Raw genomic sequence first — 144179 nt, forward strand, 5'->3', positions numbered from 1 at the left:
AGCGCTGCTGCCTGTAACTTTTCTTCTAAACTGTCAGCTTTATTACTGTCCCTGTTCTTTCTGCTAAGCCCTTGCGGTGCGGTGCTGCAGGGTGGTCTCTCGCCTATTTAATATATAATTGGTGAGAGGGGTCACATACTTGGTGCCATCATGTCTGAAAGCGATTTTCCTCTCCGGCTACAGTGTACTACGTGTAAAGTACCGTTAGCGGAGGGGGAGGGTAGCGCGGAGGGCCTTTGCCGGCAGTGTTTGTCCATGGCGCGGCCTCTTACGGTTACAGCACCGGTACAGGAGCCGCCCTGGGCTTGTTTCGCTCAGGCGCTTACAGCCTTAGTGGCCCAGTTAGCTCCGCAGCCCGCGTTTACACCGATGGGTTTGTCCCAGCAGTCAGTGGTGTCGTCACCCATGCAGGGTTTCCCACGACAATTGGTGGTACCCCACAGTCTCCCTATTTCCCCGCTCCCGGTTTCTCAGGAGCCAGCGTGGGTTAACTCCCTGACGAGTTCTGTACAGCACTTGTCAGATGTGTTGCAAGGGGAGTCTGTGATGCGGCCGCATAAACGGCCGGTGGCGTCTCTGTCAGCTCCTTATGAGGATGACGAGGGGACGTCTGATGATGGGGAGATTCTGGATCCTTACGATCAGGAACCTCTCCATGCTAAGGACGCTGATGCTAAGTCCAAAGTGTATATTCCTGGACTTATTCGGGCGGTCTGCACAGCCTTGGTGATTGAGGACGAAGTTCCCCCAGTGGCTAAATCTAAGTATGCCTTTTTCAAAGATGTGAAGGGCGATGCCACAGTCTTTCCTCTTTCGGGTCAGTTAGTGGACCATTTAGAGGAGGCGTGGAAACAGCCTGGCAAACGATACCAGCCGCAGAGACGTCTGGCGGTGGCTTATCCGTTCGCGGATAATTATTTTGCTAAGTGGGAATCCCCTCCACAGGTGGATTCTCACGTAACCCGTCTTGTCCGTAGTGCCACATTGCCGATGCCATCCATGTCCTCCCTTAAGGATGCTACGGACCGCAAGGTGGAAATCTGCCTGAAGTCCGCTTATTCCCTTGCGGGGGGGGGGGGGGGGCAGCACGGACGGCTATGGCCATTTGCTGGGTTGCCAGAGCAATGGAGCGCTGGGCGGAATCATTAGAGGCTTCTTTTGATACCGACTGTCCGGCCGAACAGGCGGAGTTGATTGGTAATCTCCGTGATTCGGCCACTTATATCAACGAGGCGGCCCTAGACATTAGTACTCTGGTGTCTAGAATTTCTTCAGCAGCGGTGGCTGCTCGTCGCACCTTGTGGCTGCGATCCTGGAAGGCGGACGCAGATTCCAAAAAGGGTCTGGAGGCGTTGCCGTTTACCGGAGAAGTTCGGATCTGGATAAGATTGTGGCCACGCTGGCGGCAGCCAAATCGGCTTGTCTCCCGTCGGCCGCTGCTCCTTCTGGTTCTGGACCATTGTCCTTTCGGTCATCTAGGGCCCAGGGCAGGCCCAAACCACAGTCGTTTTCTCGACAGGCTGGCCCTAAGAAATCGGCCAAGCCCCGGAAGCAGGCATGGAGTACCAGACGTCCGGCCCCCAAGTCAGATGACAAGCCTGCGGCCTGACGGGGACCGGGCCTCCCTTTGGGGGATCCCAGGGTGGGAGGCCGCCTGCTGCAGTTCGCCCAGTGTTGATCGGCCACTACGACAGACACTTGGGTTCTCGAGGTGGTCTCTCACGGGTACGCCCTCTCCTTCCGGCACAGACCCCCGGCTCGATTCTTCACCACGGGTCTACCATCAGACCGGAACAAGGCTACGGAGCTGCGGAAGGTATTGCACACTATGCTCCAGGCTGGAGTTATAGTGCCTGTTCCATTCTCCCAGAGGGGCCAGGGTTTTTATTCAATTCTTTTTTTGGTGCAGAAACCCAATGGGTCGTATCGTCCGATTCTCAACCTCAAAGCACTCAACAAGTCTTTGCGGGTTCCGAAGTTTCGGATGGAGACCCTACGGTCCATCATTCTGGCGCTGGAACCTGGGGACTACATGGTGTCATTGGACATACAGGACGCTTACCTGCATGTCCCTATTCTTTTGCGCCATCAACAGTTCCTCAGGTTTGCAATCCGCAGCGACCACTTCCAGTTTCGGGCGTTACCTTTTGGCCTGGCGACAGCACCACGTGTTTTCACCAAGGTGATGGTGGTCATGGCGGCTTCTCTACGGCTGCAGGGAGTCCGCATGTTGCCGTACTTGGAACACCTGTTATTGGTGGCAGGATCTCCAGAGCTCCTTCTCCGCCACTTGGACCTGACCATTGCACTGCTGCAATGGCATGGCTGGCTAATCAACTGGCAGAAGTCCACTCTAATCCCGTCTCGGAGGATTCTGCATCTTGGAGCCTTATTGGACTCGGGACAGCAAAGGATCTTCGTGACGGAGGACAAGATCTCTGCTTTACAGTCAAGGGTGCGCAGTTGTCTGCACAGCCGCCGGGTGTCTCTACACTCGGCGATGAGGTTACTGGGCTCCATGGTGTCGGTGTTCGACATGGTGGAATTCGCCCAGTTTCACTCCAGACCTCTGCAGCACCTGATCCTGTCCAAGTGGAACGGGCTGCCTCAGTCTCTGAAGTCCCAGACGATTGTGATCACCCCGGAGGTTCGCCTGTCCCTTGCTTGGTGGTTACAGACGACTCACCTCAACAAGGGACGTCCGTTCTGGGTTCCAAATTGGGTCCTGTTGACAACGGACGCCAGTCTTCGGGGCTGGGGAGCAGTTTCGGGTCCACACTTGTTCCAGGGCAGGTGGACGCCGACAGAAGCGGAGCTTCCAATAAATATCTTGGAACTCCGTGCGGTCTTCAATGCTCTCCAGCAGGCACATCGATTTCTCCAGGGTCACCCGGTGCAGGTCCAGTCGGACAACGCTACCACCGTGGCCTACATAAACAGGCAAGGAGGAACTCGCAGTCGGGCGGCTCTCGTAGAGGTCTCTCGGATCCTGGTTTGGGCGGAGCGCAATCTTCCGGCCATATCAGCGGTCTTCATCCCGGGAGTGCTAAATTTGGAAGCAGACTTTCTAAGTCGCCAGGACGTTCATCCGGGGGAATGGTCCCTGCACCCGGACGTTTTTCAACTACTGGTGGACAGATGGGGTCTTCCAGAGATCGACCTCATGGCGTCCCGGCACAACAACAAGTTGCCGGTGTACGGGTCTCGCACAAGAGACGAAAGGGCGTCTCTGGTGGATGCTCTGTCCGTCCGGTGGACGTTCCGGTTCGCATACTTGTTCCCTCCGGTCTCCCTTCTTCCACGGGTAATCCGGAAATTCAAACAGGAAGGAGGGACGCTCCTGTTGATAGCTCCCGCCTGGCCCAGACGGCACTGGTTCTCAGACCTTCAGGGTCTGTCCGTGGACAGTCCTCTGCGGTTGCCGCTACGACCGGACCTTCTGTCTCAGGGTCCTTGTCTTCACCCGGACCTGACTCGGCTGTCTTTGACGGCGTGGCTGTTGAGACGGCCATGCTGCGGTCCCGGGGGTTTTCCAGCTCTGTGGTGCGTACCATGTTGCGAGCTCGGAAACCGTCTTCCGCGAGGATATACCATCGCGTGTGGCATACGTTCTTCCAGTGGTGTCGACCGAGAGGTTATGCACCGCGGGAGTTTCGTCTGTCTCGGATTCTCGCCTTCCTGCAAGCGGGACTAGATCATGGGCTTCGCCTTGCTTCTTTGAAGGTACAGGTTTCGGCCCTATCTGTCTGGTTTCACCGTAGGATTGCTACAATCCCGGATGTGCGCACCTTTATGCAAGGTGTTCTCCGCATTCAGCCGCCCTTTGTTCCACCTGTGGCGCCTTGGGATTTGGCTGTGGTCCTGACGGCTCTCCAAGGACCGCCGTTTGAACCACTGGGCTCAGTGGATCTTAAATGGCTAACAGCTAAGACTGTTTTCCTTCTGGCTATTGCTTCGGCCAGACGTGTTTCTGATTTAGGGGCTCTTTCTTGTAAACCCCCTTTCTTGGTTTTTCATGGGAACAGGGCAGTGCTCCGCACTCGGCCCGAGTTTCTTCCCAAAGTTGTTTCCCAGTTTCATGTTAACGAGGAAATCGTTGTTCCGGCCTTTAACTCACCGGGTCTTTCCGTGGGTGAGGCCTCTTTGGATGTTGTGCGGGCCTTAAGGACTTATGTTGACCGCACTTCTTCGTTTAGGAAGTCGGACGCTTTGTTTGTCCTCTATGGCTTCTGTAAAAAGGGTTGGCCTGCTTCAAAGCAAACTTTGGCAGCCTGGATCCATATGGCTATTTCTGAAGCTTATATTCATGAAGGCCTACCGGTTCCTCCTTCTCTGAAGGCTCATTCCACTAGGTCTGTGGGTCCGACGTGGTGCCTCTGCAGTCCAGATCTGCAAGGCTGCTACGTGGTCTTCTGTCCATACCTTCGTGAGGTATTACAGGTTTGACACCTTCGCCTCTCAGGATGCTTCCTTCGGGCGGCGGATTCTCCTTTCTGCAGAGGAGCGTCCCCACCCTTAAAGGATACTGCTTTGGGACATCCCCAAGGAATCCTGTGGATACCCTATGGACCCTGAAGTAGAAAATATGAGATATGGTAAGAACTTACCCTTGTTATCTCTATTTCTACGAAGTCCATAGGGTTCCACAGGACTCCCGCCCTGTCGCACCTGTGCTGCAGATGGGTTTGCTCTGGTCACCGGTTTTCCGTCTCCCTCTGGTGAGAATGTGATTCTTGTATGTGTCCAGATCTTTTTTCTCTCTCTTCCTTCCCCTCCTCCGGCCTATGGCTTGATAACTAACTGAGGTGCCTTGGCTCGAGTGCATCCTGGGAGGCTGAAAAGCTTAACTCTATGGTGCCCAGCGACTGACGTCACACCTATACCCCAAGGTATCCTGTTGAACCCTATGGACTTCGTAGAAATAGAGATAACAAGGGTAAGTTCTTACCATATCTCATATTTTTACTGTAATCAGAGGATGTGCATCTATTTTAGGATAAAAGTAGGATAGTATACACTACTGGTCAAAAGTTGTAGAACATCATAATTTTTCCAATTTGTATTAAAAATGCATGCAGTTTAATGACTCAGGGTCTGATTCAGAACCGCTCGCAAGCGGGTCTATGGTCCCCCTCTACGCATGCGCCGCCTCCGGCGTGCGCATGCGCGAAACCCGTCCAGCTACAGAAGCTCCGTCGCTACAGGTCTCGCTACAAGACGGGGCGGCTGTCGATGTTGATTGACAGAAGCTCCGTCGCTACAGGTCTCGCTACAAAACGGGGCGGCTGTCGATGTTGATTGACAGCTTGCCCCGTTTTGTAGGCGGGGAGGCTGCACAAATGCAGACGTTCCCTTAGGAACGCCTGGCGTTTGTGGGCGACCCTACTGACATCACGAGTGATGTCAGTAGTGGACTTCCGGCTCTATTAGAGCAGGGATTCCACTCGGGCTTGCGAGAGCTAAGACCCTACCACAGGGTATCCTCGCAAGCCCGATGGTCACGATAATCGCGACGGGCTCCAGGCCACTCGCAAAAACTGTGGGTGGTCACCCACAGCTTAGCGAGCGGCCAGGGAAAAAAAAAAAAAATCCCCGCTCTGATTCATAGGGAGCGATCGCCAGCAGCAAGCGGCTCTGAATTAGGCCCTCAGTGTACTCTGAAATGATAGCATACAACAAATAAATGGAGATATAACCGGCGAACACACTTGTGGTATCTGTTTACATTGGAAATCATTATTGCTTGGATAGTTCTTCCCAACACGGCTGCAGAGGTTCCCAGAAATGTGTTGCACTTGTAGGTTGCGTTCACCCTTCTGTCCAATTCATCTCAAACAAGCTTAATGTGGAGACTGTGCTGGCCATTGTTTGATTTGAAACCTTCCGTCTTGTTCTATTCGGCAATAAGTAGTTCTGACATAGCCTGGAGGAATGCTTGGGTCCTTACCTTGCTATAGGGTATTGCATGGTGCTAAAGATGTGGTACAGTAGATTGTTTTGGTTTAGGGTGCAGTCACTCTGTTAAAGTCGTCAATTCAGGTTTCAGCAAATAATCCCCAGACCATAACACTTCCTCCCCTTTGTTGACGAACGATGTCACACAGGTTTATTTACTAAGCGTTGGCTTGTTAAAGCAGCCCTTGTAATTTTTTTGCTTAAATAGGCTGGGAAGAGGCTGCTTATAGTAATTACATCTCATACACTGAGGCACCATCCTTTTGGTTTCTCGAGGGCATAAAATGCCCATCCTCATGTAAAAAAGATTTTCATATTGTTAAATCCAGTCCTCAGTAGACCAGTGGTGGTGCTTCATAGCCCAGGCAAGGCTTTCTCATTGCTGGAGACCATCTGTAAGTTCTTAACTCATTACTTGTTCCCTGAAAAAGGGCTTTTCTTATAACTGAAGTCTGGCTAACGTAACTTTCTTTTAGCCTCTAGCAGTTTACTGCTTAATATTGTATTATTTTAGGTCATTCTCTGAACTTGATTTGCTTAAATCTTATCAGAAAGTGGTATAATAGGGGTGTTCTAAAATGTATGACTGGTAGTGTATGTAAGTGGTACAGTGAGTCCTGCAGCAATGATTGATCTGGCTTGCCACCACTTGTTTATGATTGTCAGAAAGGGGGAACCAATAAAAGTAATCTGACATATGTAAGTACAGATATTTTCCCCATATATATGTATCTAACCATTTATAGCAACTACATGACAGATACTACAAAATGGGATTATTATAGAAATAATGGAGGATGAACAATGGGATACACTGTTCATAACATCCTTGTACCTCGTACCTCGTACCAAATGCCAAGTAACTTCTCACACTCACCTCTTCAATGATGTCTCTCGTATTTGGGCTCAGGTGACAGCCCGGTAATGCTGAGATCTTACATACGTGCGGGAATTGTCCAGATGTCATGTTGTACAGTACTACACCGAAGGAGTACCAGTCAACTCCCGCATCGTACTGTTGGCCTGAGAGAATCTGACAATAAAAGGTGACAGTTGCTGAATGACTCTGTTATATAAACTGGAAAGCACAACTGGGCACAATGTGTCATCAGATGACAGATGGATAAATGATACCGTACATGTGAGATGTATGAAGACTCAGATCATGTATACCCTTTATAGACATGCTGGGGGACACGGTTACCGGGATGGACACACTGGACACATTACAGTATTTTCATGAGACTAGGGGAGTTAATGGGGCAAATGAATATAAATGGAATTAATTGATGTGGGAATAATTATGGGAAATGGGAGTATATAATTATAATGGTGATAATGATGTTGAAACTGAAGGCATTAGTGGTTTCATGGTGGGCATAATAAATGATGAGGAGTATAAAATGAATCGGTCCCAATAGTGCTCCCTATATTAAATATCACTTGTCTCCTCTCAGTTTTGTATTGTGGTTAAACTAATTCTCTGTATTTTGTTATGGTCACAGGGATGCTCACTGTATCCTATGGCAGTCACTAGGTTATTCTCTGTGTTGTATTGTGATCTCCGTATTATATGGCGGTAGCAAGAATGATCTCTGTAGGGCAACACTGTGGTGCAGTGGTTAGCTTGCTGTCTCACACTACTGAGGTCTTGGGTTTGATTCCTATCAAGGCCCTATTTGTGTGGAGTTTTATTCTTTCTCAGTGTTTTTGTGTTTTCTTTAGCTACTCCAGTTAACACCCACAACCCGAAAAAAAAAAAAAGAAAAAAAAATTATATATTTTTAGGTTATTTGTCTTCTGACAAACAGCCTTAGGTATAAAAATGTGATAGGAAATATAGATTGTAAGCTCCACTGGGGCAGGGAATGACCATGTATATATAAAGTAATAAATAAATATATTTGTATTGCATAATAATGCTCTGTCATATATGATGGTCACTAAATTGCTCTCTGTGCTGTGTGTCAGTTAGTAGATTACTGTTTGTATTATGTGGCAGTCACAAATATGCTCTCTGTATTGTATATCAGTCACTAGGATGTTCTCTCTATTGCTGGCAGTTACTAAGCTGCTCCTGTATGAAATGTATAAGAATGCTCTCTTTTATATGGCTTTAACTAGTTTGTTCTCTGTATTGTATGGCATTGATAAGTATACTCTTACATTGTATCTTGGTAACTTGCATGTTCTCAGTATTATAGAGCAGTCATCAGAATCTTTTTGGGGGTGAGGCCATACTTGCCATTATGGTTGGAACTCCCTAATTTTGTTTTGTACATGTAGGCAGAAGCAATGATTTATTTTATTTCTTTTATGCTGCGTGTTGCATTGGCCTCATCGATTAACAGTGTTCTCCCCGCGCTATATTTCTTGGAAGGTCCGACCGGAAAAAATTCCCTGATGTCCAGCACTGTGATGCGTTCCGAAAGTCTCCATGCACTGACATTTCATATAGTAAAGTCAGCACAGAGCAGCTTATTGGCTGTGTCACAGTGCAGCTCACTGTTCGAAGCCACCCCGTCGGAACTGGATGACAGCCACCCCCTCCACTTTGACCCCGGCCCACCCTGTTGGAGGTGGCTCTGGCAGAAGGAGGATGCTGGCCGCCCCCATTACCTCAACACCGGCCCACCCTGCATAAAGGCAAGCATTGCAGCCTCACAGCCTGCCCCTTTCCTACCCAATGCCTGCCAAATAGTAAGCAAGATGCCAGATGGGGAGGTGCATGATGGCCTGCTGCTTACCTGCTGTGATAGAGTTCACCCCCGGTCCGCACTGCCTTCCCACAGGGAAAATAGTTTTCTTCACTTCTTTGTTGTTGGATAATTGATTCATTAAAATAAGAGGACGGAACCCAATAATTATTGTTTCTTAAATACTTCTTCCTTCCTGATCTACCATAGTCTAAGTTGAAAAGGTAAATCCCAAAACAAATTCCCCATAAAAAGAGCCATCTGCTCACTAAGAGTGATTAGCAAAGCACAAAGAAATTTGTATAGGGAAAGGGTAACGGGAAATCTCAGTTGGCACTGTATTTACCAGAATGGATCAATGTCCGCAGCCTGAAGTGTGTGCAAAGACAATGCACTGGCGTGCTGATGGTGCAGGGATCAACTGGAAAGAAGATACTTGATGCTGGTCCTGAAGACTATCCACAACAGGCTCCAAGTGCTGTATACACGATGATGGGGAGGCTAAACGCGTTTCTCTGTGGCAAACCCACAGCTTCCTCAGTAGCATGCGGACATTGATCCATTCTGGTAAATACTTCTAGCTGGACATTAATCCGGACCCACTTAATGATACAGGCCAGTGACTGTCTTTCACTCTACTCAATGAATTGAGACTTTATTGGGACTTATTGCAATTGTTTCTTACTCCACTCAATTAATTGAGACTTTATTGGGATTCATTGCAATTTTCAGCATATTTTCACTTTTTAATATTATTTTTTATATATATATATTTTTGGGGTTTTTTGATCATTGATTTCATATGTGTATTTATGTATTGTACAATTTTGGTCAATTTGTTTTAGGAATAAATTATATTTTTTTTCATTTAATCAAGCCACATAGAGTCAGTATTTTTACGGAATATATTAAATCTATGTATGACCATTGGTATATGACAACTGTTTTATGAATTTACATTTTTTATTGCGATTTATGATTTACATGTATTATATAGTACATCTTAGATAAATAGCGCGGTTCACCCCCTTTGTTTGCACTAAGAGTGATTACCCTGTCTCCTCTTCACAGCCAATCAGTCATAAGCCCCCAGCATGGGAAAACACCTGTGATTGGCTGACAATGAAGGGAAATCCTCATTGGACGTGACTTAGGGCTTATTCAGAGTTGTACACCACTGTTGGCATGGGTGCTGTGTCTTTGGATGCAGCAGCTATGCTAATATATGCTAATTCCGCAGGAGGCATCTTGTGTAAACAGACACCTCCTGACACAGCTTCTGTGATCCGCTGCTGCATCCGAGGATGCAACATCGGATCAACATCGGCCATTTCAGTAAGCTTAAGCTTACTCAGAATGGGCGCCAGAACTCCCCTGCCGGGGCCAGGAATTTGATCCAGACATGTGCACTCCCAGAAAACAGGGGAAACGCTCCCCATATTCAGGAACGCTGCCTGACGTTAGGGTGAGACTTAGGATGCACTGGATGGTGCGATGACGCAGGACCCGTTGTGCACATACGCAGAATGGGTCATACACATAAGTAGTTCCCACCATCTGAGTTGTATGCATACCATCAGGTTTCCGTAGAACTCTGTATCAGGCCCTTAGATCATTATGCAGTGATTGTAGTCTGATAATGGTGACAACCTGGGCAAGAGGTAAGAGTGGAAATGTGCCATTCTGTCCTCCATATTTACCTTACTACATAGAGCCCATATATACGAAGAGCGCTAATATACTGTACACCTCACCATGTTATAGCCTCACCTCTGGGGCAATGTAGCCTTGTGTCCCTGCATGGCCCCTGGCTCCGTGGATCTTGTTTACCGCCAGCCCAAAGTCAGCGATTTTAATATGTCCGGAGTCATCAATTAGTATGTTCTCAGGTTTTATATCACTGTAAAAGAGACATGATGCAGTTAGTATATCATTAAGTACCTGTTTGCATAGACATTTATATGATATACATAAGTATTGTAGGTGACTAAGGCTAATTTACCAATGTGTAAACCTGCATCTCCCAAGGAACAAACACCTATTACACCTGGCCAGATCAGGGTGGTCCGCTGTTGTGTGGACAGTTCCAAGGACCATGGAATGTGATGGCATAGCTACCATGGGTGCAGGGTGTGCTGTACACATGGCCCTTGTGCTAAGGGGGTCCTGGGCTGCCCACTCTGATCACTGAGCATCATTCACTGGACAGGCGTTGGCACCATATTTCCAGGGCATTCCTCGGAAATATGGAGCCTGCGTGTGGGCAGAATATAGCAAATACTCTGGCGAACTACAGAAACCACAAAAAAGGACTTTGGTCACAAATTGGCTTAATCAGTGTGAGAAAGCGGCAGTGTGCCTGTGACATGCGTTACTAGAGCTTATACATACCCTTTTATGACTAGCCATATGTGATATGATGACCCCCCTTTCTGTGTTACTGTATAGAAAATTCCTAATAAATTCAAGTGAAATACACAGATAAGACTCTTCAATTGCTAAGACCTGCGCCTTAAAGATTTATTGCCTACAATCTTTTTGAAGGAACAGTCCAATCAACATTAGTGTCGTAGCTCGAATCCTCTTCCTTTTGGGCAGCATAACGACTGAGTGAGGAGGCAGGAATCACCCCCTTCCAAAACTCTGCGAGGCTGCTCAGCTAAAATGGCCCTTGAGCCGGCCCTTGTTATTTATTATATGACAGCCAGCTTTTTGGAGCCAAAAATAAAGAGAATAAAATATGCACAAATAGCATAGCTCCCTATGTCTCTATATCATGAGGACCATCTCTATATGCTGGTTCTGTTATTATGTAATTATAGGGACTGTGTTATCCTAATCGCCGGGCAGTTGGGAAGTATTTCTATGCCCTGCAGTGGTGCATGCGGCAGTGACCGGGTGGTAGGAGGGGTACATGAGGGTCAGCCTAGCCCTGCACACTATGGGGGTGTGACCTTGCCCCTCTGAGATACAGCCACGCCCCTCCATTACATGGCCACACCCCTGTCCCAATCTGCCCACATCCAGTGTTGGGAGCTATACCAATAGCACAGATGTCCCTTTCCTACATATTTGTACTGACCTGTATATTAGATTTAAAGGATCCTGATTACCAAAATAATCATGATACTAATAATCAGCACTGTCAGCATTGCTAAGTATTTCTTTTATTTTATTAGAGTGTAACTACTTTCATTCATTCCCCATTGTAAATACTGTTACGTCTGGGATGACCATGGATCCCAAAAGTGACATTTCTTCTATGTGTATGTAAGTGAGGAAAGAAAGGTAGATACTGATGTATGAAGCCCATGACATGCAGGTACTGGAGACCGGGGACCATTTCAGCAGCGTAGAATCTGTTACAGAATAAATATAAAGATATTGTAAGGTCCCAGATCCTGTTCTGTGTGAGGTTCCTTAGATACAGAAATAGTTGTGTACATGGAATATATATGTTATTTACAGGACAATTGGGAAATGATGAACAATGTTACAATGTCGCAGATGAAACATAAAGGAAATTATTGTTATGAGAGAAGTAGCGGCCGCTGCATGGTAGAAATTCATATACAGATTCAGACTCATTCATACACCGATGTATAAATGTCACACATCAGATTAATCAGTGTAAGCTAGCAGTGTAGTATTGTCACTCCCAGGTGTGTTATTTATGTGACTAAGGGCCTGATTCAAAGCCGGACGCTCTGACCAGAGCGCTCGCTCTGAATCAGGGCCCTCCTCCATTAAAATGGAGCGTCCTCATGGACGCTCGTATAGCTGTGGGTGACCACCCACAGCATATACGAGCGTCCAAAAAGATGGTCGCGATGGTCTTGACCATCGGACTTGCGACGGAGACCCTGCGGTAGGGTCTCCCTGCCACAAGCCCTGGAGTGATTTTGGCTCTATCAGAGCCAAAATCACTCCCACTGACATCACTAGTGATGTCAGTGGGGCCAGCTTCTGACGGTAGGCGTTCCCATGGGAACGCCTCCGTCTGGCAGGCACGCCCCCGGCACGCCCACCAAAGGGGGCGTGCTGTCAGTCACCATCGACAGCACGCCCCCTTTGGTGCGAGACCCGGAGCGACAGCTTGGCTGTCGCGGTCCGGGTCTCGCGCATGCGCACGACGGAGCTCCCTCCGTTGTGCGCATGCGCAGTGGGGAACATCGACCCACTTGCGAGCGTACTGCCGCTTGCGAGTGGGTCTGAATGACCCCCTAAGATACTTGGCGCGGCTGTGACCCCCGGGATCTGGTGTACAGAGAGGGGCTATTTTCCATGACTAGAGCCACAGTGTATAAGGACACATCTGTACTTCCTATAGCACCAAGCTGCTTACTTCCTCCCCCTACAGCCAGGCCCTCCTCCTCCTCTGTTGGTTCCTCTGCAGCAGCAGCAGACACAAGTCTTCTGAGCATCTGCCGCTAGGACTGGCTGTTCAGGTGATGTCACTTCCCAGCAACCCCTGGGCATCCAGTCACAGCCTCTGCATGGTATTTTCTCCTTCATCCACCAGGGAACACTGGAGCCTCAGTACAATGGGGTATAGGAGTGTGTTAACCGGGAGCTGGCACCTTTAAATAAAAAATTACTGGTAGCTAGCTCCTCCCCCTCTATACCCCCCCAGGTCAGTCTAAAAAATGTGCCCTGGGAGCTGGACGTAAGCCTCCTTAGGGCTCCGGAAATATACTCAACAGCATTGAGGCCTCCCAGCAGCCTCAGCGCTTCCAGAAGGACGCTGGTGGCCATTTTACACGCACTACAGGGTGGAGAGAGAGCTGTGCAGGGTCAGGCTAGTACTCTGTGTATCAGCACTTGCATTTTTTTTATTCTTGTTATCAGCACTATTCGGTTAGCGCTGCAAGCATTATAGTTTATCTCCCTCTGTGCCCCTTTCAGGTCTCTGTCTGGTGTGATTGAAAAATCTGTTATTGCATTACTGTCCTTTTCTCTGTGTGTGTGGGTGTGGTGTCTGTAACAGACATGTCTACCAAGGGGTCTAAATCTGCACAGAAGTCTTTTTCATGCAAGACTTGTGGTGAAAAATTCACACAGGGACAATCTAATGCTTCCTTACTGTGTGATAAATGTGTGTCTTTACCTCAAGATACTAATCTTGAAGTCCAGCCTAGGTGGCCTGAACAATTAACTGTAGTTATATCAAATTTGTCATCAGAGCTGGAATCAGCTCGTAAGGACAGGGAGAGGCTGAGACAAACAGCAGCTGAACCAGATTGGGCTCGCTCTCTGGCCAGATCTGTGGAGGGACTTACAAAAGCAATGTCCCAGGCCCCACCTGCTTCTTCTTCTCCTGCTCAAGTCCTTAGTAAGAGATTGATTCATAATCCCTTACACTGGGATGAGTGAAATGAGGAGTTGCAGGACACTGAAGAGGGCGAGGTTCAGGAAGAGGAAACTTACATTCCTGAAGACCCCGAACCTGCATCTCAGGGCATGGATGCTTTCATTTCAGCAGTACGCCAGGTGTTGCATGTGGAGGATTTAGAGGTTACTGAAAAACCATCTATTTTTGGTAAAAGATTTAAACAGTCTGTTAGCTTTCAAGCATCAGAAGAGCTGGATGAGATTATTTTTTCCGCATGGAAACACCCAGACAAAAAATTTAAAATTTCTAAGAAATATCTGTCTTATTACCCTTTCCCACCTGACAGTAGGAGATTATGTGAAACTCCTCCAGCAGGGGACCCGTCAGTAGCCGTCTTTCCAAGAAAACGGTGCTTCCGGTGCCTGGCGCGGTTTCCCTAAAGGAAACCTCGGATAGGAAGATGGAACACACATTGAAATCCTTGTATACAGTTGCAGGGGTTTTGACGCGTCCAGCACTAGTTAGTTGTTGGGTGAATAAGGACATTGAAGCCTGGGCGCTGCAGCTGGCTGAGGGGATTAAGACAGGTAAACTGACGACTTAATTCAGTTAGCCGAACAGATCGCAGAGTAGGCTGCTTTCCTCAGAGAAATGTCTAAGGACATTTGTAATCTATCCGCCAGATCTTCAGCATTAGCTATATCTGCTAGAAGGGCTCTGTGGCTGCGTCAATGGCAGATGCAGAGTCCAAGAGAGCGGTAGAGGCCCTTCCCTTTACTGGGGAGGTACTTTTCGGATCGGAATTAGATAAGTGGATCTCACAGGCTACAGGTGGGAAATCCACTTAACTACCATCTGCAGCTCCTCCTTCTACTAGAAGATCTTTGGCAGGTCCCTCCTTTCGATCCTTTCGTGCCTCTGGAAGGTTTAGAGGGCATTCCAGAGGAGGTCCGGCCTTCTCCAGAGGTTCCAGAGGCCGAGGTAGAGCTTCAGCATCAGCCGCCTCCAACACTCAGCAGGACAAGGCAGCTGCCAAGCCTGCCGCATGACGTCCTTTCTTCTCATTTGGGGGATCCCAGGGTTGGGGCGCGCCTTTTACGTATCAAGGACATTTGGATCCAGTCTTGCCAGGACGCCTGGGTCAGGGACATCATTATTCACGGGCTGAAATTGGACTTCAGGGCCCATCCTCCTTCTCGTTTTTTCAAAACAGGTTTACCTCTGGTTGCAGAAAAACGAGGAGAAATTCTAGGGGCAATACAAAGACTGTTATTGTCCCAGGTAATAGTGAATGTTCCGACCCATCAGAGAGGTCAAGGGTTTTATTCCAGCCTGTTTGTGGTGCCCAAGCCGGACGGCTCCATGAGACCCATACTCAATCTCAAGGATTTAAACCCTCATCTTCGAGTTTTCAAATTCAAGATGGAATCTCTCCAATCCATTATAGCGGGTCTCGACAGGAACGAGTTTCTGGTGTCCTTAGACATAAAGGACGCTTATCTCCACATCCCCATCTAGCCCCCCCATCAGGCTTTTCTTTGTTTTGTGGTCCTAGAGTCGCATTTTCAATTCCAGGCCCTACCTTTCGGACTTTCGTCAGCTCCAAGAGTATTCACAAAAGTTATGGCGGCAATGATGGCCCTACTGCATGGTCAGGGGGTCGTCATTGTTCCATACTTAGACGATCTATTGATAAAGGCCTCTACGGAAGCTCGGCTGTTAAGGGACATTCGCTTAACTCAGAGCATCCTCCTGCAACACGGATGGATACTAAATTTCAAAAAGTCCTCCCTGATCCCCACACAGCGTTTAATATTCCTGGGAATTATACTGGACACAGTGCAGCAAAGAGTTTACCTGCCTCAAGACAAAGCTGCCTCCCTCCATTCAGCATATGGTGCGCCTGGTCTTACAACATCGCCGAGTGTCTGTGCATCTCTGTATCCGCCTTCTGGGGAAAATGGTGGCGGCCTTCGAGGTGATTCAGTATGCAAGATTTCATGCCCATCCTTTTCAATTGGATCTCCTCTACCAGTGGTCAGGATCCCACCTTTTTCTCCATCAGAGAGTTCTCCTGGTGCCTCAGACTCGAACATCTCTCATTTGGTGGCTGAACCTTTCCCACCTGCTGGTAGGGAAAAGGTTTGCGGTGTGGGATTGGACCCTCCTCACCACGGACGCAAGTCTGAAGGGCTGGGGAGCAGTGACTCTGGAAAAGCATTTTCAGGGGCACTGGACGCAGCAGGAAGCCAGATTACCCATAAATATCCTAGAGTTGAGAGCGGTATTTTATGCTCTCCAGCTGGCGCATCCGCTGCTGGAGGGGCAGGCAATCAGAGTCCAGTCGGACAACGCCACTGCAGTGGCGTATATAAACAGGCAGGGCGGCACAAAAAGCAGAGCCGCCATGAGGGAGGTAACCAGGATTCTGCTTTGGGCAGAGGAATTCGCAGTAGCGATTTCTGTGATCTTCATCCCAGGAGTAGAAAACTGGGAGGCCGACTACCTCAGTCGGCAGGACGTCCATCCAGGGGAGTGGTCACTCAATCCTCAGGTGTTCCAGCAACTAACTCTGAGGTGGGGCTGTCATCAAGCCGACCTTATGGCGTCAAGGTTAAACCACCAACTACCAGTTTACTACTCCAGAACAACTGTCTCTTCCACCTATGACTCTTTCCAACCTGTATTTGTCCCTCATAAGCTGGGTACACAATATACAACGTATCGTATGACTGACGTGAATCGGAACAATATATTCTACACATCAGTAGTGTGTACGCCCGATCCGTCATTCACAATGGTCGTTCATTTCATTGTCTCATCAGCTGTTCTGCATGGCAGATGGGATGATGCAATGAGCAATGTGATGTAGTTACACACAGCATGTAATGATACATCGCACCGTCATACATCGGATCCTGCAGTGTGTACAGTGCGCGTGATATATCGTTACATCGCACAGGTGCTGGGTCGCACCATCGTATGGTTAATACCCAGCTTACACACTTCTTATTGCTCTCTTACTATGGGGGTCATTCAGACCCGCTCGCGAGCGCAGGACGCTCGCAAGCAGGTCGATGGTGCCGAATTGCAAATGCGTGTGTGTGAGAGAAGAAGGGATTGGGCATTGGTGTGTGGGAAGGAGGGATTGGGCATTGGTGTGAGGGAAGGAGGGATTGGGCATTGGTGTGAGGGAAGGAGGGATTGGGCATTGGTGTGAGGGAAGGAGGGATTGGGCATTGGTGTGAGGGAAGGAGGGATTGGGCATTGGTGTGAGGGAAGGAGGGATTGGGCATTGGTGTGCAACTAATGGTGGTCACCCACAGCTTAGCGATCGGCCAGGAGGCCAGCTTTAAAAAAAAAAGCGGACACCATGATTCAGAGCGAGCGCTCGCTATTTGCGAGCGCCTCTGAATCAGGCCCTTAGTGTGTAACCAACTTTAGTGTACCTTCCTATCTGCTCATTTTTATTGACTTTATCATGGTCCCACAATGAGATTATAAGATCCTCATTCTGAGAGAGGAAGTAGAATAAGTGTCATACATTTTGATACATACATGAATTTCTATCGCCACAATAATAGCCCATAGACAATCCGCCTTAAAAAATAGACTACTGGGTTGTGAGGCTTAGACAGTATTGTATAAATATTGCATTAAAAATACTTTAACCATAGGTAAATAGTTGGAAATTACTTCTATCTGTTAACCAGGTCTACTCAGGTGCATGTGGTTAGTACCAGCTACCTCTGCGTGTACAGAATAAATACTACACCTAAATTTGTTCTAGTGTCACATCAAAGGTTAATTGTTCGTTAAAGTATTGATTCAAGGTTTTCTTCTCACTCCTGTCTTACACTTCCATTTCTTCTTATTCAGAGCCAGCTGCACTTTCATATATGGGTCTGCAGGGATAGAGAACTAAATGTTTGGCATTACTAATTTCTCTAAAACCACCGTGTGTACTTAAATTTTCCAAACCTAAATCCAACTATATATATACTGACATACATGGTGCTAAAATTGGATCATTCCCATTGTATCGAATTATAAAGTCACAGATTGACAGCTACACTCAACATGTACTTTTATGACTCCTAGTGGGAACAGTGTTTTTGCTACTTTATAATATAAGGAATTATGTGTAGTGGATTGATGTCATTTACTGGTGGAACACAGACTGTTTTCTCTTTTCCCATAAATAGTTGCATTTTCTGCTGGACTCGTATAACAAACCAATAAACAGCATAACAGCCTAGTTAAATTACAGTATTCCAGTATGAAAACATGCGCACATTTAGGGGGTTTCCAGTTGCCCAGAAAGCTTCCTCCGTCCCAGGTCTGATTTACAGGCTGGTCTCTCCACCAGGGTCAGCCTATTTATTATATGCTGCCACAGACCTACAGATCCATTCATCTCCTACTTTCCCCACTTCGTATCCACCCCTTTTACACTGATGGCATGTCATATAGTGATGCTTGAAAGTTTGTGAACCCTTCAGAATTTTCTATTTCTACTTCAGGGTCCATAGGGTATCCACAGGATACCTTGGGGTATAGGAGTGACGTCAGTCATCGGGCACCATTGAGTTAAGCTTTCAGCCTCCCAGGATGCACTAGGTCCCCCTCCTATACCCCGCCCCCGAGCCAAGGCACCCCAGTTTAGTTTGGTGCCCGGCCGGAGTCGGGTGCACCTGTTGGAGTGGGGGCCAAGAAGAGCCCCTGAAGTTTTCCTGCATGCAGCTGTGGCTGCACATCTGGATGTACAGTATGGACAGTCAGTCCTGACGTCCATGCTGTCTTCCCTACACCCCCGCCGGTACCAGAACGCCGGTACCGATCCGGGGATGCTGGTGAGCATCTGGGGTCACAGCTAGCGGTGACCCCAGATGTTCCGGACCATGGCCGGAATCAAGGGGGACAGCAAGGTAAGCAGCGGGGTCCCGCAATGGGTCCCCGCTGTTACATGGTCCAGAGTCCCCAGGCAGGGGGCTCCCTGGGGACTGGCTGCAGCGTGGAGCCAGGTAAGAACCTGCGCTTCCACTACCCCCCTGGGACAGCGGACCGCAGCAGAGCGGTAGCGCTGCGGCGTCCCGGGGGTTAAATGCATGCCAGGGGAGCGCGCCTTCCCTGTCTCACAGCCAACGCCTCCCCCGCTGCACACAGCCCTCTCTGCACTCTGCCGACTGGCCCTGTGGCAGCGCTCCTCCCCCAGGCCAGCCTCCTCTCTGCTCCTCGGCGGCCATCTTCCTGAATGCATGGTGAACGCTGCTGGAAGCCTGTACGGAAGCATCGTGGTCTGGGTCCCCCCGCATACCTCTCCTCCGCTGTGGTCAGGTCTGTGTATGCAGCGCTGTGTCCTACCAGACTCTGTGTCTGCGTAGTTGAGTATCAGCGCTGGTTAGTGCAGGAATTGATTTTCTTTGCATTGTATGTGACTGTGCTAGCGCTGCTGCCTGTATCTTCTATTCTGACTGTCAGCTTTATTACTGTCCCTGTTCTTTCTGCTAAGCCCTTGCGGTGCGTTGCTGCAGGGTGGTCTCTCGCCTCTTTAAAATACAATTGGTGAGAGGGGTCACATACTTGGTACCATCATGTCTGAAAGTGATTTTCCTCTCCGGCTACAGTGTACTACGTGTAAAGTACCTTTAGCGGAGGGGGAGGGTAGCGCGGAGGGCCTCTGCCGGCAGTGTTTGTCAATGGCGCGGCCTATTACGGTTACAGCACCGGTACAGGAGCCGCCCTGGGCTTGTTTCGCTCAGGCGCTTACAACCTTAGTGGGCCAGTTAGCTCCGCAGCCCGCGTTTACGCAGATGGGTTTGTCCCAGCAGTCAGTGGTGTCGTCACCCATGCAGGGTTTCCCAGGACAATTGGTGGTACCCCGCAGTCTCCCTATTTCCCCTCTCCCGGTTTCTCAGGAGCCGGCGTGGGTTAACTCCCTGACGAGTTCTGTACAGCACTTGTCAGATGTGTTGCAAGGGGAGTCTGTGATGCGGCCACATAAACGGCCGGTGGCGTCTCTGTCCGCTCCTTATGAGGATGACGAAGGGACGTCTGATGATGGGGAGATTCTGGATCCTTACGATCAGGAACCTCTCCATACTAAGGACGCTGACGCTAGGTCCAAGGTGTATATTCCTGGACTTATTCGGGCAGTCCGCACAGCCTTGGTGATTGAGGACGAAGTTCCCCCAGCGGCTAAATCCAAGTATGCCTTTTTTAAGGACGTGAAGGGTGACGCCACAGTCTTTCCTCTTTCGGGTCAGTTAGTGGACCATTTAGAGGAGGCGTGGAAACAGCCTGGCAAGCAATACCAGCCGCAGAGGCGCCTGGCGGTGGCTTATCCGTTCGCGGATAATTATTTTGCTAAGTGGGAATCCCCTCCACAGGTGGATTCTCATGTGACACGTCTTGTCTGTAGTGCCACATTGCCGATGCCATCCATGTCCTCCCTTAAGGATGCTACGGACCGCAAGGTGGAGATCTGCCTGAAGTCCGCTTATTCCCTTGCGGGGGGCGGCAGCGCGGCCAGCTATGGCCATTTGCTGGGTTGCCAGAGCGATGGAGCGCTGGGCGGATTCATTGGAGGCGTCCTTTGATTCCGACTGTCCGGCCGAACAAACGGAGTTGATTGGTAATCTCCGTGATTCGGCCACTTATATCAGCGAGGCGGCCTTAGACATTAGTACACTGGTGTCTCGAATTTCTTCGGCAGTGGTGGCTGCTCGTCGCACCTTGTAGTTGCGATTCTGGAAGGCGGACGCTGACTCCAAAAAGGGTTTGGAGGTGTTGCCCTTTAACGGAGAAGTTCTCTTCGGTCCAGATCTGGACAAGATTGAGGCCACGCTGGCGGCAGCCAAATCGGCATGTCTCCCGTCGGCCGCGGTTCCTTCTGGTTCAGGACCATCGTCCTTTCGGTCTTATAGGGCCCAGGGCAGGCCCAAACCACAGTCTTTTCCCTGACAGGCTGGTCCCAAGAAATCAGCCAAGCCCCAGAAGCAGGCATGGAGTACCATACGTCCGGCCCCTAAGCCTGATGACAAGCCTGCTGCCTGACGGTCCGGGCCTCCCGTTGGGGGATCCCAAAGTGGGAGGCCGCCTGCTGCAGTTCGCCCGGTGTTGGTCGGTCACCATGACAGATACTTGGGTTCTTGAGGTGGTCTTCCACGGGTACGCCCTCTCTTTCCGGCACAGACCCCCGGCTCGATTCTTCACCACGGGTTTACCATCAGACCGGAACAAGGCCACGGAGCTGCGGAAGGTCTTGCACACTATGCTCCAGGCTGGAGTTATAGTGCCTGTTCCATTCTCCCAGATGGGCCAGGGTTTCTATTCAAATCTTTTTTTGGTGCAGAAACCCAATGGGTCGTATCGTCCGATTCTCAACCTCAAAGCTCTCAAGAAGTCTTTGCGGGTGCCGAAGTTTCGGATGGAGACCCTACGGTCCATCATTCTGGCGCTGGAACCTGGGGACTACATGGTGTCATTGGACATACAGGACACTTACCTGCATGTCCCTATTCTTTTGCGCCATCAACAGTTCCTCAGGTTTGCAATCCGCAGCGACCACTTTCAGTTTCGGGCGTTACCTTTTGGCCTGGCGTCAGCACCGCGTGTGTTCACCAAGGTGATGGCGGTCATGGCGGCTTCTTTGCGGCTGCAGGGAGTCCGCATGTTGCCGTACTTGGAGAACCTGTTATTAGTGGTAGGATCTCCAGAGCTCCTTCTACGACACTTGGACCTGACCATTGCGCTACTGCAACGGCACGGCTGGTTAATCAACTGGCAGAAGTCCACTCTAATCCCGTCTCGGCGGATTCTGCACCTCGGGGCCTTATTGGACTCTGGACAGCAAAGGATCTTTGTGACGGGGGAAAAGATCTCTGCTTTACAGTCGAGGGTGCGCAGTTGTCTGCACAGCCGCCGGGTGTCTCTACACTCGGCGATGAGGTTACTGGGCTCCATGGTGTCAGTGTTCGACATGGTGGAATATGCCCAGTTTCACTCCAGACCTCTGCAGCACCTGATCCTGTCCAACTGGAACGGGCTGCCTCAATCTCTAAAGTCCCTGACGATAGTGCTCACCCCGGAGGTTCGCCTGTCCCTTGCCTGGTGGTTGCAGACGACCCATCTCAGCAAGGGACGTCCGTTCTGGGTGCCAAATTGGGTCCTGTTGACAACGGACGCCAGTCTTCGGGGCTGGGGAGCAGTTTCGGGTCCACACTTGTTCCAGGGCAGGTGGACGCCGACAGAAGCGGAGCTTCCAATAAATATCTTGGAACTCCGTGCGGTTTTCAGTGCTCTCCAGCAGGCACATCGGGTTCTCCAGGGTCGCCCGGTGCAGGTCCTGTCGGACAACGCTACCACCGTGGCCTACATAAACAGGCAAGGAGGAACCCGAAGTCGGGCGGCTCTCGTAGAGGTGTCTCGGATCCTGGTATGAGCGGAGCGCAATCTTCCAGCCATATCAGCGATCTTCACCCCGGGAGTGCTAAATTGGGAGGCGGACTTTCTAAGTCATGGGAGTGAAAGAAAAGGTTTGGGCTGTGAGCAAGCCTCGTATCGGCGAAACGCGCGTCAGACTGGCACTTCCGGGTCACGTGATGCGCACACGTGACTCCGGTCTTCCAACTACACACAGCGGCATGCACTAGTGACACTGACAGCACTGCCGACTACACCAGGACCGCATGCTGGACAGGTAAGTGGCGTATACCCCCTGCACTGCCCAGCGCATCAGGGCAGACGGCCACCAAACCTGCCAGTTTAGTCGGACATTTACACATATTGTGCTGGACCTCCCCTCTCATTTCCATCAGTAGCATACTTTGGCCCTCATTCAGACCCACTCGCAAGCGGGCGCACGTACGTTAGGCGTACGTACAAAATTATTTAAATTCAATGGCTCGCTCGTATTTTCGTTTGCATCTAAAATTCCTCCCTAAACTCAGGCGACCCCTCCTCTAACTAACGAGCATGCGAAATAGCGAGCGTACATCCCCGAAATGGCTTGAAGGGAACGCACGCACAAGTGAAACCGGAAGTGGCCTTGTCAGATGTCGATTACCTGCTCCTTTATTCTGCCTACCTCCCTCAATCGTATCATGCCAATCAATGTATCAATTAGCTTTATTGTTTGTTTTTTTTCAACACAATGCAAGAAACTTTACTCTTGTCCGTGTTTGTGTTTACCCGCAGAATACGTACGGATGGAACATTCGCTTTTATTGTTCAAAAAACATGTGAACCACAATTAAACAATTGTTCTATTGCTGTGGATCCTCGCATATTTTCCGGGGTTCATTTCTTTATTTAAATTTGCAAACGCATGTCACTGCATCAGGCCTATCATAACTCTCCAGAGATTTCTGGCCCTGTTGAACACATGACTCATACACTAACCAATAAAATTGCTCCTGTTAATTTCCAAAATACATTAGCCAATCAGAAATTTTTTGCACACTTTATCAAAAATGTTTTGTATGAAAAACTCCATTGCCATCATGAGAGCCTCCGCATTCACCAGGCGCGAGCTGCTGGTGCTTACGGAGGTGATGGATCGCCGTATCACCAGCCAGCCTCCACCCATCACCAACCGGCAGAAGCGCTCCGCGTATGCGGAGGCACGGTCCCGCCTGCGGTCCTTAGGCTCACGCCGCAACATCGGGCAGCTGGAGCGCAGGTGGTCAGACCTGCAACGGCGAACGCCCCGCTTGCTGGCATGCTTTCGCATGCAGATACTGGAAAGTAAGTGTTATGTATTGTGGTTTTCGTGTTTGTGGGGCAAACTGCGTGTGCATGTTTTCCTGTCTGTCCTATTTATTATTTGTCCTCATATCTGCGTGTGCATGTTTTCCTGTCTGTCCTATTTATTATTTGTCCTCATATCTGCGTGTGCATGTTTTCCCTCTATTTCTGTTTTTTTCATTCTACTCCTATTTGCATGTTTTTTGTTGGTGGTTTTTTTTTTTTTATTTGGGCCCCGGATTTGGCCAGAAACTAACCTCAATTTGTTTGACATATTTTAGGTGGACAGCCAAGACTACGCCGTCACCGTCCGGCCAGACGGCGTTCCCGGCCACTATCCCCAACCCCCAGCCAACACTCCACCCCAAATATTTCCCCTATACTCCACTCCTCCCCAGCCATCCCAGACCCTCTCCCGGAACTGTCGGGCCTCATTCCCCTCCGTCCCACTTCCCCCTCTCCTCCACCCACCCCTCTTACAATTACCCCCTCCCCGGAGTCCGTCATTACCCCTCCCCGTTCTTTGGGGAATGAAGGCTCCTCCGAGGAAGAACATGGAGGGACTTCCGGAGCTCCCGTTTTGGCTCCCGGTATGTTTTTCTTTCGCATTTTTTTTAAGCACAAACTGTTTGTATGTAATCATGTGTCGTGCCTTTATTCGTGATTTTTGGGTTTACTTTTGGTGATTTAGCAGTTTGCCTTTACCTCTTCCTGCTGGTTTCAACATACACATATCACACCTGTGGGAATTTGTATATAGGCCTGGTATTTTTGGCAGCACCCCCTTTTTGTTTTGGTTTCTTTTTTTTAGGTTTAGGAGTGATTTCGTTGTGTTTTTTTTTGTTAATGTGGCTTCCCTATTGTTTTATTAATCCACACACTTTTCTCACACACAGAGGAACAGTGGCGTCGGCAAGAGGTGGTCGAATGTGTTGGCCAGATGCGCCAACATGTCATTGGCGTTCTTGTGGGCCTTGACCGGCTGTCTGGCATCCTTCACCAGTAGTTTTTTTAGTTTTTTTAAGTTTTCTAAATAAATTGTTGATTTCGAATATATGTTCTGGCTCATTCTTTTTTTCCAAAAAATAAAAAAAAAACCCTGACATAAGTTGACTGTTCCTGCAAGGATTTCCCTTTTTTAAAAGTTAGATTGTGTTTTGTATTTGTATGTAAATCAGCCACAAGAAACACAGAACAGTAACAATGTCATTTCCCTTTTTGGGTGTAGTGTCAATTAGATATTTCTACATTTTACAGGTTCCTAGTTGGTGTGCAAGCTGCTTAGGCCAATCTTCCAAATCCAAAGGTTTGGACAGGCTTCCTTTTGGTGTGGGTTGGGAACCTGAAAACATATTTCAGTTTACATCAACTGGTGTCAGTACTGGATTACCCATTAGTCAAATGTAAGGTGTGTTAACCTGGTTACACTTGCTGTTAACGTCCAAAAAAAGGAAGACCATTTCACTCTCCAAACATTTATTCACAACATAAATGAGAAATCAAAGTGGTCACTCCCTCAAAAAAAAACACAGTGATAAACTCAAATACAACACATACAAATAAAATATTTAAATTAAAAAAACAATCAAGAACTGGTTGACGAAGGACCATGCCAACATGATTCCACAAACATGGCGTTGCGATATGGGTTCCAGAATATATGCCCCAAATCACCAGATCCAGGTTTGGTAAGGGTAGCAGGAAGTAGTGAGCGTTGGAGTGCCAAAGATTATGTGAACAAACAGAAGATGGTGAAAAAAATACAAATAAATTAGATGTTCGCAAACAAACACAAACACATTAGGTATAAACACTGTAGTTTTGGTCAAACTTACCTAAAAAATCTGGCCACCACATCATCGCGTATGGCCCCCCCACATACTGACCTCCGACCAACCTCGGGGGGGCCATCCTCAGGTAAGGCATCCTCTGGCTGCATTGGGACACCACTCCTTATGGCGATGTTGTGAAATATCCCACACAGGACCACAATTTTCGACACCATATCCGGCAAATACATGAGCTCGCCACCAGAGCGGTGGAGGCATCTGAATTTGCCTTTTAAAAGGCCGATACAGCGCTCCACCACTTGCCTGGTGGCTGTAAGTGCGGAATTATACTCACTTTGTGGGCCTGGTGTGGGAGCCAAATAAGGAGTGAGCAGCCAGGACATGCAAGGGTATCCACTGTCTCCTGTGAAAAATAAGAGACAACATCAGGAACACTGTGTATCAAGCTTAACATTGTTATGTACTAAAGGTCTCCACTTACCCAGAAGCCACGCATCACCAGCTTGTAGGTTGGTTAATTTCTGCCATATCCCTGATTGCCGGATGACGAAGGAGTCATGTGCACTTCCTGGTAATTTAGCATTCAGGGACAGGATCTGGAGGGAGGCATCACATACCACCATTACATTCAGGGAGTGATAGTGTTTCCTGTTTCTAAATATTGCCTCCAGCCGTGCTGGAGGCTGAAGTGGTATGTGAGTACCATCCACAACCCCTATGATGTGTGGGAAGCCAGCTATTTGGTAAAAATTGGCCTTGGCCACACTAAGGGCACCCATATCCAAAGGCATTTGAATAAAATGATGGAGGTGCTTGAAAAGTGCCTCCATCACTGCCCTCAGGATCCGGGAAAAGGAGGATTGGGAGATGCCCGCCACTATTCCCACCGTTGTTTGAAACGATCCTGAGGCACAGAAATGTAACACCGCCATAAATTGCGTCAGTGGTGGTATTGCTGTTGGACTGTCAATTTGCCGCTCAAGATCACTTTCTATTAATGAGAGAGTGTCTATGATGATTTTGGGAGGTAGACGGTAGCGTCTTAAAACCTCATCATCGGGCATTCCAAAAAGGGTGACACGTGTTCGAAATATCTGGGGCCTTGCATGCCTACGATGCCTACGCCTGGGATGAGATTGAGGTTGGTCGGCTTCCGGGAGCATGGCCAGAACAATCCGCCCCAGATCAACCTGAAATTCAAAGATTTCAAAGTAAGGCTTTTGACCCACCCCAAAACTATATTAAAACAACTTAGCTTGATGATACCATCCATTGCTGCTTACATGCCGGGGTATTGTCATGATACGTCCAAACTGAAAATAAACACCAAAATTACTTGACACATTTCACTCTGTGCATTTTTGTTTATAAATTTTGTGCTAGACCAAAGTTAAAATATGCCAAACACCCATTTAGCAAAACCGCAAAGCGACATTTAACACAGTACATCAAAACGGGTCGAAATGTTGGCTCAAAAAGCGAAAGATAAACCACCAAAAAGTTAGAATGATTATTAAGCTGTTTAAAATGCGCTAATTAGTTCGCTAATACAAGTCACAAGAGTAACTACTAAAAATGCGCTAATTAGTTCGCTAATACAAGTCACAAGAGTAACTACTAAAAATGTGCGAATTAGTTCGCTAATACAAGTCACAAGAGTAACTACTAAAAATGCGCTAATTAGTTCGCTAATACAAGTCACAAGAGTAACTACTAAAAATGCGCTAATTAGTTCGCTAATACAAGTCACAAGAGTAACTACTAAAAATGCGCGAATTAGTTCGCTAATACAAGTCACAAGAGTAACTACTAAAAATGCGCTAATTAGTTTGCAAATACAAGATAAAAAATGGACTTACCAAGAGCAAATATCTAAGATGCAAAATCAAAAGGTCTTTGGGGTCGAAAATAAACAAAATCTAAAATAGAAGAAATTAGGGATCCAAAAATTACAAAATATACGAAACACAATGAAACAACAATTGAACAAAAGTTAGACTTCACAAAACTTACCAAATCAAGAAACGAGGTCCCAAAAATATAAACCAACAAAGATAACGGAAAAAAAAACGCAAATCTAACCAACAAACGAATCTCCAACCGCCAACTCCTTTCTACGCAATCAATAAACTCCAGCCAAGATAACCTCCAACAATCCAAAAACGCCACCTCGACTTGAGACACACCAAGCCATAAATAGTGTTTCGTTTCCCGCACAAATTAAGGAGGGATCATAGGGCCGCACAATCAATGATGTGGCCGCAAAATAAGGACGCATGTATAAATACGTCACGAAAACACATTCAAATTCTGGTGTATCTCGCGGACAGGGCTAGGCATGCAAGGGGGACAGGTGGGGGTCCCACCCCTGTGTCATTGGAGTTGACGGATTTAGAAGAGCTGGCACAGGGGTGTGTGCAGCCTGTGGAGGTGTTTGGCGTGTCCAACATGGATACGGACATGCCAGACTTTGCGGCTCCTCATGTTGGCCCAGGTAAGTATTGTGATGTCACCAAGTCTGAAATGCTATTGTGCCAATATGTAGATTCTAATGTGACTCTTTTCTCATTTTTCCAACAGAGACACAGGCGGATGAGTCTGCTCCAGAGGGAAGCCTTGGCCGAAGAATTTCTGCTGGCTCTGCAGGGGAGGAACCAGTACATCCGGCTGAGGACCCTGCAGAAGCCAGTCCAGGGCGTGCCCCCTCGCAGGCAGTGGGCCTCCTCACAGAACTCAATTTAAAATCGGATTTCCATACGTAGATTCTGCAGAGGATGGACGCCAGTCTGATACGGGTGGCTGAGGCCCTGGAGCAAAATGCTGCGGCCAACGTGACCATTGGTCAGGCCCTGGCGGAAAATACCAGGGCCAACATCCGCATCGCCGATGCCCTGGAGCAGCTCGTTCGCCAGCACATGGTGGAGCCGACCTCCCTTCCTGCCGGAACATCAGGATCCTCCACCTCTGGCACAACATCAGCCAATCCTCCAAATGTGCCTAGCCCTGTGCCTAGTCCAGAGGCCACAACATCTGCCTCTGGACAGGCCAGCCCGATGGCATCCCGGACCCGGTCTGGCGCCCACCCTCCCCCATCCAAACGGGCGAAAAAACGGTGACAGCAATGGCGACTTTTCCCACAGTCCTTCTGTGCTTGGCTCATATTCCTTTCTGGTCAAAACTTCCCTCTCCTTTCTTGTGAAATGTTTTTAATTTTTTTTTGTACGTTTATGTTAGCAGTTATTGATTATTTTTGATAAAAAGTATCTTTGCCAGAAAAAAAGAAAACAAAATATTATGCCAATTGGTTTGTGTTTAAACAATAAATTTATGATAAAAATCTGACATTGTATTGTGACATTATTGTACAAATGGGTTACATTTAATCCTGGCCCTAAAGGCAAAAAAGGACACAAAAAACCATTTCATTTTTAAAAAAAAAAGGCCTCTTGAAGGAACGTTTAAAAAATCACATAACGATGCAAATTCCACATTAAAAAAAAAAAGGGGAGCTAATTAAAACATGATGACATTATTGTCACAATAGGCCATAAACAACAAATTGAGGCCAAAAAAAACCCCAAAAAATGTACGCCAATTGATTGTGTAATCCTGACATTAGCAGGTATGATTTCCACCTGCGTACGGTTTTGTGCTATCCCAATAAACTGCTTTCCAAACACATACCAAGCCGGTTTTCAATACAACACTAATTGCTTTTGTGACCACCCGCGATTAATCGCTGCAACATCATGGAGTCCCGGGACGGAGGAGAAGGCCATCGCCAATGTGGTCGAGTAATCCAGACCCTAAACTGTGCGAGCATTTTGAAGGGAAAGAGGATGTTCCAGTGACGTATGTGACGGTCCGAACACATTTGACGTTCGCATCTGCTAATGTATGTACGCCCCAAAAACGCCTCGCCACGCCTGCGTTTTTCCATCTCCACCCCCGTCAACACCCAAAAACGCCCTGTTCTGTCAATCACATTTGACATGTCACTTCCTGTACGCTATTTTAGGAACGAGAGAAAAAAAGCTCGCAATCTGCCGTACGCACATGCGCAGTGTAACACCGACGCATGCGCGGTTAGTCAACATCGGAACGCAACGAGCGTACTGCTGTTAACGTGCGGCTCTGAATGAGGGCCTTTATCCACTGAGAGGGATAAGGAGTCGATTGCTCTGTATTCCTAATGTGACACAATATCAATGAGGTCCTGCAGGGTGTTTCATATGCTTTGTCTTAGCTAGTTCTTTTGAAGTTTATCTATGTGAGGTTATTTATAACATTTATATTTTATTAACCTCATAATAGCATTATACACACGGTATATGATCTATTTTGATGATATAATCTTTCTCATATAGTTAACTTCTTAACGCATGCAGGCATGTACATTTGTATACATACATTTGTTTTACTCTCCTATCAATGATAATTGTTTCCTATTATAGATATGAGCATGTAAGGTGGAGTAATATGCCTAGACTGTGAGTTAATTGGTAAAATATTGCATTGTGGCTAAAAGCACATATATATATATTTATATCAATGTAACATTATCTCGCCTGGCTATCTATCACCCACAGCGGAGATCATATCTCACCTGATTGAAAGTTATATATGTATTATTTGTTTGTTTGTCAATTGTTGTAATAAATTTAAGACTGTGAGGCATTTGGGGCTAAAGGCACATATAAATACTCATATCAATGTAACATTATCTCTCTTATCTATCACCCACAGCGGAGATAACATCTCCCCTGATTGAGATTTATATACGTATTACCTGTTAGATTGTTAGTTAATTGGTAGAATATTGTATTGTGGCCAAAGGCACATATAAATATTCATATCAATGTAACATTATCTTGCCTGGCTATCTATCATCCACAGCAGGGATAATATTTCCCCTGATTAAAATTTATTTATGTATTATTGGTTTGTTTGTCAATTGCTATAATAATTTTAATATTTATTCATTAAAAGTAAATTTTTATATCTCTAATACCTATAGTGTGCCCCACATAGAGTCTCTTTTTCTTTCACTCCCATGATTTATATGCTACATGCTGACTCTGGGGAGCACCACAAACTTCCTTATTGATAGGTCTATCAGACTATGGTCTCATGATCCATTATAGGAGTATTATTGCACGTGAATATGTGCGTATATATATTCAGTTTGTATAAGGTATATCTATGAGATAATATCAATCTTACAATAGCGAGCATCTTCTCAGTGCGGTTCCAGTATTTCTTTTGTGGACTTTCTAAGTCGCCAGGACGTTCATCCGGGGGAATGGTCCCTGCACCCGGACGTTTTTCAACTTCTGGTGGACAAGTGGGGTCTTCCAGAGATCGACCTCATGGCGTCCCGGCACAACAACAAGTTGCCGGTGTACGGGTCTCGCACAAGAGACGAAGAGGCGTCTCTGGTGGATGCTCTGTCCGTCCGGTGGACGTTCCGGTTCGCATACCTGTTTCCTCCGGTTTCCCTTTTTCCATGGGTAATCCGGAAATTCAAACAGGAAGGAGGGACGCTCCTGTTGATAGCTCCCGCGTGGCCCAGACGGCACTGGTTTTCAGACCTTCAGGGTCTGTCCGTGGACAGTCCTCTGCGGTTGCCGCTACGACCGGACCTTTTGTCGCAGGGTCCTTGTCTTCACCCGGACCTGGCTCGGCTGTCTTTGACGGCGTGGCTGTTGAGACAGCCATGTTGAGGTCAAGGGGGTTTTCCAGCTCTGTGGTGCGTACCACGTTGCGAGCTCGGAAACCGTCGTCCGCGAGGATATACCATCGCGTGTGGCATACGTTCTTCCAATGGTGTCGACCGAGAGGTTATGCACTGCGGGAGTTTCGTCTGTCTAGGATACTTGCCTTCCTACAAGCGGGACTAGATCATGGGCTTCGCCTTGCTTCTTTGAAGGTACACGTTTCGGCCCTGTCTGTCTGGTTTCACCGTAGGATTGCTACAATCCCGGATGTGCGCACCTTTATGCAAGGCGTTCTCTGCATTCAGCCGCCCTTTGTTCCACCTGTGGTGCCTTGGGATTTGGCTGTGGTCCTGAGGGCTCTCCAGGGACCGCCGTTTGAACCACTGGGCTCAGTGGATCTTAAATGGCTAACAGCTAAGACTGTTTTCCTTCTGGCCATAGCTTCGGCCAGACGTGTTTCTGATTTAGGGGCTCTCTCTTGTAGACCTCCTTTCTTGATTTTTCATGGGAACAGGGCAGTGCTCCGCACTCGGCCTGAATTTCTTCCCAAAGTTGTTTCCCAGTTTCATGTTAACGAGGAAATAGTTGTTCCAGCCTTTAACTCACCTGGTCTTTCAGTGGGTGAGGCCACTTTGGATGTTGTGCGGGCCTTAAGGACTTATGTTGACCGCACTTCTTCGTTTAGGAAGTCGGACGCCTTGTTTGTCCTCTATGGCTTCCGTAAAAAGGGTTGGCCTGCTTCAAAGCAAACTTTGGCAGCCTGGATCCGTATGGCTATTTATGAAGCTTATCTTCATGAAGGTCTGTCGGTTCCTCCTTCTGTGAAGGCTCATTCCACTAGGTCTGTGGGTCCTTCGTGGGCAGCTCGACGTGGTGCCTCTGCAGTCCAGATCTGCAAGGCTGCTACGTGGTCCTCTGTCCATACCTTCGTGAGGTATTACAGGTTTGACACCTTCGCCTCTCAGGATGCTTCCTTCGGGCGGCGGATTCTCCTTTCAGCACAGGAGCGTCCCCACCCTTAAAGGATATTGCTTTGGGACATCCCCAAGGTATCCTGTGGATACCCTATGGACCCTGAAGTAGAAAATATGAGATATGGTAAGAACTTACCTTTGTTATCTCTATTTCTATGAAGTCCATAGGGTTTCACAGGACTCCCGCCCTGTCGCACCTGTGCTGCAGATGGGCTTGGGTCTGGTCACCGGTTTTCCCGTCTCCCTCTGGTGAGAATGTGATTCTTGTGTGTATCCAGATCTTCTTTCTCTCTCTTCCTTCTCCTCCTCCGGCCTATGGCTTGGTAACTAACTGAGGTGCCTTGGCTCGGGGGCGGGGTATAGGAGGGGGACCTAGTGCATCCTGGGAGGCTGAAAGCTTAACTCTATGGTGCCCGATGACTGACGTCACACCTATACCCCAAGGTATCCTGTGGAACCCTATGGACTTCGTAGAAATAGAGATAACAAAGGTAAGTTCTTACCATATCTCATATTATTTCTGCTGAAATTTGGCCTAAAGCTACCTCAAATTTTTACACAAGTCCTAAAAGTAGATAAAGAGAACCAAATCAAACAAATGAGACAAAAAACTTGAACGTGCTCTTTTTTTTTTTTTAGGAAAATTATCCAAATTCACATATCTAAAGTACGTGAACCTTTAAGGTTAGCAGATCGTTAGTCGTTCACTATATCGTCCATTTTTTGCACCAAAACGATGAACGATAACGACGATGCGCGTTCCCGCGGGTCGGTCGTCATTGTCGTTCATCGGGCAAACATGCAGGCCGACCTGACGATATCGTCAGGTTGCTGCATGTTGGGGAATGGTAGGCAGAGCCGGGCGCTGAACGATATCGTTAATTATATAGTTCAGCGGGTGTGCTCAATGTCATGAACGACATTGAGCACACCCTGCCAGGGACACACTAGACGATATCGCTCAAGGAGCATATTGTCTAGTGTGTATGCTCCTTTACTCTTTGCTCCCAATTCTGAACCAGCCTCTGGAGAAAAAAGCCTCTAGCACAAGTGCTACTATACTGCCACCAAGAGTTCCATCCAGGTGTTACAGGTCAGTGCTACTATACTGCCACCAAGTGTTCCATCCAGGTCTCACAGGTCAGTGCTACTATACTGCCACCAAGAGTTCCATCCAGGTGTTACAGGTCTACAATAAACTAAAATAAGTGACATTAAAATGAACTGAGAGATGCTTTGATCAGACATTATAGCATAATAAATTCAGGAAGCAAATAGATCATAGGGCCTGATCAGAGATGTAAAAATATGCAATTGTCACAAGTGCTGAGGAATGTATTGAGATGCCCACCTGCGGCTTTACTAATCCAAACATCTGCGCACACAGACGCAGCATTGGTCACAGATCCTTCTGAGTGCAAAATGTCCGCGTGTACCGAGATAACAGAGCCACTTTCACTGCATACAGGATTGCAGACGCAGGCTGTGACACGCCCCAAAAATGGTCACGACATGCCTGCATTCTGTGCTGTCATTCCTCGTTACCTCCCTTAAACGCTCCATGATTGTCATTCACATTGCGAGTAAAGAGTCTCTGTGAGCGGCTACGGTAATGTAAAGGTTTTATGAGGTAGCGCTGTCCTAACTCACAGTGGGTAGCTAGCAGCAGACATATGAAGGGAAGTATCTTATCCCTATGTAACAATCTATAAATGGGTTAAATACCTGCGCTCTGCTGGTGTGTGTGAAACCAGGGTTGTGTACAAGGACGTGGGTATGGTAGGTGCAGAGAGTGTGGCTGCTATATGCCCATGCTGCCTCTGGGGCTCGGCCCTGCACTGAGTTACACTGCCATCTCCGGGGCCCCGGCTTTTCTATTCTCACCAGAGAGGTCATCTGGGCCCAGAGCTGATCTAAGCTACAGCCATGTCTAGCTGCTGCCTGTATACATTGTGATGTCACAATGCAGGTCACAGCCCTATATAAAGGATGCCCAGCTACTGGCAGCCATTTTGTGGTGACATTTTGTCCTACACTCTCTGAGCAGTTCCTGCATTAGTTATGCAGCTTTGGATAATGACTACTGATATGGACTTTGGATTACATCTTGCAATAAGGTCCTGAACTGCAATATCTTCAGAAAAAGAATCTGAATAAAATCTTCAGGTAAGGACTATATAACAAATTTTGGCCTGTCACCCTTACCCCTTACCCTTACAACTGGACATTCTGTTTCTGGTGAAAGTAAAGTAAGTCGCTCAATAGCGCATTGCTTATGCACACTTTGTACTTAGCACATTGAATTTATATGTTGTTTTGTTTATATGTTGTCTAAATTTCATGTTATCTACCGGTAGTTAGATCTTTTTATGTAAGAATTGTATGCATACCATTATTCTTATCTGCGTAAGATTGCTATAAGTTACTATTCATTTGAGAAATGTTTTACAAAAAAAAATGGAATTGTGTCAGTGACATTTTATTAGAAAATGCCGCCATTTTATATAGGATGAGCGCTGGGAATCCCTGTTGGTGGAAATGCAGGCTATGCGGAGCATACGCAGAGGTCTGTGTAATTTGGGGCGGATCTCTTGCACTAGGTATAAGGCTGGTGCACATGAAAGCTGATAGTGATGACGGCCCCTGTCACAGTCTGATGGATAGGGGCAGTGTGTCCGCATAAATGCAGCACTGAATACAGGCGCAGACCCGCATTTATATCTGTGAATGCAATGTGGCCTCATACAGCCATCTTGTGAGCAACTGGGAGTCAGCCCCACTGTGTTGTACTTATCTCTGATTAAAGGAACCTTGTGGTTACTGTGTCATTAATCACTGAAGAGAAAGTCCTGTGAGTACCGCCCATGATGTGTGTACAGTGGATTCAGTATGATTTACCGCCGGCAGCAGTGGAAATCCCGATCGTTGAAAGGTAAGTACTCACTAATCTATTCCCCCCCCTAACCCTCCCTTGGGGGTGCCTAACCCTATCCTCTCCCTCTAAGTGCCTAAACCTAACCCCCCCTTCCCCGCCGCCTATACCGTAACCTCCCTGGGGTGCCTAACCCTAAATCCCCCCCGGGAACCCTAAATCTAACCCTCCCTCCCCCCAAGCGACTGTCTACGTCCGTCGCCTGGCTTACCTTCAATCGGTAAGCCGGGTGTCGGGCTCCCGGTGTAGGGAAAATGACAGGCTTCGGGATGTCGACGCCTGTCATTTAACCCTTGCCGGGATTGTACAGTCGGGAAGCCGGCGGTCAGCATTCCGTCCATCGGCTTCCTGACTGTTTCCCGTGTACAGTATATGTATACGTGTGCATAGGGAGAGAGAGAGGGCCTGATTCTAACTCCTACACACTACACAATATTTTGAACGTTTTAGCTGATTCTGACACATCGGAACGACAGATCGTCAAGTGTGTACGCACGTATTCTTTGCAAGTCGTCTAGTGTGTTGGTATTTCCGCAGACAATGGCATTTGAACAGGTACAGCCACTGACTGCAGCGCTAATCTGTCACTGTGCGCATTTAGACGCACCATCGGACGCAACGGTCGCACCATGGAACATGGCACCAGCCCTATGGAGGTGCAGGTTATCCGGTCTGAACATGGCCATCTGTGTTAGTGCACCTAAGTCTTAAGATGCAGGTGATGACTGCAAAGAGCCTGCGCCTGGCTAACCACCCCTTGTTACCACCAGAAATGACGCCAAACTGTCTCTCTCCACATCCAAATTCTGTGGCTTAGAGCGGTAACCATAGGGACACAGGCGCAGCGCGACTCGGACTCATGGGCAGACTGATAGCTTCATCCGCTTGCACAAGGCATCGAGCACCTCTGAATCGGGCCAATAGATAGATACACGCACAGGGCCTGATGCAGAGATGTATGCAGTGCCCATATTTATGCATTTAAGTGAATTATCTGTAAACTGCGCATGCATCTAAGTTGCACTAAGTTACACTGCCGTAGTCGCTCACAGCAACTATTTACTTGCAGTGTGATTGACAGTCAGGGAGTGTTTGGAGGAGGTGACGGGGAGTGGCGGCAAGAAATGTGGGCGTGGTGCCATTGTTTTCAGAGTGTGTCACAGCCTGTGTCTGCGATCCCATACGCAGTGAATGTGGCAGAATTGCGATAATTGAATGATCGATGCTGCGTCTTTGTACACAGATGCTTGGATTTGTAAGGTCACAGCTGGGACTATCAGTACATACCTCGGCGTCTGCCACATTTGCATGTTTTCGCACAGCAGCTGCGCACGGGATCAAAGCGGCGATGGCATTAGCGCACAACTCTGACTCCAGACCGCAGAGAGGACACTGCTTATATCACATTGCACATCAGTGAGATTAAATGTCACCTATAGTTGTTACCACTGAGAACGGAGACAACGTCATAGTGGGGGCGACATGATGGCTTTGAAGCATTAACGATTCAGTCTCATATGCTATAGAATTGTTTTACTGCGCTATGCACTGTTGGATTTACAAATTTAGAAAACTCTATATAAGGTTTGCTGTCTGTTTAATTAAACAGGAGGCTTGAATAAAATGAAATAAATCTGATACTTTAATACAATGGTCCACAGATAGACACTAATAATCAAATGTACATATATAAAATCAAACAGAATGAATCAATCATATAGTAGCAAGGATCAACAGACAGCAAACCTTATATAGAGTTTTCTAAATTTGTAAATCCAACAGTGCATAGCGCAGTAAAACAATTCTATACTCTTTTCTGTTTTTGTGGAGACTTCTGTCTCCAGGTTTTTGACCAAACCTGTATTACTTGCAGCTGGCACTGATTACAACCAAACAATTTTTGTATTGAGCGCCGGGGTATTTGCAGCTTTGACTGCAAATAGTTTTTTTCCTTTCATTGTTTATTTAGTCTCATATGCTAATTCTGTTCTGTTACTGCACACAGTTATTAATCACACCAATTGTAAATATATTATTTATTGAGATAGCATTGGAGAATATTACATTAGGAGCACTTCTGTCACCTATTAATTACATGCCAAACTATAGTAAATAGGGGTGGAGGGTTTGCAATGTGGGGATGTTGTCAGACCTGTGGGGCCCGAGGCAAGAAAAAAATTAGATTCAAAATCAAAGCTACTCATTGTTCTATACATGCAAGTGCAGTATGGTATATGGTATATAATATGTAACACTATGGAACATTACTGCAAATGTAGAAGATCTTAGTGGCCTCTCAGAAGCGGAACTGCAGCTCTGATAGTGTAACTGCTTCAGCTGAGAATTATGCCTGTTTCATAGAAGCACACAAATATAATTATTATTTTTTACTTTGATGCTCTAATTACATGGATAATTGGTTGAAGGGCCACTAAAATAAGATCATGGGGCAAGTGTTTTTTCCTATATCCATGAGATTCTCTATATATTGAATGGTAGTGCAGCCAGTCCCTCTGGGGTCAGGTCAGTTAGCAGCAATGGCCGCAAAGTGCCATTGGAAAGGCTGCACTTCATGACCACCTGCTTCACACCCCATAAAGGATGACAGGAAAATAGCTGATGTTGGGGTGGTGTTCTTCATTGTGATGTGCGCAGCCGAACATCATGGCCGCAAATATAGGAGAATAGCATACGGGCGTCTGAGTGTGAAAAAGCTGATGGCGCAGAACTAATATTTCTACTCCCATACACAGAGAATGTAACCACAATGTCAGACATCTAAAGTTCTATCATATGGACTTTTCTGTATGTATTTGTGAATGTCAGAAGATACATTTCTCACTTTGTATTGGGTGGATGTTTAATGGCCTTCTTGGGTAAGTGATTGGTCTATGAGAGAGTATATGGTACATACAAATATGGTACTTACTGTCCTGGTCCTAGGTGAGAAATATTTTATCTTTGAGTTGGAACCTGAGATAATGATGTTTATATCATTCTGATTATTTTCTCAGTACTGTAAGGTGTAGCCATGGAAATAACTTATGGATGTATCATATATTTCAACATACCTGCCAACAGTCCTGTGGTTCTGCGATCAGGACTTTCGTCCCGATTTGCAGGTGGGTTGGGGGATTTTGCACTGATGCGCGCCGTAGAGGCAGGTGTGCCCTCGGTGTGTTGCATAAAAAATAAAGACATGTTTACATACAATTCCCACCAGGAGTGTAGTCATGCCCATTGGCAGCATGGCCACACCCCAAGTGTGCCACGGCAACACCAACAGTTCCGCTGATGAGACCTGTTGGGAGAAGGAACTCTGAGTAAGGTAATGAATTGTTGATGTCTCAGTTAGTTTGGTCACTCAATTATTGATGATGAAAGTCTCCGGAGCCCCATAGTGTGCGCTTTTCTATCGTTTGGGAAGAGGGAGTTTGAAAGTATGTTTAAGTCCCAGAACTTTGTCAACTTCTTCTGCTGGCTGAAGACTGTGCCACTGTGCTACGGGTCTTCTGGGATGTGCAAGCATGTCCGACCAATGCCTTAAGGCATTCCCTGAAGCTCGGCAGCCTAAGTGTACCTTTCCGATCTGCTCATTTTTATTGACTTTATCATGGTCCCACACTGAGATTATAAGATCCACGTTCTGAAAGAGAACATAAAATAAGTGTCATACATGCAGCCTTGTGATTGTCACCAATGCTAGGAGGTCTCTTAGGTAAAGGTTGAAAAGCCTGTTCTCTGATTAATACAGTTCTTCACCAGCGTTAGGATATAACCTTCTATGTCAGGGTCACCTACGGCAGCAAGATTCGCCGGGTCTCACAAAACGATGGCCAAAGTCTATTTAACAAACCTTGTAGAAGAAAATCAATGAAATAATGTTTTATTGTTGGAATAAAGCATATTTTCACTAGTCAATATTTAAAAATAAAAAAATACTATTTTGACAGTTTTATTTTATTGAATTTTTCCAGTTACTTATTGTTTATGCCATTACCAGTGGTGGATTTTACCTAGGGGCTGCAGCCTCCCCCAGTAAAATCCACCACCCCCAGTGAGTGTTCCTGGCACTGGTAGGCAGTAGCTTCATATTTAAAGCACTCCCTGCTAATCACAGCCGGACAGGCAGTCCCAAGTAGGTGTATTCTCCCCTTAGGACTGCCAGTCTGGACCACGGTTAGCAGAGAGACCCCTTCCAATGGGAAGTCACTCTCCTGCCCTCTCATGAGCCCTATGCTGATTCTAGGGGCTGCAGTCGATGCAGTTCCTAGAAGCCATTGCTACTGCGCATGCACTAAATGCAGGCCCTGCCAGATACATTGCACCTGGCAGGAGCCGAAGAGGGCCGAGTCGTCCGAGCTGCAGCACGGGCAGTCCCCCGACAGGAAAAGGTAGGAGCCCCTGCTGACCATTACTGCTCCAGGCCTGTATTGCTGCGGCAGCTGCGCTTAGTGAATTTTTATCGCCACTATAATAGCCAATACAAAATCCACCTTATCGCCGCATTTTAATAAATGGACCTCTAGGTTGCACAGCTTAGACAGTATTGTATAAATATTGCATTAAAAAAACTTTATCCATAGGTAAATAGTTGGAAATGACTCTGTTAACCAGGTCTACACAGGTACATCAGGTGAAGCAGCCAGTTACCAGTGAGTATACTTAATAAATGCCACACCTGAATTTGTTCTAGCGTCACATCAAAGGTAAATTGTTCATTAAAGTATGGGTTCAAGGTGTTCTTCTTCACTCCTGTCTTCTTACGCTTCCATTTCTTCTTATTCAGAGCCAGCTGCACTTTCACATATGGGTCTGCAGGGATAGAGAACTGTATGTTTGGCATTACTAATTTCTCTAATACCACTCTGAACTTACATTTTACAAATCTAAATCCAAAGTTACATATTGACATACATGGTGCTATAATTGGATCATTCTGGTTGCGTCAAGTGATAAAAGTCACAGATTGTCTGCTAGGGGTGCGTCTGCTATGTTTAGACTGTCCCCACAGACATCTGTCCCCACAGACATCAACCTGTCACCCATCACACCTGTCTCCACAGACACCAACCTGTCACCCATCACACCTGTCCCCACAGACACCAACCTGTCACCCATCACACCTGTCCCCACAGACACCAACCAGTCACCCATCACACCTGTCCCCACAGACACCAACCTGTCACCCATCACACCTGTCCCCACAGACACCAACCTGTCACCCATCACACCTGTCCCCACAGACACCAACCTGTCACCCATCACACCTGTCCCCACAGACACCAACCTGTCACCCATCACACCTGTCCCCACAGATACCAACCTGTCACCCATCACACCTGTCCCCACAGACACCAACCTGTCACCCATCACACCTGTCCCCACAGATACCAACCTGTCACCCATCACACCTGTCCCCACAGACACCAACCTGTCACCCATCACACCTGTCCTCACAGACTCTACCCTGTTACCCATCACACCTGTCCCCACTGACACCAACCTGTCACCCATCACACCTGTCCCCACAGACACCAACCTGTCCCCCATCACACCTGCCCCCACAGACACCAACCTGTCACCCATCACACCTGACCACACAGACACCAACCTGTCACCTATCACACCTGTCCCCACAGACACCAACCTGTCACCCATCACACCTGTCCCCACAGACACTAACCTGTCACCCATCACACGCTGTCCCCACAGACTCTACCCCGTCACCCGGCACACCTGTCCCCACAGACACCAACCTGTCACCCATCACACCTGACCCCACAGACACCAACCTGTCATCCATCACACGCTGTCCCCACAGACTCTACCCTGTCACCCGGCACACCTGTCCCCACAGACACCAACCTGTCACCCATCACACTTGACCCCACAGACACCAACCTGTCACCCATCACACCTGACCCCACAGACACCAACCTGTCATCCATCACACGCTGTCCCCACAGACTCTACCCTGTCACCCGGCACACCTGTCCCCACAGACACCAACCTGTCACCCATCACACCTGTCCCCAGAGATACCAAACTGTCACCCATCACACCTGTCCCCACAGACACCAACCTGTCACCCATCACACCTGTCTCCACAGATACCAACCTGTCACCCATCACACCTGTCCCTACAGACTCTACCGTTACCCAGCACACCTGTCCCCACAGATTCTACCTGGTCACCTACCACATCTGTCCCCAGAGACACCAACCTGTTACCCATCACACCTGTCCCCACGGATTCTACCTTGTCACCTAACCCATCTGTCCCCACAGACTCCAACCTGTCAGCCGCCAAACTTGTCCCTGCAGACTCTACCCTGTCACCTGCCACACCTGTCCCTGCAGACTCTCATCCTGTCATCCACCACACCTGACCCCGCAGACTCTCACCCGACACATGTCCCTGCAGATTCTTTCACCCTGCCAAACACTAGATTTGTCCCTGCAGACTGTCTCACTGTCACCCACCAGACCTGCACCACAGATTGTCTCACCCTGTCACCCACTAGACCTGTCCCTGCAGACATTCTCACCCTGCGAAACACCAGACCTGTTTCTGCAGACACTGATGCTGCAGTTGTAGCTAGTACAGATGCCACCTGCAGCTGATGGCAAGGTAGGGACTGGGAGCTGCTCTCTCTTCTCTTCTGCTACCGACAGTCTTCTATGGCGGGCTGAGGCAATTAATGTGTTTTAATTTTTTCCTGTGGGGACCAGTGTGTTTAATTTTTTTCTGTCGTGCAAATGTGTGTTTTTTTTTCTTCCAGTGAGGGCCAATGTGTGTTTTTTTCCCTTTGGAGCTAAATTGTTTAATTTTTGAATTATAAAAATAATAATAAAAGTATTAATTATTAATATAATTTAATTGGGTGGGGTGCTCTAAAATTTCTTGCACATCGTGTTAGTAGACCCTGGGCCGGGGGAAGTGCTGTGAGGTGGTTATTAAAGGGGCTGGGGGAGCTGTGAGGTGGACATTGAAGGGAGGGTGGAGTGATGTGAGGTGGACATTGAAGGGAGGGCGGAGTGATGTGAGGTGGACATTGAAGGGAGGGCGGAGTGATGTGAGGTGGACATTGAAGGGAGGGCGGAGTGATGTGAGGTGGACAGTAAAGGGGCAGGGGGAGCTGTGAGGTGGACAATGAACATTGTTAGGGGGAATTGAGGGGGTCAGTATGAGATGTGAGGGAGTCAGTATGGGATGTGAGGGAGTCAGTATGAGATGTGAGGGGGTCAGTATGAGATGTGAGGGGGTCAGTATGAGATGTGAGGGGGTCAGTATGAGATGTGAGGGAGTCAGTATGAGATGTGAGGGGACAGTGAGTGACCTGTGAGGGATTCAGTGAGTGCTGTGAGGGGCTCAGTGTTATACAGTATATGCAGGGAGGATTTCATGAGACAGCTATGAAGAGGGCAATCAGGGAGATATCCATGGAGGGGTTGATGAGACAGACATTCAGGGGCAAACCCAGATCTATGCAAGTGGGCAATGAAGAAGGCAATCAAAAAGTTAGGCAAGGGTAATGAGATGCAATGGAGGGGGTAATCGGATAAACCACGCCTGCAGTTTTTTTGGTTTTGTCACATCCATTTTGCCATATGCTGCTAGAAAAGCTGGGGTCTCTTGATTGTATTCGCCCCCCAGGCTAGAAGTTGGCAGACAGCCCTTTATCTCCTGCATTACCTTTTTAATGAAAGGCCATTTCTACTGGTATCCGGACTGTAAAAAGATCGATAGTGTCTAGAAAGAAGGTCGACAGGTACAAATGGTCAACATGGTCAAAAGGTCGACATGAAAATGATCAACACTTTTTTTTTTTTTGTTTAGGGTTAGGCACTTACCCTGACGGTAAGTTTTAGGCACCAAGAGGTAGAGTTACGGTTAGGCACTAGAATGTATCATTAGAGTCAGGCACCTACCCTGACAGTTAGGGTTAGGCACCAGGAGGGATGGTTAGCTTTAGGCACCAATGGGAGGGTTAGTGTGAAGATCAGGGTTGGAAAAAAAACAAAAACATGTGGCCATCTGTGTGTCGACCATTTACGTGTCAACCTTGTGTCCATGTCGACCATTTGTACCTGTCAACCTTCTTCCATCTCGACCTTTTGTCCCTGTCGACCTGTTGACTGTCTAACATCTGGTGTCTAGCTAGACACTATCGACCTTTTTACTGTCTATCTTATATACCATAACCATTTCTACTATAGTAGGTGAAAATTTACATTTTCACCTGCTTTTGTATAAAAGCGATAATGAATAGACCCCTAAGACACCAGGAGCAGCAGAGGGTAGGGGAAGCTGCATGATCAGGTAGGAGAGCAGGACAGTATGCCAGCTGTCCTGATTCTGATGGGGCAGTCCTGATTTTGGGTGATTGTCACGCTCAGTCAAAACATTGTAGGGACAGTTGATAGATATGTTCTACGTCACACTACTCTGCTCCTGAAGTTAGAGCTGCGTGCCATGCATTCAGTATTGCTTTATAAGTGGATGGGAAAAGGTTTGGGTGCAGCTTATTTTTTATTTATTTATTTATTTATTTGACTCTTTATTTGACTTGTAGCCATTAACAATTCAAAATTCATGATATAAATGCACAGTTTTCTGTGGCAGCTATCACATTTTTTTTTACATCAAACAGGATCTAAACAATGGATACTACTGTCTCTACTGTATATGTTATTTAAAAAATATCACCTGAAAATCCATCATTGTCCATTTTTTTAAGTTTCTTGGCCTCGAGGATGACAACAATGAGCTTCGAAGTCACAGGGGTGTATTTCAGTGAGAAGCAGATGTCTCCGAGTCGTTCATACTGTAAAAAGATTCAAGCAATATAGAAGTCGGTACAGTAAATATGTCTAGGTATATATTTGTTGGAAGATGATGACATTATCCCCAGGATGTGGCCCTGCCCCGGTGTCATTGGGCCCTCACCTCTGATTTGCCTTCAGCTCCCAGCTCTTTCCACTCCTCAATGACATGCTGCAGATCCATGTCCCCGAGCTGCAGCCGCACCTCACCGATCACATCATGCTTCGAGAAACGGTTAAAGTCATAAACCTGCATCACGACCTCTGTTTCCTGTGTCTCTGTCTGTAGCACCTGAGGTATATTAAAGAGAGTTACTACAATCTACCAGGTAACATTGCGAGAAGTCTAGCTCCTGTGGCTCCTGTGCATTTCGCGCTAGCCTTCCGCTGGCAGCGTTGTACTGTGGACAGCTGGGAAAAGCAGGTCGCTCAGGAGGGAGACATCGCTGCATGTCGCTGGACAGGTGAGTATTCATTAATACCAGTGGTATTATTTCAAGTGTCTTATTTATTAAACAATGCTTGCTGGATATGTTCCAAAAAGCCTTTTTTCGAGGGGAGAGTACCCACAAATATTAAGGATCCATGGGGGGGGAGCGCAACAGATGTGTCTGATATCTGCCGCAGTTACTCCATTTCCGGAAGCAGGAGCAGCACACAAAGGTTTTTACGGGGGCTGCTTTACCAAGCTCCGAAATGCAAACCCCGGTAGCTAACGGCATATTCGGATGATGTTAGCTACTGTAGCCTATGGACTGCACTTCACACAAGTTACATCTGGAACTCTTCCCGACACAGGAGTGAAATGATTGCATTAGAGAAATGAATAGCTATTTCACTAAACTTATCACTGGAACCTAAATTTTATACATTTTCCTATTTTTACACACTGTGAATTCGACCCATAATGTGTGATTAAAGTAACATATATATGAAAGAGAATTAAATTATAATGTAATCACAGGTAACGTGTGCACTTTAACATGGTGTATTAAAATATTATCTACTTTTATGGATCACAACGACACTAGGCGCTAAATCCCATTTGTTTTTCATACATGATGTCAAATTCCAGACTTTAGGCCTGATTCAGAGATGTACTCAAACCTCGGTGGTTAGTGTACATCTCTGATGGCTTAGGGCCTGCGCAGATCGCAGGACGGGTCCTGCCGATCACGCTCACAGACCCTCTCCCCTCATGCTGCAGGATGATTGACATGCTCTGGGGGGCAGAGCGGGAGCGTGGCTGGCCACCGTTCCCGTTTTCCGGGGAGGACGGGGTCTGCGTCGGCGGACGCAGATTTCCTGGCCTCGCAGCTGGTCATGCAGCAAGAACCCGGCCAGGCTGCTGGTCATGATGGTTGCCATGGTGATCCCAGACTGCGACCTCGGTTGTTTCCTACAGACACCTCCTGCTGCATTTGCATTTTAGATGGATGGAATTGCACAGCTGCTTGTGTGCAGCTCAGCAAATCCGTCCATCGCTGAATTAGGTCCTTTATTCACTACTTTTCACACTTTTTATAGTACAATGGTGGAGTAATGCTACACAATGTCATTCTCGTTAGGGGGCCTATATATCAAGTAATATTTGTTAAATAACCTGGAAAACATCCATTTTTAGGTGGTCACAAATATGAAGTATTTCCGTTATGTATGTATGTATAGGGGACCAGAGCAGTTATCGGAATATCTGCTGCGGTGCCCCCTCTACCCCGTTTACTTTGCAAAAGCACCCCCCATAGGTTTCTACGGGGGTTACTTAAATGCAAATTTATCAAACTCTGAAATGAGAAGCATTCTAGGGCTTAAACCCTGTAACTAAAATTAAAAGGAATATATGTGCACATGGGCACAGGAACTGGGGGGTGGGGGGAGGTTAAGGGGAGAACTCGCCCCCCCCAACATTAGAAAGGAGGGGCTGTGCATAAAATCGTTCCCGACACCCATGTGTGTGTGCTAAATAAATAACTGTTAATAAATAGCTAATGCCATTGTAGCCTTTAGGCTACAGTCCACAGAGTTTATAGGGGGTCCTGAAGTCATCACATATAGCAATCACTACACTTCTAAGACATCGCAGGGACTGGCTCCTATCAGAGTCCCTGTGATTATTAATACATCCCTAGCGCACAAATTCACTATTCACAAGTAACTTACTACATTGGACAAGGAAATTCTTGCATACTGTCGATGTTACCCTAGGACTTGATTAAATGGAAAAATGAAACATCTATCTGCTATTTGTTAAAAAATTTACAAAAAATAAATGAAGAAAGTCAGCAAACTAATAATCCTACAGTAACTTACTCAACAACTCATTTCCTAGGTTACACACCACCCATGATCTAAATGCCCCATGTATGATTGTTTCCTCTTCATAGTCACTATACTTCATAGTTTTGAATGTGTACTGTTCTGTAACTGTTCTTCCAGAATCAGGAAGTGGATGGTTTACTAACTGATATTACTTCACTGAACTTTACAAAGTGCATATTTTTCTCCAGGCTTGACCGGTGTTACTAGTACAGAGCGGGTACTTGTAAAATCATTATCAGTGAGTTTACAGATTGCAGTGTCATCCCCATTGTGACATGTTCACTGGGATAATTATACCAGTTTTTTGTTTTTTTTGGGGGGGGGGTATTAAATATTGTTTCTACTTCAGGGTCCATAGGGTATCCACAGGATACCTTGGGGTATAGGTGTGACGTCAGTCGCAGGGCACCAAAGAGTTAAGCTTTCAGCCTCCCAGGATGCACTAGGTCCCCCTCCTATACCCCGCCCCCGGGCCAAGGCACCTCAGTTTAGTTTGGTGCCCGGCCGGAGACGGTGCACCTGTTGGAGTGGGGGCTAGAAGAGCCCCTGAAGCTTCTTGTTCATGCAGCTGTGGCTGCACATCTGGATGAACAGCATGGACTGTCAGTCCTGATGTCCATGCTGTCTTCCCTACACCCCGCCGGTACCAGAACGCCGGTACTGATCCGGGGATGCTGGTGGGCGTCTGGGGTCACAGCTAGCGGTGACCCCAGATGCTCCGGACCATGGCCGGATTCAAGGGGGACAGAGGTAAGCAGCGGGGTCCCGCGGTGGGTCCCCGCTGGTCACATGGTCCTAAGTCCCCAGGCAGGGGGCTCCCTGGGGACTGGCTGCAGCGTGGAGCCAGGCGACCAACCTGCGCTTCCACTACCCCCTGGGACAGCGGACCGCAGCAGAGCGGTAGCGCTGCGGCGTCCCAGGGGTTAAATGCATGCCAGGGGAGCGCGCCTTCCCTGTCTCACAGCCGGCGCCTCCCCCGCTGCACACAGCCCTCTCTGCATGCTGCCGACTGGTCCTGTGGCAGCGCTCCTCCCCCAGGCCAGCCTCCTCTCTGCTCCTCGGCGGCCATCTTCTCCAGAACGCATGGTGAACGCTGCTGGAAGCGCTGGAAGGAAGCATCGTGGTCTGGGTCCCCCCGCATACCTCTCCTCCGCTGTGGCTCAGGTCTGTGTATGCAGCGCTGTGTCCTACCAGGCCCTGTGTCTGTGTAGTTGAGTGATCAGCGCTGTTAGTGCAGGAATTGTTATTTCTCTGCATTGTATGTGACTGTGCTAGCGCTGCCTGTAACTTTTCTTCTCTAAACTGTCAGCTTTATTACTGTCCCTGTTCTTCTGCTAAAGCCCTTGCGGTGCGGTGCTGCAGGGTGGTCTCTCGCCTATTTAATACTTAATTGGTGAGAGAGGTCACATACGTGGTGCCATCATGTCTGAAAGTGATTTTCCCCTCCGGCTACAGTGTACCACGTGCAAAGTACCGTTAGCGGAGGGGGAGGGTAGCGCGGAGGGCCTTTGCCGGCAGTGTTTGTCCATGGCGCGGCCTATTACGGTTACAGCACCGGTACAGGAGCCTCCCTGGGCTTGTTTCGCTCAGGCGTTAACAGCTTTAGTGGGCCAGTTAGCTCCGCAGCCCGCGTTTACTCCGATGGGTTTGTCCCAGCAGTCTGTGGTGTCGTCACCCATGCAGGGGTTCCCACGACAATTGGTGGTACCCCACAGTCTCCCTATTTCCCCGCTCCCGGGTTCTCAGGAGCCAGCGTGGGTTAACTCCCTGACGAGTTCTGTACAGCACTTGTCGGATGTGTTGCAAGGGGAGTCTGTGATGCGGCCTCATAAAAGGCCGGTGGCGTCTCTGTCCGCTCCTTATGAGGATGACGAAGGGACGTCTGATGATGGGGAGATTCTGGATCCTTACGATCAGGAACCTCTCCATACTAAGGACACTGATGCTAAGTCCAAAGTATATATTCCTGGACTTATTCGGGCGGTCCGCACAGCCTTGGTGATTGAGGACGAAGTTCCCCCAGCGGCTAAATCTAAGTATGCCTTTTTCAAAGATGTGAAGGGCGATGCCACAGTCTTTCCTCTTTCGGGTCAGTTGGTGGACCATTTAGAGGAGGCGTGGAAACAACCTGGCAAAAGATACCAGCCGCAGAGACGCCTGGCGGTGGCTTATCCGTTCGCGGATAATTATTTTGCTAAGTGGGAATCCCCTCCACAGGTGGATTCTCACGTGACCCGTCTTGTCCGTAGTGCCACATTGCCGATGCCATCCATGTCCTCCCTTAAGGATGCTACGGACCGCAAGGTAGAAATCTGCCTGAAGTCCGCTTATTCCCTTGCAGGGGGGGCAGCACGGCCGGCTATGGCCATTTGCTGGGTTGCCAGAGCGATGGAGCGCTGGGCGGATTCATTAGAGGCTTCTTTTGAATCCGACTGTCCGGCCGAACAGGCGGAGTTGATTGGCAATCTCCGTGATTCGGCCACCTACATCAACGAGGCGGCTCTAGACATTAGTACTCTGGTGTCTAGAATTTCTTCAGCAGCGGTGGCTGCTCGTCGCACCTTGTGGCTGCGATCCTGGAAGGCGGACGCAGATTCCAAGAAAGGTCTGGAAGCGTTGCCGTTTACCGGAGAAGTTCTCTTCGGTCCGGATCTGGATAAGATTGTGGCCACGCTGGCGGCAGCCAAATCTGCTTGTCTCCCGTCGGCCGCTGCTCCTTCTGGTTCGGGACCATCGTCCTTTCGGTCATCTAGGGCCCAGGGCAGGCCCAAACCACAGTCGTTTCCTCGACAGGCTTGCCCTAAGAAATCGGTCAAGCCCCGGAAGCAGGCATGGAGTACCAGACGTCCGGCCCCCAAGCCAGATGACAAGCCTGCGGCCTGACGGTCCGGGCCTCCCTTTGGGGGATCCCAGGGTGGGAGGCCGCCTGCTACAGTTCGCCCAGTGTTAGTCGACCACTACGACAGACACTTGGGTTCTGGAGGTGGTTTCCCACGGATACGCCCTCTCCTTCCGGCACAGACCCCCGGCTCGCTTCTTCACCACGGGTCTCCCATCAGACCGGAACAAGGCTACGGAGCTGCGGAAGGTATTGCACACTATGCTCCAGGCTGGAGTTATAGTGGCTGTTCCATTCTCCCAGAGGGGCCAGGGTTTCTATTCAAATCTATTTTTGGTACAGAAACCCAATGGGTCATATTGTCCGATTATCAACCTCAAAGCACTCAACAAGTCTTTGCGGGTCCCGAAGTTTCGGATGGAGACCCTACGGTCCATCATTCTGGAGCTGGAACCTGGGGACTACTTGGTGTCATTGGACATACAGGACGCTTACCTGCATGTCCCTATTCTTTTGCGCCATCAACAGTTCCTCAGGTTTGCAATCCGCAGCGACCACTTCCAGTTTCGGGCGTTACCTTTTGGCCTGGCAACAGCACCACGTGTTTTCACCAAGGTGATGGCAGTCATGGCGGCTTCTCTGCGGCTGCAGGGAGTCCGCATGTTGCCGTATTTGGATGACCTGTTATTGGTGGCAGGATCTCCAGAGCTCCTGTTACGCCACTTGGACCTGACCATTGCACTGCTGCAACGGCACGGCTGGCTAATCAACTGGCAGAAGTCCACTCTAATCCCGTCTCGGAGGATTCTGTATCTTGGAGCCTTATTGGACTCGGGTCAGCAAAGGATCTTCGTGACGGAGGACAAGATCTCTGCTTTACAGTCAAGGGTGCGCAGTTGCCTGCACAGCCGCCGGGTGTCCTTACACTCGGCGATGAGGTTACTGGGCTCCATGGTGTCGGTGTTCGACATGGTGGAATACGCCCAGTTTCACTCCAGACCTCTGCAGCACCTGATCCTGTCCAAGTGGAACGGGCTGACTCAGTCTCTGAAGTCCCAGACGATTGTGCTCACCCCGGAGGTTCGCCTGTCCCTTGCGTGGTGGTTACAGACGACCCACCTCAACAAGGGACGTCCGTTCTGGGTTCCAAATTGGGTCCTGTTGACAACGGACGCCAGTCTTCGGGGCTGGGGAGCAGTTTCGGGTCCACACTTGTTCCAGGGCAGGTGGACGCCGACAGAAGCGGAGCTTCCAATAAATATCTTGGAACTCCGTGCGGTCTTCAATGCTCTCCAGCAGGCACAGCGGTTTCTCCAGGGTCGCCCGGTGCAGGTCCAGTCGGACAACGCTACCACCGTGGCCTACATAAACAGGCAAGGAGGAACTCGCAGTCGGGCGGCTCTCGTAGAGGTCTCTCGGATCCTGGTTTGGGCGGAGCGCAATCTTCCGGCCATATCAGCGGTCTTCATCCCGGGAGTGCTAAATTGGGAGGCGGACTTTCTAAGCCGCCAGGACGTTCATCCGGGGGAATGGTCCCTGCACCCGGACGTTTTTCAACTACTGGTGGACAGGTGGGGTCTTCCAGAAATCGACCTCATGGCGTCCCGGCACAACAACAAGTTGCCGGTGTACGGGTCTCGCACAAGAGACGAAGGGGCGTCTCTGGTGGATGCTCTGTCCGTCCGGTGGACGTTCCAGTTCGCATACCTGTTCCCTCCGGTCTCCCTTCTTCCACGGGTAATCCGGAAATTCAAACAGGAAGGAGGGACGCTCCTGTTGATAGCTCCCGCGTGGCCCAGACGGCACTGGTTCTCAGACCTTCAGGGTCTGTCCGTGGACAGTCCTCTGCGGTTGCCGCTACGACCGGACCTTCTGTCTCAGGGTCCTTGTCTTCACCCGGACCTGACTCGGCTGTCTTTGACGGCGTGGCTGTTGAGACGGCCATGCTGAGGTCCCGGGGGTTTTCCAGCTCTGTGGTGCGTACCATGTTACGAGCTCGGAAACCGTCTTCCGCGAGGATATACCATCGCGTGTGGCATACGTTCTTCCAGTGGTGTCGACCGAGAGGTTATGCACCGCGGGAGTTTCGTCTGTCTCGGATTCTCGCCTTCCTGCAAGCGGGACTAGATCATGGGCTTCGCCTTGCTTCTTTGAAGGTACAGGTTTCGGCCCTATCTGTCTGGTTTCACCGTAGGATTGCTACAATCCCGGATGTGCGCACCTTTATGCAGGGTGTTCTCCGCATTCAGCCGCCCTTTGTTCCACCTGTGGCGCCTTGGGATTTGGCTGTGGTCCTGAGGGCTCTCCAAGGACCGCCGTTTGAACCACTGGGCTCAGTGGATCTTAAATGGCTAACAGCTAAGACTGTTTTCCTTCTGGCCATTGCTTCGGCCAGGCGTGTTTCTGAGTTAGGGGCTCTTTCTTGTAGACCCCCTTTCTTGGTTTTTTATGGGAACAGGGCAGTGCTCCGCACTCGGCCCGAGTTTCTTCCCAAAGTAGTTTCCCAGTTTCATGTTAACGAGGAAATAGTTGTTCCGGCCTTTAACTCACCGGGTCTTTCCGTGGGTGAGGCCTCTTTGGATGTTTTGCGGGCCTTAAGGACTTATGTTGACCGCACTTCTTCGTTTAGGAAGTCGGACGCTTTGTTTGTCCTCTATGGCTTCCGTAAAAAGGGTTGGCCTGCTTCAAAGCAAACTTTGGCAGCCTGGATCCGTATGGCTATTTCTGAAGCTTATCTTCATGAAGGCCTACCGGTCCCTCCTTCTCTGAAGGCTCATTCCACTAGGTCAGTGGGTCCTTCGTGGGCAGCTCGACGTGGTGCCTCGGCAGTTCAGATCTGCAAGGCTGCTACGTGGTCTTCTGTCCATACCTTCGTGAGGTATTACAGGTTTGACACCTTCGCCTCTCAGGATGCTTCCTTCGGGCAGCGGATTCTCCTTTCTGCACAGGAGCGTCCCCACCCTTAAAGGATACTGCTTTGGGACATCCCCAAGGTATCCTGTGGATACCCTATGGACCCTGAAGTAGAAAATATGAGATATGGTAAGAACTTACCCTTGTTATCTCTATTTCTACGAAGTCCATAGGGTTCCACAGGACTCCCGCCCTGTCGCACCTGTGCTGCAGATGGGCTTTGCTCTGGTCACCGGTTTCCGTCTCCCTCTGGTGAGAATGTGATTCTTGTATGTGTCCAGATCTTTGTTCTCTCTCTTCCTTCTCCTCCTCCGGCCTATGGCTTGGTAACTAACTGAGGTGCCTTGGCCCGGGGGCGGGGTATAGGAGGGGGACCTAGTGCATCCTGGGAGGCTGAAAGCTTAACTCTTTGGTGCCCTGCGACTGACGTCACACCTATACCCCAAGGTATCCTGTGGAACCCTATGGACTTCGTAGAAATAGAGATAACAAGGGTAAGTTCTTACCATATCTCATATTTTTTTATTAAATATCCTGGTGAGAGTTGTACCTCACATACCAAAAAGAACAAATTCTTCTGTTAAACGTGGAAAATAGGGACATCGTCTCTTGAAATTAGGTACAATTGAAAACTGATTAATGTGCCAATTTATGTAACTTATGACTTATTTTATTCTTTGTCCCAAACCTCCAGTATATTATGATCTGTGTCTACATTATGCAACCAGTGACAGTGCTATATATGTTACAGCAATCTATAGAAAACCGGGCTCAATACTATTATATACTGTGATATTCTTTACATTGTTCCCATCTTCCTGCACGTTTAATATTGTAGATATTGGGGCAGGACAGACGGTGTATGCACTGAGGTCGTGGGTTTGATTCCTACTAGGGCCCTAACAGTGCGGAGTTTGTATATTCTCCCGGAGCTTGCGTGGGTTTCCTCCGGATACTCCGGTTTCCTCTCACACTCTAAAAATATACAGGTGGGTTAATTGGCTCCCAGCAAAAAAATTACCCCTAGTGTTTATGTGTATAAGCATGTGGTAGGGAATATAGATTGTAAGCTCCACTGGGGCAGGGACTGATGTGAAAGGCTAATATCCTCTGTAAAGCGCTGCGGAATAATGTGTGCGCTATATATATAACTGGTAATAAATAAATATTCCTCAGACTATACCTTAAAAGTGAAGTTCTCGTTGAAAGTAGGGTTCAGTGTCTTGCGATAGACTTTGGTCTCATTTTTCTTTCGGGTGTCGTTGGTCAGGAACACAACAACGTACGGGTCTGACGTCCCTCCACTGTCCATAGCCTTCAGAGAGGCAGCTTGTTTCACCGCAATAGTGATCTGTAGGGAACAGCACCAGTGTCGCTTCATTATCTCAGTTCTCACCATGGATTACACTGTACAACAATCACATGTCCGAGATTGTGCAACACATTTTCACGATAGAATTTATTAAAGGAATGTTGTATTTTTATATGCATTGCATTGACTTTCCATAAGTACTTGATAAAAATTAATATGTGCATATGATTCCTTTGATAAAGGGGAACTTCCCATTGATGAAATGCATCAGGAACAGAAACAGCGATGTGCTTTAGTTTTGTATATTTTCTAAAAATGTTTAAACCAACATATGTGCAATTTAGAAAAGAAACACTATAGGGACACTTATAAAAGAGCACACTTATTGCAAATGTAACTTTATGCCCAAGTTTTATTTATAAGGAGTTTATATTATTTTATTAAAAATGTCAACCTACCTAAAAAAAATAATATAATAAATAAAAAAAATAATATATATATATATATATATATATATATATATACATAAATATATATATATATATATATATATACAGACAAGATGAGGAGATGTACTAAGCCTTGCGGAGAGATAAAGTGCAGAGTAATAAAGTACCAACCAATCAGCTCCTAACTGTCGCTTTACAGGCTGTGTTTGAAAAATTACAGTTATGAGCTGATCTGTACATTGGTACATTATCACTCTCCACATTATCACATCTCCCCCACATTCTCACAAACGTACCGTAATTGATCTTTCACTTACACATTGCTCACTGAATACTGAACAGCTGTCCTCAGGGGGAATCAGTCCATTAAGCCTGTACAAGCATCTGTGGCATTTGGCCTGTGGTTATTCCTGTTTTCAAATTTATAGAGGCAGCTCCTACTTAAGTAAGGTAACTTATTAATATTAGAGAAGGACTATCCATGAATGTAATGAAGGTAAATTAAAGTGAAATACAATATTTCATTGGGCATAAAATTATAGTAAGCAATAACAAACCTTCAAGTAGTTAGGGGGTCATTTATCAACAAGTTTTATCATTCATAACGAGTGCTAAAACTCTCTGCATATCTGTGATCGGATGGCCTCTTGCCTACTCCAGATCACAGATTAGGGTTTCAATCCCCACTGGAACTTGGGGTATCAGTGATTCCCGCTTACCGTCAGTGACTGCCTGTCATTGACTACACCCACTGCGCCATGGGCGTAACAATGCTGCCACCACCAAACTCCTTCCGTCAGTGTTTGGAACCGCTTACTGCTGCGTATGCGTCGACTAGCTGCGGCCACACCTCCTGATTGGTGTTGGCTGTTCCCACCTGATCCCTCGCAATGGACCAGGCTCCGCACGGCAGCGGCCTGAGGGCTTGAGCTTCGGAGGCGCTCGGCTCAACCCAGAATAGTAGGAGAAAGGAATAACGTTTGGCACAATTCTGTTGGTTGCAGGATTCAAATGCAATTGAATAGGCAAAGATGTTTATTGCTCATAGTCTTGAAAAAGACCTTCCCTCAGCTTTAAGGGGTTACAGCATACAGAAATCTTAACAGAAGTTCTTCTCCACAAAGGATATACATGGATGTACAATTTTACCAGGCACGAAACCTTTTCTGCCACTCCAATACACTTTACCAAGTGGGCAAATCCGCCCTGTGTTCCTATTAGCCAATCATGCTAGCTCACAAAATATAATGAAATACATCTTACATTTTAAAGATACTAACCTAATTTCCTCTTCACCACCCAAAAAACAGTTGCTTTGACTAAGGCACAAACTAAGGCCCTCATTCAGAGCCGCTCGTTAGCGGCAGTACGCTCGTTCCGAGCGATGTTTGCGCATCTGCGCATGCGTACGCTTTTTAGTACGCATGCGCGAACCAGTCAGTGCGGCCGAAAATCCTTTGTACGCTATATAGCGAGTGCCTGCTATTTTGAGTGACAGAATGAGGCGTATGTGGGTGGTAACAGGGGAAGGTGCTTGAAAATGGGGAGTGGAGATCCGAACGCAGGCGTGCTTAAAGGTCAAAACGGGCGTTTTATGGGTGTGTATATTTAAAACAGCAGCGTCATTGACCACGTTACTGGGTTATTTTATAGCCAGAACTGCACGCAAATTTGTGGTAGCAAACACCAACCACAAGAATAGCGAGCAGTTCATACGCTGGTCGATGTACTCGATTAATCTAATAAATAGCGGACATGACGTAGGATGCGTGCGGCCAGGGGGCGTTTTTAACAAATAAACGAGCGTATGTTTTGCTCGTTCGTTCAGACTTAGAGGTGTGAACACACTGCAATGTGCGTACGGATCATTTACATAGCCACCCCTTGATTTTAAACGAACGACCGCAAATAGCGTGCGGCTCTGAATGAGGGCCTAAAAGTTAGCATATACTGTTTCTGAAAGGTACATATAATGCAAATTTTCAATGGCATTCGTCCTTTCACATGTCTATGACTAAAACCAGTTTTGGCTTCCCGAGTCTTAACACCTTCTAAGTTCTTACAAACAATAGAAGCTTAATAAACACAAACTAATTGCTTTCCCCAAACTTGCAGGGGTATTGTACATAGAGACACACTGGAGATCTCTGCATTGCATTTCAATGAAAGTGCTGTAAACGAAGGTTTGGTCACTACGTCAGGATAATTAGCATATCACTAGGAGGTGAGAATGTCTCAAAACCATTTAACTTAAATGTTACAGCCTTCTAAAACAAAATAACGTATACATTCCTTATAAGTGCATAGGCTATACATTTAAAAGTACATTTCCACAACTGCGCACAGCACATTGAATATAACATGTTGAAACACATTACATATACTTCACAGTATATGGCGCACTGCGCCTAAAGATCCTTTTAAAAATGGAGCCACGGCATGAGGGTTAATCCCTTCAGTGCCGTGACAGCCATTTTAATCATGTGTGGTTGGGCTCCGGCCACAGTATGATAATGGTGCTCCAGCCAATTAGCTCCCAACTGTCATCTGTTTGAAAAATGACAGGAGCTGATTGGCTGGAGCACCATTTATCATATGTATCAAGTTTTGAATGATAAAACTCGTTGAATAATGAAGCCCTTATTAATGATGCAAAGCAAACACAACCATAGCTAAGGCCTGTATTCAATTTGAGCGGACCCGCGATACTTTTCCGCCTCCCGGACTTTTCGTCTACATCGCGTGTTTTGCAGGCGGAAAAGTATCGCGCGTGTGCCCGCATATCCCCGTATTCAATTTGAAAGTACGTGAAAACGGGACCCGGCGAAACTTAAACAAGCGGAAAGTCATGTCAGATTTGGGGAAATCAGCCTGACACCCCCCAAAAGATGCTCTGACATGGGGTTAGCTATGGTTACCCCTGATTTGGCTTGCTGAAGGTATTTGGTGTTTTTAAACGGGCTCAATAGCTGGTAAATAGCATTTTTTTTTTAAGTGGTGCATAACAGTATTCTGGAGGGTTTTTTTGGAGAAAATAACTTATCCCAGCAAATTTGGGGTACTTGCAAATGGGGGCCAGCATATTTATAAGTTGTTAAAGTTAACTTGAAAAAATCATGAAAAATCCACCTGCCGCAAGCCCCTGCAATGAAAAAAACACATGGGGCATACTTGGGGACCCCCCCCCCCCAGAGTCTAGTTCCATAGTTTTTAACTTTGTCTCCCAACTTTTTTTTTTTGCCCCCAACTTCCAAAGTGATTTTTTTGGGGTGTTCTTAAGTGTTTTTTTTTTTATGCAGTTTACCTTTGGGGGACTGTCTGAAGGTTGCAGGGGGTTCCCTTAACGTTGCACCCCAAAACCCCAATTCTGCACTTTTTTCCAGCTGCTATTCATAGGCGAAACTTTTCCGCCTATTACATTGCATTGACTTTCCGCCTAGGCAGAAAGTCTTTCAAATTGAATACGGCGATACTTTTCCGCCTGGCGAAATGACATCATCGGCAAAACTTTTCCGCGGATTACGGCTTTTCGCCTCAAATTGAATACGGGCCTAAGGCATTTAACCAAAAAAACACAAATTATATTACAAGTCTAAAATTTATGAATGATTGAACCAGTTTGAACATAAACTTGCATGCTTGCATCATTTTTAAAGGGATTTCATTAACAGCCAACGACAACTTCTGATATATTTATGCTGGACCTGCATGAAAGAAGGAGGGGGGACTATTACAGGGTTCAGATGCAAACTCAAAACCAATCATAAGCACAGGCTAGGAATATCTCTTCCTTTCAATGTTCTCCCATGCCAGTTGCTGACTATATCAGCTTATACCTATTGGCACAAGAGGGGGATCTAGTCGGCATCCCGGCAGTTGGGATGCTAGAGGTCAGAATCCCAGTGGCAGTCAGAGTTCCCGCACCAGAATCCCGACCACTGACATCCTGACTGTAAGTATTAGATTTGGGATTAGGGTTAGGCTGCAGTTTAGGTTCAGGCTGCTGGGTGGGAGGGTTAGGCTGCAGGAAAGGTAGGTTAGGGGGAAGGTTAGGGTACTTACCTGCAGGCATCAGGATTCTGACCGCCAGCATCACAACGGTTGGGATCCCGTACCCAACCCCAAGAGGGCTATACAATGGGCTGATACAGTCTTGAACTCAAGTTGACCGCAGTTACACCCGCTTTACATGCTCAGAACTAAAAGCCTATATTCGCCCATATGCTGAGTTGTACCCATTTATGTGACCACACTGCTATCTGTACACTTGGTTTCATGGCCGTCATCATCATAAGTGCACATTTGCACAAGCTCTAACCGTTGTGCAAGGGATCACACTGAAATCAAGCATGTATACTCATACGCACAACTCTGCATACCCTGTCTTTCTGTTGATATGCACTGAGCACACCCTCAGCAAACTTAGTCTACCCGCACACACCCCATTACCACCTAGCTACGCCCATCCAACTAAACCGAGCTGCAGCAGAGTTTTGTGAGACATCACCCGTAGTTGCGCACACCGGGCTCCGGAGCGTTCGCAGTGTAAAACCGTTTATCTGCAAAACTGATTTGTGTTTTATTTTATTTCTACCCAGTCTGTTAAGTGCTCAATAGGCCTGCAATAGGGACTGTCTGGAACAGCAGGGAATAGAATATAATAGAATTATAGTGGTAACCTGATAAAGGGAGCCGCGATGTCTCTAATAATATTGATCAGAACAGTATTTGTATTTTTGTAGAGATGTGGTGTTTTTTGACCTTTGTGGTGTTTTTTGACCTTTGATGTTAGATGAATGGTAGTGACTGGAGATGGAAGTTGTGCTACGTTTTAAGTATCTGTTCCGAATTCAGAAGCATGCCAGTTATATATAAATGTATCTCCCTGTGTTGTACATGACATTGTGCAATATCAGAAGGACTAATGGCCTACATTTGGGCATGGCCTGCTTGGGGAGTACGTACATGATGACAGATAGTTCAGTAAAGCTGAGACAAAGAGCACACATCCAGTTCCTGCATGTAGATCCAATTCTACTGTATGAACTGCTTCCCGTCACATAAAAATACATGATCCTTTACTGTAGGATTAAGGCCTGTTCTTTGCTTTATGGTATGAAATTTAAATTGACCCACCTCCTCCTTCTGAAAGTTATACTCCGCTGAGTACTGCAGTCGCCCACGATACACATTCTCCTGTCCTCCGATCCCCGGCTGTACCTGTAAGTACATGGAGCAATGTGGAACTACACCAAACATCGGATGTGCTTCTGCAGTCTAAGTGGCAAATATTACATTGAAATGCTAACAGACACAAATTACAATAGTTGATTTGGGTAAATTTCATCCATCTGTCTCACTTTTTCTTACATATGTTGATTAGGTATATAAAGCCGTGACGGAGAGTCTTTATTTGGATAGTATGTGGAAGCGAGTACGTGTTGGCCTATACAGTCTATATTCACTTTCAACAATTCAACTGCATGTCAAAACTGTTTGTGCATAAAATGTATAAATAGGCTAACATGGTATTTCTAGTGTAGTATTTTCACTACTCAGGAGCTCGTATGTTCTAAGGCAAATATGGAGGAAAAAGCAACATATTTAAATTCCTCCCTCCGTACTTGCTTCTTTGGTCAGTTTGTGCAGCTTTCTGATGGGAGACGTGTCCACGGAGAGCAGTTTAGGTGGTGTTAGGGTGTGCATGCTTTGCAATTACCATGTGGTGGTTTCTGCAGCTCCCTAGTCCACCATCTTGACCAGCACTGCTATGTTTTTTAAGCGGAGTAGCATTGTATGTAACAACCAAATATTACACATGGTGCTGCTCTGCTCCAAAGACAGCACTGCGTATCTATGTATGTAAGCACATGGAACCCTCAGTATCTCACTGCTGTAATAACTTCAAAACATACAGTGAATACTATAAGGACTAGTCCAGAGGTTTTCAAACGCGGTCCTCAAGGCTCCCCAACGGTTCAGGTTTTAGAGTTATCCATGGTTGACCACAGGTGACATACTTAGTACCTCAGTCAATTTGTTTTAACCACCTGTGCTCAACTATGGATATCTCTAAAACTTGAACTGTTGGGGAGCTTTGAGGACCGCGTTTGGAAACCTCTGGACTAGTTCACAAACCAGACAATCATAAATGTAATTACATATGCCTTCTGTCACTTATACCCCTTTCAGATATACAACCCGGGAAATTTCCTGCTCACACCCGGGAATTTCTCCTGTGCAAATTCACGGGTATTTGGTCGAGACCCCCCTTTCACACTACAGTGTCTACCCGGGAAATTCCCAGGTAGACCCCTGTCAGACAAGAGCAGGGTTTTTCTGCTTACCTGCCTCTTCTCTGCCGTCTGCTCCTCCTAGCCTATCCCCTCTCTGGCTGATGATGATGTCATCATTCAGCAGCCAAAAGCCGGCCAATCGTAATGCATTTTTTTTTTTAATTATAATTTTTTTTAACATTTATTTTAATTCCCTGGTGGTCCAGCGGGAGTGCGGGCGGCCCGCTGTGGCACAGCGGGCCGGTGCTGGGGGTGGTGAGCAGCAGCGCTGAGCGTCCTATAGGACGCTCTGCGCTGTCAGCTACATGCAAAAGCTGCTAGGTGCTGCCCGGGAGTAGTAAATTCCCGGGCAGCACCAGTCAGACAGAAGCAGGGTAATTTCCCAGGACTTAAGTCCCGGGAAAAACCCGGGTCGATTGCAGGGGTGTTCCCAGGTAGGTACCTTTCACACAGACATGAGACCCGGGAATTTTGGCCGAGAATCTCAGTATGTCTGAAAGGGGTATTAGAGAACCCAGGAATTATAGTCAAGCCATGCTCTTTAAGGAGGAAGAGGGTACTTTGCATAGTGGGAGTATATAGCAAATATTACACCCTCCAGGAAATGTGCAAGAAACAGTTAGATTCAGTTAAGAGTAAATAATAAAGACAATAGGCTTGTGAATTCCAGCCAGGGGCGCAGAGAAATTGAGGACTGCCAAGATGGAGTGGCCACAGATTCCTTGACTAAAAATGAAGTATAAAAATAAATAAAATCCAGCATATTGTATTTCAGATCCACAGTCCGGGCTTCTAGCTATGAATTGTCAGTTTTGAGAAGAAAGTGGTGATGTAGCTTTGGAAACCAAAATGGATATGAATGAGTTTAATACTGTAATAAAAAGTTCTTAGTCATTGGGTCTAAGGGCCTGATTCAGAGCCGGACACTATTTGCGCTCGCTCGTTCAGAAAAAGGGGCCGGATATTTAAATAGAGCGCTCGCTCTTTGTGGTCTGTTGACGCCTCTATGTCTGAACGAGCGAACGAAACATGCGCTCGCTATTTTTTTAAAAACGCCCCGTGGCCGCTCGCATCATACGTCATCTCCGCTATTTATTAGATTAATCGAGTACATCGAAAGGCATCTGAACTGCTCGCAGTGCTTGTGGTAGCATTTTCCTACCGCAATCATGCGAGCAGTTCAGGCTAAAAGACAACGTGGTCGATGACACTGCTTTGTTAATTATGCACACCCTTAAAACGCCCGTTTTGACCGTTTGGCACGCCTGCGTTCAGATCTCCACTCCCCGTTTTCAAGCACCTTCCCCTGTTACCACCCACAAACGCCTCATTCTGTCACTCAAATTAGCAGGCATTCGCTATTTTGCGAGCACACAATTTCCGACCGCAATGACTGGTTCGCGCATGCGTATTACAACCCATACGCATGCGCAGTTGTGCGAACATCGCTCAGAGCGAACGAGCGGCCGCTTACGAGCGGCTCTGAATCAGGCCCTAAGATCGAGAAGATTGTCCCTTGCAAATTATTGTTCCCTTTGGTATCTTGGAGTCTATGCCCTGAAGATGCTGGTGATGTATATTCCAATCAATCCTGACTGCTTGTCTTGTCATTAGAAGATATAGGTCCACATTCACAAGCATTAAAAGTATGTGTATTACCATCTGCTGCTTATATATATCCTTCAGCGGATGGCACTCCGGTAATCAAAAGTATATGCCTACCTAAATATGAAGATACACCATGCAGAAGAGGTGGCACTCAGGGATTTGGTAGATGAAAGAGTAAACTGGACTTCAAATAGTCTCCACTGTTTTGGTTTCATTCACAAAAATGTCTTCTGGGATACAGTGACGTGTGGTCAGGTCAATGGCTGGGAAGGCACACATGGAGATGGGTCTGAGTGCTGGGAACCTGTCTCACCCTCTGCTCACTGTAACTCTCCCCTCACTACACTAAGCTTCAGAGTCCATTGATTCTCATACCTGCATCACTGCTCTCTGGCTTCTGACAACTGAGCTCTGATCTCTAAACACTGCAGTGCACTTCCTGGTCAAATGACACATCCAAGGTGTCCATCAGTGTTCAAGGCACGCCCCCCCATACTCAGAGGCATGCCTCTATTAGCTTGCTTTCTGTGCAGCTTACTGCCCATTGTGAGGTCCTGCCCCTATCTCTGCAAGCAGTGTCTGACTATACATAAGTGAAGCTGAGCTGTTGCTGCCTCATCTCTTGTCTCCCTGCAGTCCCAGGGAGCTCCACAAATCTGGTGAGAGTTAACTATAAAAATTATTACAATAAACAAAGAAGATGTTTATGTTATAAAGATCTTCTTTGCATTATTCTAATATATTTTTATATGAAATCCCAGGAGTATGACAGGGGAGACTCTGCCTACCCTGAGTGCACGTCCCTGCTGGGATAGAGAGTCTTTAAGACCCTGAGTGCCAACTCTTCAGCATGGTATAAATGTGTGTGTGTATAATATATATATATATATATATATATATATATATATATATATATACACAGCGTTCTCCCCAGAAATTTTTTTCCGGCCGGGTGGCATCAAGAAGTAACCGGGTAGGGGCCTTCACAATTATCTCCCTTACCATTCCAGCCCGACAGGTCTCAGGCTGCTCCCCCACTGGCTCTCAAAAGTGCCCATTATGCAGTGCCCCCTGTAGTTATCCCCATATGCAGTGCCCCCTGTATTTGTGCCCTTTATACAGTGCCCCCTGTAGTTTTCCCCTTTATACATTGCTCCCTGTAGTTTTCCCCTTTATACAGTGTCCCCTGTCGTTTTCCCCTTAATGCATTGCCCCCTGTAGTTTTGCTTTGCTCTTATGCAGTGCCCCCAGGCTGAAGTAGTGCCCCTATGCAGTGCCACCAGACTGGCCCCTTATGCAGTGCCCCAGGCTTAAATAGTGTCCCTTATGCAGTGCCCCCAGACTGGCCCCTTATGCAGTGCCCCCAGGCTTAATTAGTGCCCCCAGACTGGTCCCAGCCCAGAACTTACCTTAACATGTTCGGTGCTAACGCTCCCACCGCTGCCTCCCTCTGACTGAATCTAATAGATCCAGCAGGCGTGCAGGGCAGGCTCCTCACGTCGCGGGTGACGTGCATAACCGGGAATGCTAGCCTCTGAAGCGATCGGAGGCTTCTTTAGCCTCCGGTCGCTTCAGAGGCCAGCGTTCCACAGCATGGGTCGGCGAGGGTGACCGGGAATGCGGCGGGGGAAAGTGTCAGGTGGTAGGCTGTTTCTACTGGGAGATGCGCCCGCAGAACACAGCCTGGGGAGAACACTGTATGTGTGTGTATATATATATATATATATATATATATACACACATTTGTTCTGTAAATGCCTGTTTTTTATTACTTTTACCTCTGTTTCTTATTACTTTTACCTTGTGAGGAGTAACAGCTTACCATGGTTGCATTGAGATCTGTCTTTGGAGTTATTAGTTTGATCTTTTCATTTTTGTCTTTGGTTTTGTTCTTCTTCTTTCGACAGCAGCAGCAGCAACAGCAGATGATCAGCAGAAGGATGAGGAAGAGAGCGACACCTCCTAGGGTGTAGATGGCCCATCGTGGTACTGACGAAGCGTTTGTGACCATAGGACAAGTGGGTGAAGGTAAAAAGGCAGAAAGGGAAGAGAAAGGCAACATTGGTTAGTTGGCATACAGGAGAGGTACAGTGACTGTTACATGTTCGGGTGTGGATTAACAGATAGACGTTAAAAAGGTTGACAGTGTCCGATAGACACCAGACAGTCTATAGGTCGACTGGGACAAAAGGTCGACACACTAAAGGCCGACATGTAAGAAGGTCGACAGGTACAAATGGTTGACAGAATCAAAAGGTCGAAACCAAAATGGTCGACATGATTTTATTTGTTTTTTAGCCCTAATCTTCATACTATCCCTCCCCTTGGTGCCTAATCCTAACTCTCCCTCCTGGTGCCTAGCCCTAAATGTCGGGGTAGGTGCCTGACCCTAACCGTCCCTTCTAGTGCCTAACCCTCCGGTAAGTGCTTAACCCTCCCTCCTGGTGCCTAACCCTAACAAAAAATAAAAAAACATGTGTTGACCATTTTTTATGTGTCTACCTTTTGACCCTGTCAACATTTTGTCCTTATTGACCTTTTGTTCCAGCCGACCTATTGACTGTCTAACATCTGGTGTCTATCTAGACATTGTCGACCTTTTTACTGTCTATCTATAGTTCGGAACCCTACATGTTAAGTGTCTGTGTAATGGCCCGTACACACGGTCAGATAAATTGCACCATTTTAACCATAACGTTCATATCGTTATCATAAAAATTATAAAGTTTCTGGCCCCTGCAAACGACCAAACGATGGTCGATGTGCGGGCACGAATGGTCGATGACTACCATCGACCGTCGCCTGTGCATGCAGGCCAACCTGGTCGATATCAACCAGGTTAGCCTGTTTACTATAGGCACCCGCGATCCTTATTCGCGGGTCGTTATAGTTGTTAGGGGGTTAATGCATGTGTTGGATGACCGATAACGATCATCCAACACATGCAGGACAATCAGATAACGATCGTTACCGTTATATGATCGTGGTGCTGTATGACCGTGTGTACTCACCATTACCCAGTCTCCCCATCACATACTTACACGGAATGCGGTTCAAAATGCTCTCTATCCAGGACCATATCCCTGAGCTGGCAGCAGTAGTGTGGATGGTGTTAGCAACAGTTGTGTGGGTTCTGTTGGTCCCTTTAGCCATGATTGTGGTTGGAGAGAGGAAGAGTTCCCCTTCCAGTGCACAGGTCCTAGCATAACAGAACAGATTTTTATTATACACGCAAGAATTCTGCTAACAACAACCTGTTCTTCCTACATCTCCGATCAGATTTGATGCAAACATTTTATAAGAGCTCATTTACGAACATACATTTCTTCCTAAATATGACACCATACAACACAATACAATTCAAGGTACAATGCTTACTATAAGTAATATCTTGGTGACAACACAATATACTAAAAGATCACAGGACACAATAAGTATATGCTGTAAAAATATAATAATATATATATCTAAATCTCTTTCCACATTATAAAAGCCATGTTTAATACAACCCCTGAAGGCTAATGTAAAAATCTATATATATTGGGAGACTGTACCTAATAACCTGAGAAGAGTGACAATCTCACAAGACGTCTTGTCACGCTGAGGACGTTGTTGTGTTATAATAAAACGAGGAGTGTGAGCAGTGTGTGTTGGAACTAAAAAGGAAGGGAGTCACTTCCTAACAGGATGAAAGGCAGGAACCCAATCAGTATATCCCAGGCTCATCTGTCGTCCCATGTTGTTGCCTTGCGGTCTTCTGTTTTTGTCGGGATATAGGCCCTCATTCAGAGCCGCACGTTAACAACAGTACGCTCGTTGCGTTCCGATGTTGACTAACCGCGCATGCGTCGGTGTTACACTGCGCATGTGCGTACGGCAGATTGTGAGCTTTTTTTCTCTCGTTCCTAAAATAGCGTACAGGAAGTGACATGCCAAATGTGATTGACAGAACAGGGCGTTTTTGGGTGTTGACGGGGGTGGAGATGAAAAAACGCAGGCGTGGCGAGGCGTTTTTGGGGCGTACATACATTAGCAGATGCGAACGTCAAATGTGTTCGGACCGTCTCATACGTCACTGGAACATCCGCTTTCCCTTCAAAATGCTCGCACAGCTTAGGGTCAGGATTACTCGACCACATTGGCGATGGCCTTCTCCTCCGTCCCGGGACTCCACGATGGTGCAGCGATTAATCGCGGCTGGTCAGTAAAGTAATTAGTGTTGGATTGAAATCCGGCTTGGTATGTGTTTGGAAAGCAGTTTATTGGGATAGCACAAAAGCGTACGCAGGTGGAAATCAGAGCTGCTAATGTCATGATTACACAATCAATTAGCGTACATTTTTGGGGTTTTATTTTGGCCACAATTTGGTGGTTATGGCCTATTGTAACAATAATGTCATCATCTTTTAATTAGCTCCCCTTTTTTTTGGTTTACTGTGGATTTTGCATCGCTATGTGATTTTTTAAACGTTCCTTAAAGAGGCCTTTTTTTTTTTTAAAGAGGGTCAGTTTTTGCGTTTAAGGCCAGGATTAAATGTAACCCATTTGTACAATAATGTCACAATACAATCTCAGTGTTTTGTTTTTAATTTATTGTTTACACACAAACAAATTGGACTAATATTGTATTGCCTTTTTTTGTGGCCAAGATATTTGATCCAAAAAAAAATATAACATAACTACTAACATAAGCGTAAATACAAAATTTAAAAACATTTCACAAGAAAGGAGAGGGAAGTTTTGACCAGAAAGGAATATGAGCCAAGCACAGAAGGAGTGTGGGAAAAGTCGCCATTGCTGTCACCGTTTTCTCGCCCGTTTGGCTGGGTGATGGTGGGCGCCAGACCGGGTCCGGGATGCCATCGGGCTGGCCTGTCCAGAGGCAGATGTTGTGGCCTCTGGACTAGGCACAGGGCTAGGCACATTTGGAGGATTGCCTGATGTTGTGCCAGAGGTGGAGGATCCGGATGTTCCGGCAGGAAGGGAGGTCGGCTCCACCATGTGCTGGCGAACGAGCTGCTCCAGGGCATCGGCGATGCGGATGTTGGCCCTGGTATTTTCCGCCAGGGCCTGACCAATGGTCACGTTGGCCGCAGCATTTTGCTCCAGGGCCTCAGCCACCCGTATCAGACTGGCGTCCATCCTCTGCAGAATCTCCGTATGGCAATCCGATTTAAAATTGAGTTCTGTGAGGAGGCCCACTGCCTGCGAGGGGGCACGCCCTGGACTGGCTTCTGCAGGGTCCTCAGCCGGATGTACTGGTTCCTCCCCTGCAGAGTCAGCAGAAATTCTGCGGCCAAGGCTCCCCTCTGGAGCAGACTCATCCGCCTCTGTCTCTGTTAGGAAATTGGAGAAAAGACTCACATTAGAATCTACATATTGGCACAATAGCATTTCTGAGTTGGTGACATCACAAGACTTACCTTGGCCAACATGAGGAGCCGCAAAGTCTGGCATGTCCGTATCCATGTTGGACACGCCAAACACCTCCACAGCCTGCACACACCCCTGTGCCATCTCTTCTAAGTCTGTCAACTCCAATGACACAGGGGTGGGACCCCCACCTGTCCCCCTTGCATGCCTAGCCCTGTCTGCAAGTTTTTGTTTGAGACGATATTTGAAGTCTGCCCATCTGTGGAATGAATTTGGAACCATTATCCTTTTTTTTACAATGGGGTTTGTTTATAGGATGGGAAAGTGTTTACTTACCGCCGTTTGACATCCCGGGCTAGACGGACATAATCACCCACCCTATTGAAAGCAACGGCGACCTCCTCCCACATTCTCCACTTCTGGCTTTGGCTCATATTCCTGGCTGCCTGGGGCAGGATGTCAACGCACTTCTGGATCAAAACCTCCATCTCCTTGCTTGTGAAATGTGGCTGCCTTTTTTTTTTGGCAGCTTTGGCGGGTTGACTGGGGCCAGCAGTCTCTTCCATGTCATCCTCCTCACCTATTTGGGTAAATATGCAGATTTAGCCACTTCACAACTTGCACAATATTATGTTTTAAAAGAATCATTGACACAAAATGCATGAAGGCCTTACCGCCGCAATTTTGACCATTGTTTCCCTGGTTTGAAGCCATGTCTCTGCTTCCAGCATGAAATCATCCAGAAATTCTATGTGATTTCGTGACGTATTTATACATGCGTCCTTAGTTTGCGGCCGCATCATTGATTGTGCGTCCCTATGATTCATCCTTAATTTGTGCGGGAAAATAAACACTATTTATGGCTTGGTGTGTGTGGATTCGAGGTGGGGTTGTTGGAGTGTTGTCGGTTAAGTGGTTTGGATTTGGTTGGTTGCGTTTGGAGGATTTTGCAGAGTTGTTTGTTTGTTTGTTTTTGCTACATTTCTTTGGTTTTTCCGTTCGCATTTTTTTCATTTTTTCAACATCCTTTCCTGATTTGGTAAGTTTTGTGCATTCAAATTTGTGGCCAATTGGTGTATTCTTCTGTTTTGTGGTTCGTTAATTTGTTTAACACTCATTTCATCTTTTTTAGTTTTTTTTTGTTTTCGGACCCAAAGAAGTTTTTTGTGGAAATCTTATATATTCGAGTTGGGTAAGTCCATTTTTTGTCTTGCATTTGCGAATTAATTACCGCATTTTTGACTGTTGGTGTAGTGACTTGCATTTGCGAATTAATTACCGCATTTTTGACGGCTTATTCATCATATAATCCAGTTTTGCTTTTCCCTTTTCCATTTTTTGGGTCCATTTGAACCCTATTTGACGTACGGTGTGCAATGTAGTTTTCATCGATGGCTAAATGTGTTTTTCCGCTATTTTCTGTGTTGGCTTGCAACAATTTTTAAACAAAAAAAACACCCTCAAAGTCTCATTGTTGCCTTTTTTACAGTTTATACGTATCATGACAATACCCCGGCATGTAAGCAGCTATGGATGGTATCAGAAAGCTAAGTTGTTTTTTCTTACTTTTGGGGTGGGTCAAAAGCCTTACATTGTAAACTTTGAATTTCAGGTAGATCTGGGGCGAATTGTTCTGGCCCTGCTCCCGGAAGACGACCAACCTCAAACTCGTCCCAGGCGTAGGCATCGTAGGCATGCAAGGCCCCAGATATTTCGAACACGTGTCACCCTTTTTGGAATGCCCGATGATGAGGTTTTAAGACGCTACCGTCTACCTCCCAAAATCATCATAGACACTCTCTCATTAATAGAAAGTGATCTTGAGCGGCAAATTGACAGTCCAACAGCAATACCACCACTGACGCAATTTATGGCGGTGTTACATTTCTGTGCCTCAGGATCGTTTCAAACAACGGTGGGAATAGTGGCGGGCATCTCCCAATCCTCCTTTTCCCGGATCCTGAGGGCAGTGATGGAGGCACTTTTCAAGCACCTCCATCATTTTATTAAAATGCCTTTGGATATGGGTGCCCTTAGTGTGGCCAAGGCCAATTTTTACCAAATAGCTGGCTTCCCACACATCATAGGGGTTGTGGATGGTACTCACATACCACTTCAGCCTCCAGCACGGCTGGAGGCAATATTTAGAAACAGGAAACACTATCACTCCCTGAATGTAATGGTGGTATGTGATGCCTCCCTCCAGATCCTGTCCCTGAATGCTAAATTACCCGGAAGTGCTCATGACGCCTTCGTCATCCGGCAATCAGGGATATGGCAGAAATTAACCAACCTACAAGCTGGTGATGCGTGGCTTCTGGGTAAGTGGAGACCTTTAGTACATAACAATGTTAAGCTTGATACACAGTGTTCCTGATGTGGTCTATTTTTGTTCACAGGAGACAGTGGATACCCTTGCATGTCCTGGCTGCTCACTCCTTATTTGGCTCCCACACCAGGGCCACAAAGTGCGTATAATTCCGCACTTACAGCCACCAGGCAAGTGGTGGAGCGCTGTATCGGCCTTTTAAAAGGCCGATTCAGATGCCTCCACCGCTCTGGTGGCGAGCTCATGTATGTGCCGGATATGGTGTCGAAAATTGTGGTCCTGTGTGGGATATTTCACAACATTGCCATAAGGAGTGGTGTCCCAATGCAGCCAGAGGATGCCTTACCTGAGGATGGCCCCCCCGAGGTTGGTCGAAGGTCAGTATGTGGGGGGGCCATACGCGATGATGTGGTGGCCAGATTTTTTAGGTAAGTTTGAACAAAACTCCAGTGTTTATACCTAATGTGTTTGTGTTTTTTGGCGAACATCTAATTTATTTATAATTTTCTCACCATCTTCTGTTTGTTCACATAATCTTTGGCACTCCAACGCTCACTACTTCCTGCTACCCTTACCAAACCTGGATCTGGTCCTTTTGGGCATATATTCTTGAACCCATATCGCAACGCCATGTTTGTGGAATCATGTTGGCATGGTCCTTCGTCAACCAGTTCTTGATTTTGTGTTTTTATTTAATTATTTCTTGGTATGTGTTGTATTTGAATTTATCACTGTGTATTTTTTTTGGGAGTGACCACTTTGTTTTCTCTGTTATGTTGTCAATAAATGTTTGAAGAGTGAAATGGTCTTCGTTTTTTGGTACGTTAACAGCAAGTGTAACCAGGTTAACACAAGTTACATTTGACTAAGGGGTAAACCAGTACTGACGCCAGTTGAGCAAAACTGAAATATGTTTTCAGCTTCCCAATCCACACCAAAAGGAAGCCTGGCCCAACCTTGGGATTTGTAAGATTGGCCTAAGCAGCTTGCGCACCAAGTAGGAACCTGGAAAATGTAGAAATCTGAAATTGACACTACACCCAAAAAGGGAAATGACATTGTTACTGTTATGTGTTTCTGGTGTCTGTTTGACATACAAAGACAAAACACAATCTAACTTTTAAAAAAGGGAAATCCTTGCAGGAACTTATGTCAGGCTAAACTATCTTGGTTTTGGTTTTTAAAAATGAGCCACAACGTATATTTGTCTTAATAAATTTAATTGGAAAATAGAACAAAAAAAAAAAATCTAATGCCGAAGGAGGCCAGACAGCCGGTCGATGGCCTCCAGAAGGCCGATTACATGGTGGCGCATCTGCCCCACAACATCCGCCACCTCTTGCCGACGCCTCTGTTCCTCTGTGGGTGAGAAAAGTGTGTGGGTTAATACAACAATAGGGACTCCACAGAAAAACATAAAAAAAATACCAAATCACTCCTAAACCCAAAAACAGAAATAAAAAGGGTGGGCTGGCAAAAATACAAGGCCTAGGTACAAATTCCCACAGGTATGATATGTGTATGCTTAAATCACCAGGAAGAGGTAAAGGCAAACCTTCACAATCAACAAAAGTCAAGCCACAAAAACACAAAGAAAGGCACGACACATGATTACATACAAACAGTTTGTGCTTTAAAAAAAAAATTTAAAAAACATACCGGGAAACAAATCGGGAGCTCCGGCCAAACCTCCATGATCCTCCTCGGAGGATCCGTCATTCCCCAAAGAATGGGGCGGAGTTATGCAGGACTCCGGGGAGGGGGTAATTGGAAGAGGGGTGGGTGGAGGAGAGGGGGAAGTGGGACGGAGGGGAAGGAGGCCCGACATTTCCGGGAGAGGGTCTGGGAAGGATGGGGAGGAGTGGGGAATAGGGGAAAGATTTGGGGTGGAGTGTTGGCTGGGGGTTGGGGAGAGTGGGCGGGAACGCCGACGTTGACGGCGGAGTCTTGGCTGTCCCCCTAAAATATGTCAAATAAATTGCGTTTAGTTTATGGACAAATCCGGGCAAACAAACAAAAAAAAAAAAATTAATAAAAAAAAAAAACCAAAAAAAATAGCAGTAGAATTAAAAATTCAGAAAAAGAGGGGAAACATGCAGACGCAGATATGAGTACAAATAATAAATAGAACAGACAGGAAAACATGCACACGCAGATATGAGTACAAATAATAAATAGAACAGACAGGAAAACATGCACACGCAGTTTGCCCCACAAACACAAACATTAAAACCACAATACATAACACTTACTTGCCAGGATCTGCATGCGAAAGCATGCCAGCAAGCGGGGCGTTCGCCGTTGCAGGTCGGACCACCTGCGCTCCAGCTGCCCGATGTTGCGGCGTGAGCCGAAGGACCGCAGGCCGGACCGTACCTCCGCATACGCGGAGCGCTTCTGCCGGTTGGTCATGGGTTGAGGCTGGCTGGTGATCCGGCGATCCATGACCTCCGTAAGCACCAGCAGCTCACGCCTGGTGAATGCGGAGGCTCTCATGATGGCAATGGTGTTTTTCTTAAAAATCATTTTTGATAAAGTGTGTAAAAATTTTCTGATTGGCTAATGTATTTTGGAAATTAACAGGAGCAATTTTATTGGTTAGTGTATGAGTCATGTGTTCGACAGGGCCAGAAATCTCTGGAGAGTTAGGATAGGCTTGATGCAGTGACATGCGTAAGCAAATTTAAATAAAGAAATGAACCCAGGGAAATATGCGGGGATCCACAGCAATAGTACAATTGTTTAATTGTGGTTCACATGTTTTTTGAACAATAAAAGCGAATGTTTCATCCGTACGTATTCTGCGGGTAAACACAAACACGGACAAGAGTAAAGTTTCTTGCATTGTGTTGAAAAAAAACAAACAATTAAGCTAATTGATACATTGATTGGCATGATACGATTGATGGAGGTAGGCAGAATAAAGGAGCAGGTAATCGACATCTGACAAGGCCACTTCCTGTTTATACTTGTGCGTGCGTTCCTTTCAAGCCATTTCGGGGATGTACGCTCGCTATTTCGTACGCTCGTTAGTTAGAGGAGGGGTCGTCAGAGTTCAGGGAGGAATTTTAGATGCGAACGAAAATACGAGCGAGCCATTGAATTTAAATATTTTTGTACGTACGCCTAACGTACGTGCGCCCGCTTGCGAGTGGGTCTGAATGAGGGCCATAGTTTTTTATAGTGTACGTAATAATTACCCAAGTGCCTTAGAGCATTTTAAATGATGAGTGAACAAGACACAAATATAACACATATGGGCAAGCTTGCCCTTCCACAACAGAGAATGAAACACACTTTCTTTGTGCAAAACATATATTCATTGCAATATCAATATTGTTTTTACTACAAAAATGTGAAAAGGGGTGTTTTCACACCCTTTTTACATTATTTTACTATCACAACTAGAGGTCCGGGCCAAGGTTGGAATGGGCATGTGGATGTGACAAGGGGCATATAAACGTGGCCAAAGTACAGTAAGGGCATGGTGTGGGTGAGTTGATGCTAACTGCACTCATAATGGCTGCTAAAATGAAGCGATTGCGTCTGCCTGGAGGGAACTGACTTGTGGGTGCTGTAACCCTGGTGCAAGTTGCGGGCTGATGATGATGACAAATACAAGTGACTATGGGCCATATTTATCAATATTCTTTTTACTAAAAAAAAAGTTAAAAGGGTGTTTTCCCACCTTTTTCACATTAGTATCACATTAATGTATTAATGGGCTTTTGGTGCAGTTTTCATGATAAACTACGCCAAGTCCTTCAATTCACATATTTTTAGTAAGCAGATCGCATTTTCCATACTTGTAATAGGAAATATGATCCGCTCAGATTTACTAAAAATATATTGTGAAAAAGTGCTGGGGAAAGCCCTGTGATAATAACGACATCTTCAGATTGCGTTATTAGGGCTTTCCTCCTGTTCCCCGACTCCTGCTCTGCTCTGACAGGCAGAGCGGATCCGGGAGCCAGTCCCCTGTGATCAGCTTTGTAGTCTAAATAGACCACAAGCTGATCACTAAAAAAATAAAACCCTCTTGCATCCAGGGACTGGAGATTGGTGCACCGGTGAGGTCCTCTGGGGCTTCGGTCAGCTGATCTCCAGACTCCTGCACTGTGACCCCGATCAGCTGCTCTATTCCATTATCTGTTTGCAGCAGAGAGCAGCTGACCGGGGTCACAATGTAGGAGCCCAGAGACCAGCTGACTGGAGCCCCAGAGGATCTCACCGGAGCACAGATCACCAGATAGTTCAGTGTAAGCCGAAGAGAGGGAGGGGGGTTGTAGGTGTATGGTCAGATGCGGTTTGGCTGTGAAAAATTCGCCCAATATCGCAATGAGATATTTGAAAAAATCATAAGGATGTATAAAATACTGCATACAGGGACAGAGCTTGCGATAAAGCTTTGTCCCTGTGAATCCACTTTACACACTTTTCACTGTATTTCTCTCAAAATATGCAATGAGAAGGTATCCAGCATACACCGCTGGCTCACCAAATAGCGACCGCGATCGCCCCTTCTCCCCCACGCGGTTTTAAAAATGATCAGCTTGTGGTCTGTTTAGACCACAAAGCTGATCACAGGGGCCGGCTTCTGGCACTGGTCTGCCTGGCAGAGCAGGAGTTGGGGAACTGGGCGAAAGCCCAAAAACGCTATCTGAAGATGGCGTTATTATCACAGGGCTTTCCCACTTATTTTTGAACAATTTATTTTTTAGTAAATTTTAGGCAGATCGTATTTCCCATTACAAGTATGTTAAATGTGATCTGCTTACTAGAAATATGTGAATTGAAGGAATTGCAGTATTTCTTCACGAAAACTGCTCCAATTGCTCTTTAATACATTTGTGATACTAAATAAATGTGAAAAGGGTGTGAAAACACCCTTTTTCACATGTTTTTAATCAAAATAATATTCATAAATAGGGCCCATAGGGGCCTGTTCATCATCGATAAATGGCCTGGTGACCATTCAGAAACGCTAGTTACCAGGCCATTCATCATCCGGGGTCCCAAATGGACCACCAGATATTCAGCAAACTGCGAGAACAAGCGCCAGATTCAGACGGCGCTTGTTCTCGGATCCCCGCTCCTTCCTATGGGAAGGAGTTCCGGGGATGCAAAGAGGGATCTGAGCGGATCCCTCCGCCACCTCCTCACTACCTCCCCAGCGGCTGTGCGCATGCATGACCTCGGGTCACGCATGCGTAGCCGGGCCGACGAGGGAAGAAGTAAGTAGCGCAGCTACTTCTGTAGCTGCGATACTAACTGAGGGGACATCTGATTTTCGGAGCAGCTGTCCCCGCACCGGAGCAGTGATGAATTGCTCCGGTGTAAAGTTTCCCCCGCTGCGAGTTAGATACTAAAGTATCCTATACAGCGATTACTTAATCATTGGGGGCTATACGGCCTCCGATGATGAATAGGCCCCATAGTCACTGGTATTTGTCATCATCATCAGTCCACAACTTGCACCAGGGTTACAGAACCCACAAATCAGGTCCCTCCAGGCAGACGCAATCTCTTCTTTTTGGCAGCCATTTTGGGTGCAGTTTGCATCAATACTCCCACACCAAGCCCTTACTGTACTTTGGCTGTGTTTTAGATGCCCCTTGTCACATCCACATGCCCATGCCAACCTTAGCCCAGACCCCTAGTTGTATGCGGTCGCAAATCACAGCTGCATGTCTGAAAATATGAGCAATGCAGAAAAACGTGCATGCTGGCTGACATAAAACAAGTTGTGTTTACATTCCACTTTGTATAAGGCCCATAATGTACACTTACTGAAGGTTTCTGTGTGATTAATGCCCAGATTTCTTAGTGTCTGTTTTATATTGACCTATCTGTAAGTGGCTTCTAAATCTACTCATTAATGGTCAGAAGAATGCAAAGGATGTCATTAACAAAATGTGCACTGGTTGTGTCCTGGTCTCAATGGTCTTCTTCTTATTTTACCCATTTCAAGATGTACACCTTGCTTCCACAGGAGATGCCCCCGCAAACCAAAACTGCACCTAGGCTTGTAGGCAGCTGGGAATGCCAACCCTTGAATCAGATAAAGCTTTCCCTACCATTCCAAAACACTGCTCATTTCAGACTCATTATGACTTAAGCTAATAGTACATCAACATTTTATTACAGGCGGCATTTACGTGTTTGATATTTAATCTAAAGATTTTTGTGCCTGGAAATCGATTCTTCTGCTGAAATGCAACAGAGAGATGACAGACGCACTGCACTCAAAGCTATGGACGAGCTCCGATTGTTGTTAATGTGGGTCCTGGGCCAATGCAAATAGCATCAGTTCCTAGCTTGCATCAGGGTCATCCCTTTATCTCACTTTAATCATCTATCTACACAAAATAACATCTATTTTTGTTCACTGCTCCTAAAAACTAGGCACACTATTACAAGGCATAGGTGGATTTTATGTAGGCCCCACAGCATTGCTTTGTAGTCACCATGTTATTATGTTATCTGTGTCTGGAGGGTTGGGAGCGATTAGGCATACAGTATTTGCCCCAGGTGCCCAGTCTTCTTGTCCCACTGCGAAATTGAAGTGTATCCTCTGATGCAGTAATTGCCTTACAGGATAAGCGTGAGGATTCATTACATCTTTTTATCTGTGTACAGTTTGGTACTTAAGGAACTGCCCAAAGGTATGTTTAATGTCAGTTTCTTTATTAAATACCTGCACTCACACAGGGAAAGCGTAGTAATATTTAGCTGCAGATATTTGTGTTGAAGTCAGAAAAGTGATGGGCAATACTCATCATAGATGGCGTTGATTCCCGAAAGCAAATATCAGGCGGTCCCAATGGTTAGCGTACATCTCTGATGGTTTAGGGTCTACACATGTACAGAACGCGTCCTGTGTTCTTGGTCATAGACCCCTCCAATCATGCCCGGCCAGCCTTTCGGTAAGTTTCAGCTACCGTAGCCTGGCCAAAGGAGCAACCATCGCGATCATTGGTCGTTATGGTTGCGATGATGATCCCAGGCTGTGACCACAGATGCAGAACCTCCTCCTGCATTTGCGGATGAGATGGACGGATTGCACAATTGCTTGTGTCCATCTCTGTATCAGGCCAATAGTCAGTATGTCGACATGAGGGTTAGACTGTGGAACGTGAGGGTTAGGCACTGCGGGGAGGGTTAAGTTTGCGCTACGGAGGAGGGAGAGGTGAGGATTAAGCAATAGAGGGAGGCATAAGGTATGATGATGACATTTCCTGAGTGTCTATATCATGAGTGTCAAGATATCATACCACACCCAGTTCAATGCATTTACTTTCTACAATATTGTCCTTATATGCTGGCCACAAACGTGTAGATTCGGTTTCCGGTTTTGTTACTGACATTGGAGTGTAGCATGTGGTGTCAGAATCCAATCAGATCATTGGATGATGAGTGCATGTGTTCGAATGAACGCTTGGGGCCCCATGAGACATGCAGTTTTCGCCCACAAATGCTTAGATCTGTACCACTTTTCTCCTCTCGTGTCTGGACAAACTAGCCACAGGTTTGGCCTCTGGATATATTGGCGACATAACCAGGTCACCACGTGGAAGTGGAGTTTAAGGAAAATCGGTACATCCCTTCTCTATGTCTTTAGTACTATTTTTAAATGCTTACGCTTATACGTAAATATTTAAGAGAAGCATACCTCCAAGCTGTCCTGATTTAGACAAGACAGTCCTGATTTGAGGACTCTGGACCTGATTCAGAGGCGCTCGCAAAAAGCGAGCGCTCACTCTGAATCAGGGTGGGCGCTGGTTTTTTTAGTTGTCGCCTCCTGGCCGCTCGCATAGCTGTGGGTGACCAACCACAGCTATTGCGAGTGGCCAGGATGATGGTCAAGACCATCGCGACCATCGGGCTTGCGACGAGACCCTTGTGGTAGGGTCTCGTGGCCGCAAGCCCCAGAGAGCTTCTGGCTCTAATAGAGCCGGAAGCTCTCTCACTGACATCACTAGTGATGTCAGTGGGGCCGCCCACAAATGGCAGGCGTTCGCTTGGGAACGCCTCCTTTTGTGAAGCCACCCCCCTGGCCACGCCTACAAAACGGGGCGAGCTGTCGATCAACATCGACAGCCGCCCCTTTTGTAGTGAGCCATGGAGCGAGTGCTTTTTGCGCTCGCTCCAGGGGTTTGCGCGTGCGCACTGGGCCACCATCGACCTGCTTGCGAGCGGGTCTGAATCAGGCCCTCTGTCCCTCCTCCCACAATCCGGCAGCAACAAAAGTTGGGAGGTATATGGGGACATTGAAAATCAGTAAAAATATCATAAACGAGTTGAGCAAACATGACACGATTGTATTGTGCTCCAGGGAACACAGTAATAACAATACATGCTGTCCTTTAATGCAGCAGCTCAGCAGAAAAGCATGCCTGGAATTTGTCTTAAAACCCTACATAAGCCCTTGTGCAAACTTAGAAACAACGTTGTTATTTTTGCTTTGTCAGAAAAATCTTTGTTCTTGTTACCAAGTCTTTTGCATGTTCCCTCCCACAATTGCTATACTTGTATTTTGCTATTCCTAGAAACATGTGAATGACATATTTTAAACACTGTATGGTGGGGGGGAGGCAAAATTCTTTCACCTATAACTCATGCCAAGCCATTTAGAGCTGCCGCTTAGTAAAAAACACCATTTTATTGCAGCATGGTAAATATCCAACCCTCTCACAAATTGAATTTGATGACTGCAGGACAGCGTGTCCGTCCCACACATGTTGGGAAGGGTGAAAGGTATGGCCAATAGTTGTACACTGTATTATGTTGCTGGCTGAGAATCATGGGTAATTTACCACAGGATTACCTGCAGCACAAACCATAACAAAGGTTCCCATTTCCTGATGCAGACAGCATAGCATATCTGCTCTCCCCTCCACCTTCTACCCCCTTTTTTAGGGATATAGATCAACCATGGTGGTCGTGCAGGTGTGGATCAGATGTGACCTCACAGGCCCATGGGGTCCGACCCAATCGGTGGCTGATGAGGGGCTGGTGGCCACTAGTGCTTGCGCCAGTATCGATGTGTGCTGGTCACCAGTTCAATGTGTGTAGATATCTGCTGCCTCCGACACATTTTGGCTCTGTGAGCCTTCGTCAAGGATTTTCTGTGTTTGTTCCATAGTGCCGTGTTATACCCGTAGGGTCATATCTCATCCACGTCTGCACACCCAGCAGTACTCAGCAATACCACCAAGGTTGATCTACATCCCTAAGAAAGGCGGAAGCTCACAGAGGAGCGCATCAAGTAACTACCTACCTACCGGTAGGTTATCCTATAGGCACTCTACCAATGCAGGACGCCGCCTGTGTTTACAGATTCTGGTTGCTACCACACACACACAATCAGGCGCTCATATCTTACAAGTCTGTAGACCAAAGGTCCAGCTGGGGAGACAAGCTGGTCAAGAACCGCATGGTAAAGGTGCTCCCTGAAAGAATTGTCTCACCTCCCGGAGCGCATACTTACATACTGCACAATAGGCATCACCAAATTCATACAGACGTTTAAACAGATACATGACATTTACCCCCCCCCCCCCGTCCGCAGAGTAGCAGTGTGACTACTTCAATAAAACGGTTGGACAAGAACCACAGCCTCTTCTGATTATTTTCGCACCCACATAGAGAACACAGACATAAATGCACCACTCCATACCACACTCGCCAACAGACCAACCCCACAACATATGGTCACACACACTTGCCTCAGACACACAATCCCCTCTCCCACCTGTACACAGATATAAGCAGATGATGTTGTATGCAGTATGCAGGACTTAAGGAATAGCAGACTGTGGGCCTGATTCAGCGAGGAACGCATGGATGCAGATGCACGCACCGGTCCGCTGTGAGTATATGCTAATAAATGCATACACAGAATAAGCAGACGCCTAGCAATACACAATACCTCCCACTTCCCTTAACGTGCGTTCTTTTATACTACACAAGACAGCGGAAACATCGGTAACATCAAGAACCATCGGACACATTATTATATTAGTGGTTGACCTGACTCCACACTGGATGTGTGCCGCTTCCTGCGTGCAACTAGACCTCAGGCTACGGCCATCGTCGCAAGGGCTTAATTATGCACGCCCCTGAAACGGTGTCCATACGTACAGACACGCCTGCGTTTGCAAGACCACCCCCACAACACACCACTTCCTGTCAATCACTTTACTCTGGGTTTGCGTTGCCTCTGCACACGCAGTAACCATCGCAATAGATAGTTTGCGCACACGCACTGCGATGCATGCACAGAGCTAAACCATCGGCCAAGTGCGTACGTTCTCTCCTGTGCGTTCCTTGCTGAATCAGGCCCCGTAGCTGGAAGCGCAGGTGATACTGCAGCTAGCAGACAGCACACTGGTGTATAGGATAAGCGCTGATTACAACAGAGAGAACAGATGATTCCTTGATGCAGGATGTAGAGAACTCAACACAGGGTTGAATTAAAAGCACAAATAATAGCACTGGAACAGATGCAGGAAGCTCAGGAACAGAGAACCGCTTCTGACTCAAGAGACCAGCAGTACCTAGAAGACTAGTTGTACTGACAATGAATGTGTGGTAGAGAGCGGTTTAAATAGGGAGCTCTAACACAGGATTGGACATTGAAGTCATGTGTTGCATAGAGACTCTAAATGGCTGTAACAGTGGCCCTGATTCAGAGCAGGACTCCGACAGAGCGCTCGCTCTGAATCAGGGCCGTCCCTCTGAATTTTAGAGCGGCCCTCTGGCCGCTCGCATAGCTGTGGGTGACCACCCACAGCTATAGCGAGCGGCCAAAAAGATGGTCGCGATGGTCAAGACCATCGCGACCATAGGGTCTCGTCTGCCGCAAGCCCTGGAGTGCTTTTGGCTCTATCAGAGCCAAAAGCACTCCCACTGACATCACTTGTGATGTCAGGGGCCGGCCTCAGACGGTAGGTGTTCCCGTGGGAACGCCTCCGTCTGGCCAGGCCCGCCCACCAAAGGGGGCGTGCTGTCACTCACCATCGACAGCACGCCCCCTTTGTAGCGAGACCCATAGCGACGGCTTGCCCGTCGCTATCCGGGTCTCGTTCATGCGCACGACGGAGCCGGGTCCGTCGTGCGCATGCGCACTGTCCCAACATCGACCCGCTTGCGAGCGCTCAACGCTCGCGAGCGGGTCTGAATCAGGCCCAGTGTCAGCTGACCTCAGGTAAGATGGCACCCATGCCACGTCGGACTGCAGCAACTGGGAAATCCTGAAATGACTGTCCAGCAGACACATGCCACCTAGTAAATCAGCAGCGCCGGGTGTGGTACGAGGATCTAAATAACCGATTTGTGACTAGGCCATTAGTACAGTGTTTTTTTCATCTACATTCCTTTGTGCTTAGTGTAATCCAGCTGGTTTCATTTAGGCCTTTGTTTAGTAATGCACACTATCTTACATTTCTGTCTATCTAAGGTACAGTGGAAATATATATAATTTTTTTTATTGAATTAAGGGTTTTATGGAATTCCTAAGAAATCCAATTCTTTAAATTATATTTATTGTAATCTTGAAAATATAACCGATCCCAAACATATTACTTTATTTCTTCTCTGAAACAATCAATAAAAAAATAAAAAGGGAAGTCTATTAGGACATTGCTCCTTTCCAGACAGAAAAGCGCAGCACTCATAAGAACGGACTGACTCTCGTATCGACACATCGAGGTGTAGGAGATGCGCAGCTCCTCGACACTCAGCGATCCGACAATGGCCCTGATTCAGAGTTGAACACTATTCCGATGTTAACGCAGTTAAGTGATTATCAGTGGTTTGCGCATGCATCACAGCCGCATTGCTCACGCATCACAGCCGCATTGCTCACACTCTGTGAATGAATTGCGATCGCGCTCTCTGTGAGGATTCACTCGCAATTGATTGACAGGAAGAGACCATTTTGTGGGTGGTTACAGGGAGTTCTGGCCAAAACGCGGGCGTGTCAGGGCCGTTTACTAGCCAGCATCTGCGATCGCGCACGCAGAGTACAAAGATCCAGTGGATCAGTTACCGCGGCCATCCTTAGTGACCACAGACTCACTCGAGGAGTCGATGTGTTCAGGATCTGCATCCAATGCTGCATTTGTGTACATACAGTCAAGTGCATAAATATTGGGACATTGACAGAATTTTCATATTTTGGCCACATTGGCTTTGAAATGAAACAAACAAGATGTGCTTTAACTGCAGACTTTCAGATTTAATTTGAGGGCAATTACATCCAAATCAGGTGAACGGTGTAGGAATTACAACGGTTTCTATATGTGCCTCCCACTTTTTAAGGGGCCAAAAGTAATGGGACTATCAACTCAAAAGCTATTTCATGGACAGGTGTGGGCTATTCCCTCGTTATTTCATTATCAATTAAGCAGGTAAAAGGTCTGGAGTTGATTCTAGGTGTGACATTTGCATTTGGAATCAGTTGCTGTCGACTCTCAATATGAGATCCAAAGAGCTGTCGCTATCAGTGAAGCAAGCCATCATTAGGCTGAAAAATCAAAACAAACCCATCAGCGAGATAGCAAAAAAATTAGGTGTGGCCAAATCAACTGTTTGGAACATTCTTAAAAAGAAAGAACGCACCGGAGAGCTCAGTAACACCAAAAGACCTGGAAGACCACGGAAAACAACTGTGGTGGATGACAGAAGAATTATTTCCCTGGTGAAGAAAAACCCCTTCACAACAGTTGGCCAAATCAAGAACACTCTCCAGGAGGTAGGTGTATATGTGTCAAAGTCAACAATCAAGAGAAGACTTCACAAGAGTGAATATAGAGGGTTCACCACAAGTTGTAAACCATTGGTGAGCCTCAAAAACAGGAAGACCAGATTAGAGTTCGCCAAACAACATTTAAAAACGCCATTACAGTTCTGGAACAACATCCTATGGACAGATGAGACAAATATCAACTTGTACCAGAGTGATGGGAAAAGAAGAGTATGGAGAAGGAAATGAACTGCTCATGATCCAAAACATACCACCTCATCAGTGAAGCATGGTGGTGGTAGTGTCATGGCATGGGCATGTTTGGCTGCCAATGGAACTGGTTCCCTTGTATTTATTGATGATGTGACTGTTGACAAAAGCAGCAGAATGAATTCTGAAGTGTTTCGAGCAATATTATATGCTCATATTCAGTCAAATGCTTCAGAACTCATTGGACGGCGCTTCACAGTGCAGATGGACAATGACCCGAAGCATACTGCAAAAGCAACCAAAGAGCTTTTTAAGGCTAAAAAGTGGAAAGTTATGCAATGGCCAAGTCAATCCCCTGACCTGAATCCGATTGAGCATGCATTTCACTTGATGAAGACAAAACTGAAGGGAAAATGCCCCAAGAACAAGCAGGAACTGAAGACATTTGCAGTAGAGGCCTGGCAGAGCATCACCAGGGATGAAACCCAGCGTCTGGTGATGTCTATGCGTTCCAGACTTCAGGCTGTAATTGCCTGCAAAGGATTTGCAACAAAGTATTAAAAAGTGAAAGTTAGATTTATGATTGTTTAGTTTGTCCCATTACTTTTGGCCCCTTAAAAAGTGGGAGGCACATATAGAAACTGTTGTAATTCCTACACCGTTCACCTGATTTGGATGTAATTACCCTCAAATTAAATCTGAAAGTCTGCAGTTAAAGCACATCTTGTTTGTTTCATTTCAAAGCCATTGTGGTGGTGAATAGAGGCCAAAATATGAAAATTCTGTCAATGTCCCAATATTTATGCACCTGACTGTAGTTGCGGGCAGCTGCGAAGACTCCGGTGGGCGTCTCAGTACAAATTCCGCCGGCTGATGCATGAGCATATTATAGCAATGGCAAAATTTGCTAATACATTTGCATTAGCGTACAGCTCTGACTCAGGCCCAATGCTGCCTGAAGCGTGGGAGTTTTCTTATGCTGGGTACACACTGGCCAATATATTGGCCGATCAATTGATCGGCCAATATATCATGCCCCCGTCGGCCAGTGTATGCGGATGATATATCTGTGAACAACGTCGTTTACAGACATCACATTGCCTGTGCTGCACAGCCAATGAACAGATTATTTGCTCATCGGCAAGTGTGTACGGGCGATCAGCCGATCACCCGTACACAGGGGCGCCGAGAGGGGGTGAGAGCGGGTACTAATTACCCGGGTCCGGCACAGATCCCCCTCCCTCTTAGGTCACAGCAGCCCAGCACACGCTGCTGTGTGTCTAAAACTTAACTTTTAATGATTAAATAAGTAAATTAATAATAAATGGACTCCATAATACACACAAAAAAAGAACATACAAATTTTCTTAAACATAAAAATACTCGCGCAGCCAGCTTACAAGCATATTTTTGCAGTATTAGTCTAAATAGGGACAAACTAGTAATGTTGTCCTCTATATTCAATAAAAAAACTCTGTATTATATATAAACCTGTCAGTTTAGGCAAGATGCTTTCATATATATAAATTATAATGTATTCATTCAAGGTTTATTTAGAACAAAAAGAGTGAATTTAAATAACCATTACCCTAATTATTGGACTCATAATACTCCTGTAATCAGGACAAGATATAATGTATGCTTTCTGTCTCAATCTCATAAATACAGTTGGGAATGGTTATTTTGCTGCATAATGTCACATCTATTTAAATTTCCCCATGTAGCCTTATAATTTAACCCTGATTAGGTGATTTAAACCTTTGTGCCTCCTCCACCAATTCTCTTCAGAATTCAGTGCACAAGTTATGCCAGAGTTATGTCTGTGACCAACTTCATAGGCCACTGTCTAGTTTTAAGTCCATAATGACTAGCAATTAAGAATGTTGCTAAGACACGGTGTTTCAGAAATTGGGGAGTGCACACAATAACAATGATAATAAAATGTAATGAGTTTATTATATGGTATTACTTTCCCAAGCATGCATACACACTGTGCTTTGTGTTTAGTAGTATTACAGGGGGTGCTATAAGTGTATAGCTTAGGGTGTTCGGAACACATAGGATGAAATCAACTGGGTCACTTTCACCAAGAACACAGTCAGCTGGTGGATGCAATTGGCTTATCTGCTTGCATCTGATAACTGTACTAACTAGCCTACATCTGACTTTAAAGGCCCTCTTTACAAAGCACGCTCAATGTGCCCCACATAACCCAGCGCACTCCTCTAATAGGAGAATTAGTACAAACTTGAAGTCCACCTAGATGTGAGAAGAAGCGGGGAAATCTTCAGAGGCCATCTGTGCATAAGTCTGACCCCTACCACTTAGTAATATTCCTTGCAATCAATGTAACATTTCAGTTTTTTATCCTAATTTATGACTTAAATGAATCATTAGTGCGAGTAAGTGGACATCAGGACTGCATTCGGCATATGGTCATTTTGCATGGGTGAAACTATACAATGCCCGAACTGCACCTAGAAATGATCTTCACCGATGTGCAACATGAAGGTGAAAAACAGTTCCTATTAAAAATATAGGACAAGACTGGAACACCCTCATTTCAAAGCAGGTGCTAAGGGCCTGATTCAGAGCCGCTCGTAAGCGGCCGCTCGTTCGCTCCAAGCGATGTTTGCCCAACTGCGCATGCGTACGGATCGTAATACTGCGCGAACCAGTCAGTGCGCCCGAAAATCGTTTGTTCGCTAAATTGCGAATGCCTGCTATTTTGAGTGACAGGAGGAGGCGTGTGTGGGTGGTAATGGGGGAAGGTGCTTGAAAACAAAGGTCAAGATGGGCGTTTTAAGGGTGTGCATAATGAATACAGCAGCGTCATTGACCATGTCACTGGGTTATTTTATAGTCAGATCTGCTCGCAAGATTGCGGTAGGAAAAACCAACCACAAGAATAGCGAGCAGTTCATACGCTGGTCGATGTACTCGATTAATCTAATAAATAGCGGACATGACGTAGGATGCGAGCGGCCAGGGGGCGTAGTTTACCAAAAAACTACCGCATGTTTTGTTCGCTCGTTCACACCTAGAGGCGGGAACAGACCGCAAAGAGCGAACGGTTCATTTGAATAGCCACCCCTTTTTCCTGAACGAGCGAGCGCAAATAGTGTCCGGCTCTGAATCAGGCCCATAGTTCAAGTCACCTAATTCCTGTAATCCTGCAAAATGGTTGGGTACGGGATCCAAGCAGTCAGAATGCCGACGGCCAGAATACCGACAGTGGCATCCCGACAGGCAGATTCCCAACAGCAATTTGTAAGTATACTAACCTTCCCCATAACCCATCTTTTCTCGCAGCCTAACACTCCCCTCCCGCAGATAAAATCAAAAACCGCGCTAATATACAATTGTACCAAATATTTAATAATAGAATGATGTATAAAATATGCACATGTAAAACATAAAACACATAGATCACAAAAATAATATGCAGATGGAAATATAAATATTAGACAATGGTGGATAAATGAGAATAACAAACAGTTGGAATGATGTCAGGGAAAGAGGGACATCACGTGGTTAGTAGGTCCCAATTTGATAGTCTTCACTGACAATAATATAACAAGTGTATATCCCAAATCTTGGATCTAGGTTGGTGCAGAAAAATAGCAGTGGTAGCAAAAGTCAGCACTCTGAAATTCATATGTACTTGAATGCAAAAGTTGAAAAAATTGTATCCATAATAATACCTGTATTGGTAATTAGTATCCGTATGTCCGTATCAGCTACAAAGGTAATAATGTGCCGGGCTCAGTCAGTAGTAAAAGCCGCTGTGCTAACTGACAGCGGAGCGCCCCGTCTGCTGCTGCTATCTTGATCTCCAGCCGGAGTAAGGCAATAAGTGTCCCCAGCATATGATAACAAGGCTGGCGTGTGGAGTCCGGTAACCGGCTCTAGCACTCACTGGTGTGTGAGAGAGCCGTCCGTGGATAGAATGCCTGAAAGAACGCTGGAGGTGAATGTCCACGGTGTGGAAGGCGCCGCCGCGCACACACGTGGATGGGAGCAGCAGCTGCACAGTGATAGAGGAGGTGACTGATGGCAACGGAACCAATATACAGGCAAAGCAATCGGGAACAGCGACGCGTTTCGTCCCCATCTCGGGACTTTTTCAAGCTGCCCTCCCGCAGCCTAATTCTACCCCTTGAGCCTACGCCTAACCCTAATACTTGCCATCGGGATGTCAGCGGTCAGGATACTGGAGCCGGGATTCAGACTTCAGTTGGGAATCCAGCACCGGGATCCTGACCGCCAGGATGCTTATTACATTCCCTTGCAAAACTAGGTGCATCGTTACTATACCATATTTGACAGGAAACCAGTGTCTTAAGTAAGAATATTTAGGGTGATTACAAGATCTTGGTGTGTTACATTATTGCTCATCAATATATTTATTACACACGCACACACACACCTGCCTCTCTTCTGGAGGCAACCCTTGTGCATAAAGGCTGAATACATAAATCCACACAGGTAAGGCCAGGTTGGAATTGAACCTTTCACCCTAGTGCTGTGAGGCAGGAATGCTGACCAGTGTGCAATCATGCTGTCCATTATTGTAATCATTTTTAAAAGAAACAACTGATAACATGTAAAACCAGTTTGCTTTGTGTTTTTGTTTCTTCTTTAATTACGTTGGGCCAGAATCAATTAGACACGAAAAGCTGCGTGTTTGGAAAACTTTTTTCGCATGTGCAAGCTTTTTGCTCAAAATGCCATATTGTGCAATCCTGTTGTTGAAGTTTTTGCACATGCAAATTCTCCATAGACCAAAACCGGCGAAAGGTAAAAAGTTGTTAAAAATCCCACTTTTTGGTTAAAAATGTCGGACTGATTCATTAAGGATCGCTATTGCGATTGCAGCTCCATAATCACACGCAGGTCTCCTGCGAAAATATGCTAATGATTGCTATTGCAATGCCATCACGCTGCCAGGATAGAGACGCCCACTACCGCTATCTCACATCCGTAATACCTTGCAAACCTCCACAAACATCGGTAACATCGAGTACCATTGTCCCCACACGCAGAATTACAGCAGCCCCTTACTTAAAAATTTCTAACCTCATACTCAAGCTGCGTCTGCAATCGCAATGGCTAATTTCTGCACACCCACGCAATGCGTTTCTCCAACCACCCCCCTCTCACCACCCCCAAACGCTCACTGCCTGTCAATCACTCTGCGATTGCTCTGCATGGTCTACTTGATTGCAGTGTTGGCATCACGTACGCGCACTGTGATGCATGCACAGTACGCAACAATCGGCCAACTGCGAGCGCTGTTGTAGTTGCAATCCTTAATGAATCAGGCCCTTAGTTCAGAACTCTTTGGACATCCCTCCTAATGACAATTAGGCAAAAAGAATATTTTAAATAGCTTAATTTGGCCAATAATGACGTGATTTTTGAAGTGAAAAAATAAAAAGTGGAAAAAGGGTTTTAAAGTAGTGGGACAGGTATATGGGGGTGCTGTATGGATAGGACAGGTATATGGGGGTGCTGTATGGATGGGAAAGGTATATGGGGGTGCTGTATGAATGGGACAGGTATATAGGGGTGCTGTATGGATGGTACAGGTATATGGGGGTGCTGTATGGATGGGACAGGTATATGGGGTGCTGTATGGATGGGACAGGTATATGGGGGTGCTGTATGGATGGGACAGGTGTTTTAAACATTGCAGAGGGAAGTGACCACTGTATTTAAAAAAAAAATAAAAGTGCACTTTTTTTACTTAAAAATATATTTGTACCCATTTTAATGTACCCCTAATTTAACTGTATTATTTATTTTGAAAAAAATATATATATATTTAATTTTTTTATAATTTTTCCACTGTTACAGAAAAATGCATATCATAGCCATTTCACACAACTTAAGAACCTCAAATACCTTTAGTAGAGCCACTAATACACTTCTATATTGATTTCCTATGTCAGGCTTTTTATGGGGTACAGATAGATTTCCCCAAATTCAGCTGTACTTTTCGCAGGGTACTCCATTAACAGTTTTCGTGCGAATGGCGCTGTGCGTGTTTTACAAGAGCATAGTGTGAAAATGGGAGTGCGCATAGACAAAAGACGCAAATAAATCGCACCAAAACTTCACCGATGTTAAGTTTTTGATTTGTCGCCTCTAATTGAATTGCCCCCATTGCCTCTTTCATACATGTTTTCTACTAAATCTGCACATGGATACATAAAAAAAAATTGTTTTTATATGATACCCAATAGAATGGATTAGGATACACTGATAATATAGTAGATGATACTGTAACTTCAATAACTCAGTTGGTAGATAGATAGGTACCATGCATTTTTACCCTTAAACCCAATACTAATTTATGTATGTTGCTTTATGGAATAAATCTTAGACCTATTTATTAAAAAATTTTGGTGTAATTCCACCTCCACTATATTTCAGTATGGGGCTATTTAACAAGGTGGGGGTAATGCCGCAGATATCGGAAATATCTGCTGCAGTCCCACTGTTACCAATTTCTATGGGGACTCTGAAAATGCCCAATATACCAAGCGCTGAATAGCTTAGCTACATCCAACACCCAGAGGCTGCACATGCATCAGGCAAGCCCGGTCCCAACCTGGATGTAATGTCATGGTATTAGCTATCACTTCACTTTCTACTCTTTGTTGGGAAGGGCTTATATCGGTGTCTGTGTCCTGGTAATAGAGTATTCTTCAATTGTCCCTAACAGTAATTTCATATTGTCGCAATATTGCAGGTGTTCATTAATAGGCCCCTTTAGTGGACATCTCCAAACAATAAGTATGTTATCTATCTATCTATCTTTCTATCTATCTGTCTTTCTATGGAAAGCAAGAGACACACTCGCATACATACATACACCCTTTGTACACTTTGCAGTGGAATTTTCACAGCTGGAAACATACTTTAATGTGTAGCAAACTTATAAACCGCCACTTATTGACTGTTGACTCAAGGTGTAATGTGGTTACCAGTTGAACTGGTTAGACTTATGTTTATGACGTTTATAGCAATGTAATAATAAAATAAAACTGTTTAGGTGTAAAATACCCACTGTGATTAAAAAAAAAAAGACTGTATAAAACAAATAACAAAAAAGAACCACATGTTTATATTACTGAATATAGAAAAGTAAAATTGTAAAATAAATACTGTTGTACCAGACTATTTTCTTTGTTATCAATGTTACAGTAAAGTAACACATACAGTATGTAACAGGTACACAAGCCAGCGGTCATACGCATATCGTAAGAGCCCCAATAGATCTTGATTACATCCATACAGCCTGTGAAACTTAGGAAAGTCCATGCTCTGTGTTTGACACGTTAAACATCAAAATCCACAACTGAGCCTTGAAATTCCAGATATCACCGCTGATGGGTATTGGGTGCGCTGTATGGGAAATATTCCTGTATATTTCTAGAGAAGCAGTCACTATGTCCATACTTATACTATTAGAAATTCCTTTAGAATACTAACACATTACTCCTAACAGAAGATTCAGTACAATCCCTTATCACTCTACTTGTAAGTGATAACTGTATATAACACACTAACATACCCTCTTCACCGAGACCCTCATTACATGTATAACATCTAATATATGAACAATAAAAGGCTCACCAGAACCATGCAGTGTCCTTTCCACCAGTACAAGCCTGTTTCCTTGTCACTCCTGTCCCCTCAACCAACTCACACAGAACTGGAAATTCAACTATATTGCAACCTAGAAGGACACCACACCCACGGTCACACAAAGACCATTGCAGTGACAGTGACGCACAGACATTCACACAGATTGCCACAACTAAGAGAGGATATTCCTCAGGTAGAGAAGCTGGCAGCAAATCACAGCATGAGACGGACACGTTAGCCTATTGTGAATAGAGACACAGGTTTCCCATCATTACTAGTATCAGGTACAATTGGAACGTGTGTAGGAGATTCATACAGGCCAATAGGTATTAAAGGACCCAGACTACAAGATGATTTGCTATAACAAGTAAAGATGTGTGTGTGTTTGTTTTATTCATTTTTATGGATAAGGGACCCTCTAGCTGCTTATGTGGTGGCTATTCCTCCCCTTTGTGTGAGGGAGAACAAAAATGTTCATTCATGAATTCTCTGAAATGTATTTTGTTTTAAGATCCTATAGTGTCATCATTTAAAGGAACGTATTTATAATATAAAGTAATATAGTTGTATCAAGTCCGGCTAGGAGGGATGAATAGACAGATTATTTAGTATATAATTTAAATAATTTTAGTTAGTCATCAATAATCACTGTTCTGTCATCTACTAAGTTATACGGACCATACATCTACGGCCCAATAACCCAGTCTGTCGTCGCTGATAAAAAATGCTGATCTGTGTACACCAGTGATTAATCAGTGGATTGGTGACATTCAATATGTTAGAACTCTTGTACCAGTGGTCTCCAACCTGTAGCTCGTAAGCTACCGGTAGCTCGCGGCCGTAATCTGGGTAGCTCTCCTAGCTCCAGCACTGCTCAGTCAACTAGGAGGAAGTGACCTCTGACAAAGCCGAAGGTGGAGCGACGGGGAAGTGCGTCAGGTGATTGCCATAGGGCGACACAATACATGACGAACATCATCTGGACATCACAGGAGTCGACTGCATTTGGAACAAATGACTCCTGTCCAGCCCTGCCAAAAAAGACGCAGCAACCCTGCTTATATCTTTTGCTCCTCTACTGTACTTACCTCCTTGGAGCCGGTAATTAAAAGTAAAATGTGCAACAAATCACTGTATTAATTAAATGCATTGTTGTATTCTATTAAACATTTTTTTCATTAAATGATCTTGCCTGGATGGACACAAATGCCCCTGGATGGACACAGAACAGCTCTGACGAACAATCCCTCCCTGGATGGGACTCAGAAAGGAAATGGCGGCGATCACCGCAGGGAGGGACTTATATACAATCCAAATCCTGAAGAATCTGACAGCGGGAGGATGACGTTTTGCTTTGTTTTGAATTCTGAGTCAGACGGAAAAACCCGAGCCTGACTCGGATCATACTCTGATCCACTATGTTCTCAGAGAACCGGACACGCTCAACTCTACTTAACAGTGCTTGCCGATTCCGGTGACCAAGTGTCCAGCCCCCAGAAGCTGAGCTCCATTGCAGCCACAGTGGGATTAACAGAGCTTGGTCTCCATCCAGCAGACGCTGAGCTCCATTACAGCCACAGCGGGATTTACAGAGCCTGGTGTCCTACAAATGGATAGAGTCATCATGCCCTCACTGTCTGCAGAAAATCAAAGACCCAAGGCTGAGAAGAAGTGCAGCTGCCACATAGAACTGAACAAAATTGGTGGGAGAATCCAATGGAATCCTGGCCCAGTCCTCAGAAATGATTGTGGTGCCATCCATGATTAGAATCATGAGTGTTGAGAGGGTGGATATGAAGAAGCAGCCAGGACCAAGGATGCACAGTCATACCCCCATGATGGCATGATCATGCCCTCTTCTGCAGGTGTTGCAGCATGTACAGAAAGTTACATCGAAGAATGGTCATGCCCTGAGCCAATTGCCCACACCAATAGTATCGTGGTTCAATAGGTTTCCTGGCAGCCCTGCATAGAGTCAGAAATGTAAAACATTGTGTAATGGATTAGGTGGGACTAGATTGCAAGAAAAGAGCAACAAAGATGAATGAATATTATCACCAAACATGAAACATAACATCCTCGTGTGTGTATTCATTGTAATGTTGATGATTATCTAAAATTTTTGCCAGTATGAATAACTTAAAATTATGCTCTTGCAATGTAGGAGGAATACATTTATATAATTCACCTTGAAAAAGACCCGAAGGTGGGTAAAAACGCATTGTTGCAGTGGAGTTGACCCACGTGGCTGTGTGGATGATCCGGCTGAGGGGTGACGCGCTGCCGGCAGTTACTTTACTGGTGTTTACACCATCTGCTCAATAAGAACTGTCCATTGCCGACTCTTTCCAGAAACCGGTAATTGTTTCACTTCTGTCACTTAACGAAACACACCAACACTGAATGGCTTGCATCTGTTTGCACTGTATTTTTAGTGTTTTATATTTCATTATAAAGTATTGCACTATATACTTTTCCCTTTGTTTTGGGTACATACATAGATCTTGGGGAAAGCTACAGTCCTGAGGGGAGTGTCAGAAAAGGAGAATTATTCTACTCCTCTGTGAAGACGGTTGCATTAAGAACGCACCTACTAAAAGGAGGAAGATTACCTACAATTGCCCTTCACAGGGATGTGACTGTTTTATTGTTGTATGTATGTTAGATAAGGTCTTCATTGTTTTTTTCCATTATATGATAATCCTTTACGTTATGTCCCGTCTCCTACATGCATGCACAGTTCTGCCAAATGGCTTCCACTGCTAGAGTGACGGGACAGACCTTAGCCGGCGAGGAGGAGGACCCGCTGAGGACGGGTAAGTATGCAGCTACAGAGGAAGGCAGATTCACAGAGTGGGGGGAGGGCAGATGGGATGACCCAGCATATTCCAGGTCCCTGTACTAGTTATTTAATGAAAAAGGAAATCAATGTTAACCTGCTTATGCTGCTTACAACAATAAATCTAGAGGGGCAGGAATTCTGATAAGACAGGATCTATAGACTATCATGCACTTCAAACTAATGAATGGAAGATATTAGAGATGAGCGGTTCGGTTTTACTCAGTTATGTTAGGATCTCAAAAATTGCATTATATTGGCTATCCTATTCCCCTCGCTGTGCAAAATAGATGCATTTGAAGGTAAAAAGGTTGCACAAAAAGACGCTATGCTCTACCGAGTCGCACGGTGCTCACGAGTAGCGCACAGTGGTAAGATGTATGTGGACATATCTGTATCACGTGTTTTGGATAACCAATTGTATAAATCCAAACTAATCCGAACTTGCGCTAATTAGGCATAAAGAGCCAAGTCAAAACCAAAATACATATGGTATCCTTGATGTGTCCATAATTGGGGGTCTGATTATATACTATATAATATTTATGCACTTAATGCATATTACAAGGTTTTCTTTTGGAACTTTATGATATGTAGTATTATAGCTTATTTGAATACAAAATTAGTTTGTAATTTGTTGGCATCCCAACAAATGGATAAAAATCTCCTCATTGAGGAAATAAGAGCCAGCATAAAGTAGGGGTGACAGTAGGTTGGCATATTGGGTGCCAGTCCTCCACTAGATGCTGTGTTTACTTCCTTATCAGCGGCACTTTACACTGTCATGATGAATTGATTATGTGTTTGTATCTGATGCTTTAATGACCAATATACTTGTAATTGAGGTAATAGGATTGTCAGATCAGGGTGCATATATAATTGGGAGCAAGGTTTTCTTCACAAAAAAATCACGCGGACCTCACGCCCAATTGTGGAATACCGCAGTTATGCGCGCTTATGATACCCGCGGTATTCAATTTAAAAAAAAAAATGCACGCAGAATTCTCAACACTGACAAACCAGTGGGGCAAGAAAAAAAAAAACGAAACGGTCCGTTGGACTCCATGGCTCCTGGTCATCTCCCCTCCATCTTAGTACTTGGGAGGGGGCTGCTGGGAGTTGATGGGTCTGCTGGGAGGCCAGGGAGCTGCTGGGAGATGTAGTTCTCCCTGCAGCTACCTCCGGGGGGGCTCACACACACGCAGGGGTCACACACACACACTCACACATACTTACATACACTGACACAACATACTTACACACCACCGAGGCGCTCAAAAAATCAAAGACCCTGCACTTAATTGAATAGCAAAAATCCTGCACCTGCACCTGCAGGAAAAACCCCGCAGGTGTGGGATGTTTGCTATTCTTGCACCTGATTGAATATGCCCCCATGCGCTTATTTGGCTAATATTAGAATATCCAACCAAATATGGCACAAACAAATATTTGAGATTCCCAGCTAACTCACATCGTAGAGTGTGTACCAGCTTAAGGTGAGTTGTCCCACTCTTGGGGGACCTAAGCAAGGTAGGCCCAGCTAAGCTGAGGTCAGTTCTCCACAGCCAGGTTACAGTAAGGGTGTGCATTCGCCCCATCTTGTATTTAGTGTGTGCCTATACTGTAGATCAGTGTTTCCCAAACTCATTTCTCAGGGAGCACTACCAGTGCATGGTTTCCATTTTTCCTACTTGGTGCACAGGTGTACTCATTACTGCCTGACACATTTTAAAAGATCCACAGGTAGAGCTATTATTTCACTTGTGATTCTGGGCCTGATTCAGAGATGGACACTAAAGGCCCCCATACATCAGAGATGGATAGCCGTGAACCGATTGGAAACGCTGATCCGCCGGTCGGAAATGCCGACCAGCGGACATCGATGTTCCGCGATCCGTCGCAAGGGTCGGTGAAATTCTACATGTTAAATTTCACCGATCTGCCAATCACGATAATTTTTTGATCGTGATCGGAAAATCTGTGAAATCTAACATGTTGGATTTCACGATACGCCGACCTGGCATCTCTGGATCGCCGCAGTGCAGCAATCCATCGCTGATGTATGGGGGCCTTAATGCGATTTTAACGCAGATCGAGCAAATATTTGCCATTGCGCATGCATATAAGCCGCACTGCGCGTGTGTTGCGATCAGATTGCGATTACAGACGCACAGAGGATCCCATCACAAAGTGACTGGCATGTTGTCAGCGATTGGGGGTGAGATGGAAATAGCATAGAACAACAGTACATCCTGAGATGGTGATAGCATAGGAAAACAGTATATCCTGAGATGGCGATAGCATAGGAAAACAGTACATCCTGAGATGGTTATAGCATAGGAAAACAGTACATCCTGAGATGGTGATAGCATAGGAAAACGGTACATCCTGAGATGGTGATAGCATAGGACGGCAGTACATCCTGAGATGGCGATAGCATAGGACAACAGTACATCCTGAGATGGTGATAGCATAGGACAACAGTACATCCTGAGATGGTGATAGCATAGGACAACAGTACATCCTGAGATGGTGATAGCATAGGACGGCAGTACATCCTGAGATGGTGATAGCATAGAACGGCAGTACACCCTGAGATGGTTATAGCATAGAACGGCAGTACACCCTGAGATGGTGATAACATAGGACAATAGTACATCCTGAGATGGTGATAGCATAGGAAAACAGTACACCCTGAGATAGTGATAGCATAGAACGGCAGTACACCCAGAGATGGTGATAGCATAGAACGGCAGTACACCCTGAGATGGTGATAGCATAGGACGGCAGTACACCCTGAGATGGTGATAACATAGGACAATAGTACATCCTGAGATGGTGATAGCATAGAACGGCAGTACACCCTGAGATGGTAATAACATAGGACAATAGTACATCCTGAGATGGTGATAGCATAAGGACTGCAGGACACTCTAAGATGATGATAGCATAGGATGGCAGTACATCCTGAGATGGTGATAGCATAGGACAACAGTGCGTCCTGAGATGGCGATAGCATAGGGCATCAATACATCCTGAGATGGTGATTGCATAGGGCATCAATACATCCTGAGATGGCGATAGCATAGGACAACAATACATCCTGAGATGGCGATAGCATAGGACAACAATACATCCTGAGATGGTGATTGCATAGGGCATCAATACATCCTGAGATGGTGATAGCATAGGACAACAGTACACCCTGAGATGGTGATAGCATAGAAAGGCAGTACACCCTGAGATGGTGATAGCATAGAACGTCAGTACACCCTGAGATGGTGATACGGTAGCATAGAACGGCAGTACACCCTGAGATGGTGATAGCATAGAACGGCAGTACACCCTGAGATGGTGATAACATAGGGTGGCAGTACACCCCGAGATGGTGATAGCATAGAACGGCAGTATATCCTGAGATGGTGATAGCATAGGATGGCAGTACATCCTGAGATGGTGATAGCATAGAACGGCAGTAAACCCTGAGATGGTGATAGCATAGGACGGCAGTACACCCTGAGATGGTGATAGCATAGAACGGCAGTACATCCTGAGATGGTGATAGCATAGGATGACAGTACATCCTGAGATGGTGATAACATAGGACAATAGTACATCCTGAGATGGTGATAGCATAGGACGGCAGTACACCCTGAGATGATGATAGCATAGGATGGCAGTACATCCTGAGATGGTGATAGCATAGGACGGCAGTACATCCTGAGATGGTGATAGCATAGGATGGCAGTACACCCTGAGATGGTGATAGCATAGGTTGGCAGTACACCCTGAGATGGTGATAGCATAGGACGGCAGTACATCCTGAGATGGTGATAGCATAGGACGGCAGTACATCCTGAGATGGTGATAGCATAGGATGGCAGTACATCCTGAGATGGTGATAGCATAGGACGGCAGTACACCCTGAGATGGTGATAGCATAGGTTGGCAGTACACCCTGAGATGGTGATAGCATAGGACGGCAGTACATCCTGAGATGGTGATAGCATAGGATGACAGTACATCCTGAGATGGTGATAACATAGGACAATAGTACATCCTGAGATGGTGATAGCATAGGACGGCAGTACACCCTGAGATGATGATAGCATAGGATGGCAGTACATCCTGAGATGGTGATAGCATAGGACGGCAGTACATCCTGAGATGGTGATAGCATAGGATGGCAGTACACCCTGAGATGGTGATAGCATAGGTTGGCAGTACACCCTGAGATGGTGATAGCATAGGACGGCAGTACATCCTGAGATGGTGATAGCATAGGACGGCAGTACACCCTGAGATGATGATAGCATAGGATGGCAGTACATCCTGAGATGGTGATAGCATAGGACGGCAGTACATCCTGAGATGGTGATAGCATAGGATGGCAGTACACCCTGAGATGGTGATAGCATAGGTTGGCAGTACACCCTGAGATGGTGATAGCATAGAACGTCAGTACACCCTGAGATGGTGATACGGTAGCATAGAACGGCAGTACACCCTGAGATGGTGATAGCATAGAACGGCAGTACACCCTGAGATGGTGATAACATAGGGTGGCAGTACACCCCGAGATGGTGATAGCATAGAACGGCAGTATATCCTGAGATGGTGATAGCATAGGATGGCAGTACATCCTGAGATGGTGATAGCATAGAACGGCAGTAAACCCTGAGATGGTGATAGCATAGGACGGCAGTACACCCTGAGATGGTGATAGCATAGAACGGCAGTACATCCTGAGATGGTGATAGCATAGGATGACAGTACATCCTGAGATGGTGATAACATAGGACAATAGTACATCCTGAGATGGTGATAGCATAGGACGGCAGTACACCCTGAGATGATGATAGCATAGGATGGCAGTACATCCTGAGATGGTGATAGCATAGGACGGCAGTACATCCTGAGATGGTGATAGCATAGGATGGCAGTACACTACATCCTGAGATGGTGATAGCATAGGACGGCAGTACATCCTGAGATGATGATAGCATAGGATGGCAGTACATCCTGAGATGGTGATTGCATAGGACGGCAGTACACCCTGAGATGGTGATAGCATAGGTTGGCAGTACACCCTGAGATGGTGATAGCATAGGACGGCAGTACATCCTGAGATGGTGATAGCATAGGATGACAGTACATCCTGAGATGGTGATAACATAGGACAATAGTACATCCTGAGATGGTGATAGCATAGGACGGCAGTACACCCTGAGATGATGATAGCATAGGATGGCAGTACATCCTGAGATGGTGATAGCATAGGACGGCAGTACATCCTGAGATGGTGATAGCATAGGATGGCAGTACACCCTGAGATGGTGATAGCATAGGTTGGCAGTACACCCTGAGATGGTGATAGCATAGGACGGCAGTACATCCTGAGATGGTGATAGCATAGGACGGCAGTACACCCTGAGATGATGATAGCATAGGATGGCAGTACATCCTGAGATGGTGATAGCATAGGACGGCAGTACATCCTGAGATGGTGATAGCATAGGATGGCAGTACACCCTGAGATGGTGATAGCATAGGTTGGCAGTACACCCTGAGATGGTGATAGCATAGGACGGCAGTACATCCTGAGATGGTGATAGCATAGGACGGCAGTACATCCTGAGATGATGATAGCATAGGATGGCAGTACATCCTGAGATGGTGATAGCATAGGACGGCAGTACACCCTGAGATGGTGATAGCATAGGTTGGCAGTACACCCTGAGATGGTGATAGCATAGGACGGCAGTACATCCTGAGATGGTGATAGCATAGGATGGCAGTACATCCTGAGATGGTGATAGCATAGGTTGGCAGTACACCCTGAGATGGTGATAGCATAGGACGGTAGTACACCCTGAGATGGTGATAGCATAGGACGGCAGTACACCCTGAGATGGTGATAGCATAGGACGGCAGTATGGGTAAATCCACTTTCTTTCTTAAGTAAGTTATTTTGAGTTGGGAAGCTATTGCAGATTAACATCTGCTTTGGCCAACACTTGTGATACCAGGCAATGGCCAATACATCCTGCAGGGATTTATAAATATGGAGAATCTCTAAATCTGTAAAAAAGAAAAAACGTCTTTCTATTGGATTTAGGAATTGGATTTTCTCCCTTTGATAAATAGGGCGCTTGGAAAGGTGCTGACAGTTATGCAGTCATTGGGCTTATCTGGGGAAACAAGCTATTCTTGTGTTGTCACTGGATGATGAAAGAACCCCCATTCTAGCTATTGTCTACTAGAAGGTGCTAGATAAATAAGTAGAATCTGATTGGTTGCTATGTTATACATCTCCACTTCTAAAAACCAGCACTTTAGTAAATATACCCCTAAGATAGAAATACCAAAACAGTTTTGTGGTGGTACCAGTATGGTGTCCCCATGCACTGGGTGAGGCACAGGTAAGTTTTAATGAGACATTTCGCCATTTCATAAATACACTCCTAGAAATATTTTTTGTTTGAACAGAGCAAGAACAGAATGATTTTGTTGATGGACTTTGGGGTATCCAATACTCGTAATGTGCTGTAAGCTCTTAAGTCCGGGTTTACTATTCCAATATATTTCTCTGATTACTGTCCAGTGATCAGAAGCACAACGTAAAAAAAGCACAACGTAAAGGGAATATTGTAACTTGCAGTCAGAATTTACCTAGTAAGACCAAACCCTTACTGTATATTTGAACAGCTCAGTATGGTATAAAAATAGTAAAGGAGCGTTCATTTACTTTCCGAACCACCAAAGGATTTTTCTCTTTCAACAATTATGTTTTCAGTATGATTGGCAAGTTTGTATGTAGAAAGTTGTTAATCATTACCATAACCCGGGTACTATGGATGTGGCTTTGTGTAAAACTGGAATCTGTTCACCTTTATGTTATATTCTATTTCGTTCAGACTTCATGTTTTATAGAGACTTTTGGGCCGCATGTAGCAGCGTCTATTGGAGGCCGCCCGTCTGTGTGCAAATGGCATATAGACTCCTTCCTTGGTGTACATCTGTGCAGCCAAATGTGCAAGGACTGAGACGCCCACTTACAGAGCCCGGGGACGCAGTAATACCGATTGGTGCATCCTTATACTACACCATCGGTCGCACCATCAGCCTCATGGCAGGGGCAGTTTCTCCAGCTGACCATGGCCTACTATGTCTGCGGCTGTGTATCTGTGAACGCAGCCACTTGCATTGATACACCTGTGACACTGCCATCACACGCCCTCTGAATGGACCTTAATGCATTTCTAGCCACCTCCCAGTCACCGCACAGGACCACCCATCACTTTTCTACAACATTCCTGGTGCCGCCTGTCCTGATCCCAACAGCACCTTTGTGCGTACACTCTGTATGATGCATGTGCCGTAGGTCGCTCAACTATGTGAACACCGCCATTGCGTACGGCCCTGAATCATGCCCTCTTGGGTGCTTATGTTCAGTGCTGTATAAGGTTTTTCGTGGGATGGGCCAGAGAAGTTTGCATTGTCAGCAGCGGTGATAACTTAGACGCCCCTTTCTAGTGGGAGCTAAGATTACATTGGAAGAAAAAAATGCAATGATCAGAAATTCTACTCACTTCAAAAGTTGCTTAAAATGTTTTTCTTTCTAATACATTTTTGTGATGTTTGGGTGCGGGTTGTTTCCTGTTGGGTGAAATGAATCTCAAAGGCTCAATTGGCTGAATCTGGGGGATCTCTGTTTATGTGAGAATATAATATTTCTTTTTATTTTGAATCTAGGGATCACCAATTGCATGATCCATGTAATAATTATGATTCATTTGGATCTGGGGATCTTCATTTATAAGATCCATGGAATTATTATTAATTTGAATCTAGAGATCTTAATTTTTATGACCTATGTAATAATTATTAATTTGGATCTGATTTTATGTTGCCCTGTAGAATAACTGCTCCCCGACTCATGCCACACGTACTGTACTGTGACGCCATACACTGTTAGTAATCGTCTGAATCAGTTGGCAGCTTACACCGTTGTACTTTGTAGGCCAACAATTTCATGATATTCCACTACTGGAAAACAATTCCAAAACTACACCAAACCCAGTGAAAAACAGGTCATCCCCATACACACAGTTTCATTCCTAAATGTAGAAGTGATGTTATTCTGATAATCTCATTACCTGCCCTCGTGCTAAATCTGGCAGTTACTCACCCTCCACAGAGGAAATCTCCTTTGCTGGACAAAGTGACTGTATTTCCCTTCAAATCCCCTTTCATCCCTATCACACAGCTACTGTACTGTTTATGTAATCTGTAGTTGGTCCTATACTGGAGAAGAATCAAACTATTTTGGGGCTGATGCAGAGTTGAATTTATACCACTTTCTCTCTGCACATGTTTAGAGTATGAGTGCACACACGTGTGAGAATGCATCCCAAATATATTTACACGTAAGACAAAAGAGGCAAAACGGGCGTGTAAAGAGGCATTCCTACAAAGGCAAAGCTCAGTATCGGCATGTTCACACAACAACAGCCCAGGCAGAGCAGCAGGTAAGTGTATAGACACCTGTTAGGAGGCACATGTTCACACAGATGCACGCAGTGCCGATGTTATTGAAGTTAGGTGATTATCTGCTACTGCGCATGAGCTGAAAATTGTAATGTGTTACACAGAATGTACATTGCATATGGGATCGCTGACATTAGGAACGGAGAGGCAACACCACGGCTTTCCTGGGTGGTGACTGGGAGGTGGCCTGAAGTGAATGCAAAAAAAAGACAGTCATGTGCATGTTATGGGAAGTGCTGCAATCATGTCAGTGAAAACGGCTGCGCTCTCAGACACGCAGCCACAGAGGCCATGTTTAGCCAGAGTTCATAAGGAGACACTGCAACAGCCATGATGGAGTTCAGAAGGAGACACTGCGCCTGCCATGATGGAGTTCAGAAGGAGACACTGCGCCTGTCATGATGGAGTTCAGAAGGAGACACTGTGCCTGCCATGATGGAGTTCAGAAGGAGACACTGCGTCTGTCATGATGGAGTTCAGAAGGAGACACTGCGCCTGTCATGATGGAGTTCAGAAGGAGACACTGCGCCTGTCATGATGGAGTTCAGAAGGAGACACTGCGCCTGCCATGATGGAGTTCAGAAGGAGACACTGTGTCTGTCATGATGGAGTTCAGAAGGAGACACTGTGCCTGTCATGATGGAGTTCAGAAGGACACGCTGCGTCTGCCATGATGGAGTTTAGAAGGAGTCACTGTGCCTACCATGATGGAGTTCAGAAGGAGACACTAGTCTGCCATGATGGAGTTCAAAAGGAGACATTGCGCCTGCCATGATGGAGTTCAGAAGGAGATACTTCGCCTGCCATGATGGAGTTCAAAAGGAGACACTGCATCTGCCATGATGGAGTTCAGAAGGAGACACTGTGCCTACCATGATGGAGTTCAAAAGGAGACACTGCATCTGCAATGATGGAGTTCAGAAGGACACACTGCGTCTGCCATGATGGAGTTTAGAAGGAGACACTGCGCCTGCCATGATGGAGTTCAGAAGGAGATACTGCGCCTGCCATGATGGAGTTCAGAAGGAGACACTGCGCCTGCCATGATGGAGTTCAGAAGGAGACACTAGTCTGCCATGATGGAGTTCAGACATACTTGCCTATGCCTACTGGCCAGGAGACTTCCGAAAATCGAGTAGCGCTCCCGGCCACCCGTAAGAGAAGGTAAGTCTCCTGGACACTACCCGTGGAAAATCCCACCCCACTGCAGCCGCCACTTACTAAGTTACAGGGGGCCGATGATGTGATGAACTCTGAATCGCGTCATTGGGGCCCCACTCCTGCTTACAGTACCGGTAATCTCAACATTGTATAGCGGGGGGCTGGGCCGCAATGACACCACCATGCCGCCACACTCCTGCACCGCTTGCAGCCTTTGTGTATTTAGCAGCGGGATGGGTATGGGATGCCAGCACTCAAGATCCCGGTGGTCAAAATCCCGATGCTGGCATCCCGACAGGTATCCTAACCCTTCCCCTCTCCCTACCCTAACCCTCCCTCCCCGATGCCTAAACCTAACCTCCCTCCATTAGTGCCTAAACCTGACAGGTATCCTAACCCTCCTGCTCCCCGCACCCTAAACCTAACCTCCCTCCCCCCCCAGTGCCTAACCCTCCCCAAAACCTTGCCACTTACCTTCGCAATGCCGTTGGTTGGGAGGCTGGTGTCGGGATTTCGGCGCTGGTATTCTAAGCCCCGGGATCCCCTGCGTTGGGATATTGAAAGTATCCCAGCAGTAGCATGTCATTGTGTCTAAAAATAATATAGTGTTATGGATAGGTTATAGATATAATTCCAGTACACTAAAGGCTGAATAAAGAAATTGCTTTTATTATGTTACGTCCAGACATGAGAAGCCCTGAGATAACTCTGACAGAAAGTGATATATCAAAACTTTATTTACAGAATATGCTACTAACCGGGATGTAGTCAGGAAGCCGACGATCTAAATACTGACCGCCGGCTTCCCGACTGTCTAATCCCGGCAAAGTACTAATGACAGGCGTCGAAAACCCGACGCCTGTCATTAGACCTACGCCGAGAGACCGACACCCAGCATACCAAACGAAGGTAAGCTGGGCGCGGACAGCCGCTGGGTGGGTAGGGTTAGGTTTTGGGGGCTCCCGGGGGGACTCACGGTTAGGCACCCCCCCGGAAGGGTTTTGCTAGGGGAAGGGGGGGTGTTAGAGTTAGACAACCCCAGGGGGAGGTTAGGGTTAGGCACCCCCCCGGGAGACTTAGGTTTAGGCTACGGGGAAGGAGGAGGTTAGGGTTAGGTTTAGGCACTTAGAGGGAGGTTAGGGTTAGGCACTTGGGGGGAGGTTAGGGTTAGGCACACCTAAGGGAGGGTTAGGGGGGGGTAGCGTTAGTAAATACTTACCTTATTAGCAATCAGGATCTACACCTCTGCCGGGTTCCGCTGTCGGGACTTGAACCATGCGTCCGGCGGTATTACCAAGTACACGCTACTAACCACCAATTACAGTACAGTTAACACCTTGAAACATATGTTGTAGTAATTACTTCATTAATTATAAACCAATCATATTAAATGTAATTTTATGGCATAATAGAAAAGTTTCCAGAGAGAGAATAAACCTCTTATGTTCATTTCCCATGTAACTAATAAGTTCTCCGTGTCCAGTATTTCTGTAGTCAGAAATTTAGGTAGTAAAGCAGATACAGTAAATGAGAAAGCTAGTAACATCACACAAACATGATGACATGAAGGATTCATACAGAAACACCTTAGTCTGACATTATCAGAGGTATTAACCCTATACTATCTAATATGGCTTCCATTAACACTAAACTATCACAGCGTAATGAAAGTATTAGTGTAGTTGGGAGAAGTATGTGATGGTGTTAGTGTGGTCCTGACTCAGAGATGGTTGGTAATGCATCTGCTCTCGCAGTAGCGATTGCGGTAATATGCTAGTCTCAGCCTTCCCTTTGTGCTCCACTGAGTGTATGAGTGGCTAGACCCCCACTTTCAGGGTGCGTGGTGTGTGTATTTGTGATATAGATTTATACACCAACATCAACACAACATTAGTGGCACCATCGACATTTGGGGTAGCCTAGGGTCTACTCTTAACTACTCTACTCAAATCCAGCTAAACACGGCCTCTGTGAATTTGCAATTGGAAACAGAGCAGCGTTCCCAGACACCCCTGTCCCCCTCCCCTAACAAACCCATGAAATTATTATGTACAATTTTGCTGATTGTTGGAGTAAATTACCCGTCCACTCGTGATTGAATAATTAAGGACAGGGTTGTGTGACAGGAAGCCTTATGCTGGGCACACACCTGAGTGGTGGATCAGCCACCCGCCCGATAGGCCAACTGATCCCATGATTTGGTAAGTGGTATGCACAAAGGGTATTGTGCATACACTTTTACCAATACACCGCCCGACATGTCTGGCCACAGGACCTGGTAGTGATGTGATTGTGGGCGGATCCTGGGCCAGCATATAGGTTGGTCAGCGGGTCGGCCATACAGACAGCCAGCTGTACCGATATATCATAACTGCACAGCTGGCCAGATATGTCTGTGAATGACGTCATTCACAGACAGTATTCTCTGTACACACCCGCAGATGCTATATGTCGTACGTCGTCTGAACGAGCGACATATCGCATAGTGTGTACCCAGCATAAGGCTGAGAATTTGATAGCGGAAGGGTAAGTGAACCCAAGCAGCACAGAGTATAGATGTGAAGCTCCCGACAAACTGATGTGCAACAACACTGGTGTCAGACACACTGCTATGTGAAACAAAGTTTACGCATTCACCTGTTATAGAATAGTGGATGTTTGTTGTAGATACAGGGCCGAATCGCATGAATTTAACTCCGACCACCAGAACATTGCACCTATAGCCTGGAACTAAGAGTGATGAACTTAAGGATCATGATACTGATATATTAATATATATTTTAAAACAGATAACCCTGTATGTGTAACCACTGTCATGCAGCGTATGTGATAATTATACCCCAACAATGAAAATTACTGCTTGCATTTACCATTCTGCAGCTGCCGGGGCAGGGCTTCAGAAAAATCCCAGTCTGAGCAAATGGCTAGAAGCACAGTGATAGCTACTGCTATCACTGCTTCCTGGTGCAGACTGGCGCGTGTACTGGACATGTGTGGCCATTTGAAGATGGCGTTAGCTGCCAGGGCTAAGTGCTGGAATGATTTGCAGTATGTCCTCTTTTTTTCTCAATAGTATTTTGCTGAACTCTTCAGAAAACAGCTGTTTTCATATGATTCCCACAAAAATTAAGTATCCATTGAAGGTAATAAGGGCTGAATGCAGCTGTTGTCACCAATATTTGCTGCGGTAGTCTGTGGGCTACAGTTCCACACGCACAGTAAGAACGCTTGGTCCCAACTCTGTGGTAAAGTGATCGCATAAGTGGTCACTTTACTTAGTACATGTTATGGCACGTGTATGACTCTTTTTATAGTCCTGCGACAGCCTTGAGGGCTGGAATTCTTGGCTCTATGCAGCCATGAAGCAGCTTTGAAAGCTGGAAACAACTTGGCTAGATGGGCCTGTGGGCCGTAGATTAAGAAGCGGCCTTTGGACCGTGCACCAGCCTTGAGGGCTGGTATGCCTTGGCTAGCTGTGGCTGGTGGGCCGTAGAATATGAAGCAGCCTTTGTGCCGTGCAGCAGCCTTGAGGGCTGGTATGCCTTGGTTAACTGTGGCCGGTGGGCCGTAGAATATGAAGCAGCCTTTGGGCCGTGCAGCAGCCTTGAGGGCTGGTATGCCTTGGCTAGCTGTGGCTGGTGGGCCGTAGAATATGAAGCGGCCTTTGGGCCGTGCAGCAGCCTTGAGGGTTGGAATGCCTTGGCTAGCTGTGGCAGCAGAAGGGCAATACTGACACAAGCAGCTGACGCTGTAGTGCAGCTTGTGCCACCGGGTTGACACAAGCAGCTGACGCTGTAGTTCGGCCCATGCCGCCGAGTTGACACAAGCAGCTGACGCTGTAGTGCGGCCTGTGCCGCCGGGTTGACACAAGCAGCTGACGCTGTAGTGCGGCCTGTGCTGCCGGGTTGACACAAGCAGCTGACGCAGTAGTGCGTACTCCGGACACACAGAGTACTGTCCGTGCCGCCTGGATGACACGAACGGCAGGTAGATGATATGCAAACCGTGCTGCCTGGATGACACAAATGGCAGAATAACAATATGGAAAGCCGGAAAACTGGAGCTCGACTGGGTGACAGGAGACAAAGCCAGAGCCAGAAACACGAAAACTCTGGAGCAGTACTCGCACCAGCAGGATTTAGATGTAGGAGCCAATCCGGAGAAATCCTAGAATGATGGACAGGAGGTAGGCGGAGATTCAGCGAATGTTCACCTGGCTTTCACCTTGCACAGCACTCGGCTTGTGACAGTACAGTTCTCAGGGACGTGCTCCTATTTGAACCAGTGTCCCTGCAAGTGTTCTTTGATACATTGCACCCATAATTTGTTTGTGAACGTGCGTGCACATGCTTCGTTCTGCGCGTGCGCAAACTACTCGCTCGACCAGTAAAGACAGCCCAGTGAAACGAGTGACAGGAGAGGCTGTTTGTGGGTGGTAACGGGGACAGGACACCAATAACGGGGGGTGGAGGTGCGAACGCAGGCGTGTCTCGGTGTTTCAACACCATTTTTCAGGCGTGCATAATTAACAGGCAGCGTCATAGTACGCGTCACATGCCTGTTTTTTACACTGAAGTCCTCGCAGTGCTTGCGGCAGGGTAAGGCAACCACCAGCGCTGCGATCGCTACCGATGGTGCTCGGTGTAAAATTGTTTTAATACACTTCCTGGAGATGACGTGCGCTAGTGGGCATCTCAACATACGCTAATGGGTGTCTGCTCGCACATCCAAAGTGGGTGTGCTTATGCCTTGGCGAGCGATGGCTTCCCATGCCGTCACTTTCACAAATTTGCGTACGCTGGATGCGAGCGATCGCATCTAGCAAGCGGGTCTGAATGAGGTCCTGTGAGTCTTCCTGCTATAGTGTAAGTAACCTGCCTGGCTCAGCCTGGTGCTGGTCATTTTTGTCCATGAATTTTAATGACCAGACCAGGCTTTTTTTTTTTTTCCAAGTTTGATATTTTTATTTGTTGCCATAAGAAGCCTGCACAGATCATACTGATCTCTGCAGTGCTTCTCCCAAACCCACCTGCCAAAGACAAGTCTTTTGTTTGGTTGGGTTTGCTGCTGCTTTTGCGTAAGTTTTTGGCCGGTTTTAAAACTGCCCGTTAGTTGACTATAGAAACCGGAGTTTTACTATGTGAAAGTATCGATTGTTGGTCCAATGTTCAAACTTGTTCTAAATTTGGATTTTAGGTCATTATGCGGTCAGTTTTGACTTTGTAAATCTCCGATTTGCAACGCCGAGGGGAAATTGCGTTAAATGATGCCTACACCAATGGTCAGACCACAATCAGTGAATCTCAGAAACCAGGTTCAGCTTCTAAACTGCAGTTATTTTAAATATTGTATAGCTGGGCGTATATACAATACTTACTGAATGTGCTATATGGAAATAATCGAATACACAAACTTGTTGTACGTGCTCCTCCCTTTTATTTACACCACTGTTATACAGTTCACCTCAGCGAAAAATACTTTGCAGCTGACTCATACATTGACTCTTGTATGTTACGATACAGCAGTACAGCATCATAATACTGAAGTACAGAATCACAGGGTTGCTTATATCATTCAAGACGAGTATAACTGCATAAAGCATGAAAAAGCTACATAGCTTTGTAAAATACCACAGCATAGACTATATGCCTCAGGCCAGATTGTCATGGAGCTTTCACACCTTACGTTCTAACGGGTAGGGATTATGTAAAAGGAGACACCTAGGTACAAAATGGGCGTGGCTGGAGATATATGCCGACAGTTTGACAAGAATGTAGGGAATTGTGACACCCTGTGTCCGAAGTTAAGACAGATATATTTATACATTCTTAAATGTACAGTATGTCATTCACCTAGACAATTGTTTCCTTAAACCAAAAAAATATATATATTATTTGTACTCATCAATACTGGGGGCGGAGCATTATATTTAACCAGTTAGTCATTTTAATTTGTAATGAACTAAGAGCTTTAGAGTTATTGTTTGATTAGACAGTAAACCGTATTCATGTTGATTAAATGGTAAGACCTCCTGAATACACCTATTTTGATTCCATGATGTGAGAAAATAAAATTATTATAATAATAATATTAATATATAATATTAATATGAGATTACTTTTTTGGTGTGAGTAGAAATATACAGGGCTCCCAAATAGAGCAAAGAATCGGTGAAGACTCCTCATTCCGTGTGAGCGCCAACCATGAAAGTGCAGACAGTAATCAAATGTTGGCCACCCGCGGTATGTACTGTAAGAAGAGAAGCGATCGCCAATGCAATCACATCCCTTATTCTTTGGGACCCCAGTGAGCTACTGCGCATGGTACAGCCTGCTGGTCAGGGATCCTTCTCCCCATAAATGATGTTGTAAGTAGATCATAGGCTATAATGACTGACACCATCTGGTAAATTTCACTAAAGCAGTCCTCATAAAAACCTATGGGGGCTGCTTTTGCCAACGAAAATGGGAGACTGCACCATACAGTATATTTCCGATATTGCTATGGTTCCACATACATACATTGGGGGAAAGTTAATATTTGCGGGTGTCCACTCCAAAAAGATTTATTTCAGGGATTTTCTTCTAATAATTGGTTAATAGGCCCCAATGTAAAGATGTACGGAGTCGTGTGAGTTTGTAAAAGCAAGAGATCCCTTTTGTCACTAAAGTAACTCAAATATATAATTGTGCATAAACTCTAACTGTTCCCTGCTGCACAGCACATATCCCGATAACGCCCTTGGTTTAGGTGATGAACGTCATAGGCTTTTATGATCTTTCTGATGGAACACACAGTTCATCCAAAGCTCCTGCAATTCAAAACTTAAAATGGGATGTAGTCGGCATCCTGGCGTGCGGGATGCCGACTGTCTAAATACCGGCGCCGAAATCCCAACAGCGTCGGGATCCTGGCACCAGCATCCCAACTGCCGGCATCCCGAAGGTAAGTATTGACAGTTAGGGGAGGGTTAGGATTAGGGTGCGGGAGGGGGAGGTTAGTTTTAGGCACTAGGGGGGTGGTTAGGTTTAGGCACCAGGGAGGGAGGGTTGGGGTTAGACTTACCTTGTTTCCTCATGGGTGTCGGGATTCTGACTGTCAGGATGCCACTGCCGGTATTCTGACCAGCGGCATCCCGACTGCCAGCAATCCATACCCAACCCACTTAAAATGCATGGTCATGCCGGGAAAACACTATAGTCAGTTATCTGTGTAGTGTAATAGAAACTGGACGAATCTTCAAAAGTGTAATAATAAGTGTGAGACGAGCAGTTCTTTATGTAAAATGACTTGTTGTTGGTATGTCACATCCACCAAAGTAGCAGCTATTGATCCAAAAGAGGAGATTGTGCCACACGATCTCCATGCATTGTGCAGAGGAGGTCACATAACATGGAAGTCGGCTGTTCCCATTTTTTAGTCTTTGATTTATTAGTAAACTAAACAGAACAAATCAGAATAGGAGCAGTCAGCTGGAGGTCAAGCCGCCATTGCTGGCAATCTCCCTGCTTGATGTCTCCAGACCCCAGATTTACACCCCTGCTCCTGATTGTGTGCCACATTTACAAGTACAAAGCACCGCAGGCAGCTTGAGAGACGTAAATTTGCCACCACTGGTGTAGGGGTTTGACTGATATTTTTGTGAGCAGATATATTATAAGGGCACAGTCGTGCCCTTATGTAATAACAGCCTAATGGGTGAGCATTGATGAGCGGCGTGTGTGTTGTACCTCCTTCCTTCTGTACTTGTAATCGGTACCGACCTTCCGGGTACTTTTGAACCACGCTCCGCTTCTGGAATCCCTTAGTCGGTGTTCAGAGAGACAAGGACCCCCAGAGAACCCCCCAACAAAGTCACTACTCGTTTGGACAGTGACTATGAATTTTATTTAACTGGAACACTGTGTCACGGTACTTTGGTGAATAAAAAGTCAGTTATGCAAATCAACATACAGTATTGAGATTACTATTGGCTATAACTGCATTTCAGACTAAAACAGAATTCACAAATGTTACTACAATCTCTGGATCACATTACATACATTACATATTCAGATAGTCCTTCAAGACCTGGGAGCAGGCGCTGCAATATCTTAGAACGGCCACCCGGTGGTGGGGTTTAATGAGAATGACAAAGCAAGCAGGTAAACTGTCAGTACTCTTGGCTGACTGTGAAACAGATATAGCAGTTCTCCCTGCTAGTATTGGTAGCAGATAACACAGTTCTCACTGTATGTGATAACAATTATTGCAGTTTTCCCTGTAGAATTAGGATAGCAAGTTGTGCAAATCTCCTTGTAGAATTAGGATAGCAGGTTATGCAGATCTCCTTGTAGAATTAGGATAGCAAGTTATGCAGTTCCCCCTGCAGTTTAGGGTAGCACATAATACAATTCTCCCTGTAGATTAGGGTAGTGAGTGTGAGCTCAGGGCCTGATTCAGAGCTGCTACTAAGCGGCCGCTCGTTCGCTCATCTGCGCATGCGTATGGGTTGTAATGCGCATGCGCCAACGAGTGCGGTCGGAAATCGTGTGCTCGCAAAATAGCGAGTGCCTGCTAATTTGAGTGACAGAATGAGGCGTATGTGGGTGGTAACAGGGGAAGGTGCTTGAAAACGGGGAGTGGAGATCCGAACGCAGGCGTGCCAAACGGTCAAAACGGGCGTTTTAAGGGTGTGCATAATTAACAAAGCAGCGTCATCGACCACGTTCCTTGGTTGTCTTTTAGCCTGAACTGCTCGCATGATTGCGGTAGGAAAATGCTACCACAAGAATAGCGAGCAGTTCATACGCCTTTCGATGTACTTGATTAATCTAATAAATAGCGGAGATGACGCTCGCTCAGACATAGAGGCGTCAACAGACCGCAAAGAGCGAGCGCTCAATTTAAATTGCCAGCCCCTTTTTCTGAACGAACGTCCGCAAGTAGCGTCCGGCTCTGAATCAGGCCCTCAGTTTTCACTTCCTTACAGTGGGTAGGGCTGAATACTGCAGCTATCTTGTACTGGCTACCTAGTTACTGAAAGTCCTTTCCCTTTGGTGCAGGGTTAGCTGGTTCACTCCTCAGTGAGGAACAAACTAGTGGGCTGACAATTAGTGATCAGCACTGAGGGCTCTTGACCTGTCCATTTGTGCTATCTCTATTTTATCCGGCCATCCCCTTCAGCTGGTCTCCCCTGTGGCTTACCCCAGCTGTCTCAGATGTCTGCGGATCCCGGTTAAAGCTGGTGTCCTGGCCCCCTGCCGTCAGTCTCAGATCCATGGCAGTATCACAGGCGCGGCTCCTGCCTGTCACGTGTAGGTTTGCTGCCCGCTCCTCTTATCTGAGCGACTGATACCTGCAGCGTAGCTCTCACTCAGCAGCCCATCCAGCCTCCGCTCTTCGCTGAATCGTGCAGCTCACACTGGATCCTGATCAGCTCCGTGCCTGCTCCTGTCAGCGCAGCACTCCTCACAGCTCTGTGTTTCCGCCTCCTGAGTTCACAGGTCAGGCTGGTCTTTTCTTTAGGACTCTTCCTGCTCCTCACTCACTCTGTTTGAGTCCCCTGGGTCCTAAAACCCTCCTTCTGTCAACTGATGTCACAATGTGAGGGGAATGATTAACCCCCTTAGCACCAATGTTCTTTCACATAAACAAGAACTTCCATTAAAGCCAGACAGTCTGTGTTGGGGCATTACACTTATATTAAGGCTGCATCTAAAAAAAACGATTTCTCCATAAAGAATTCTGTAGGGGGGGGGGCAGGGTGTTCAAGGGGCTACACCACAAAAGCTATTAGAGGTACGGATCTGAAATTTGGCATGGCCAGGTAGAACTGTCACTGGGTGCTGCATGCCAAATTTCAGGGCAAAAACATACAAAATTTGGATTTGGGAGTAATCTAAAGCTCAAACTGTCACTTTTTTCTGACATTCTCAATTAGGAACACTTTTCTGCTGTAGTCTGGGTTTTTTTTGGGAAGGCATAACTCAGGGTAGGTGGCGAATTTAGACGGGGTTTGTTTTATTAGGTAGCTATTGTGCCGGGGTACGTGCTTTTGGGGTTCAGGTAAATTAGAAAGTGACAGTTTTTAAACTATTACTTCATGAATGCGCCATTATACAGATAGCACTTTTCAACTTGTTGCGCAGCCTCAGTAGGAGCTTCCAGCCGGTGTTCTCACTGTGGCTTCAATTGGGTGCACAAAAATTGGCGGCGTTTGCGGGCGTTAGCGGCGCTGGAACACAGCAATGGATAGCAGCGGCAGGGACACGGCGGTGGCGGTTGGGACATCAGCGGATGTGGAGCGGGTGTCGGCGGCACGGGTGTCGGCGACGGCATGGGTGTTGGCGGGACCCAGCGGTGGTGAAGGAACCGGCGGCGGCGCGAGCGTTGGTGGCGGGCATGAATCCGAGAGTATCCAGTCCCCACCAGCCATTCTGCCGAGTGCGGCAGCGGCGCCCATTTAAAAAATGGCGCCTCAGCCATTTTTTGAACTTCAGAGATGGCCACCGCGAGCCAATTGTCAGTGTCACCCGTCAGCAGCACCTGAAGAGGACCACAGAAGCCCTGGGGAGGTGGCAGCCACCCCCCAGGTGAAGACGCCAGAAGCCCTGGCAGGTTGGCGCCCATCAGGCGAAGACGCCGAAGCCCTGGCGGGTTGGCGCCCGCCATCCGAAAACGCCATAGGTCCTAGTGGGCGTCAGCCACGAAAAAGCTGACACAGGCTGTCGCCCACTAGGTGAAGATGCCGAAGCCCTGGCGGGTTGGCACCCGCCTGGCGAAGACACCAGAAGCCCTAGTGGGCGGCGGCCATGTAAAAGAGCTAAACAGGCTGCCGCCCACTAGGCGAAGACGCCGAGGCCCTGGCGGGTTGGCGCCCGCCAGGCGTAGATGCCGGAAGTCCTAGTGGGAGGCAGCCACAAAAAAGAGCTGACACAGGCTGCTGCCCACTAGGTGAAGACGTCGAAGCCCTGGTGGGTTGGCGCCCGCCAGGTGAAGACGCCGAAGCCCTGGCATGTCGGCTCCCGACCAGGCGAAGACACCGAAGCCCTAGCAGGTTGTTGCCCGCCAGGCGAAGACGCCAAAGCCCTGGAGGGTTGGAGTCCGCCAGGTAAGACGCCAGAAGTCCTAGTGGGCGGCGGCCAAGTAAAAGCTGAAACAGGCTGCCGCCCACTAGGTGAAGATGCCAAAGCCCTGGCGGGTTGGTGCCCGCCAGGCGAATACGCCGAAGCACTGTTAGTTTGGCATCCGCCAGGCGAAGACGCCGGAAGTCCTAGTGGGTGGCGGCCAAGGAAAAGAGCTGACAAAGTCTGCCATCCACTAGGTGAAGACGCCGAAGCCCTGGTGGGTTGGTACCCACCAGGCGAAGATGCCTAAGCCCTGTGGTGGATGCGGCCACGTAAAAGAGCTTAAAGGCCGCCATCCCCCAGGTGAAGACCTGTAAAATAAAATATTACAATATTAAAGTGTGTTGTGTTATTTTAATATTTTTTTTACAGGTGGTCTACAGGTGGCAGTGGGCCCTAATGCCCAGCATGCTGGTACTTGTGGTTTTCCAAGTACCAGCATGCAGGGAGGCCTTCTGGGACCTATAGTTCACCTGCAAAAGAAAATATTCTTTAAAATGCACCACATCACACAATCAACCTGGCACCCACCTCCCAGGGGTGCTGGGGATAGCCCCGGGCTATCAGCCTGGGCCTTGGATGGCCTGGAGAGGGGGACCCATTTATTGGGGGGGTCCCAAGCTCCTCAGAAATCCCCGGGATGGACTGACTAACGGTCAGGGTTGATGCTGCGGCTGGGGGGCCCAGTGAAAGGTCTGGTGCTCGTAATGGAAAATACAGGGCCCCCCTAGTCATTTTTTTCCCCTCTATTTCCAGAACCAGGACCGGATCAGAGCCCAGTGCTAGTTGCGCAACTTACGAGAGACCCCTACGTCATTTGTCACCCGTATTTTGGCAACCAGGGCTGGTTCTGACTAGCCCGGTGCTGGTTGTGCTTAAATACGGGGGACCCCTATGTAATTTTTCCCCTATATTTAAATACAACAAGGCCTGGCTGTTAAAAGCCCGTTGCCAGTTGTGCTGGGGGGGGGCACCTTTTTTTATTTTACACATTCAATTTTTAACATAGATGCGTAGATGGATCTCACTGCTGCGTTCGTGCATCTGTGACTTATTGATTTTATTTTCTCAGGTGCATGCGCATTACCTGTGAGCCCACTGATGCCTCCTTTGCACTGCACCGCTGCTACTGCTCTGCAGCACCGCTGCTACTGCTACCCCGCACGCCTGCAGCCGTCTCGCACTCTGCACCTCCCAAACCACCTCCTGTGTGCTGTCCCCTCTTCCACCTGTGCTAGTGTACCATTTTGTTGCCCTTCTCCCCTGCAGGTGGCCCAGTTTGCTCATCCAAACCCTAATAGTTAATACATTTAAAAAAAAAACTTACGGTTTCACATGTCTGATTAAGGCTGCTTAGACATGATTTGAAAATTCACAAAAAATATTGAATTTCTGCCACTCAAACTCCAAAAAACAATGAAATTACGATCATTAAGGCTGACGCCTTAATGGACATGTTCCTTGCGTAATACAGATATGGTATGCCATGAAACCATGTGGTTAACTGCAGATTCAGCACTCTGACAGAGTGAGATTGCTGTCACTCACAAAATGGTGGAGCTGCTAAGTAACAGAATTGTGTGCTCATTGGAATACACACATTCAGTCTATGCAACTGAGGTCTGGGCAGAACATACAGCGGCGCAGATGGGATAAGAGTATGGTGGATGGGGGAACAGGGGCAGAACTATGGGAGACAATGGAGGCACCTGCCGTCGGGTGCCAGCACTGAAGGTCCTCCATTGCCCATAATATATTCACCCCGCTTAAGGCTATTGTATATTAGTGTTTTTGTGCATATGTAATAGATAGATAGATAGGTATGCACAATATATATTTTCCCTTTTTTTTAGGGGGGGCACCAAATTAAAACTTGCCTCCGGGCATCTGGGATGAACTTACGCCACTGTGGGGGAAGGAGACATAGCGGTGTGGATGGGGCAGACAGAATGACTTGTAGAGGGAAAGATTTGGCAGTAAAGATGGGGGCGAGCCATAGTGAAAAGTGGTGAAAAAAAGTACTTGCACTTGTGTGCACCCTCCGGGGTGTTATGACTCAAATACAGTGTTCTTTGTGATGAGTGAACTTCCTTTCCTTCTTATTTTCTCCACTTCTGTCCTTCTTAGATATTCTTGGTGTATCCTCTGAAATATGATCCACTTTATCTCCTCCGTATGAATATATAAAGAAATAAATAATAAGGGTATATATAGTGAAGTACTATTTATTAATACAAGCGATTAAAACATCCATAAAAAATTGTCACCAAACTGACAAGCAGAGCAGCATACTAGAATAAATCGGGTGTTATCATACCACACCCTTACAAACATATGAAAAGCTTTACCAGTAACCTCCCGGGTATAGGTTTTGGCCCTGTGTATCAGCCACAGTCATCTGCCCACTACATCTGGTTTACTGCCCTCCTCTCACCAACATGTTTCTCAAACTCTGTATGAGCCTTTATCAAGGTGTATCCCTCTGGTGATCTCAACTATTAGTACCCTTAGCCCTTCTCTCATTGGTCCTTCCTTCCTATTGCTCCAGTTAACCTATATTCATAGGTCTCATTCACTAACCTTCATTCCCCTCACAGTAGGAGTATCCTGTGGGCTCAGTACGCACCATCTCCATTATGCTCCTGGATCCTGTATACTCCTGTAATTACAATCTCATATCGCGTGTGTTCCATCATGTGGAACGCACACTACTACCTCTTACGTTGTCATGGTAGGCCCCGCCGCTGTGCATTACCATGTGCATTCCACACTGTGGAGCGCACGCTACTTCCAGCATTAAAAAATCATTCAGTCGTTCATATCTGAAAGAAAATCTGACATGTGGGCCTGCAACGATGAACGATACACGTTCCCGCATCGTGATTGCAGTCAGATTTTGACGATTTCATTCATTTTAATACTGTCTGAAATCATTCAATCGTTCATCTGACAGATCTGACCGTGTGTATGCACCATTTATGTTGACCATTAAAAAATGTTATAACAGATAAGGGGATTTCTTCCTCCTTCCCCCTATCTTTGGGAATCAGTAGATCATCTCTATTAATATCTTTAACTTCAGCAATGTACTTACCTATAGTATTTTCTTCATAACCATTGGATAAAAATTTCCTTTTGAGATTATTTGCTTGTTCCTCAAAGGTCTTCTCATATGTACAGTTTCGACTGATTCTTTTTATTTGTTCCTTAAGTACATTTTTTATCCAAATAGGATGATGGTTACTTCTCGTATGTATGAATTGCTATCCGTCGGTTTACAGTATAATTTTGTCTTCATTTCACCATTTTCCACATATATAGTTAAATCTAAAAAGTTAATTGATATATTGCTGATGTTGTAGACCAATTTTTTTTTTTTTTGCAATATATGTTTATTAGTTTTAAATGACAGAACAGACAACACTTCCAAAATGTAAACAAATTATACAGCATTGCTATATAGAATAAAACTATACACTGATATATTTTCAAAACCTATATTAGAAATCAAAAACATACAATCAATAATTCACCATCAGAAAAAATATATATATGCGAAACAAACACATACACACATACACCAAAATAAAAGACGGAAAAGACCAGACTGGGGGAAGACACATTGGGAATGGGGGGGATAGGAGGACCTTGAACACCAAATATTCAAGTCAAAGCTGTGGCATATTCAGTGGAAGTTTTAAACTGAATCCAAGGGAGCCAAGTGGCAGTAAATTCAACGTATTTCTCAACTCCAAGACGTAAATCCTCCATGTCCATATAGAGGTCTATTCGGACAAACCATTCCTTAAGTGATGGAGGAGCTACAGATTTCCAGTGAGTAGGTATTACAGCTTTCGCTGCACTGTTAAGGAATTTGAGGAGAGATTTTTTTATATATTGTTAGCGGCCCAGGATATAGGTTTAATAGCCAAAAGGAATGATCTGGGGGAACCTCCTGTCCTAAAATTAATGCAGAAACAGAAGTCACTTTCTCCCAAAAGGGGCGTAATACTTGGCAGTCCCACCAGATATGTAGGGGCGAGCCTTCTGCGGAATTACATCGCCAACAACAGTTAGACACAGTAGGGAACATTTTAGCTAGTATTTGAGGGCACCTATACCAGCGTGTGATCACTTTATAATGAGTTTCAATAACAGAGTAGCTGACTAAACTGGCAAAAGAGTTATCAAAAATCTTAAGTCTGTCCTGAGGGGAGAAAGAAACTCCCAAATCGTGTTCCCAATCGACTAGAAACTTAGGGGGTAAGGAGTATATATTCTCAATAAATAGTCTATAACACAAAGAAAGAGAATGGGTCGGACGAGTATCCATCAGGCACATATTCTCAAAGGAGGTCAATGGTCTATTGCAAGCCAATCGCACTTCTCTGATTTGAACAAAATGTTTTAGCTGAAGGTATCACCAAATTTCTGCTGCTGGCAGGGTCCATTTGTTCTGGAGAGAGCCAAAAGGTATGACCCTAGCGGATTCTACCAACTGCCCAACCCGGGAGACTCCCTGCTCAATCCATTTGTGAAACAAATGCCCAGAAGTACCTAGGGGGAAGTCGGGATTATTAAACAACGGTGTCAGGGGTGAAAAAAGAGAAGATATCCATGAACATCTCCTCAGTCTATTCCATCGAACCAGGGTAGGGCCTATTGTAGGATGAGACAGACCAGGAACTTTGGATCTCCATGGATATGTGGAGAGGACCTTAGAGACCGAGTGGCATTCCAACTGAACCCACTGTCTAGCATCTCCAGTCCTCGTCCAGTCCATTATGCGACCAAGCATAATTGCATTGTAGTAAGTGGGAAAGTGCGGAAGTTGAAGCCCCCCCATTGTCTTGCCTCTAAATAATATAGCATGTTTAAAACGGGGTTTGCGATTCCCCCAAACAAATTCTCTCAATATATTGTGTAACTCCTGGAACCATTGTTTAGGTATATTTATTGGCAAAGATTGAAGTAAATATAAGACCCTGGGTAGAATATTCATTTTAATCACACTAACCCGTCCCAACCAAGAGAGGGTTTTATTTGTCCAGGTCTTTAACTCTAATCGCAAAGTCTGGAGTAATGGTTTCAAATTGTGGTAAAATAACTTAGAGAGTTCTCTATCTAGGGTGACTCCAAGGTGTTTGAGGCTAGACGTGTGCCAGGAAAATGCAAATGCATGTTTCAGCGGAGCTATGAAGTGTGAGCTGGCTGTTAGGTTTACTGCTACAGATTTTGAGTAATTGACCTTGAAATTAGACAGAGCACCAAATCTACTAAATTCCTCTACTAAATTAGGGACGGAAGTAACCGGGTTGGAAAGCACCGCCAAGAGGTCATCCGCAAATAGAGCCAATTTGTATTAATTTTCCTTAACCCTTATACCCGTCACATTGGGATTAATCCTAATAGCACGCGCCAGGGCCTCTATATAGAGCACAAAGATAAGAGGGGATAAAGGACAGCCTTGTCTAGTACCATTACTAATCCTAACCGTATCAGATAATACCATTAATCCTAACCCGAGCCGAAGGGAGGTGGTAAAGCGACATTATTCGATGTAGACATTCAGGACCCAGACCTATGTGTGTTAGAACACCCTGCATAAACAACCATTCAACTCTATCGAATGCCTTTTCGGCATCAGTGGAGAGGAGGATAACTGGAGCTGAGTCACCTGTGGCCAAATGTATCGATCTATTACTTTAGTGGTATTGTCCCGCGCCTCCCTCCCCGGGACAAAGCCCACCTGATCTGAATGTATAAGATTTGGAAGTAAAATTTTAAGCCGATTGGTCAGGAGTTTAGCAAATAGTTTAATATCTACATTGAGCAATGATATGGGGCGATAGCTCGAACATTGGGCTGGATCTTTTCCCGCCTTAGGGATAACGTTAATGTGTGCCTCAAGGGTTTGAGGCGAGAAAAATTGTCCGTCTGTAATAGCGTTAAAAGCCAGGAGCATATTGGGGAGCAGTAGTTTCTGGAACGATTTATAGTATACAACAGAGAAACCATCTGGGCCTGGGCTTTTCCCAGATGGGGTCGTCTTAAGTGCCCCCTCTAGCTCAGAAAGGGAGAAGGGAGATTCCAGCCAGACCCTGTTTTCATCTGTGATAGTTGGGAACTGTACGTCGCGAAGATATTGGGCTACCAACCCTCGAAACGTGTTAATCTCATCTGTGGACTTAGGGTCTCCCAAGTTATATAGCTTAGTATAGTATGATTGAAAATCAGAGGCGATATCCCGAGAAAGTGTGTGAGTCTTGCCCGAGGGAGCATTAATAGATTGGATAAATAGACAGGCTCTTTGTGCTCTGAGGGCCCTAGCTAAGTACTTGCCTGGCTTATTCCCCCACTGAAAAAAGCGACCTCTACAAAGGCAAAAATCGCGTCTTACTGAATCAAAGAGAAGTTTATTCAGGGCAACTCTGGTAGCTGTCAAGTCAGTGAGAAGCTGGGGAGAGGGACACTTTTTGTGAGATGTCTCTAATGACCTAAGCTTCTGCAAAAGAGCCTCTTTTCCATTTTTTCCTTCTTCAGCATTGACGCCAACTGGATCAGTTTACCTCTGAGGACGCATTTGAGAGCCTCCCAGACCGTAACACTGGAGACCTCCGAGTTTCATTAATTGAAAAATATTCCTGTAGAGCCAACTCCAGTTGAGTTTTACAACGAGGGTCAGCTAGAATTTGTTCATTCAATTGCCATAAGCATTGTTTAACAAAGGGGTATGAGGTCAACAGCGTCACGGAGATAGGAGAATGATCCGACCATGTAGTGGGCCCAATGTCAGAATGCTGAAGAAGGTGAAGGAACCTATGCGGTAAAAACAAATAATCTATTATGTGGTTTTGAAAATAATGTATAGTCCCTATCACTGGGATGCTGGAGCCTCCAGGTATCTATTAGCTGATGTTCATGTAGGGTACGTCTTATTTGCCTATGTCTCTTTGTGGAGTGTCTAATGGAAGGTCTTGAAATATCAAGTTCAGGTTGGACAGACCAGTTCAAATCCCCACCCATGACAGGGATACCAGACACCAGAGGGTCTATGCGATCGAGAATCTGAGAAAGAAACACCGACTGGTTCTGGTTGGGTACATAAACATTAATAAAAGAGTACGACTGGCCATACAAAGAGCATCTAACCATATGTGCTCTACCCTCTATCAACACAGTATGCGAAAAATCCTGAAAAGGGAGTGTCTTTGAGAACAGCATGGCCACACCTAATGATTTAGAACTACTATTGCTACTAAGAAAGACATTGGGATAATTACGATCTGAAAATCGAGGAGCTGAACCTGATTTAAAATGCATTTCCTGAACAAACACAACCCCTGCTTTAGCTGCATATAAGTCTCGGAGAGCCCTAGAATGTTTCTCTGGAATATTGAGTCCCTTGGCATTGATAGAGACTATTTTAATAGTCTGCATTCGCGCATTAGCCATCATCATAAAAATCAAAAAACACTATGTGGACAAGGTGAGGGAAAGACACAAAAAAAAAGTACAAGGGGGAAAAAAGGCAGACAACAAGCAACCCACACAACATACAGAAATTAACAATCATACACTGCAAGAAACTAAAAACGCAAAGAATAATATAAACGGCACCCCCTGAAAGCCCGAACCCATACATGTCCAGTATCCCAAGGGGCGCCGTGAACAAAGAAGATAGAAAATCAAACAAATACATAAACAAATATGATAGAACCGCCACTTGGGAGCTCAGGCGTGAAGGACACAGCCGAGACCAAGATATAGTAGGCGGGGGTCAGTGACCACAGCATCCCTGAACATTAAACGAAACTAGAAACCAGTGAGTACACTCAAATATACGCAACCCAATAAAGTATACAATAACTAAACAAATTATCTATGATAGTTGACCTACAGTAGAACAGATCAAAAATTTTACATAGCCGGAACATCGTTAGAGAAATTAAGCTTGCCGCTATCGACAAGATACATAGCCTAATAGTATGTTACATCAGTTAGAAGTTAAACAAACCACAGAACTTTAAACTGAGCAAGAGTTAACAAATAATCATCCCTAAGGAAAAAAGGCATGTTTGTGAGACAATAAAGGAATGGAACTAAACCACTCCAACCTAAGGCAGAATGTAATATTCATTCCCCTCTGGCAAGAAGGTAAATCAAGTAGCTTGCCCATAGAGGATCAATTGTGTTTAGGTAAGGGACCCGAGAGCACGTGGGACCTTAGGAGGTTTAGGGTTACGATGTACCCTCTGCCAATCATTATTTGGGTGAGCAAGTTACTCTGGGATGGAACGTAGGAGAGGCTCCTGCCAATCCGGTAAGACAATCAAAGGCAGACCCAAGTTTGAACAGAAGGAAGCAAGATCCGCTGAGTCCTTGAAGGTATACATCTTGCCATTGTGAGAAACTTGAAGGCTAAAAGGGAAGCCCCACCTATATTTGATCCCCAGCTTGCGGAGTTCTGTAGTTAAAGGCTGAAGAGCTCTGCGTTTCTGTAAAGTCAACCAGGACAGGTCCTGGAATATCTGGATACGCTGATCATCCACATTGATAACATCTCTCTGACGTACTGTGCGAAGAATGCTCTCCTTCTGGGAAAAATAGTGGAGGCGGCAGATTATATCACTCGGACGGTCTGAGGGGGCGCCTCTAGGCCTCAAGGCACGATGAGCCCTGTCAAATTCAATTCGGGAATTAGGATCTGCACCTAGGAGCTCATTGAAGACTTTAGTGAGAAAGTCAATAATACCCTGAGGTGGAATATCTTCCGAAACTCCTCTGATCCGTAGGTTATTCCGTCTTCCACGGTTGTCCAAATCGTCCAAGCGATCATGTAGTTGTTGAAAATCAGCAGCTTGACGGAGGACAACCACATGGAGAGCGTTGTGGGCAGCTGCCGAGTCAGAAGTAAATTCCTCCAGGGAGACCAGTCTAGAGCCAAGCTGGGTCACTTCTGATTGGATAGAGGCAATCTCTGATCGGACAGTATCACGAAGTCGGTTCTCCAACTGCTCAAAGTCTTGTTTCGTGGGCATGGAGCGAAGCATGTTCAGGATCTGAGAAATCCCCTCTGAATCCGCAACAGGAGCATGATCAGAAAACTGTTCCTCCATCTGAGACGGGATATCAGGAGCCTGAGATAGATCGGGTGTGGAAGGAGCCAAGGTGTCTTCTGTAGGAGCCGATCCCTGCGGGAGGAGAAACTGACGTAAAATAGAGGATGACAGGTTGTCCGAATGATGTGTAGAGTCTTGTCTTTGGGATTTTCTCCCTGTTTTCTGGGAGCTCTGCTTGCCTTTCACCATGGAGCAAATATAATCAAGATACTAGATAACAGTAAGGCAGCACATAGGAGTAAAATTCGATATCCATGAAAAGTTGCGCAAGTAGAGTGTAAGGCCACCAGGGACGCTGTTGCCACCTTCCCCCCAAAAAGCAGCTAGGCCGGCATCATTAAGTGTAACAGGGTGATCCCCGGCATTGGGTGTTGGTAGCGCCAACAGAAAAACTGGGCATCATTAGGGCATAAGAATTGGTGTGTGAAATCAAAGGCAGGCTCATATATATGTCTTATAACTGAGAGCTTTGTGAGATGTCCAGAACAGTTGCAGCGGCCAACCACCAGATGGGGCACCAATTCCCAAATAAAGGACAGTCCCCAGAGAAAAGTCAGTAGTGAGATATCCCAGCAAAATGCAAAAGTGTAAAAATATAGTAAAGATATAAAATATAAGGGATTTACTTCCCTGCTGTAATGGCTAGCTGTGAGGTTGTCATGGGGAAGCCACTTGAGGAAGTCAGGAGACACACTGCCTGTCTCTTCACGTGTGCAGGCAAGATGGCGGAGGTGTGCTGTCACAGGGCCTGTGTCCTCCCCAGCTGGGGCCGTCCGCGCAGCCCAGTGGAAGTGTCCACAGGAGTGAGCTGTGTGAGCAATCTGCCCTCCGCTCTCCCCTCAGGAAGCTGTGCAGCGGCAGTCAAGGAGAGGTCTCAGCGGCAGGGATCAGAAGCGCCGCTACTAGAGGCCGCGGCTTCTACACGGGGGTAGGCCCCGATCTTTTCGTCCGGCGCCGGAGGTTGCAGAGCTCGGGGAGAGCAGCCAGGAGCAGCCCCAGGGTCAGGTAAGGCTGCGGGAGATAGGTAGGCTATGGGAAGGGCGGGAGTCACCCAAAACTCGGTGTTACAGGTCCTGCTACAGCCGGAGCCCAGACGCCACACATCCACCTCGTCCACCGGCCAGGCCACGCCCCCTTTGTAGACCAATTTTATATTAAAATTGTTCCTATTTAAAATTTCACAAAAAATATTGAGATCAGTCTCACTTCCTTCCCAAATAAATAAAATATCATCTATAAAACGGAACCACAGTTTAATATTCTTTAAAAAGGTGTTATTACTCCATATATTAAGCTCCTCCCATCAACCCATGAAGAGGTTGGCATATGCGGTCGCAAAACGTGTACCCATTGCCGTACCCGTTTTCTGCTGATAAAATTTCCCATTATACCAAAAAAAGTTGTTATTTAAAATAAACTGGATACCATCTAAAATAAATAAAATGTTATCTTCCTCCAACTCGCTAAATTCAAGGAAATGATTTACTGCCTCTATCCCTCTTGAGTGTTCAACCATGGTGTAGAGGCTAGTGACATCTGCTGTAACCACAATGTAGTCGTCCTACCATGTAACCTCCTTTAATTTCAATAAGGTAGTGTCTTTTAGATAAGATTTTAGTTTTAAAACCTCTGGCTGTAAATGATGGTCTAAAAAATGGGAAAGGTTAGCAGTTAAGGAACCAGTCCCTGCAACAATAGGCCTTCCTGTGGGGTTCAACGGGTCTTTATGGATTTTTGGTAATATATATTCATATGGAAGAGTTAAAGTGGATTATATTTCAGAGGATTCACCAAGAATATCTAAGGAGGACAGAAGTGGAGAAAATAAGAAGGAAAGGAAGTTCACTCATCCCAAAGAACACTGTACTTGAGTCATAACACCCCGGAGGGTGCGCACAAGTGCAATTACTTTTTTCTTGATGCCTCTCTATATGCCTCAGAGGCCTCTCATGTTACTGTAAATGCCAGCCCAGAGCCCCATCATGCCCTAGTATGCCAGCTTAGAGCCCACATTTATGTCTACAAATGCCCCTCTATATGCCTCAGCCCCCTTATGTCCTTATATTACCAGCTCAGAGCCCCCTTCATGTCCTTATATGCCAGCTCAGAGCCCCACTTGAGTACCAGGCCAAAGCTCCCCCTTGAGTACCAGCCCAGAGCCCCCCTTGAGTACCAGCCCATAGCCCCCCTTGAGTACCAGCCCAGAGCCCCCTTGAGTACTAGCCCAGAGTCCTCCTCCTGTAAGTGCCAGCCCAGAGTCCTCCCCCCCGTTAAGTGCCAACCCAGAGTCATCGTGTTTCCCATTAAGTGCCAGCCAAGAGTCCCCCCCCATTAATTGCCAGCCAAGAGTCATCGTCCCCATTAAGTGCCAGCCCAGAGTCCTCCCCCCTCCGTTAAGTGCCAGCCCAGAGTCATCATCCCCATTAAGTGCCAGTCCAGAGTTGCCATCCCCATTAAGTGTCAGCCAAGAGTTGACCCTATTAAGTACCAGCCCAGAGTCGTCGGCCTAAGTAAGTACCAGCCAAGAGTCATCTCCATTAAGTGCCAGCCAAGAGTTGTCGTCCCCCATTAAGTGCCAGCCCAGAGTCCTCCCCCATTAAGTGAATTCCCCCTCCCCCATTTAGTCCAGCCCAGAGTCATCGTCCCCATTAAGTGCCGCCCAGGGGTCCCCTAATGTTACTTACCTCTCTGATTTCTGTCTCTGGAGTCTGTTCATCAGTTGCCACAATTGCTGAGTCCACAGTATGTACTACGTCCTGTCACATGCAGCTGTAAAGAGGGTGGTGACATTAGTAATCAAGGTGGTGAATCCACACTAGTAAAAAAGTAAATGGTATGGCGATATAAAAGACCAACGTATAAGTCTATCTATCAGTGGATTCAAGATGACAATGGATTGGTGGTGCTCCCAAAGAATTTGTGGTATACGAGTATGTTTATTAAATAACGAGATTGATTAAATATCTCATCTTTATTTATTGGTATTACAAATGTAATGTTTGTCCCCATCAATATACTCCCCATTTGCACTAATACATCGCTTTAGTCTTGTTTTCCACTGGTGGAAGGCATGGAGCAAATCATTTTCTGTTAGTTGTTTCAACATGTCTGCTGTTTCTTCTTTATAGCATCAACTGATACAAAATGTGTCCCTTTAAGCACTGATTTAACTTTTGGGAAAAGATAAATGTCGCAAGGTGCTAAATCGGGCGAATATGGAGGATGTTCAAGTGTAGTAATGTGATTGTCTGTCATAAACTGCTTCACAGAAAGTGCTTAGTGAGCAGGTGCATTGTCCTGGTGAGGAATGAACCATTTTTCCACAGTTGCGGCCGTTTCTTTCTGACGCTTTCTCTCAGCTTTTTCAAAACTTCCTTATAATAATGCTGGTTACCTGTTGTGCCTTCTGGAACCCATTCTTGTAAAATTACACCCTTGATATCGAAAACATTTTACTAAAAATGTCAAATTGACACGTTGTTCAACTTTTAAACTTATCATTTTTTCGGCACTCTGCAGAAAACACAACCACATTAAATGGCGACTCACAATCAACTGAACGTCATAGAGTGTTGCTGCTTGTCCTGCAGGTTCAGACAAGTTCAAGGTTACTACGTATGCAGTTAGAACCGTTTCTGACTGCTTTGTTTACTAGGTGGAATCACAGTCTCGTTATTTTATAGATATACAGTACCTCATACACATAAATACAATTGTGCACAAAGGCAAACAAGGACAAAAAAAATGTTTTAGTGCACTCTTTATATATTATTTATGTGGATTATGTGATAATAAAATATAAAATTTAGCTATTAATAAGCAACCCTATAAAAAGAGAGTATTGATAGATATACTCTATGTGTATCAAAAAAGAATCCCTTAAGATTCTAGATCACATGTGTCCAACCACATACAGTCAGGTGCATATTTATTGGGACATTGATAGAATTTTCATATTTTGGCCTCTATTCACCACCACAATGGCTTTGAAATGAAACAAACAAGATGTGCTTTAACTGCAGACTTTCAGATTTAATTTGAGGATAATTACATCCAAATCAGGTGAACGGTGTAGGAATTACAACGGTTTCTATATGTGCCTCCCACTTTTTAAGGGGCCAAAAGTAATGGGACTATCAACTCAAAAGCTATTTCATGGACAGGTGTAGGCTATTCCCTCGTTATTTCATTATCAATTAAGCAGGTAAAAGGTCTGGAGTTGATTCTAGGTGTGACATTTGCATTTGGAATCAGTTGCTGTCGACTCTCAATATGAGATCCAAAGAGCTGTCACTATCAGTGAAGCAAGCCATCATTAGGCTGAAAAATCAAAACAAACCCATCAGAGAGATAGCAAAAACATTAGGTGTGGTCAAATCAACTGTTTGGAACATTCTTAAAAAGAAAGAACGCTCCGGAGAGCTCAGCAAAACCAAAAGACCCGGAAGACCGCGGAAAACAACTGTGGTGGATGACAGAAGAATTATGTCCCTGGTGAAGAAAAACCCCTTCACAACAGTTGGCCAAATCAAGAACACTCTCCAGGAGGTAAGTGTATATGTGTCAAAGTCAACAATCAAGAGAAGACTTCACAAGAGTGAATATAGAGGGTTCACCACAAGATGTAAACCATTGGTGAGCCTCAAAAACAGGAAGACCAGATTCGAGTTTGCCAAACAACATCTAAAAAAGCCATTACAGTTCTGGAACAACATCCTATGGACAGATGAGACAAAGATCAACTTGTACCAGAGTGATGGGAAGAGAAGAGTATGGAGAAGGAACGGAACTGCTCATGATCCAAAACATACCACCTCATCAGTGAAGATGGTGGTGGTAGTGTCATGGCGTGGGCATGTATGGCTGCCAATGGAACTGGTTCCCTTGTATTTATTGATGATGTGACTGCTGACAAAAGCAGCAAAATTAATTCTGAAGTGTTTCGGGCAATATTATATGCTCATATTCAGTCAAATGCTTCAGAACTCATTGGACGGCGCTTCACAGTGCAGATGGACAATGACCCGAAGCATACTGCAAAAGCAACCAAAGAGTTTTTTAAGGCTAAAAAGTGGAATGTTATGCAATGGCCAAGTCAATCCCCTGACCTGAATCCGATTGAGCATGCATTTCACTTGATGAAGACAAAACTCAAGGGAAAATGTCCCAAGAACAAACAGGAACTGAAGACATTTGCAGTATGGGGACCTGGCAGAGCATCACCAGGGATGAAACCCAGCGTCTGGTGATGTCTATGCGTTCCAGACTGTAATTGCCTGCAAAGGATTTGCAACAAAGTATTAAAAAGTAAAAGTTAGATTTAGGATTGTTTAGTTTGTCCCATTACTTTTGGCCCCTTAAAAAGTGGGAGGCACATATAGAAACCGTTGTAATTCCTACACCGTTCACCTGATTTGGATGTAATTACCCTCAAATTAAATCTGCAAGTCTGCAGTTAAAGCACATCTTGTTTGTTTCATTTCAAAGCCATTGTGGTGGTGAATAGAGGCCAAAATATGAAAATTCTGTCATTGTCCCAATATCTATGCACTTGACTGTAGTAATTGCTTAGATGCATCACTTAAGCGTCTTATATAAAATTTATATACTTACTTAATAATTACTTAGATGCAAATGTGGTGGCGAAAATTTCTTAATCCCTTACTAAGGTAAGTATTAGGTCAGAAAACCTGAAGGGATACAGCTTGGCACACCCTGTCTTGGTCTCAACAATGTCCGAGCGCATCAGATATTCACATAACATGTATATCTTACTCAGAATATCAGCCTTATACAAATAAAGTTAATACAATAAATTAATATACAGAGCTAAACCGGGGGAACACACTGATAATAATTTCTATATATCAGTACATTTCGGATATTGCATATCACACAGCATAACTCTGAGATTATCATGCTACATGCTGTATCCCTTTAGGTATCACTTCCTTATAGCTGCCCTTTTTGCAGAGTCACTGTTCACAAGTGCGAGCTTAGAAAGTCTGAGTGGTGCCAACAACAGTTATTCTATGTATCAGAAACCGCTGTCTCATCAATATAATGCATCTTTGTTGGGAAATATTCATGTAACGATAGCATGCATGTTTTTGTATTGAACAAGTTTTTTAATCAATTGTATTAAAATACATTTAAACATACTTTATATAAATATGTATTTTTGGCCATTTTAAATCCGTACCATAACAATTCAAGTAGGATACAAAAATATGGAGAAAGTTAAAAAAGTAAAAAAGAAAATCTTTCTTAATAAATATGAAGGTACCCAGCCTCTGCCCTGTGCAATCTCTAATTCCGAAGCATTTGTGGACTTTGCAAAGCATGTTAACAACTCTTTTCTTAGCATTAGTTTGCTGTGTGTCCTATTTATCAATAGTTTGGATACCAATCTTGATTTAATTGTAGCCCCTGTGTACTTGGTGAGAATGTGTAATCTTACAACAACAGCAACTCTTGCTGGTTCAATTAAACGCCGCCTTGCTTTACCTTGAAGTAGTACTCTGAATTTGGGTGACTTGTGCAGAGCCCCAGCTTGGGCGCCATTTGGTGGGTGGTGTAAGGTGAGTTCTCTCAACAGCACCCACCACTGTTAACATTTTGGATACGCCACTGGACCCTAGGTCAGTCTCTCTCACTTTAAGTCTCTGTGGGTGGTTCAGCAAGCAGGAGTATGTGTAGTAAAGGCGTTAATCCTTTTTTAATAGTGAGAAGCGGTGAACAAGCCATTTGCCTAAATTTACAGCGGCAAAATGGCTCCTTGCCGCTTGATAAATAAAGCCCTTAATGCCCATGATTGTGTAACATGCTACATGCCCCATTATGAAGTCACATGTGGTCTTGTCAGTACAATGACTATGTTATTTATAAGCTGCTCCGTCTGGATCCAGAGGAAACAGCATGTTGTTACTTACAGTAATTAAGTCATACTTGCCAACTCTCCCTGACTGTCAGGGAGACACCTGAAATAGTAGCTACGGAAATAGTAGCTGACTCCCTGAAGTGTCCAGCAATCTCCCTGATTGCACTTTACCCCCATTATTTAGCTGTTATAAACTTGAGGGGGGGGGGATAAATCAGAGATATATACATTCAGATGGGATGACCAGTGCCATTTCACTGCATTGGTTATAAGGCACAGTGCTCCTATGGCTACATGCATTTTCATAAACCACTTATATGGAACCTCTTGTAAAACACAATACCTGTAAATCAGACTAACAGTTTTGGGGCTCATTTACATTTGAATGTAAATTAATTTTATGGCACACCTCTTAGATGTAGCAGTACACGCCCACTTTAACGCCTCGCTCATAGGTGTTGCTTTCACAATCTCCCTGAAATAATTTTTCCAAAGTAGGGCAGTATGAATGAAGTACAACTCTTTTGAGCGGGATACAATCGGGAAGCCGGCTGACATTATACCGACAGCCGGCTTCCCGACTGTCATATCCCAGCAAGGGTGAAATGACCGGCGTCTAGATGTAGACACCGCTCATTTCACCGACGTCGGGCGCCGCGAGCAGACAGCCGCGGGTGGTGGGGGGGGGGGTTAGGTTTAGGGCTCCCGGGGGGAAATTAGGGTTAGGCACCCCCCTGGGAGGTTAGGGTAAGGGGAGGGAGGGTTAGGGTTAGGCACCCCCGGGGGGAGATTAGGGTTAGGCACCCCCCCGGGGGACTTAGGCAGCGGGGAAGGGGGGGTTAGGTTTAGGCACTTAGAGGGGGGATTAGGGTTAGGCACTTGGGGGGAGGTTAGGGTTAGGCACCCCTAAGGGAGGGTTAGGGGGTATGTTAGATTAGTTAATACTTACCTAGGGACGATCGGATTTCCAGCGCTGTCGGGCTGCCGCTGCCGGGATCTGTTCCTCTGTCGGCCTGACGCTGCCGGGATTCGAACTGCCGGCCATGCGGCGGGCTGTATTACCGATTCCCTTTTGAGCTCACTTAATCAAAAGTAAATATTGAAACATCTTGAATTTTTGTATGTTCAGGACAGTTTTTTGCGAACAGGAAAGCATTGCCATGCATCAGGACTATGCAGCTATTACTTCAAGTATCCCTCACTTTGCAGATAAGATTTTTGGCTAGTTTGTCCTTTTGATAGATATAAAGAAGGGTGAAAGTGAAGCTGGATGATGTGAAACACTAGAAGTAAAATATTTCACAAGTATCCATCTTACGTGGTAATTGTTCAGCTAACATCCAATAATGCTTCTAATAATAGTTATCTGTAATCCTTGTTATGAACTGTACATTGGAGCTGATGCAGACTTGCACGCCAGTTAGCCTTAATTTCTCCCACAATGTATACATGGAACTAAGGGCCCGATTCAGACCCGCTCGCTAGGCTGCGTTCGCACGTAGCTTGCCGATGTTTGCAATCTGCACATGCGTATAAGACGCAGTGCACGTGCGTGAACTACAAGCGATCGGGAAGCGTTCGCACCCTGCACATAGACTCCTCGCTAGAATGAGTGACAGGACGAGGCATTTGTGGGTGGTGAAAGGGGTTGGTCGATGGAAATGGGGGTGTGGTGCAAACGCAGGCATGTCTGAAGCGTCTTAACGTCATTTCAGAGGCGTGCACAATTAAGACGCAGCGTCAGAGTACACGTCACAGGGCTGAATTACACACAGCAGCACTTGCAGTGATTGTGGTAGGGTATGGTCAGCTACAAGTTCTGCGTATGGTTCCGTTGTTACTCTATGTTACCGATTGTTGCATACACTTCCTGGAGATGACGTGTATTGCTAAGGGAAAGTAGGCATCTTAAGACAGGCTGGTGGGCGTCTAAATACACACCGCGATCGCACGCCAATACATAGTGGGCTTGCTAATGCCTTGCCATGCAATTACGGGATTTGCATACTTTGGCTGCGTGCGAACGCATCTAGTGAGTGGGTCTGAATGGGGCCCTAAATGCATATTTCTACTTTAGGGTCCATAGGGTATCCACAGGATACCTTGGAGTATAGGTGCTGACGTCAGGCATCGGGCACCATAGAGTTAAAGCTTTCGGCCTCCCAGGATGCACTAGGGTCCCCCTCCTGTACCCCGCCCCCGAGCCAAGGCATCTCAGTTTAGTTTGGTGCCCGGCCGGAGTCGGATGCACCTGTTAGAGGGGGGCCATGAAGAGCCCCTGAAGTTTTTGTCTTTGCAGCTGTGGCTGCACATCTGGAAGTACAGCATGGACAGTCAGTCCTGACGTCCATGCTGTCTTCCCTACACCCCCGCCGGTACCAGAACGCCGGTACCGATCCGGGGATGCTGGTAAGCATCTGGGGTCACAGCTAGCGGTGATCCCAGATGTTTGGGACCATGGCCTGATTTAAGGGGGACTACAAGGTAAGCAGCAGGGTCCCGCGGTGGGACCCTGCTGAACATGGTCCTAAGTCCCCAGGCAGGGGGCTCCCTGGGGACTGGCTGCAGCGTGGAGCCAGGAACTAACCTGCGCTTCCACTACCCCCCTGGGACAGCGGACCGCGGCAGAGCGGTAGCGCTGCGGCGTCCCAGGGGTTAAATGCATGCCAGGGGAGCACGCCTTCCCTGTCTCACAGCCGGCGCCTCCCCCGCTGCACACAGCCCTCTCTGCTCTAGCTGACTGGTCCTGTGTCAGCGCTCCTCCCCCAGGCCAGCCTCCTCTCTGCTCCTCGGTGGCCATCTTTGGAAGAAGTATGGTGAGCGCTGCTGGACGCTGATGAACGGTGGCATCGCGGTCTGGGTCCCCCTGCATACCTCTCCTCCGTTGGATTAAGGTCTGTGTATGCAGCGCTGTTTCCTACCAGGCTCTGAGTCTGCGTAGTTGAGGATCAGCGCTGATAGTGCAGGAATTGATTTCTTTACATTGTATGTGACCTCTTTTTCTTCTGTCAGCATTTCACTGTCCCTGATCTTTCTGCTAAAGCCCTTGCGGTGCGGTGCTTGCAGGATGGTCTCACACTATACTAACGAGTATCAGTGAGAGGGGTCACATACTTACCATTATGTCTGAAAGTGACTTTCCTCTCCAGATTTTATGTATTACATGCAAGGTACCTATAGTGGAGGGGGACGGTAGCATGGAGGGGCAATGTCGGAAGGGTTATTCATTGACGCGGCCGTTAACGGTCACGGCTCTGGTACAGGAGACGCCCTGGGCTTGTTTCGCCAAAGCGCTTACAACCCTCGTGGGCCAGTTAGCTCCGCAGCCTGCCTTCACTCAGATGGGATTGTCCCCGCAGTCAGTGGTGTCGTCACCCATGCAGGGTTTCCCGAGACAATTGATGGTACCCCACAGTCTCCCTATTTCCCCTCAGGTCTCTCATGAGCCTGCGTGGGTTAATTCATTAACAAGCTCTGTACAGCATTTGTCAGAAGTGTTGCAAGGGGAGTCTGTGATGCGGCCTCACAAGCGGCCGGTGGTGTCTCTGTCTGCTCCTTATGAGGATGACGACAGGACGTCCGATGATGGGGAATTTTCTGGATCTTTCTGACCAGGAACCTCCCCGTCCTAAAGAGTCGGACGCTAAGTCTAAGGTTTATATACCTGGCCTTATTCGTGCAGTCTGTACTGCTTTAGTTATTGAGGATGAGGAGCCTCCGGTATCAAAATCCAAATACGCCTTTTTCAAGGATGTTAAGGGAGATGCCACAGTGTTTCCTCTTTCGGGGCAATTAGTGGACCACCTAGAGGAAGCGTGGAAACAGCCAGGCAAACGGTATCAGCCTCAAAGGCGTTTAACAGTGGCGTATCCGTTTGCGGACAATTATTTTGCCAAGTGGGAATCTCCGCCACAGGTGGATTTCCATGTAACACGCCTTGTCCGAAGTGCCACGTTGCCCATGCCCTCCATGTCCTCCTTAAAGGATGCCATGGACCGTAAGGTGGAAATCTGCCTAAAGTCCGTTTATTCCCTTGCGGGGGGGGGGGGCAGCTAGGCCGGCTATGGCCATTTGTTGGGTTGCCAGAGCTATGGAGCGCTGGGCAGATACGTTAGAGGCGTCCTTCGATTCCGACTGTTCGGCTGAACAGACTGAGTTGATAGGCAATCGCAGGGATTCGGCCACTTGCATTAATGAAGCGGCTTTGGATATCATTACCCTGACCTCACGGATTTCTTCGGCTGCTGTGGCGGCTCGCCGCACGTTATGGTTGCGATCTTGGAAGGCGGATGCTGATTCCAAGAACGGCCTGAAAGCCTTGCCCTTTAACGGAGAAGTCCTATTTGGTCCAGATCTGGACAAAATTGTGGCCACGCTGGCGGCAGCCAAATCAGCATGTCTCCCGTCTGCTGCAGTTCCGTCCAGCTCAGGTACGTCATCCTTTCGGCCTTACAGGGCCCAGGGTAGGCCTAAAGCACAATCCTTTCCCCGACAGGCTGGCCCCCAAAAATCGGCCAAGCCCCGGAAGCAGGCCCCGAGTACCAGGCGTCCGGCTCCTAAGCCAGATGACAAGCCTGCGGCCTGACGGTCCGTACCTCCCTTTGGGGATCCCAAAGTGGGAGGCCGCCTGATGCAGTTCGCCCAGTGTTGGTCGGTCACCACGACGGACACTTGGGTTCTCGAAGTGGTTTCTCACGGGTACGCCCTCTCCTTCCGGCACAGACCCCTGTCTCGATTCTTCACCACGGGTCTACCATCAGACCGGAACAAAGCCTTGGAACTGCGGAAAGTTTTGCACACTATGTTCTAGGCTGGAGTTATAGTGCCTGTTCCATTCTCCCAGAAGGGCCAGGGTTTCTATTCCAATCTCTTTTTGGTGCAGAAACCCAATGGGTCGTATCATCCGATACTCAACCTCAAAGCTCTCAACAAATCTTTGCGGGTGCCGAAGTTTCGGATGGAGACCCTGCGGTCCATCATTCTGGCGCTGGAACCTGGGGACTATATGGTGTCGTTGGACATACAGGACGCTTACCTGTATGTCCCTATTCTTTTGCGCCATCAATAGTTCCTCAGGTTTGCAATCCGCAATGACCACTTTCAGTTCTGGGCATTGCCTTTTGGCCTGGCGATAGCACCGCGTGTTTTCACCAAGGTGATGGCGGTCATGGCGGGTTTCCTGCGGCTGCAGGGAGTCCGCATGTTACCATACTTGGACTGCAGGGAGTCCGCATGTTACCATACTTGGACGACCTTCTCTTGGTGGCAGGATCTCCAGAGCACCTTCTGCGCCACTTGGACCTGACCATTGCGGTACTGCAACGGCACGGCTGGTTGATAAACTGGCAGAAGTCCACACTGATCCCGTCTCAGCGGATTCTGCACCTCGGAGCCTTATTGGACTCCGGACAGCAGAGGATCTTTGTGACGGGGGAAAAGATCTCTGCCTTGCAGTCGAGGGTGCGCAGTTGTCTGCAGAGCCGCCGGGTGTGTCTGCACTCGGCGATGAGGTTACTGGGCTCCATGGTGTCGGTATTCGACATGGTGGAATATGCCCAGTTTCACTCCAGACCTCTACAGCACCGGATCCTGTCCAAATGGAATGGACTGCCTCAGTCTCTAAAATCCCAGATGATAGTGCTCACTCCGGAGGTTCGCCTGTCTCTAGCCTGGTGGTTGCAGACGACCCATCTCAACAAGGGTCATCCGTTCTGGGTGGCGAATTGGGTCCTGTTGACAACGGACGCCAGTCTTCGGGGCTGGGGAGCAGTTTCGGGTCCACACTTGTTCCAGGGCAGGTGGACAGAGGCAGAGCTTCCCATAAACATTTAAACAGTGCAGGTCCAGTCGGACAACGCTACCACCGTGGCCTACATAAATCGGCAGGGAGGAACCCGAAGCCGGGCGGCTCTCGCAGAGTTGTCCAGAATCCTGGTATGGGCGGAGCGCAATCTCCCGGCCATATCAGCGGTATTCATCCCGGGAGTGCTGAATTGGAGGCGGACTTTCTCAGTCGCCAGGATGTTCATCCGGGGGAATGGTCTCTGCACCCGGACGTCTTTCAACTGCTGGTGGACAGGTGGGGTCTTCCAGAGATCGACCTCATGGCGTCCCGGCACAACAACAAGTTGCCGGTGTACGGGTCTCGCACAAGAGACGAAAAGGCGTCTCTGGTGGATGCTGTGTCCGTCCAGTGGATGTTCCGGTTCGCTTATCTTTTTCTTCCGGTTTCCCTTCCGAGAGTAATCCGGAAATTCAAACAGGAAGGAGGGACGCTCCTGTTGATAGCTCCCGCATGGCCCAGACGGCACTGGTTCTCAGACCTTCAGGGTCTGTCCGTGGACAGTCCTCTGCGGTTGCCGCTGCGACCGGACCTTCTGTCTCAGGGTCCCTGTCTTCATCCGGACCTGACTCGGCTGTCTTTGACGGCGTGGCTGTTGAGACGGCCATGTTAAGGTCCAGGGGTTTCTCCTGCTCTGTAGTGCGAACCATGCTCAGAGCTCGGAAACCGTCTTCCACGAGAATATACCATCGCGTGTGGCATACGTTCTTCCAGTGGTGTCGACCGAGAGGTTATGCACCTAGGGAATTTCGTCTGTCTAGAGTGCTAGCCTTCCTACAAGCGGGACTGAACCATGGGCTTCGCCTTGCTTCTTTGAAGGTGCAGGTTTCTGCCCTGTCTGTCTAGTTCCATCGTAGGATTGCTACAATCCCTGATGTTCGCACCTTTATGCAGGGCGTTTTGCGCATTCAGCCTCCCTTTGTTCCACCTGTGGCACCTTGGATTTGGCTGTGGTCCTGAGGGCTCTCCAGGGACCGCCGTTTGAACCACTGGGATCAGTGGACCTTAAATGGCTAACAGCTAAGACTGTTTTCCTTCTGGCCATCGCTTCGGCCAGACGTGTTTCTGATTTAGGGGCTCTTTCTTGTAGACCCCCTTTCTTAATTTTTCATGGGAACAGGGCAGTGCTGCGCACTCGTCCTGAATTTTTGCCCAAAGTTGTTTCCCGGTTTCACATTAATGAAGAAATCGTTGTGCCGGCCTTTAACTCACCTGGTCTTTCGGTGGGTGAGGCCACTTTGGATGTGGTGCGGACCTTAAGAACTTATGTTGACCGCACTTCTTCATTTAGGAAGTCGGACGCCTTGTTTGTCCTCTATGGCTTCCGTAAAAAGAGTTGGCCTGCTTCCAAACAAACTTTGGCAGCTTGGATCCGCATGGCCATTTCAGAAGCTTATCTTCATGAAGGCCTGCCGGTTCCATCCTCTGTGAGGGCTCATTCCACTAGGTCTGTGGGTCCCTCATGGGCAACACGACGTGGTGCCTCTGCAGTCCAGATCTGCAAGGCCGCCACGTGGTCCTCTGTCCATACCTTTGTGAGGTATTATGCATTTGACACCTTTGCCTCTCAGGATGCTTCCTTCGAGCGGCGGATTCTCCTTTCAGCACAGGAGCGTCCCCACCCTTAAAGGATACTGCTTTGGGACATCCCCAAGGTATCCTGTGGATACCCTATGGACCCTGAAGTAGAAGATATGAGATATGGCAAGAACTTACCCTTGTTATCTCTATTTCTACGAAGTCCATAGGGTTCCACAGGACTCCCGCCCTGTCGCACCTGTGCTGCAGATGGGCTTTACTCTGGTCACCGGTTTTTCCGTCTCCCTATGGTGAGAATGTGATTCTTGTGTGTGTCCAGATCTTTTTTCTCTCTCTTCCTTCTCCTCCTCCTCCGGCCTATGGCTTGGTACGTAACTGAGATACCTTGGCTCGGCGGCGGGGTATAGGAGGGGGACCCTAGTGCATCCTGGGAGGCTGAAAGCTTTAACTCTATGGTGCCCGATGCCTGACGTCATCACCTATACCCCAAGGTATCCTGTGGAACCCTATGGACTTATAGAAATAGAGATAACAAGGGTAAGTTCTTACCATATCTCATATTATTTGCCCGTATGCATGATTGAATGGAGTTTGCCTACATGAGAACAGCCTGGTACATCCCACGACTCTCCATCACTCGTACATGCATATGCTATGTTTCGAAACAGGCACACGGCAAAGACAGGCAAAATACACTTCTTTTAATTTTTCGAGTGTTGCCAATTTTGGAATACTTTCTTCTTTGTTTTTTTTTATATTTAACTGCAAGAGTATATTGGCATATGAAAACAATGCTTTTTCAGGCGCTAATATGTAAAATTGAAAAGACACCACTTGTTCATGTACTGGTATAAATCATCCAATATACACAATTGTTAGGTCTATGGGGGGGTTGTATCCCCCAGCGATATGGGGGGTATAGTGGTATCCGCGCTTATACCGTTTCTCCCCATGTCTAATGTGGGGTTGGGTGGTAAATGTGCTTTGAGCCCCTGTCATTATAATCACTGCTATTTACAAGATAGCGAGCCAATATACTAGGCAATGTCTGAGCGTTCAGTGGCACTGACTGTTCCTGCAGCTTCAGCTATCGATTTCAGCAGCTATCGTTGCCTTGTCACCACAGCAGGGACAGCACTGTCCCTGACTGCGGCAGCTGCCGTGCTCTGGTCTTCATGTGAGATCTCACGATGCTTGCAAGATCTCGCGCATGCCCAGTGGAGCCGGCCGGGAGGTAAGACACAGCGCATCAGCACTTGGCTGATGCGCTGTGGGCTCTGGCAGGGATTTCCGGAGGGGGAGTTTTCACTCCCACCTCAGCAGACGAGATGAAGTGGCGAAACTGGAAGAGTTATAATGGCACAATGCGTGCTGCTATAATACATCTTCCTTATGTATCCAAAACATCTGCAACAGCCTCCATTTGAGGTCACTGCCTACCTCCAGCCATATCTCCATTCCTGTGCATTAGACATCATATTGGTGCATTGGCGCCTGCACGATCCGCAATAGTAGAAGTCACTCCAGTATATTGGCACCTGTACGATCCGCTACAGCTGCATCTGCTCAGGTGTATGGCACCTGCATGATCTGCTGCAGCAGCAGTCGCTCCGATATATTGGTACCTGCACGTTTTGCAACAGCTGCATCTGCTCAAGTGTATGGCACCTGCATGATCTGCTGTAGCAACAATCGCTCCGGTATATTGGCACCTGGACGATTTGTAACAGCAGCAGCCGCTCCAGACACCATGGGGTAAATTTACTAAGATGGGATGTTGCCTATAGCAACCAATCAGATTCCAGGTATTATCTTCTAAAAGGTGCTAAATAAATGAGAAGTAGAATCTGATTGGTTGCTATAGGCAACATCACTTCTTAATAGAACTCCCATCTTAGTAAATTTACCCCCATGAGTGAGCTCACTTTGGAACTCAGATAAGTGTCATCATATTTCTTTTAACTGTTTGGAAATTAACTCCATATGGAGCCTTACCAAATGACCACCTGCAATCATGCCGGAAACTTCACTGGTAAACGGTACTCCCCAAGTGTTGGAATCATCATTTATATATGTGATATTGATACAATTAGTTCTATTTTGGATCTATTTGGGCAGCACAAGAACGGAGTAAAGTGCAGTTGATTGACATTTTATTTTCATACAGTGCTATTAAGGGCATCATTATTTATTGTCGTAAATATCTATATTTGGGTACAAACTTTTTTATATTGCATGTATATTTTTTATATTGTTAGTTATTATATGTTTCAGACTTTTTACATCATACATTTAACTTTTTTTTGGACAGAAAAATTATTTAAAACCTGGAACTAAACTTTGAAAATAGGAGGCAACAGCTGGCAAACCATGCCAAGTTTCTCCATATTGTACGCTTGCTTGTGGGGAAAGGGGATGGGACTTTTTTTTTCTCCCTTTGTCCCCTTCCCCCTCAAACTTGTTTAGACCGTTCTTGAGCAATCATCATTTTCTGATGACTTACAATAAGTTTTCACATGTACTTCCTCTCTTAAAAGCATGTGAATGTGTATAGTGAAATTATCACTATTTCACCCAAACCTCATTGAAAATCAGCATCCTGAAAAGGGAAGTTCTGCAGGATTACATAAGCGATGGCAATTGTGTCAGCAGATAAGCAAACACTTTACTTGGCCAAAAGATCATGAAACTTAACACAGAAAATGGTCCAATATGACATGTTGAATGTTGCCAAATCCGCAAGCCCCAATACTTTTACATAATTGAAGATATTTCAAATCCGTTGCTCATTATCTAACAGTGTAAGTTACCAATAATAAATTAAAATAATAAAAAATTAATTGTCCAGATAATGATTAAAAATCCATTTATACGTTTTATAACCTAGTAACCATAACATGAACAAGGAATGTGTGTCCTATAACACATCTATGAGGATAAGGTGCCAGCAGGAGAAATCTCCAAGTATTCAGAGGGTTATGTTCTTAACACACACAGGGACAGATGTACTAAGCTCTGGAAAGTGATAAATTGGAGAGTGATAAACTACCACCCAATCTGCTTTTAATTGTCATTTTTCAAACACAGCCTGTAATAAGACAGTTAGGAGCTGAGTGGCTTTCCAAGTTATCACTTTCCAGTGCTTAGTACATCTCCCCAAAAAAAGGGATTACACTGTTTTCAATACATAATTAACCTGATCATTAGCCGTGCTGTTAACCATTATATAACTATATAAAGTACAAAAAGGGCAAGGTAGAAATTGCCTCATAGGAGAGGTAGTTGACCTTGATATTTATATTATTGCAGACAGACCTATAGAATTTGGTTGCTATCTGAAGGAGGTTCTATGACAGAAGAGTCAAAGGTCTGAGACAGTGCATCTATATTGCTGTTCTCAGAACCTGGCCAATAGATGAGCAGGAGCTTAAAAAGTAAGAAGTAGAATAATGATCATCTTTCTTGGTGAATATTCAAGCACTGAGCAGTTTGAAGATAGAACAGACTTTTATGATCTGTATAAATGGTAACTGGAAATCTAGCAACATTGAGTAGATGTCTCCACTCCTCCAAAGCCAACTTTATGTAAAGCGGCTTCTTTCCTGTGTGTCAGGCAATGAAGATGGTTAGAGTTAGAGGAAGGAGTTTACCAGTAAGAAGATCATTATTACTATCTTATTCCCTATGAGGGGTTAGTACCTTCACCTTCTGCTTTCTGAAAACATCAGCAAAGGAGGCATATTGTGGAGGTAAGAGAAACAGCAGTTTTGTAGAAGACAAGGAACATCATGAACAAGACCCGTCTTCTGAAGACCTTGGAGCTAGATCCCCAGGACCATAGATTGCTAATTGAGCAATTGGGAGTGTTGACAAGACCAGAAAGGCCCAGAACTACTGAGTTATTAACCACCTTAGGAAACACTAGGAAACAAATAATTCCCTTGTGAAAGGCTCCTTGTAGAGTCAGAGGCACAGTCTGACAGAAAATTGTCCCATGAGTAACCTGGCTACTATCAATAGTTGTCAGAGGTATTGGGCAATCAAGAACCTTGGTAGGAAGAGCAAACTTGAAGACCACTGAGGACGTGATAAATTCGCTGCTGCTCAGAATCCAGGAAGGCGGCCAAGACTGCAGGATATTTCATAATGATCATGATAACAAGAATTGATGTTAGTGTAGGGATAGTAAATGGGTGAACCTAATTTGTCTTTCTGGAACCACTTAGGGGCATGCCTTAGGCATTTGATAAACGTAAAACCCTATCAGGCGACGAGGATCAGCACAGTACAAACATAGATTTTTCTTAACCTCCTTTCTTGTTCCTTCTGGGTTATTTGAAATAACCCCAGTTGCATGGACTTCTCTGGTGGAATTACTGGTGCCTTAAGGCGAGGTATCAACCTAAAGGTAGAACCACAAGAGGGTTCTCTTTCATGTCCACTCACTGAATCATATATCAACCCTATTGCAGAGAGTGATCAGTGGAAGGAGGAATCTCCCTTGATCCAAATTTATTCTTAATACTATCTGACAACGTCCACCAGAAGGCAGCAACCAGGGCTTCATTGTTCCATTGGATTTCTGATAGGCCTTGATATATACACTGAAGCAAATTTGATTTAACTCTTTGTTGTATATTTCACTCTCTGTGTCATGATCCTGACTAATTTTTACCATATTCCCCTATGTTTTACCTCTGCGTTGTTTGTTCCAGCTAACGCTGCGGTCCGCTCGCGATGTGACCGCACAACACTCCCGGATGATGCAGAGGTCCGCCTGCACTGCACTTCGCATCCAGCTGGCTATGAGGTCTGTCCACACTGTTCTTACGCTGTGCTCTCAGTGTGTTTACTCAGCATGCTAGCACTGAGGCTGCACACCAGAGTTCCCTCTAAAACTCAGTATTGGCGCAGCCATGTTGGATTCAGTCACCTGACTCTCCTCCACCATTCGAGTGCTTCTCCCAGACCAGCATCCAATCCCTGGGGATACACACCTAGAAATTCTATTTCCTGATTTGCCAACATTGCCAGTACAACGTCACTTCTGCTGAAGTTACAGCTTTGTGCTGAACTCCCAGGTACTTTGTATCTGAACGGTTTCAGTCCGTATCATTCCAGTTCCAAGTCTGGTTATCAAGTCTCCAATTCCATTTAGTACTCCAGTCTGGTTTTACCACAGAGCCTTGCTCATCCCTATCACCTTTGGTCCCAGATAATATCCCTAATCATTGGTCCCAGCCGATCATCGGTCCCAGCCGATATCTCCAATCATTGGTCTCAAACCAATCCAGTTCTTCAATTCAACAACATCGGTCTCAAATCGAACCAGTTCTTCAATTTAATTTATGATCATCGGTCTCAAACTGATCCAGTTCTTCAATTCATCAACATCGGGCTCAGACTGATCCAGTTCTTCAATTCAATAAGTTAGTTATGTCCATCCGATTGTCTCCAAACATCGCTTCCAATCTGATCCTGCTTCATCAATTCTATATCATCGATTCTATTTCATCGATTCTACAGCATTGGTTCCAATCCGACCCTCCTTCATGAATTCCATATCATCGATTCTACTACATCAGTTCCTATCCGATTCTACCACTACAGTTCCAATTCAATTTCCACTCTAATAAAGTTGTTCTCTACTATCCTCGCCTTCTGGCTCATCACCTCTAGCAATTCCACTGCCTCCTATCTTCCCTCAACGCATAAAGAAGTTCTGGCTCAAGCCACCCATATTCAATCACGCCTCCCTAGTCTCCTTTTCAGCCTCCCATGCCTGTCCTGACCAGCCGGTGGCTGGTAGTGTCGGGCACCCAACAGAGTAATTCAAGGGTTCGGACAGCTGCTGGTGCCGACATTTCTACTCGCCCCCTCCTGAGGCGACGAGCAGAGATGTGCGATATATCCTGGTATTGGGCACCCAAACGGATATAGTCACTTTAAGCGGCTAAACTCAGTCTAATTGGCCGCGAAAAGCATGGTAATTAGTGGGTGCCCAAAACAATTGAATTGTAACATTTTTCACCCATTAATTATGACAACATAAAAAAACTATTGGATCAACCCCCCCCATGGTCCACATTTACCTGATATGCCACAATGTGGATAAGCTTTCTTTTCAATGTTACTTTCTTGTATTTCTGACAAGCTTTCGAATAAAGTATGTTTTATTAAAAACTAAAGGTCAATTTGTAGTTGCTATAGTGGTAAAGCAAGTACAATAAGGACTGTGTGTAACATGATAATACCTGGAGAATTACTGGCGAGTGCAGGTGACTAGGAAGCATACAACAATAAGATAAATATAGATAGAGATTTAGAATAATTCTGCTCAGCATCAGTTCAGGTTCTAATCTGCCGGTTGTAAAAGAGTCTTTGTATTATTTGATCGATCAGTAGCCCAGCAATGCATCTGTCCTAGCTAGTGTTAACAGATTATGGGCTGCCAAACTATGTTGTTATGGCAGTAATATCATATATTATGTTATTCTCTGCTCTTTTCTCAGGCCTTGTGGCTTGATCTCGCATGATCTGACCTTGCCCACTGACCACAGTTGATATATAAAAGCCTGCCATGGTGTGATAGGAAAAGGAGTGTTCAGGACATGAATAGAAGTGATTAATTTCTGATGGCAGCAGTGAATGCTTACAGTGCCGAGTTATGCCCCTTAAGTCATACTGTGAGAACCCAGAGAGATAAGAATAGATCCCCCTTCACCCTTCCAAAAGCTCTTTCCATTGGACACAGCGTGAATCTGAATTTGTCATTAGCTATTGTTGTCAAACTCTGAAAATGTTTTTCGTTTTTGAAGCTTAATAAATAGCACAACCGTATTGCCAACATGGGAATGGTGGTGCCATTAACACACAAGGGGGTCTCTTCATTAAGATATGTGGTATAGAATTGTTACTTATCACTATAGATCGCATAACTTTGATGCGATCTATAGTTTTAATAAGTAGCAATCCATGTACATTTACCTGTCATGCGTAGCGGAGGAGTATATACATGGTCGGCAGTCCGGTCTTCTCATCTTTTTCTCTGTGACTTCTGTTTTTTATTTAATTTTTTCCTTTATGGTCCTGTGCATGTGCTGGGTCATCTCGG

The 144179-nt window shown here is 46.3% G+C and overlaps 1 protein-coding gene across 1 annotated transcript; it reads right to left on the reverse strand.

The window, feature by feature from the left end:
- Window positions 1–37164: 37164 nt before the first annotated feature.
- Window positions 37165–90075, reverse strand: LOC148479665 (synaptotagmin-2-like). The gene is made up of 9 exons (XM_088454556.1): window positions 90013–90075; window positions 64750–64907; window positions 63531–63697; window positions 58941–59024; window positions 53227–53394; window positions 44097–44264; window positions 43857–43974; window positions 39825–39958; window positions 37165–38789 (listed from the first exon to the last, which is right to left on the reverse strand). Exons 2-9 carry the CDS (start codon window positions 64859–64861, stop codon window positions 38556–38558), a joined length of 1185 nt encoding a protein of 394 aa, XP_088310682.1. The 5' UTR covers window positions 64862–64907; window positions 90013–90075; the 3' UTR covers window positions 37165–38555.
- Window positions 90076–144179: the final 54104 nt, after the last annotated feature.

Source organism: Taudactylus pleione, unplaced genomic scaffold (genome assembly GCF_031769625.1).
Source record: "Taudactylus pleione unplaced genomic scaffold, aTauple2 ptg000619l, whole genome shotgun sequence".
In the NCBI taxonomy this organism is placed as follows: Eukaryota; Metazoa; Chordata; class Amphibia; order Anura; family Myobatrachidae; genus Taudactylus; species Taudactylus pleione.

Coding starts and splice junctions, on each gene's coding strand:
- LOC148479665 (XM_088454556.1), bottom strand. CDS start 64,861: ATGGCTAAAGGGACCAACAGAACCCACACAACTGTTGCTAACACCATC. Junction 53,395..58,940: donor ATAACTTTCAGAAGGAGGAG/GTGGGTCAATTT, acceptor TGTTCCCTACAG/ATCACTATTGCGGTGAAACA. Junction 43,975..44,096: donor GAGCTGAAGGCAAATCAGAG/GTGAGGGCCCAA, acceptor ATCTTTTTACAG/TATGAACGACTCGGAGACAT.